At 43.0% G+C, this 144,179-nt stretch overlaps 1 protein-coding gene across 4 annotated transcripts; it reads right to left on the bottom strand.

The window, feature by feature from the left end:
- Positions 1 to 34,905: 34,905 nt before the first annotated feature.
- Positions 34,906 to 106,900, bottom strand: HIC2 (HIC ZBTB transcriptional repressor 2). Of its 4 annotated transcripts, none has more exons than XM_088065053.1 (4): positions 106,599 to 106,900; positions 67,062 to 67,131; positions 43,752 to 43,895; positions 34,906 to 37,615 (listed from the first exon to the last, which is right to left on the bottom strand). In XM_088065053.1, exon 4 carries the CDS (start codon positions 37,577 to 37,579, stop codon positions 35,867 to 35,869), a length of 1,713 nt encoding a protein of 570 aa, XP_087921179.1. In that variant the 5' UTR covers positions 37,580 to 37,615; positions 43,752 to 43,895; positions 67,062 to 67,131; positions 106,599 to 106,900; the 3' UTR covers positions 34,906 to 35,866. The 4 variants fall into 4 exon arrangements, with proteins under 4 accessions (XP_087921179.1, XP_087921180.1, XP_005524448.1 ...); XM_088065054.1 differs by lacking the exon at positions 67,062 to 67,131 and adding an exon at positions 42,190 to 42,322; XM_005524391.3 differs by lacking the exon at positions 106,599 to 106,900 and adding an exon at positions 75,577 to 75,647.
- Positions 106,901 to 144,179: the final 37,279 nt, after the last annotated feature.

Below are 144,179 nucleotides of genomic sequence, written 5' to 3'. Positions count from 1 at the left end.
GATCTGTCCCTCAGGATGTGTTGAACTGAGCACACTGCTCCTCCTTGCAATCCTCAGTGGGATGGGTTTGTCCCTATGCATGTTCCTTCCCTCAGCTGGATTCCTTCCTTTCTTCCTCCTCTCTGGAGTGACCATGAGTGGCAGTCCCTCTCATGCAAGCCTCTAGGGCTGTTAGGAGTCCAACCACCACATACTCCGAATTCCACTGTGAGGAAAATATTGAAAATTAGTGGAAGTTTAGTAATTATGCAAGTTGCCAGAATAATTTTGCTGGAGCTAGATGGATGTTGTTCCTATGGTGTCATCCTTTCTACCATAGAATCAGTACACTGTTATGGCTAAAGCAGTGCAGCTGGCATGCAAGAAACCCCACACCTAATTCCCTCTTAATTCTGAAGATAGTGAAAACAAACACACGGTTGTTCCCCTGATTCTGAGCAGGATTTGCAGAGGCACTACCACCACAGAAGAGGAAGCTGGCATCTAAACTGCAGGATTCAAGCACAGATACATTCCAGATGCCCCAGTATCTTGAATTTGATCTTGTCCTTCAGGGCATCAAATCAGATGATCCTGAGGAAGCTAGGAGACTGAGGAATCCTGTAAGTGAAGGATTTTTCTTTTATTCATTTACACTTCAAACTGCAAATAATTGAAGTGGGTCTTCTGGGACTACCAGGACTGTGCATAATACTGCCATTTTATGAAGTTTGGGTTTGACTCAGCACTGTTTGAGCTCACCTCTACTGCTTACAGTAGAAAAATGAGCCAGAGTTAGCCAGTGTCAGCTACTGTGTGTGCTTTTCCATATATTCACAAAGGATAGGTTGAGGTGGCTGACTCAGGGTAGGTAACAAAAGAATAACTTCAAGAGATGTTACTGGTTTGGTTCAACCTAAAGTTTTGCTACAATCCCCCCTTATTTTGCCAGTCTTGGTAGGATTAACAAAACAAAACCTACCCTACCCCTACCAAACACCTTTTGCTCTGAATTTATGTCACACATGCAAACTTCCTCCAAAGAATCTGCATTATTTCCCTTGGTTTAGAATCTTTAGATTGGTCAAAGTTGGCTTTAAAAGCTGTGTGACTCTTGGCCAAAATCATCCTGATTCAAATTTTAGAACAAAGAGAAATCCAGAGATTTATTTAGTTTTAATTTATACAGATATTTAGTTTTGCTTTGGGACATTTCTTGGAATCCTGAAGTTATTGTCACTTACTCCTGTAGTCAGTTTAAAATTAGTGAGATGGCTGAGTTATATTAGCTCTTTAGAAGTGCCATTTCTTTTTCCTTTCATTACTTTTAATTATTGGGGGGGAGGAGTGGTACTGGTTTTTGTTTGTTTGTTTGGGGTTTTTTGTGAGAGATATCCTATTAGCCCTAGTAAGAGATTATTTAGAGCTTGCAAAATACTTTGTAGCACTTTCCATGCTCCCCTGAATGCTTCTCCTTTTTCCTCTAGATGGAGATGGCCTGGTCTCTTTGCTTCTGTCATCCATACAGCAGTTTCTTCACAGGATTAAAAATGTTCCACTTCCTACAGATGCTTTGATATGCTGGACTGGGGTTGTGTTAACCCCAGCAGTGCTGCTACACCGATGAGGCCTGTTGAGCCTCTCAAAAAAAAAGCTGCTTTGTCACTGCCCTGGCACCCCTGGGAGGTAGTGGGGTGCTAGGCAGGCAGATCCATAATAAAAGGGTAAGGCATATGGCATGCCCTGGGCAGTGCAGAGAGCACTGGTTTGGATGGCAGCTGGAAGGCTGGAGCAGCTGACAGTCCAACCAGCAGTGGGATGCAGGGTAGCTGTATGGAAATGCAGAACATGCATCTCAGGAGGTACTGTGTGCACATCACAAGGTGACAATGACATGTGAATGAGATGGTTCTTCTTGTGATGATCCTGGAGCTAGAAATATTTCACCATTTTGATTTCTGTTGGTTTATGATCATTAAACTGTAACACAGTAGTCCAAGTGATCACAGAATACTTCCCTAAACATGTTCCAATAAAGGCTGCTGCATTATATATAAGCATTCTCCATGGCTGTTGCACTGTTTTCATTTGTCCTGTCTCTCTGACAGTGAAGGGTTAAATCCCCCTTTTTTACACTTGCCTGCTGATGAACTCTAAATATGCAGCTAGGACCTGTTTTCACGCATATGTCCCTTTCCATAATCCAATCTTCTCCACTGGAGGCTCTTCTGCAGGCAGGTCTGCTGCCATGGGATAAGAAGGAGTAGGTTGATTTACATAATCATATATGCAAATAAGCTAAAGCATGGTCCTTTCATTCAGCTTTGGTTTTAAGGGGACTCTTTCCATGGGTTGAGAGCAAAGAGATTTGAAATGATAGTTTTCTTCTCTGGAGCTCTTGTGAAACAGAACACCCCCTCAGAACAGTTCTGCTGTTACCAGCCCTGTACAGCCCATAGGTGTAAGTGATTAATTGTGCAAACCCACCTGATAGCCCATCCCATGCAAATGCACCCCTACCCTCCAGGCCTACATCATCTGTTCCCTCTACTGGAAGTGTGGACTGCATCCTTATGCAGGAAATGAAAGAAACTCCATCTCTGAGGAACAAAGGGAATTCATCTTTTCATCTGGTGGAACACTTAAAAGATGTTAAGAGCAGCAACAGCCTCACACCTGTGGCATACCAGATGAGACACATAGGGAGGTCATTTCAATGTGTGCCCTTAGAAAGGCTACAGAGAATTAATCAGAGCGCGGCACTGTCTGTCAGCACTTGGAGTGAGGACTCCAAACATTTGTGCTTCTACTTGGTTCAGTTTTCCTTAGTCCTGGGATGCTGGCCAGCCTGGTGTGAGCTTCTGGAAAGCTCCAGGAAGTGGTGTGAGCCATCCATGACAAACTCATTGATCAGTTCAGTGATCCTGTTTCCAGCAGTGTCCCTTATCCAAAGCGAATGAGGCTTACAAGGTACCTAGTAAGGCAGTGCCTGCTCTGGACTTGTGAGGCTAGGACAGGTACCAGCAGCATCATGGATTTGAGCCTGGCTGATGGAGTGCTCTAAAGATCTAACAGTTAAAAGATGAAATGTTTAATCAAATTTCTTTAAACCTTAAAAAAATACCTAAAATTAGTAAGCTATTCATCTCTCTTGCAACAGTGGGAGTAGAGGTAAATTGAATGTGTTAATTAAACATTGTAAAAAAAATGATGATGTTTTGTCAATTTTAAGTGCTTTGCCTTTGGAATTCCTCCGCCTTTAGGAGAATGTGTATCTTGCTGTGCTGTTCTGCCTGAGTGATCAGCTCCAACTTGAACACACGTGAAACTTTCTAATTTGTTTCAAAGCTTTAGGTGAGGGAAAACATGGTCAGGTGCTCTAGCTAAATGCCACAGAGATACAGTAGCTGGGTGCTGTTGACTCTTGTCCATTATAAATTCTGATGGCAGGAAGCTTTACAGTGGACATTCAGAGGTGGGTGAAGTTGTGTCTTTAGCTTTAGGCAATCTCCTCAGTGAGGAAAAATTATTTTTGATCTAAGTCTTTGAAGAAACTTCACCATCCTGGAGTTCAGAGCTGCAGACTCCAGGCTGTTCTAGGGGTGCAGTGCAGTGAGCTGTGTCATACCCTGCTACCCAGGGTTGGCAGAGCTTGTAAACAGCTACTGGCACATCCATTATGTCAAGAGCAGGAAGAGAGAATGAAAAACTGCCAACTGGATTGCTTTGGTGGCATTGGGAGATTCCCTCTGACATCAAGTTGAGTCACCTTTGCAGTCTCTTTACCCCTGGAGCAACACAAAGTTGCCATAGATAGGATCAGAGTTGGCTCATTAGGGGTGTGTAAGCTGTCCCTGCCTGGCTCTGCCTGTCGTGCACACTGTTGCACCCAGCAGGTCTCTCAGTTCTCCTAAACCAGTGTCTGCTGCCAAGTACCAACAGCATCATCTACCCTAGCAGGACATCTCAGAAGAGCAAAGATACTGTGGTTCTTCTAAGAATTAGCTAGCACTGAAGAGAAATACAGTTTTCTCTGCATTCCTGAGAACTGTTGACACAGCGTCCATCTCTTGAAATGATAATGCTCATAGAGTAGTTGTACAGAAGCTGAACACAGAGTTCCTGCTAGGAAACAGTTCTACTGTTAACCTGATCTGAGTTCATCCTCTGAAGCCCACAAGGTTGGTCCTTACTGCTGAGATGAGTTGAATTTGTAGAGCATTTTACAGCACCAGTGCACACTGTGTTGAACTAAGACAGTGCTTTGCTTGAATTGGTGCATCACAGACAAGAAACCATTACATTTTCTTCTTGACTCTGTGTGGATAAACTCAGGCGGTAGCTGGCATCTGAAGCAGGAAGAGTAGGGGATTAAGGGAGAACCCAGTGGCTTTTTTTCTTGAAAGGTAGGCTTTTGAAAGTTAAGCTGAGCTTGCATGTCAAACAGAAACTGGGTGTGCCACTGTGGTCTCATGGAGAGTCTGTATCTGGAAGGCAGGGGCTGCAGCATCTTTTGAAAGTGCTCATCCATGTAATTTGATTCTGTGTTTTGCTTCTACAGCCAGTAAGGATGTCTTTGCCGTCTCTTGATCCTTATACTGACAATAGGCCTGACCTGGACTGCAGGTGTCACCCAGCATCCAGTTTCTTAGTTCTGACCGAATCTCCATGGAGTGGATGGGAGGAACACTGATCAGCTCAGCTTTTACATGCACAAGTACTTGCCATAGCAAAGAATCTTGCAAGTGTGTGTGTATTTATAGGGAGGCAGATGTAAACCACATTTGTCCCGTGTTTCTGGCAAAGAGAGAGCGTGAAATATTTGTGACCCAAGTCATTGGCTTTCCTGCCATTTGTATAAAAATTTCCAGATGTGATTGTTGATGCCTCACCTGGGACCAATTAAAGAAAGAAGGGATATCCAGAACCAACTGTGTTCATGTGGATGCTTGACTTGTTTGTGCACATCTCTGTTGCAATGTGTGTGTCTTAAAGTAAAGCAGAATTTCAGTTCAAAGAACTTGTGTTCTCTCCTAGGACCTTCCTTTTGTCTGTTATCCTTTCCTCTTCAGATTTTCCCTGTCCTATAAACCAGCATCAATTTGGATTTCTTAGATACTTTCTCTTCTCATATTCATTCTCACACTTTTTCTGTTACACCTCCTGCTAACTGCTTGTGGCTCACCTTGATCACTGTGCTCTTCCATTCAGGCACAGCAGGTTCCCTGGAAGAGATTCCTGAATACTATAAACTTCCAGGAAGCCAATGTGAAATCTCCAGTTAAAAACAGCAACTACCCAAAACAGGGTCCAGCACAGCATATGGACCACTCACCTCCAAGTGAGCTTTATTCTCTGGTCTGTCTCCTGCCCTCGCTTTCCTCACCTATTACTTCAGTCTGTCAGTCTGCTGGGTCCATATTAATAGACTGTGCCTGGAGATGCCTGGAGATTAAACTCCTGGCTCTCCTCCCTTCCAGGCCATGTCCACAAAACGGCCTCCCAATCACCTGTTTGGTCTCTATTTTCTTCACTCTGCTAATGACTGGAAATTTCTTTCTCTGTGTTTATTTTCTGTTGAGTTTCTCCGTATGTTTTTGTCCCACCCTGGAGTCTTGAGTGTATTTACCAGGCTGCCTCCCTGCCTTAGTCATACTCTGCTGGAATGCAAATCTGAAGCTATCCAATGTTCTTCCATTCTTTTATTGTTGTTTTTGCAAGGAGAGTTCAAACAAACAAACACACCCCACCTCCCCCCAACATCTGGTGCCTTTCAGGAGCCTTAAACTCATGGTCTGAATGAGTATGTGGAAAGAAAGGCAGGATGGTAATCCAGCTAACTTGAAAAAACTAGGCATGGACCCAAAGGAGCAGACTCTTTCTAATTTGAAGTATCCAAGAACAAAGTTTGTACTTCTATGCTTATCAGTCATACCCTTTAGCCATGATCAAAAATCCATTTCTGTGCTTCCCTCCATACTTGCTGGTGTCACCCGCTTTGCTATGTGGGCACAAGGCTTTCCCTGTGCAAGCTTATATTCTAAAAGGGAAAGAATGCAGAGTCCTGTCTGCAGCAGGATTCATTGAACAAAAGGGCTGGAACCAGTTCTGTGTAACTTCAAACCCAGTGTGGCAAGTATCAGGTCCAAAGTGAACCTTTCTTTCTTCTCTCTCAATTTTTAGCACCAACCAAGTGGATTTATATGTTTATGTTTCTTTTCAACACAGAGGATAATTAAAATACAATTGTCAGTGACAGTGTATGTTTTACACAGTCATTTGTTCATTAACAAATGTTTCCAGGATAGTTATGTTTTAGCTTTAGACTTTCAGCTAGGATTTTATTCCTCCAGCAACAGATTTTCATAGCTAGTCTGAAATTGACAGTCTTAGTAGATGACATGTTAAAACAGGACTACAACTCAAGTGTAAATTTATGTTTTCTGTGCTTGTTGGGAAGAGAGAGATGCACATTCTAGCCAACTGATTCCAGTCTTTCTAAAAGGGTTATATTTTTTCCATGGAATATAGCAAAGGGAAATTATTTGGTATAGCTGTGCCCTGAAAAAGTCTCTAGCAGTTAAAACTGTTCTGCTTCATTTTTTAAAATTAGAAAAGGAACAAGCACATTCAGAAAACAAGGACACAACTATCACTTGCTCAGTGAAGGTTTTAGATGTCTGTGTATTTGAAGTGGCATTGTTCTGTTTAGAAGTTCTGGCTGGCATGGGTATAAACCTCTCAGACTGTGCCCATCAGTGTACACTGGCACCTCTAACCCTTGACCCAGACAACTTTCTGCACTGTGGAAAGGTGCATTTTAGTTCCACTGTGATATTGTGTCACATGCTGCAGCTGCCTAGTATTGAGCCTCTCACTCTCCTTTTGTGGAGCAAGCAAGAAAGAAAATAAATGAAGTGATAGAATATTCCCCTATCTACTGTCTCCTTACAGACATTCTGGTTACCCAGGGCTTTATGCCACACTGCACCATGGAGTGAGCTACACACAGCTAGTTCAGAGAGGAAGGGTAGAGATAAACTGAAGCAGTGAGTTTAGCAATGCATTAGCCGGGTTATCTCAGCTTCCTGCAGGTGCCAAAATTTCCCTGAGTTGGCTCTTTCGTACTTGGCCTCTTTGTCTTTAACCCTAGGAAGGCCAGAGTGGTGGTTTTCACCCTTCCATGTGCTATGGAGAAGCTGGGATAACAGTGCCCAAAGGGCAAGTGTGGAAGGAATGAGGCTGGGTAGCTGGGAGCCAGGGGGATGGGACACGATGGCTCTGGGAAAACACGCTGTGATGGCTCCAGGGCAGTGAAGGAAGACTGAGGATAGAGAGAAGCTGTGTAAAACTGATCAAATGGAAGATAGAAGTGTATGAAGAAGATTCATGGCTGTATTAGAGCAGGGAAGTGGAGTGGTAATATTCTGGTGGCATGATCAGGTATCTGGCAGCATTTCTTTGCAGTGAGGCCAAGCCGAATATTCTGCTGCATAAATGATTCCTCGCTTTGCAGGGGAATTTCTGCCAAGTCCCTTCCTCTTCTGGCTCCCAGGTCTGGGTGTCTTGATCAAGTCATGGGGCTTCCAACCAGTTTCCTGGCCACTGCAGACTAAGGTGGTGCCAGTACTTCTAAAAACAGCCTGTGCTCTCTCCTCCTCTTCACTTTGGTGAATTCCTGCCTCCTCCCTTGCAAGCAATGCTTATTCAGCTTTCCTTGCTAGACTCTCGCCCACTCTGGAGCATACTGAGTCCTGACCTGAGGAATGGAGTAGATAATGCAGGAGCGGCAGTTTTAGGAAATATTCACCCTTCCCTGCTATTATGAGACAGGTCTGTCTGCTTTGAGCTGCTTTCTACCTTCAGCAGTTGCTTGATTGTCCCAGCAATGCTTAAATGGACTATTATAAAGCTTTGTGGGTTTTTTTCCTCCTTTCTGAAGGAACACTTGTATTGTTGAGGATCTGCCCCAGTTCTTGTGATCAACATTCAGCTGTGCTTTAAACCATAAGGGCTGGGGGGAGCGGGAGCAAAGACTCCCCCAGGTACACGAGGGCAGGTATGGAGGTTGTTGGGGAAAAGGGGAGCTCATTTGCGGCTGCGAGCAGGGAACGCTCGTGCCCCACTACAGCAGGGTCGGGGGCTGCCTTTCCCCACACGTGAGCAGAGCCGCTCCATCAGTGCAGCGAAGGGCGCTCACCTCCCGCTCTCGGGGCTGTGGGGCTGTGGGGTGGTGCCTGTCCGAGCGGAGGGGGTGATGGCCGGCAGGGTCAGGGATGAGGCCGTGAGCTGTTCTGAGCTCTTCAAGCAAGGAGCGCCCTGTGGATCGGAGAGAGGTCTGTGGGTGAGGAGCAGAGGAGGGGGCTGCCTAAGGCAAGTGTCCGTCCGTGTTGTCTTGTGTGCTAGACGTGATTAGATTTGGCTGCCGCTGGGGCGAAGCCTCCACGCTGCGAGGGGTGGGGTCTGGCCGGAGGGGCAGAGCCAGACCCTCCTTTTATGTGCTGCTGAAAAGTGTCCTTTGTTGTGCGGTTGGCTGGCTTTGTCTCTTTCTGGAAGCAGTGCCCCTTTCTCCGGGCTACAGCCCTGAAGAGAGGTGAGCAACCCAGTCTTTTTGCGTCAAATTTGAGCTCTGCTTTGTGCCAATGCTTGGATGTTGCGCTGACCCCCCGGGGGTCGAGAGAAGCATTTTTCGTGCTAGTTTGGAATTGTTAATTTGAAACTGTATTTGGCAAGGACCCAGCAAGGTGTTAAGCTACTTTAAATAGGGACTTCCCCCCCAAGTCCGTCCCCTATTTCTTCAACTCTTCGTGAAAGGTTTAGAAGAACAACTGGAAACAGAAACTCAAATAAAATCTGCTGTTCCCGGCCTTTCTGCAGACATGTCTCCCACAGACTGAATGATCTGCACTCAGCAATTTCCCATAGAGAAATTAAGGCTTTGTTATTACAGTATTAATTTTGAGGAATATAACAGACTGGGAGTAAACAGCCCTTAGTTGACTTTACAAACCCCTGAGCTCAGGGACTGGTAACTGTCCACCGCCTACAAACTGCCTACTCAAATCTTCCTGTTTTGGAGAGCTGCAAGATGTATACCCCACAAACCAGAGAGCTCAGTGGGTGCGAAGGCAAAAGGTGGGTGTTCCAGAGAGCAACTTTCAGACCATGGATCCCAGGGGACTTGTCTCTCTACCATGGGATAGACCTGGACTGAACATGCAGCTGTGTCCAAGGACAGTGCACTGGCAGTGCTGCATCGCTTCCCAATCCTGAAGGCTTGGCTTGTCCAGCAGTCTGTTTGCCACCTTCTTGCCCATTGCTTCTGCAATGTATTGATGACTATGCCATTCTTTTCAAAGGGTTGTCATGCATCATTTTAGCTTGTCCAAAGCCAGGTGACAGGACAATGAAACAATTTTTGGATCACAGATGGGTTTATATTTACTGTGTATATTTATTGCTTTGATTAAAACAATTTTAAGACTACAGTGGCTGGAGGGCTGGCTATCTTTCTCTTAATATGACCGATCCCTCCTGTGTTGCCTTTGGCAATATGAGAATGATGACTGATCTACAGATGCCCCCTCTGCGGACTAATGCTGTCATTGCCCTGGGCGTGCATAAAGGTTTGGCATTGCAGGGGTTAAATAGCTCGAGAAGGGTGGAGGATTCTTCAGCCAAACCCAAACTGATTGCACCTGGTTTGCTCAACCTGTGTGTAAATGACACCGTGGTCTTCCCACCCCCACCCCAGCAAATGCCACAGGGGCTGCCAAGGTCTACGTGCAGGTAGGGCTGTGCGAGCAGGTGTGGGGCCCGCAGCGCTGGGAGGCTCCTGGCCCTGCCGCGGGAGCAGCCCGGCCGTGCCAGTCACACGCACACGGCAGCCTTGGAAACTGCAATCACCTTCAGCCGCTTAAAATGTGTAGCCTCCTGTTAAGCATACATGTCAGCTACTGACAGACCTTAGTAGGGTCTGTCGTATTGAGCAGGAAAAGTGCAGATTTAGGTAAGCATGTGTCAGGCAGCTTGCTCATCCCGTGGGTGCTCTGGCTGCTGTCTTTGTGCAGTGATGTGGGTCTGAGTTCCCAAGGCTAGGCAAGGCCCACTCACATCTTTGCTCAGCTGTGCCTCTGTGACAGTGCTGGCTGAATGTACAGAAGAATTGAAAGCAAGGAGGTTGCTCACACATGTGAACTTTGCTGTCCTCAGGGAAGTAGTGAAGTGTTTAGGTCCATAGACTTGGGACTTGGAATTTAATCTTTGTGAATTTAAAAGAATTTAAAGGGAATTGCTAAGGAGGCAGTGAATTTCTTACAGAAAACTAGTCTAGAAGTGTGTTCAGGGAAATTATGCTTCTTTAAGTGTGGGTGCCTTGTGCAGCAGTGAAAATTATCACTATCATGCAGTAGAGGGGCTGAAATTATTCACATTTATTCCATCTTCCCCAACCCTGACTCCAGATGGAGACAGTCCTCCTTTTCCAGTTCATGCTTACAAAGACAATTGTCACTGGGTCATCCTGCTCTGCAGAGCCCGTGCTTCTTTACGTGTCAACCAGAATATCATTAATTTCTTGCTCTGTGTCCCCTGTTTAGACCAAGCATATATCTGTGGGTGTAAACAAGACTGTCCTGCTGAACGTAAAGTTCTACTCAGCTCTTGTGGAAGGAGTTTGGCCCAGAGCTCCCAAAGGCTGACCTGTGTATGGGTTTTCTTTGGCATTGTATAAAGACTCTGAGGTGAGTGGTAAGGGCTGGGGAGATTCCATGTTGTGGCCCAGCTGGCGTGTGCAGCCACAAATAATAATTAATTGGCTCTTTAAGAAGTCTTGCAAACTCTTTTTTTTGTCTGTCTGTCTTAAGCTCCTTTTAATTAACTTCAGTCATGTCCCAACACATCATCTTGGCTGAATCATAGACCTCACTGTGCCAGTTTTTTGCATTCCTGAAATACACAGGCCGCCAGTGTTGCAAATGCAGCTTGGAGGCAGCGGCTTAGAGGAAGTCGGGCAGCTCTCCTGGAACTCTGAAATTTTCAGGAACTGTTGTAACATCGAGAAGCAAAGCAGACCAGCCTCTGCTTCAAACTCCTTTGCTGCCCAATTCCCAACAGTGTTGCTGGCTTGCGCTTTACCCGCTGCCTCAAGGAGCAGGCACCTGTGTACAAGCAGCTTTGTTCCTTCAGAAAGCCCCTTATTCGGGTTACAGTGCTTGGGGCATACAGCCTTTTTTTCCCCATTCAAGAGCTTGTTTCATTGTCACACTTCTTATTGCAAAGGGTCAGCTTTCAAGATTGTAGGGCATGTTAACAAGATACTCAGGCATACTTAGTCACCAAACAAAGTCTGTGTGGCAGCAGGACAAACTTTTGTGTCTCTTCACTGGAAAGCTTCAGGCCTGGTCCAAGGACCATTTCCTTCTTTTGAGAAATTTGGGGTTCAGGAATGTCTGTTGTATTATAACCTGTCTGTGCTCTCACCAATGCTGGTAGAAATAATGCCAATGTTTCCATTGACTCAAAGCTGTACTAATACAGCTTTTTTGTCCCTTGATCTATGTGTTTGAAGCTGGAGGATTCTGCATTTGATCTCAGACTCAATCTCAGCATTCCATTTAACAACGTGTTTAATTTACTGAAAATAAGGGAGGTCTTTTTGTGGTCTCTTGGTAGATGTTTAATGACAGTAGTTTTGATCATGGAGTTGTGCAACTGGGGTAAAAAAAAAAGTGTTAACATTCAGTGGTTAACAGCAGCTTTTAAAGAAAGGGGGTGCAGCATTACAGTGGTGAGGTTCTTTATCCATTTGAATAATGTATATTACTGTATTCTTCATTCCAAAGAATTTTTTTTAACCAAGTTTAGAAGCAGTCTCCAAATAAAATTGTCATATTAAAAACAAAAAGGGAATTTATTCAGGATACTTCTGTGATGTGTGCTGAGGAATAAAGAATTGCAATTTACCTTCTGCCCTAATGAGATAGGAGACAAGGCATTATGATAGCAGCTTCAGGTGGTGTGCCCCAGGCTGCAGGTGAGGAGCCACGAGTTGCCAGAAAACTCTTCTCCAGCAATTCTTGTGTTTCCATAGCAGCTCGAGGAATGACTGCTCAAAGATTGTTGCTGTGTTGCACATTGGACTGTTTCAGTGACAAATTTTGCAAAGGTGTGAGGAAAATACGTATGATAGCTGAGAAAAAGCAAAGAGGGAAAAGTGCCTCAGTCTTTTTGGAAAAGCATAGGAAAACCAGAAAATATAATTTCCAGCAAGCATTAGGTTGGAGCATGGGAGCAACATCTGGATTGCTGAGGGCTGTACAGAAGCACTAAAGACAAAGGAACATTGCAATTGGATAAGAAGCATTCAATAATGAGCAGGAAAGTAAAACAAACTGAAAGTGCTGAAAAATGCCTCATCAGTCCATGGAACTCAAGCTAATTCCTTCTGCATCTGGTGCATGATGTATCACTGTGTGTACAGACTCTGACCCAGCTGCACCAGCTCTAAGGTGATGCAGAAGTTGCTTATGCTGAGGAGAAAACTTGTTAGGAGTCAAATAGCAAAACACTCATAGTGAGAAAGAGAGAGAACTTAAAGCTGTTAGGGGGAACATACAACTTTGTTGCCCATTCAGGAATGAAGAGTCTGCTGAGACATGAAGGGTTTGGGTCTTTTCAGTTGCAGCCTTAACAAAAGACCAGATATGCTACAGTGGGTAAGTTCAGCAATATATTTGCTCTGACATACTTTAGAACTAATGACTTGTTTTTCAGGAGCATATTAGTCACTGCTTCCCAGGGAGAACATTACCATGGATCTGGATGCTACCAGACCTGAGGGATTGTTCACTCCAGGCACACAGAAAATTGCAACCCTAGAATGGGTTGGACCCCAAAAGAGATGCATTTCAGAAGGCTGCCATGCCAAAAGTGCATGACTTTAACAAGAGGGTTATAAAAAACTCCTGTCATGGATGTTACAATAGTGTTTTTGCTGAAATTCTTCCTCTCATGAATAGTAAATACTGGTTTCTAAAGCATTTACTGGGCACCTATCCCACAAGAAGTGCTGGAACAGCAAAATTGAAGTGTGCTGTCAGAAAGAGAGGGCTGGACTTGGCCTTGAGCCACTGGCAGCCTGTTTAATTTACTCCACTCAGTGAGATGCAGGAGGAGAAAAGGAAAACTGAGTCACTGGTTGTTAGAAATGATGAAAACAACTACTAGGACTTTTTGACAAAGATCCCTTGGTAGGTAATGTGCCTTTTCTCTGTGTAGGGTCAAGGCTACAGATCATCACATAGGGTCTTTAAACAAATCAATCAGTGACTTCTTTGGTTTTTTGGGGTTTTTTCATATTTTCACATCTTTTCAGCTATGATTTTCTCTCAACAGGCCACTTATGCCTAGAATCTGAATAAGGTGTTGTTTATCCTGAGGATCTGGTGTCACATGTGTTTAAAACCAAAAATATGGGCATTTTGGGAAGAGAACAATTTAAAATAGCTCTTTCACACTAGGTAAAGAAGTGAAAAACCCTTGCCACTCACTGATCCAGGAAGAGAAAAATATCTTTGTACAAAAGTTTGGGATGGCGTAATGCAAAAAGTAACCAGTGGTAGGGAAAAAAGAAAGCAGATGGCTCTTAGAACAATGTGTGCTGAGCAGCCACCAGCTGCCTTTGGAGAGCTGACCAGGCAGCTACAGGCTTGCTGACTTCTTCCAGTACTCCACTTCCATGAAATAGTTACTGGCTCTGCTTCCCTGTGTTCCCCATGGCCCCCACAGGGATCCCCTGGAACTGTGTGCACATTATGTGACTCACAGGATAGAAAAGGCTGGGAAGCTCTGCTTCCCAATGTTTTTCTGTGTGCTTCCACCTCGGAAGGGTGGTTCTCAGATGTTCTGCATGGTTGTGTAGCAGGCAGTTTCAGCCTATGTTTCCATTTCCAAGGGACTTCAAAAGAGGAAGATACTCCCATTAGTGTTTTGCATGATAACAAGTTAGGCAAGCATCATTTTTGGATGCAGTTGATGGAAGACTGGTTACTGCCACTGCCAAGTGGGTGTCTAAGTTGAGACTATCAAATGATGTCTGTTGTATTAAATGCTTTGTTATGTTTCCGGCTTGGAAAATGATGCATGTGTCAGACAGAGCTTTCTGTTCTGGCATTAAAGCAATCTTGGCACCCGTTGGAAACTGTTTACTTTGAAAGTTTAATTTTAAATATAGTTTTGGAACACACTTGGAAATGTCTGCAAATCAACAGTAACAGACAGGAGACTAAAGTACTGTTTCCTTAACTCCTGTGTCCTTTGAAATACCTTAATCTGCTTTGCTTTGTGTGAGCCGCTTCTGGTTTGTGCGTGATTTATTCACACATTATTTCTTCCTGAATTGGACAGTAGCTGAAAGACAGGTAGGAACCAACAGCACAAAAGAACATAATGCACAGCACCATTTAAAGTCTTTTAGTATTATTTAACCCTTTTTTGTGATATATGACTGGTGCAAGGAGAACATGTTCCACCTTGCTGAGCAGTCAACAGAGACAGCCTGTGTTAGGATCCTGAAGGGCATTCTCCACTCTGCTGCAAAGCCAGTGGACATGCCAACATGCGGTGCCATTAATTTCCAGCTACCAGAAAGGTTCTTTAGAGTGCCAAGCATGACGCCAGAATACAAAACACTTCATTCATCAAAGCCATAAGTAAGAAATTCTGTGTTTTTGGTTTTAGAAGTAACTTTTGTACATTTATGACTTTTTCCACATTAAACATCATTTATGGTTTGGAAATTGTTCAGGCAAGAGGCATGTGGTTTCTGCTCCTGAATATCAGCAGCAGTTTTGCTAGGTTCAGTCTCTTTTTTTTGTTGACATTTTCTTGGCTTTTCATTTATCTTTAGGGTGGACGTTTTTGGAGCAAACTGCCTCAAGGAGAGCCCATAACCTTCTTTCTAAATGTAGACTAAGTGATCTGCATAAGGTGAAGAAGATTACTTTGGTATAGGGAATTTGGGTTCACAGGCAGACTTTTGCAAAGTACCTGGTGAAGAAATACCTTTTCTGGGATGTTCTCTCATCAGAACAATTGCTGGAACAAATTGAGAAGTAGGAATTTTACACCTGCACTATGAGACATAAGTTGATAAGTTTTTCCATAGGCAATGTGAAAAGTTACCAAGTAGCAGTTGAATTTTCAGTTAATTCTATTTGTGCTGAATGAATGGTAAAGGGCTACCTCAAGATCTTGGTTTGTGATCTAGGAAATTTATAAATTACAAATTGTATGGAGATTTCAAGACCCTCCTTTTTCAGGCCTTTCAATGCATAATTGTTACATTTCAAGGGAGAGTGGATGAAATTACACAAATATGTTCTCTGTGTGCATCAAAGCAGAGGTGACTGCATGAATTGGATGTGCTTTTGTTCCTGCAGCAATTTGGATTCTCATGTTACTTCTTTCTTTAGCTGACCAGGAGGGACAGGATTTAGAAACGAATGCTGGTTTTTGCCTTTCTGTATTCAAAGCTCTGTCCAAAAGAACAATGTGTAAATGCTCTGTGAGGGTCCAGCTCTGCTCCTTGCTGAGTCCAGTTACTCCACTGAGTCATGACAAACAAATGCTTCGGGGTGTCTGGATGCAGTGACAGGTGCTACAGTGCACAGACTCTGAGAGCTGTGGCAAGCTCTAAATCAATGCCTTTGTAATTCTGGGGTTTATAAGAACCTAAAAATTGCCCAGCTGGGCCACACCACTGGGCTGCTCCCACCCAGCCACGGGTTTTGTCTCTAGAAAGGGTAGCAGGAAATGCTATTTAGAGGCAGTTTTCAGGTGCTGACTCATATCTGTCCAGAGAAGCTCCTGTTGTCCTCTTCCCAGAATCTCTGCTCTGGAGCTTTGTGTTTCAGTTGCCCCTGAGGATTAGAGACCCCTTTTCTGTCATCATGTGGGATAGCAGACAGAGGGAGTCCTTGCTGTCTTTCCTGAGGTGTACTACCAAGAAAAAGGGCCCTGAATGGAGGTCTAATTTTATTTTCCTGCTCCTGCTTGAATGAGGAATGAATAAAGACATACCCTATGATATATTAGGGGAGTTTTCTTCACTCTTTGGCCCTTTGCATCATGGCCCAGTGACTTCTAGTGCTGGGTGCCTCTGTCTCTGTTCTACTGCAGTGATCTTTGAGACTGAAGTTTGTGAAAGTTCCCTCCAGCAACAGCCCATGGAAAGCTGCCTGGAGCATACAGCAAGTAATGCCTAGAACCTCTGGAATTTGGGATAGAAGCCTGCTTGGAGGGAAAAAATGTTACAGTTAAATTTTCAAAATTGCTTCCTCTTTAGTGTTTGCCTGTATTCTTCCATTACCTGGCCATGAATATCCAGCTTGTCTGTTTTGGGCAAAGAGCAGGGCTAATTTTCAAGGAGATAAAACAAATTTTTAAACAAATTCTTCAGTTTATTTTCCTCACTTGCCTAGACTTTTTGCGTGTGCCTACTTTGTATCCCAGCTGCTTCTGCAATTCTAATATGCATCTATTTCTAAACCTAGCTTCTCCTTCTGGTGCTCTGAGCTAGGGGCTTGGAGCATTTCTCTCTGGCCTTCCACAGCAGAACAGCCTGGAACAGCAGGGTTTCATTCCCGTCCAGGTCAGGACCACAAGCCTACGCGTGGTGGTGCAAGCACTCCTAGCTCAGTCTCCAGCTTGATTTGTGATGGTTTCCCAATAATGGGAAGAGATTATGAAATCAAAGAAAGGCGCGTAGATGGAGAAAGATAACTCAGGGCTGCCAGGGCAGCGCTTTGAGATCTCTGAATCAGATGGAGACAGAACTCCACCACCCTCAGCTTCCCCACCCTCAACTAGGACATCTCCCATGTGCAAAGCAAAACCAGCCCCACCCCAGCCATGCCATTTTAGCTAATGGCCTAGTTAATAAATGGCAAATTCCAAGGGTAATCCTGTCAAAGCCTTCCTGACATCCTCAATTGATAATATTAACCACAAAGTGCTCTCCTGCACATCTGATTAATACCAGAAGAATTCTACTTGATTAGGTTATTACTGAGGGGAAATGTAGGAAAGATAAATATTCCAGGGAAAAACGAGGCTTTAGACAAGGGGGAGGTCCAGTGTCCATGGTTTGTAAAGCTTTTCACCTTGTGGGGAGGGAGAGGTTTGTGGTTATCTTCTGCTCCCCAACAACCCTTGCAAAGGATGTGTGTCCCAGCCCTGCTTTGACTGTTCGTATCATAGTTCCTTCATATCATGTTGATGAGAGCATTGTAAGCCAGGCAAGTACCTACATCTTTGAAGGGTTGCAGACTTTAAATGTAAAGGCATAATGGCAGAGACTTATGTAATTGTTCCCTTGAAAAGTCTGGCAAGGCGAAATTAGAGCAATTTTTGGGCTCTTGGCACACAGCTGAGAGTGGAGGGAGGAGCAGAGGGTTTATCCCTACCATACTTCTTCCTTGGAAAGCTGGGACAGTAGTTTGGAGGCTGGGTAAGAAATACAGTATTTTGAGAAAGATACTGGGCTGCTGCTCTCTTACCCTTTCCAGAACTATGGTTCTTAGTTATCTTCTGTTGAGATGTCAGCTAGTCACACTTCTCAAACTGCCTGCAAATTCAGACAGGCATCACAAGATTCCTTACACACAGGCTTTTAAGTATTTATCATTCTGCAGGCTTCTAGAAATGTTGGGGGAAGGGGGTGTCTTTTTAAATGGATGTCAAGATTGTGATACAGAAAATGAGTAGGGCAGTTCTTCATCCCTCTTTTCTGATGCTTTGACAGCTCTGCTGCCTGCATCCTTGCTTCTTTGTTACTGGGAAGTACAACAAGGTTTGGTCATGTAGATATGATCAGAACAGGAGCAAATACTTGGACACACCTGAGTGGTTGTTTGCTGTGTGTTTCCCTGGCAGCTCTCTAAAACTGGGATCTGCTTCGCTGACCAGAGCAGGCATTAATGGGAAGAAGACATGGGGAAGAGATAAAAGACAAAAAGGTTTTTGGAGCTGGATATGATTTGCTGATGTGTATAAAGAGTTGATGGGAGGAATAAAGAGGACAGAGACAGGCTCTTAGAGATTTTTACTGTAAGGGTGTTTGAACATAGGAACTGGTTGCCAGAGAGGCTGTGGAGTCTCCATCCTCAATGATAATTCAAAATTCAACTTGACTCCTCTCAACACACTGTAATTGAGCCTGTTGTGAGCAGGGTGGGTGGACTAGATGATCTCCAGAGCTGCCTTCAATCTCAGCAGTTCTATGGTCCTGTAAGCACACTTGCAAAATACATGTTAGAGGGTAGTTGGGATAAGCTGACTTGGGAGGTGAAACTAGCTTTGGAAGTTCTCACAGATCCCTGGAAATACCATAGTTGAAAGCAGCTTTCCATATTTTGGGTTTTTTTCCAGACTATGTGAAACATAACCTGCAGACTAATTGATAATCTCAAATGGGGAAAGGAGTGAACTGTAGTACTGTAGCAAAGTCTCTAGAGAAAAGAAATTTTTAAGCTGCCTCAGTTATTTCAGACAATTTTGCACTTCAGCCCCTGCCCCAAAGTATGGGGCTGTGCCATTCTCTCACATAGCAAGCTTGGCATTTGCCTGAAGGTATGAGAAGAGCATCTGGGAGGTTTAGAAGCGGAGAACTGAGAGAGCCCAAGGCTCTTAAACAAGAAGAATGGAGAAATGTGATAACATCATGGAGTAGTAAAGGGCTGGAGAGACAATACAGATAATACAAAGAGAATGGGTATAATTTGTTCTCCATGTCCAGGGCATATAGGATAAAATTTCAAGTTTTTTAACTGCAGCAAGGCTTTTTGGGGAAAAAACCCACCTTCATAGCAGTAAATCTAATGAAACCTAGGAATAAAGTGCAAAGACAGCTGTGGAGTTTATGAAGGAAATATTTAAAGCAGAGTATAAAAATTTCAGTCAAGGATGGCAGACTGAGCTGACCTGCCTTGGGGCAAGCAGATGGATAGACCAGGAAGTCTCTTTCTGTCCTCAGCTTCTGTGACTCCCTAAACAGTGGGAGTTCATATGCAGCAGAGAGCTTGCCTGCAGGAAGAGGCAGAGACAATGTCTCGAACTCCAGTTTCTAACTCTAAAAAAGCAGGAAAAATTCATTTTACCGTGTGGTTTTCTTACCCTTGGACTTTCTCAGAAGGTAAGATGCACCATCTTTTGTGGCTTTTCACATCTGATGATGTCACAATTTCAGAGTTAGTCCTGGGTCTAGCCCTGCCCTTTGCAGGGAAGCTCAGTACCAGAACTGGCCTTTTTGTTATTCTATTTGTGGTTGTTCTTCTCCCTTGTCAATAGCCTGTCTAGAAGACCTGTGCCCTGCAATTATATAACTCTCTGCCAACATCAACATGTATAAAAATGTCATTGCACTCTACAGTGGCTCTTAACATGGAGTAATTCCTTAGGAGAGGGGGTGTGGTGGAAAGGCAAGCAACCTCCCTGGAGTGAGAGAGGCAACCACTGCTTGTTAACTGATCTTGTGAAAGGAGGGGAAATAAGTTGATAAAAATAATAAAAGGTCATAATGCAGAATAATTTGGGCATCAATTCCTATACAAGAAATTACAAGATTACCTTCTTAGTCCAGTGAAAGATTGTAAATCCTGATCTGACACATCCATAGGGAATTCCCCACCAAATGTCTTATTCCCTTCCTACTTGTACCTTCCCACACCCTGTCCCAGACCACAGATAACAGTTTTAGGCATGCTGTGACTAAGCAAGAGTGAATAGATCCCACTGGTAAAGCAGGCAGTAGGGGAGGTGAAGTTTCTTGCTTTAAAACATTGTCTCCAGAAGAAGCCTTTCTGCCTTCAAATTCAGCTTTGGGAATTCACTAGCAGCTGACCAGGGATTTTTAGGCTTTTGCTTAGTTCTAAGTTGTGAAACCGTAATCCCTGAGGAAAAGAATTTCCCAAGTCTTCCTCAGCCTCCAGGTCATAGCACCTTTTCAGTCCATCTCTCATTTGCTGCTTCAGAGGAAGGCACCAGCCTCAGCAGTTTCCTGCTTTCTGCAGCCTGTGCTTTAGAGGCGCCTTCTCAAGTGTGGGTGAGCCTCACACTGCCCTGGAGAGCCAAACCCTGTAACGTGCTGAGAGAGCAGACTCTCCACTCCTGGCATTTCTTTATATTCCAGCCCACAGCCATTCCCTTTCTGAGAAACCTAACCACTCTGTGTCCTTTGTTCCCTCCCTCTCCACTCCCTGGACACATCCACTGCCATGAGTTGTCTCAGCCAAGGATTTGGAGCCAAGATATGAAGGAAATGCTTTAACCAGATGTGTGCCCATGCCTGTGACACTGAACTTTCAGATGCTGGTATTTAACAAGATTGCCATCTCCCCTGCCTCCCAGCAGCAAGGTGAGTAATGGGTGGGACAGCAGCATGTCCAGAAAAACACCTCTTTTTGAAATGGAAGCAGAAGAGGTTATAATTCGACTGCAAAAATTTGCTCCAGGCTGAAAACTTGGCAAACAAAAGCTTAGCTTAGGAGTGATTTAAAAGGAAACAACAAAAAAAGCATAAAATAAATCAGGGCAGTCATTTTGGGTGGAGATGAGGGTCCAGAGCTTAAAGATCATTCTTTAGTGGGGGAGGAGAAGGAACAGCTCAAGACAGAATTGCATTTGGCTCTCAGCCCTACTATAACTGAGCCTTTCAAAGCCAGAAGAATAAACTTAATCCAAGTCCAGTCCCTAACCCTTTTGTCAGAGGAAAACAATGCCCCCTGTACTCTTTAAGGCAGAGTGGATGCAGGTATGATGGCATTAGCTGAATTCTTCCTATTGCCACTTTCTAACTATGGATTTCCCTGTACCTTAAATTGTAAAATCACATGAAGTCATTAAGATTCAGTTTTCCCAAGAGGCAAAGAGGGGCAATCCTTGTTTTCAGCATTATGACTCTCCTCAGGCCCTCTCTCACTCTGCTGTACCACACCTGCTGCTCAGCATCTGTGCCCTGCTTTTGCCTTCAACATTGCACAAAGCCACTCCATAGCAAGCTGGAGACCTGAACAAGAGGATGACTGCTCCTTGCAGCTCTTACATGGGACTTGTTCACAGTCCCAGGCTGACAAAGCTAAGGAAGAGGAAGAGCTGCATAGCAGCAGAGACCAGGATACCTCTAGGGGGAAGGCTTTTTCAGATCATTATCTAATGTGCACAGCAAACATGGTTGGCAGCACACTGGGCACAGGCCTTGAGAGACAAAGACAAGGCCCAGACAGTTCCCCTGCCTTTTGTCATCTCCAGACCCCTGAGCCCCTCCAGCCTGTATGCCCATGCATAAGTGCATTGCAGACTCCCTTTGCAGTGCTGTGACTGGGAGATTTTACTGATGGCCTGGAGCCTCCACACATCATGTTAGGGAGAAAAGTGTAATGGTGACATTTTAGACAAACTCTTCAACCTGCAGGAAAGGACTTTACAGTGGAGTGGGTTAAACACTGGAATAAGTACACCAGCAAGTGTATGAAAGCTCCATCTTTGCAGATTTCAGAACTCAATTGGATAAAGACTAAAGCTACCTGACATAGTTTTGCTAATTCTCTTTATTGCTATGCACACTTCTAAAACAGCCATCCCCTGGGCTGCCTGATGGAGTGCTTTGGCTGTAGCAGGTACCAAAGAACAATAGGCTAAATGAATGATCAAAGGCTTCCTCCCTCTGCATGATTTCACTCCCATGTTTGATTCCATCAGCTTAAAGTGACACAGGCAGTCATGGTTTAGGTGGAATGCTACTTAATTTTGCTCAGAAGAGGCCTTCTTTGAAGGGCAGCACAACTTAAACCTCTCTGGTTTTGCAGCAGGCTTCATAGTTTGCTTGCAGATATTTCTGTATGTGTTCACAGATCCTCCCTTCAAGCACCTCAAGACTGTCTGAAGAACTCGGTGCTCTCCAGCACTCTCTCTGACCGTGCCTTGTTTTGCTTCAAATAAAACAAATGCACTTTAATTCTGTCCTTTCTCCAGGCTTAATGAGGCAGGGAGAACCAGCCACTACAGAAACTTTTAGAAATAGGTCTCTTTGTTCAGAAGGCTTTGAGAAACACTGTGCTTTGCTTTTTACTTCTTGCAGTATTAAGAGATCTCTTACCTTTACTGCTGTACTGTATGATTTGAGATCAGGTTGTCAAAGCATCATGTTCTGAACATCTCAGTAGAGTCAACTCACTGAGATGTTGAGGAAGGCTGTTCAAGATGCTGATGCTTTCATGTATTGCCATTTCTAGGGAAGACTGAAGCTATAGAGCATGGAATCCAGCCCTTCTTCTAGCTACCCAAGGGCAGTAAAAGCACCTACAGACTGATCTTCTACAGCTGGTCTAGAGCAGTGGAACTTCCAGTTGTATATGTTTTCAGGGTACAAGCCACCTTAGGAAAGCTGCTTTTCAAAAGGTATGTCATCTCTTGTTTAGACTAGAAAAACTAAAAAGGGAAAAAAAGAAAAACATTTAGCTTTGGCATCAAAACAAAGCAAGTCTTTTATTTCCCTAAGCTTCTTTAATTGTGCTTCATGCAAAAGAAAATGACACTGTAAAAATGAGCGAGGATGAAGGTAAAGACAAGGTACTGGCATTGGAGATAAGCTTAAATCAGAACCCAGCAGAAATAATACGGCAGTGGAAGAAGTTTAACAAGTTAATTTTATGTGCCACTGTGTCATGCTTCCCTTTGTTGCTCAAGAATGTTGCTTCACTGGTTCCTAGGGGTGTGAAGGGGCCATGCTGCTGGGATGATGTGACCCACAGACTGCATGAGCTACTATTGGGCTACCTTTTTATCTGGAAATTGTTGTTCTACTTGTATTGCCATTTTTCTATGGACCAGGAACCAAGCTTTATAGTCAGAGGTCTCCTGTAGTATGCCAGCTTGTGAAATAGCACTGTGCAGGGCAAAAGTGCAATGAGAGCAGGTGGGCACTCCAGCTGAGTCAAGGGAAGTCAGTATGCCTCTGTAGAAAGCATTCACACTGGTCAGGAGGCTTGAAAGGTACCCATCTTGTAAAAAGCTAAGAAGTACAAGCTAAATGCTCTTTAAAATAATGGAGATCCCTCTGACTTTTGCTTTCAAAGGGAGGAGGCAGGACAAGACACTCACAGACTGTATTGTGTGTACACATACACAGCAAGGGACAGGAGGAACCTCACACCCCTGGTCAGGAGAGTGCAGTGAGTTTATGAGAAGCCCTGGCAGGTACACACTGCCAGGCTGCAAGGTTGTGCAGCCAGGCTAGAGCAGAGCTTACACCAAGGGCTGGCATCTCTCCCTCCTCTCAGTGTTTGTACACATCCTAAACTGCTACTGCACGGTCTGGTGTGAGTTCTGAGACTGGAAGAGCCAGCTGGTAGGTCTGCAGTGCATTGCTAGAGATCTTTAAGCCTGCTTGCTTTCCTTCCCATCCTCCAGTTCCCACTGTACCCCCAGTCCTGGGACAAAGACTCCCACTGAAAAGCAAAGGAGTAGCTATAGTGAAAGATTCCCGAGTCACTGCCCATGTCAGCTGCCCCTGCTCCTGCAGGCTGTGGCTTGTGTGATGGCAGCTAGGATTCAATTCCATGATTTTTGAATCCCTCCTCTTATGGCACTAAGTTCTTTGTGTGGACACACTTAAGCCAGATAGAGTGGCCAGGAACTGATCAACGTAAAATTATAAAAGAAATAGAGGTGGAATTCTGCTTTCCTTCTCTTTTTCTGTGTTTCTTCTACCTAGAGGCATAGTCAGTCAGTTTGATGACAGTACCAAGCTGGTTGTTAGCTCAACCCTACACAGAAAAAAATAAACTAAAAAAAGAAAAAAGAGATCATCATTTGTTCTGCCCTGGGTAATCACAAAGCCTGTTCTCAAGTACCTGTGTAAGCTCCAAGTAAGTACATTGTAATTTCCCCTTCTACCCCTTCCAGCATAAAAGACACTTTATAGGCCTTTGCTCTACAGGACCATACTTCACATGTGAAGGACTCAGAAAAGGCAAGGTAGGACTCCTGTAACAGCTGTAACTCAAATGTTTTTGCACACATATTATTTTTAGTTAATATAGATGGTGTTAACATTAATGCCTTAACCCTTGAGGAAGAGAGCTAATTTCCAGGTCGATATGGCCAGGGAGCTGGCTAATTTCCAGTGCTTTGGGGAGAGAGCCAAGAAGTGCAATGCCAGGGTGTTTCTGGCTGCTGGTGTTCCTGAGTGGACCACATCCAGGTCTGCACTTCATCCTGGGTTTCCAGCCACTGTCTGCCATCCCACCACCCTCTGTGTGCGCCGTGGGCTAAAGTGTCTTTAACAGCTGGGCATTACCAAGCTGCAGCTGCAGGTTGTGATACTGTCACCCAAAATGCCTAGAAGGGGACAAACTGGCTGCTTATTAACTGAGCTGTACAGGGCATGCAGCTTACAAACAACAGCCACTGTGGTCTAGGAGTTTAGTGTGAGTAAGATGTAGCAAAACAGTGACACCATCACCCATACACCCGGTGTTGTTACTGATATATGGGTCTAACCAGGAATAGGCTGTGGCAAGCAGGCAGGAGAGGAAAAGGGAAGGGAGATTTCAAACAGCACAGCACAGAGAAAGAAAACCTTGCGTTTGTGCTTACGTCAGTAGCCTGTCTGTATGCTGACCCCAGGCTCACCTGAGCCTTGGCAAAGCTCCCCTTTGTTCTGTGTTGGCGTTCAGAATCCAGAGTTATCCACCACTTCATGACCCATTCCACCCAGACAGCCTGCCCATGATTGCTTCATAAAGCAAGACCAGGAATCAAAAACAGGGCATGTTTCCTGAGCAGAGATGGAAAACAGCTGTGCTGGAAAAAAGGAGGGGTTTTCTGGCTGAGCAGTGGAAAATACAGATCAAGGCCTGGTTGTGCAATCTTCTCTGTGGCTGGCCTTTGGCTGCTATTGTGGCAAGGGGACCAGCTGGACTTGGCAAGAGGCTGCCACCCAGTGATGGGGGTAGTAAGAGCCTCTTGTGACAAGGCTGGAAACCCAGAGCTTAGTTCTGCACCTTTTACAAATGCTTGGGAGGCTGAGAATTGACATCTGGTGATGCTGCCCTCCCCAGTGTCCTGCAGTCAGATCTGTCTGGCCAGTCCCAGATGGTGTTTGAATGGCCAGGCCTGTTAGTGCAAAGACACAGAGCTCTGTAGGGCTGCAGAGAAGCAGCATCTACCCAGGTGTGAAGATCAGTTCTGCCTAGTGCTCATAAAGTGCTCCCTGTGCAGCCAGAGCCAGGGGATGTGGTTATGTTGTCTGGCCAGGTTCCTGTGTCTGAATCCCCAGTGCCTGACTGAGGACTGTGAAGGGAGACTGACCAAAAGATCTTAGAGCTTGAATCTGCTGTGCCACTGGTGTCCTCTGAAATCAAGGGACAGCTATGTCCTGACTTCACTAGCCTAAAATGCTGCTCATTTCAAGTGTGGCTTCTGGAAGAGATCTTGATTTTTATCAAATTCAAAATCTCTAATGAAAAGTAAAGGGACCAGCTGAGTCTGGATCCAGAGACAAGGTGTGCAGGATTCTGTCTGGTTTTTTAAAATCTAATTATTGTGTACAAGAAGGAGAGAATGGGCAAGAACAGAGAGGGAGAATTAAGCCTTTGCTTCAGAGCCAAATTACCGTCTTCTGCAGAAAGAGCCCTGCAACATCTTCTCTCCTCAGTAAAATGGGGCAAAATGGTGAGAAGGCAGAAGCAAAGGAGGTAGGCAAGACCATGAATCGCCTCCTGGGCCCATACATGGCAGCTACATTGGCCTCTCTTCTTAGCACCTGGAACAGCAGAAGACAGCATGATGGATGTTCTTTACTCTGCAGTGTTGGAGGAGACCGTGCTTTCCTACAACTGGCTCAGCTACTGAGCTGAAATACATGCATCCAAACCTTGCTCTGCAGCAGCTTCCAACAGTGTTCATCACTAAGACAGCACAACTGCAGGGCAAAAAATCAAACCCAAAAGTGATCACTGCTACAGAGCCATGAAGGGAAGGAAGATGTGATATGGTGACCTGTAGCAGGGAGGAAACTGCAGAATTTAGGCAAGAGCAGTGCCCAGAGAAGATGCAGAGGGAAGCAATTTTGCTCCAAATAGCAAACTCTGGAGTATTTATGATTCTGTGCTGGGGGCTGAACACAATAAGCACACCCCATGGAAGGGGTGAGAGACTTAAGGCTCTGCTGAGAGCAGCCAACCTCTCCTGTGAGAGATCCAGTTTGATTCTTGAGGTGCAGCTTATGGGGGGCCTCCTGCAGCACAAGAAAAGAACAAGACAAAGAACAATGCATTTTGCAATGCAAGTGCACCTGATTTAGCTATTACTGGTTTAAGCCAGGTCACACTAAACTTGGTACACAACAGGCTTTGCACAAGTACACACAAAATCAATTTGCTTAAACCTGGACAACTTTGTAAGACATCCAGACAAACAAAACTCAGATAGATACACAAAATGAATAGTTAGTAACTGCTTTGGCAGTCTTAGGCCTTTTGAAAACATAGCATTCACTTGCAGATGAAATCTCTTGCAGATGAAATCTCTAGTGCCTCAGTTTATCTTCAATACAAAACAGGATGGAGGCATATTTTAGAAATAATTTGCAAAGTGAGATGCTAGTCTTTCAGCCTTCACTGACTTGAAGTTATTCTTTATTAAAAAATTGTCCTTCCTTTTTAACTTCTTAATGTGGTATCAGTCATGATGATTCTTATGAAACAAACATTCTCCATCTGTATCTACTCAGCAGAGTCCAAATGGGACCTCAACAGTGGCTGAAACAAAATTTCATTAAAAAAAATTTGTTCCCATGGAAAAGTTCCAATTTTGATGAAATATTTCCTGCAAGAAAGCAAAAACCAAACCTATAATTCAAAGGTTTGACCCAATGTCTGCTCTTCAAGAGGGAGAAGGGTAGTGGAGAGGAAGCAAGTGAGTGCGGGTTTGGGAGAAAAGAAATCCTACCAATAAATGGGGATAATGAAAGCAGAGGGAAGAAAGTACAAATTCCCAGGCATTCCAGACATATCTGGTATCCTTTACATCCTGCACTCTGCACTTCAGTTGTACATATTTCTGTGTTCCACTGCAGAGGCAGCTGCATTTCAGTTGGGAGTTACTGTATGAAGAGTTTTGTATAGTTGTTACAGGACCTTATGAGATGAAAAGGAGCTGACCACAGCAAAGAAAGTAAAATAGAACATGCAATCTTTTAACTATGCTAGAAACCACTTATGCCACAGAGAAATGGATGCCAGGAAGCAAAAACTTCCAGAAGAAATTAGAAATAAAAGGGAAAAAACAGGAAAAGTCACCGGTAGCTGGGAAAAGAGTGCAGGATCATTACCACATCTGAGATGTTGAAAAACAGCCTCTGGTTTTCTGTAGCTCTTCATCTGTTTTTCTGTTCATTTTTGTCCTTCTCTTTAACCTTGCTGGGTAAAATACATCTCCAAGGACAAATAAAAATGATTTTTCTTGCTAGTGCTGCTGACTTTGCAACCTGTCAGAAAACTGACTAAACTTGAAGCTCCTTCAGTCAGTCACTTTAAAATACAGTCAGCCTTGTGTTTAAAGAAAAAAATGAACTATATGAATTCAACACCAGGGTTACTCTGCTGCATATTACAGCATTCTACTGGGCTCTGGGAGGAACAACACAACTGAGGTAATGAGTACTGTTACAAAGGAAGTGCTGCAAAATATTAGGCTTGGCAACTGCAGTTTAGTGAAGATGCTTTATTTGTTACAATTAAATAGGTATTTTATTAAAGAATTCTTAGAGAAAAAAAATTGGCCTGGGAGCCAGAAAAAATACCATTTAGAACCCAGGTTCAGGAAATGTGAATTAATTTTTCTAGGGTCATATTTAACCTGCCCAAGGAAAAATGACTGAATTTTAACACTGTAGGGGTTGTAATCTGCAGTGGGTGCTTTTGTCATCAATTACATTCATCTCCTCTGGAAGCATTTTCCCCTTTTACCTGCACCATAGGTGGGTGGACAGCTATAATTTATTTTAGGAAGCTTTTCTGCCTCAGCTTCTTCGCTGCTCCTCATAGTTACACTTAGAGCCCAAATAGTATGGAGGGATTTATGGATTGGCAGATCCACCTACCATCCACTGTCTCTGCCAAATGCTGCTTTCAGACTATGGTTAGGACAAAACAGGGGTGCCTTTCAAAATCAGCCTCATCTTACTCAGGGTCACAACAAAAAAAGTGAAATTATGATTGGTCCATTATCCATTGCCTTCATAATTTCTGTGTGCCTGCCTGGCCCATACAGTTCATCCTTTCATATATTCTAACAAGTGTCAGATTTTGGCTTATGAGCCAAGTACAAAGGTGCATAAAATGTGAGGTTGAGTGTCTTTTTAGGCTGTGTATGGGGTGGGGGTGGTCTCTGTGAAATAGCTGATTCAAATCCCTAGGCAAGAATAAATGAAAACATGGAGAGTCAGCTATAGGAACAAGGTGAACCCTAGAGCAAGAGATGTAATTTTTCAATCAAGCTTTTAATGAAAAGATCATAAAATAACAGTTTCTCATCACTGTACATTAAGACTGCAAATTTCTGAATGCTGAGATCATATTATAATTTCTGTATCTTTTTATATGACACTTGAGTTGAAGCCACAACTATTGTGGCTCTGACCTGAATTCAAGCTCTTGAAGGAAATGAACAGAACATTGCAGCAGGAATGTCGGCCTTTTCCTTGACCTCCCCTCCTTTCCTCCTCCCCAGGAAACATCCAGGGCTTCCAGACTGACTGATAGTTAAGGCTTAAAATGAAAAAAACCACAACCAAACAAAAACCAAAAACCAAAAGGGGTGATGCAACATCCCTTTTTCAGTTGTATCTAAAATATTAAAATAAAATGGGGAAAAATATCCAGCCAGCCAGAACAAGATCCTCTCCTCATAGAAAAGTTATCCCCAGCCAGTCAAAAGTCCCGTGGAAGGTCAGAGGAACAGCTGTGCTGGGAGTGCTTTGATTGGTAACTTGTGACAGAGAAAATTTAAACCAGTCCCACTCCTCAGGGAAAGCAGCGCTATGAAGTGGGTCCCTAATGCCAATAAATGCCACATCAAGTGTGGTGGTTCAGACCTGCCCCACCACATGCCACAGGTGCTGCTCTCTCCCAAAAACACTGATCCCCTGGTCCCTGTGTTCAACACTGGCCTTCAAAATCTTTAGGAAAATTAGGGAAGGAAGGAAGGAAGGAAGGAAGGAAAGAAGATGGTGGCGATAGGAGACACTGGAAAAAAAAAATATACATTTCTATCTCTAAACTTATGTTGCAGGATCTTTGAGCTGTTAATGAAAACAAGGAAACCAGAATAAACAGCAGTTTTGATGGGGCAGAAAGATGAACCAGGGCTGAAACAAAGGAGTCTTCCTGACTTGGAGGACCAGCTAGGAACCTTACAGCAGAGCTGGAACTGCTTCACAAGGGTTCCCAAATCTTTTCCTTTTGCAAGGAAAGCAGCAAATTTAGTGAGTCTAACAGGAAATAATCAAAGGTGAAATTTCTTACCCTATTCTGAAAAAATGTAAAATACGAGGAGTGGAAAGGGGCTGAGAAACAGCTTTTCCTTTTGCCTGCTTGTCTCCTGCACTAAAATCAGGACCATAAAGCACCATGGGAGTTAAAACACTGCAAAAGGCTACTTTCAGCTATTGAAAGCAACCCCTACATTTTCTTTTTCAAGAATATGGCCAGTTCTGGAGTGCAAGAAAAAGATTATAAAAAGAAAGGATTTTACAGTAAATTGAGAGACTTTACTGATGTTGAGCAAATAATTATTTAAACTAAGAAAAACTAAGAAAAAAATGCCAAGTCTCTTTACTTATTCCAGAATTGCAGCTCTGGGTTCATTTAGATTTTAAATTCTTGCTTAAACAAATGTTTATCCAAACGTGCCATCTCAATGATGAGCGTTTCTGCTGTCTGGGGACAGCTCGATGTTTGCTACCTAGAGCCTCTTAAACCCACTTTAAAACATAGGGAGGTTTTGTCGCTTTGTTTTTTTATTTGTTTTTCCCTTAACTCCAGCACTGCTGATTGGAAAGGTTTCAGAATTTGGCAAATATCCAAAAATCAGCAAACATCCTTTCTTCATGCTAATTTGTAAAGCTGAAGTGGGTGCTGACTCCAGCAATACTGGAACAAGAGGCTCTGTAAAGCACAGCTTTTCTCAGGGGCTAGAGCCCCCTTGTGCTGTGGCAAACCTGATGCTTCAGTATCATTTGCAAGGCCCACCATGAGTAGCACAGAGGTTGTGGGGTTTGGCACGGAGCTTCCTCTGCCCATCCTTGGCCTCGACTCCCCACTTTTGAGATCCTTATTGCTATCACAGTAAACAGTAAGTGAGGGATGAGGGGGACTTTAAAAAGGAGCTATATCCTGTCCTTCAGGCAGAACAGACTTGTCTCAGTCACAAGCTGCAATCAGAAGCACACAACTGTTCCTCAAGTGACTTTTACCTTCTCTGGATTTTGCCAGCAGTCACCTCAGATTTCATTTTGTTTCACTAAGTGCACTGGATGTTTCTCTGGTCAAGACCCATATTCCTGCTTTTCAGAACTGAAGCAACGTGGTAAAATACTGCTAACCCAGACTTTGAACCTGCACTGCTTGAAAACAATGCTTTCCACACACAAGAGAGAGAGGAAAACAAAAACAAAAACCAAAATGGGAATCTTAAGAGAGTGACACTGTAAATTGAAACATTTAAATACAGCAAAACATAAATTCCTCTTCTATGCAAAGCTACAAAAGTCCAGTCTTTGTATTGTCTTCACAGGTTATGGTTTATGGCTATGCTGAGTCTCTGAGATTCCTTTTTTCTTTTTTTTTTCTTTTTTTTTAATATATTTTTTTCATTTTTTTGAAATCCTGTAGAGAAGACCCTGCGGACACATCTTTGTGTTTGCAACTTTCTGAATTACATTGCAAAACTGTGCATACAGAATCTGAGAAATAAATACATTCATTACTGCACATACATATTGATACAAAAACAACACTGTCAAATAGTGTTTGCACCATCTTTGTTAGATATTAAGACCAGGCAAAATTAATATTTCATTTTCCATCAGCCCCCCCTCAAATGCTTGAGGTGGCTTTGGTGTAGAAGGTAAAAGCTACAAAGGGTCAAGACTAATGATGGGGAGCCTTCTTAAACCTTTTTATTTTTGGCTTCAGCGGTATTTTAGCAAACCATCCTCATTGGTCATCTTTAAACTGTTCTACCATGCAGATAGGTTTAGGTTTCCACCTAGGCAGCTTTAGGAGTTTTGGTTGGGCTCTTCGTGCAGGACTGTAAGGTCTGCAGTGAATCAATCCAGCGCTTTCATTAAGGGGCTCCGAGGGCCCGGAGAGCCCAGCCCGCCCGGGGGAGGCCGCTCGGTGCCCCCGGGCTGGGCCGGGAGCGGGCCGGGCTCTGCCGCGGCAGCGGCCGCAAAGCCTCACAGAAGCTGCGTGTCAATAGCTCTTTGGTGTCTTCTGTGACCTTTGTGGCTCCTGCTAACACCCCCAGCATGGAGCTGGGCCTTTGGGGCTTTTTTTGCCAGGAATTTGTTTTTGGAGGTTTTGCAGTAAAGGACTGGAACACAGCCCAGCTCCCCATGGTTGAAGTTATGGAGATGTGCTGGGTACAGCAGCTCCCAACTTCTTCTAACATCCTTTTTTATCTCTAGAGCTTCTTGCATCTCCCTTTGTCCTCTTGATTCCCTCAGACTCCTCTGAGGAAGAGGTAGGCTGGAATGCCTCTACAATAGTGCCTGGGTCTCACTGCCAGCAACATCTCTCATGGATTGAAGAAAAAAAAAATTCTACATGCCATATTTGTAATTGCCCACCCTCTCCCCACCCTCCCCAAGCAGTGCTGGAATGCAGGCTGGGACACAGATCCCCCTCCCAAGCTGGGGAACATTGCGTAGCCTTCAGAGACAAACCAATGGAAAAAGCAAAGATTAATTTTGACTGGCCCCTAGATCTGTTGAGGTCTGAAACTGTAAAAGTTTATGTAAACAATGAGATAAATATATTAGTACTTTTCTGAGCCAAGTGAGGTTCCATACTCATTCAAATGTGCTTTGGTTTAAAAAATAGTTTTGTGAATTTGGGTATGAGCTTCTTTATTCTTTTATACAACTTTTGCTATTTTATCTTTTTTTTCCTGTTATTCCGAAAACATTCTGGAACTAAGTGACTAAAGCATATACTTAAGCTGCCTGGCCTCTTTTTTTTTTTCTTTTTTTTTCTTTTTTTTTGTTTCCTTTAAAGTTGTTTTATTCCTCTTGAGGCTCTTTGTGTATTTAAAAAAAAAAAAATTAAAAAAAAACAACAAAAATGCAACTCCCTCCCCCCCACCCTAAAACTCTTAAAATCTTAAATATGAAACTAGTGTTTTGCTTTCTCATTAAAATACAGAAAAATGTTGATACAATACTATGTCGTACAAATGCAGTTGAGTGTTTAGGCCCCAAGCAGGCCTCAAACAGTCCCTGAAGTTTTGAGTATTATTAGTTATTCATTATTACTGTCACAATTTGGAAAATGTCGTTTATACTCAGTCTATGGAACACAACTTTACACAGCTATTTGAAAAAAGAACATAATTTCCTTTTGTACAATACTCTTGCTGTACACAGACTTTATGTCATACTGTTTAAGTGCTGGGGAGGGGATTTAAAAAAAAAAAAAAAAAAAAAAAAGATGCTCCAAAAAATAGTTTTTAAAAAATAGCATTGGGTCCTGAAAGTTCAACGTAATTCTCAAGGCTTAAGAAACAAATTAAGATGGGGCCTGAGGCAGGGGGAGAAGCTACACCCACACACACGTAAAAATGGAATTAAGAAAGGGGGAGCAGGGGTTTGCCTGCCGAGGAGCTCCGTGCCGGTGCTGCCTCGTGCTGCTCCCCCGAGAGCCGCTGGCCCAAGGTGGCTCCAGCCTGCCGTCCCCAGCGGCACGCAGGGCCACAGCCGCATCCCAGCCCCGCCGCACGACCAAGGCCCAACCCGGCCGCAGCCCTCCCTAAGGGACCTAAAGCCTGCTTTGGAAGGGCTCCTTGGCCGGGCGGCTCCGCCCTGGGTGGCTGGAGGGGAGGCAAAGGCGGGGTGAAAGTGCCGAGGAACTCATCTTGCACTGCTGTCCCTGGGTTCTGCTCAGAGTCGCTCTGAGCACAAGGTAGATGGCACGGCCTTCCCTATCCTCCCCAAAGACTATTTTGGGGACGTTCTCGGGGTGGGGGTTAACAAGGAATCAAGGAGAAAACAATTCAATATATATTCAAAAATATCGAAGTGCTAAAGACGCTAAAAGCCCACTTAACCCCCGAAAACAGCGCGTCTCAGCACAATCAGACAAAACCAAAATTCATGCACCCCTCCCGCGCTCCGGGGCTCGCAGGCGTCCGGGAGCAAGCGGACAATGGCACTGGGAGAAGCACACGGGAGCGGCTGGAGAGGGGCGAGTGTTCCCTGTAACGTGACACCAGGCCGAGGCTCAGCGCCTTTGGGTTGTCTATTGCTTGGAGCCTGGATTCCAGTTTCCTCAATCATTCAATTGACCCAAAAACTTCTCATGGACTAGTCTACCTTCAAAACAAAAAACAAAACAAAACAAAACAAAACAAAAATGGAAAAAAACCCCAACAGAAAATGAAGCTTATATTTCTTTGTTTTAGTCAAACATGCTCACTTTTTTCTTTTTTTTTTCTTTTTTGGTCAAAATTTTTTTAAATTGTTTGTTTTGTTTTTCTTTTTAGAAAAAAAAAAAGACAAAACGTGAGGTTTGGTAAAACTTACGCATAGAGACTATACTGGTTTGAGTGAAAAAAAAAACAAAAAACGAAACACCAAAAACCAACAAATGAAAAAATGCAAGTGTAAACCTTAGTCATTTCAGAAGGGATGATTCTACTGGCTGTGAATTTTTACCACCACAGTCACGGGAGGCTTGAAATAAGCCATAGCTTTCCACAAGGTCACGCCAACAAAGTCAAGGGGGCCAAGAATTGGTGGGCAAAGTTCTCTCTCTGTCTTCTCTCCTAAACCAATAGCAGCTGTTGGCTGTGATATCTTAGGCAGATGTTGCAAGAACATTTTGTTTCTTTTTCTTTTCATTTTTTTCTTTCTTTTTTTTTTTTTTTGTGTGCGTGTGTTAAATTGTCTAAAAGGGAGGATATGAAACACTTTGGTTTGCTTTCTCCTCCTCTCCCCCACCTTATTGCACTCTGGATTCTAGTAAATTATAGGCTGCTATGCCCTCACCCTCTGTCCTGCCAGGTGTTTACAGACTGACCCAGATGTGCTGGGGGAGTGGAAGATGAGGGGGACATTTTCCCCTCCCCATAGTATCCAGACTCAATAAACAAAGCTGGAAAGGGCCCAAAAAGCTCAGAGAAGTTTTCTGCTTTTATCTAAAAGTGACTACAGACAGCCAAGAGACTGCGAATTGAGCCAGTCCAAGCAGCCAGCACAGCCTCTAGCTCAGTGTATTTTTTGCTTTGTCTTTGGCCAAGCTTTGCTTTAACATTTCTCTAGTTGACTTTTGATGGAAGGATGGGGTGGTAAAAATCCCTTAACTTTAATTTAGCTTCTACTTTTATACATTTAATTACTTACAATAAAAGAAAAAAATGCCTAATCTTTCACTAACCATCTTATTGTTCTCATGAATTCAAGAGGTAGCAAAGGTAACAAGTCTGTCCACACAGACTTGCTCTTTAGTGAGGGAGGAAAGCTAAAAACATACACACACACAAAAAAATAAAATAAAAAAATAATAAAAAAGTACCTATGGAACTTGTAGCAAGTCCAGCCTACATCAAACCCCTTCCCCACCCACCCACCCTAGAATTAACCTCAGACCTTCCAGTTCAAACATTCACATAAACGTTACAATGGTTTTTCCTTTAATAAAACAAGTACCTCTAAGCAAAGAATATTCATACGAAACTACTAGAAAAGTAAAGACGACCCCCTGCTCACTGAAAGAAATTCCCAGGGCATCCAGTCCCTGTTCAGTCATGGGTAAGGCAAAAGAGGTTTGCGTGTTTTATGGGAGAAGGTGGCACATAGTTACGTGTGCCAAGGACAAAGATCAAAACCAAAATGGGGAGGTATGGTAAGGGAGGCTTCACCATTTCTTTAAGTGAAGCACTGGGGTTGGTGGAGCCCTGGGAGCTGCTCCCCCCACCATCGCCAGCCCAGGGGATGGGGGTGGGCTCCACCACTGCTGTGGCTTTCCCACAGTCTCTGGAGGGGCTGCCAACCCTGTGAGATGGTCCACAGACACAGCTTCTGCACTTGAGAATGCTGTTATTTCACAGCTACTTAGGCCACTGAAAAGGTGTACTTTGTTTTCTTTTAATGGCAAGAAATACCCCTACTGAGTTTGGTTTTAAGAAAGGAGGTGAGTACAGTGAGAACAGAATGAGGCAGGGGGGAGAGGAGGGGGGAGCCAGCAGAGGCTGAAAGTTCCCCAAGGTCTCCCTACCTGCTCCAGATAAGCAATATGGCAATGCAGTCGATGTGTGCAAAAAGAAGAGGCATTTCTTGCCAGGTCATCAGAATTTGAAGGGAGACTGGGACTAAATGCATCAGCTTGGCTGTGGACCTTTCTTTTTTTTAAAAAAAGGAAAAAAAAAGGAACTTTTTTTTAAATGTTAAAGCTACATTTGTTTAGGCCTCTCATGACTGAACAGAGTATGGGGAGTTGCCCCCTTTTTTGTTTTGTTTTTTTTCTTTTTTCTTTTTTTTTTAAGCAGCAAGTCTACAGAAAGGTAAATCACTGCGGATGGGCTTGAAGCTCATTCTGGAGTCTTTGGCTTATGTGGGAGAGGTATGCATTCGCAGGTGGCTGATCAGATTGCGCTGCTGGGTGAATTTCCCACCACACAGTTGACATTCGTAAGGTTTTTCTCCTGAGTGGACACGCATATGCTCTGTTAGTCGGTACTGCCGGGTAAAGCGCATCCCACATTCCTCGCAAGCAAAGGGCTTGAGCCCCAAGTGGCTGCGCATGTGCCGTGTCATGGTGCCCCGCTGCGTGAACATCTTGCCACAGATGTTGCAAGGGAAGGGCCGCGTCAGCCAGTGAGTCTTCTCGTGCTGCCGCAGCGTGGCTGGATCCTTGTAGCTCTTCTCACACACTGAACACTTGAAGGGCCGGGACTCCGCAGCGTAGGACTGATTGGGGTTGGACAAATCCTCAGCTTCATCCTTGCTGCCGTATGTGCCTTCCTCCTTGATGTAAAGGTCTTCCTCGGTGTGCGTTTCCACGTGGGCATTGAGCTGCTCGGAGCTCGGGAAGCCTTTGCCACAGGGGATACAGACATACAGGTTGTCACCATAGGCCACTGGCTCAAACCCCTCCTGCCGGTAGACATAGTTGGCACTGGTATGGCCACCGCTCTCACTCTCGCTCTGGCCGCTGTCATCACTGTTCTCCTTACCGTTTTCTACCTCCTCCTTACATGGGTAGGGCAGGTCTGCCCCGTAGGCCCCGGCCAGACTCCTCTCCACAGACTTGGACAAGGGCCCCAGCAGGATACCATTGGGCAGCCCTTCACCCTCGTCCCTCTCTTTGCCCCCTTCCTTTCGGTCAAAGGCGTTGTCTTTCTTGATCCACTCCTTCTTGCGGGACGAGTGCCGGAGGCCCTTGCGCTGGCTGCTCTCTGTCAGTGAGTGGTGGCACTCCTCGCTCAGATCCATCTCCATGGGGTCGCTGCTGTCTGCCATGCTGTGGGGGGCTCCGACACCAGACTCGTCGAACAATGAGGCACTGTTGGCTGCAGGGGCTGAGGCAGATTGGGGAGAGCCGTGCTGGCTTTCGCTGTGCTGCGTGTCATCCTGGGAGGCTGCGACAGGGAGCGAGGGGCTTTTTTTGGACAAGTCGAGGCCTAACTCCTGGTCACCGGTGCTCCCATTCGCACTGCTGCTCCCACCACCATTCTTGCTGGTTCCCCTGCTTAAGGAGTGACAGTTCTCTTGGTTGGAGCTGCTGATGAAGACCTCGTCATCGGAGAGCTTTCCCTTTGACAGCTCCTTTGAGTGCGAGCCCTTCAACCCCTCATTTGACCCTGAATAGCGAGCTTGGATGACTGAAGCAGTGGAAAGTCTCTGACTCCTGGCAGATCTCCCAACACCAAGGCCACCGGCCTTGCCAGCGAAGGACTTGCTGTTCCGCTTCAGCTTCTTTCTGCAGAGAGCTGCCAGGTCGTGCAGTTGGAGGTAGCTTGCTGCGGTGAGGAGAGCATTAAAGTTCTGTTCACCAGGCTGGTCAGTCGTTAAGAGCTTACCAGTATAAATAAAGTCCAAGATCTGCCGGAACACGGTTGGGTTCACCATGTCAGTGTCTAAGTTTATCAGGTTGTCATGCAGGACAAGGGATTTGAAATACATGCTGCTGGCTGCCAGGATGTTCTTATGGGCACGAAACAGGGCATTTTCTACCACAATGATCACATCACAGAGGAAACCTTTGGCTCGTTGCTGGTTCAGCTGCAGTAGCAGTTGTTTGGCATGATTTGGCAGTTCCATCTCCACCTTCTCTTCCTCTCACCTTCACCTTACCACCTGCAAAACAGGACAATGAGAGGTGTGAGCTTGCTGTTTCCACTAGAATAGGTTACATTTAATAGACTGCTTTAACACAGTGCAGTCTATGTAAGGCTTGACTGTCTAGGGAGATCTGAGTACGTTGAGCCCTGCAAGATGTGACCCTGCTGGGGATACAGAAAGAAATATTTCTCATGCTAAGACTTGACTCAAATCTTTCAAAAATCAGATTTGTAATTATCTTTTTACAGAAGCAATAGTTATTGGCTGGAATCACTATTCAAAAGATACCAGGATAAAAACAATAGTCAGGTACAGGGGAAAGCTGTTCTCTCCTGACACAGACTTGAAGGGAGGATGAGAAGCAAGAAAAAGAGGAAGAAAAGAGAAGCATCTACTTCACTGTCATTTGCATATCTGAGCATGTAAAATAATTAGCATAAGCTGCAGCTTCCCTGCTTTAATGTGTAGTTTGTTTCTTGGCTGTTACACGTTGAAATCTTGTAACACCCAGCTGCTCTAGGGTCAAGAAAATGACATGTAGCAACTAAATCCATTGAAGATGGAATTACCCACACTGAGGTGTGAATGGGAAGTCTCCTTAAGAGTATGAAAAGCTGCTTTAAAAACCACTCCCCTGGCAATGTCCATATCCCAATCCATGGAAATGTAGGGTTAGAATCAACCCTCAACTGGCTGAAATTCAGGATGCTGAGCTAGCTAAATGTCACCAAATGTCTTCAAAAATCTGAAACATTTTTCTCAAGTTAATTTTGTTCCGTCTTTAATTTTGAAATAATTTTGTTTAAAATAATAGAGGCAAGTAACATCTCTCAAGTCACAGCTTCTCTATCCTGAAATACTGTAAAGAGAGGAAAATTGTGACTACCTGCATTTTACAAACAGTAGTCATGATGTATTTTAGTTTAGATGCTTATATTGGCCTTCCCAGTAGTATGAACTGTAGGAAACACCAAGTCTGAGATATGTCAGAACTAACTGCAGTTGCATGTTTGGTAGATATTACAATCCATAAAACCCAGAAGTCAATCCGGGGGCTGCATTTGGGAATCCAAGATCAATTCTAATTTTTTTTCCTTGTTGGGTTTCTTTTTGTGTGTTTGTTTGTTTGAAAATGCCAACTATTACTTACATTTATCTGTTAAAGTTGATTTTAAATAGTTTCTGAGGTTCAGAAGTAGGAATTAAATACAAAATTTAACACAACCACCATTTAGCCCTCTACTTCCTTTCTTCCTTTCCCAGTTCATCATATTATTGAAACATCTCTCTAATTGAAGGAGAAGTAAGCCATAAATACAGAGAAATTAAGAGCTTAAGTTTTCTCTTAAAATCATCATCAGTTAATTGCTTTGTAGTTTGTGAGTTCCACTACCACACTTTTTCCCATCACAGTTCAAGTGATGAAGTGTTAGACTGCCTTATGTTCCCTCAATGCCAAGTATAGGTACACAACAAAAAGAAATAAGGACTGATGCTGTTAGTATAAAAAAATTGCTTCCCTTAAACCTGATTCTCACTATCTGATGATAAATAGAAAGATTTCATTTGGCAGAAAGGTGGTAAATTTATATCATCCATTTCTGCACAACAGAGTTTTGCTTTATAAAAAAAAGCTACCAAAAAGTAAACAAATGCAGTATTTCCTCCAGCGTTGTTGCTTGACTACCCTGGTACTTTTCCCAGCAGATCTGCTGAGCAGGTGCCTCCCTTCTTCCACAGGACACAGCTCTTCACTTGTTTTGCTGGTCAGCCTGGTGCTTGCTTATGCTTTTGGTAGAAGTGAAGCAGCATCTGATTTAGCATCCACACAGATCCCTCTGGCTCACCACCCTGACCCAGAGCTAAAAAGGCTGCTCTGCTTTTCCATTTGATTTTGTTTCAGCAGGGGATGGTAATCCAAGAAGATGGTGGATTCACCGCAGTGCCTTTGTGCACATGAATGTTGTTTCCAGAGCTCGATGGCTTTAGAAAGGGTGGCAGCCAAAAGAAGGAAGTACAGGCTTCCCGTGGTGCTAGTTCCACCTACAGTGTTTCTGTAATAGAAACTCACCCTGCAGAATCTGAAAAATGTGACAGGACAGGGGCTACCTCCACTTTTAAAGTGCTGCTGAGCACTTTAAAACCAAGTTTTGATGCAGTTAGTCACATCAGAGTTGCAGCACTGTCTGGTTCTAGTGGCTTGCTTCCAGAATTGATGATTAAGGGGAAGAAGCAGCAGCACAGAGGCACAAAATACCTACTTTTATCTAGCCAGGCCAGTAAGAGCCCTTACTTCTGTGTCACTGAGATATATTGATAGGGGGGGACAAAAACATGGCTTGCAACTTAATAGCTTCTCTCTATATAAATGCATCCTCCTCAAGATAGCAAGAAACAGCCTAGTACTACAATTTCACTACAAACATAATGGTGCTTTTCCATGCATGTAACACACAAAATCCCTGGGTATAATTTTTAAGTGTTCCATAAAGGACAAATATGCGAAAGGAAGGGAAACAGTACAGCCAATATTTTCTGCCTAAACAAAGTAGTACTAGTAGTAGTAATAATAATAATAAGATGGTACTGAAGTAAAAGTGAGCTTATTTCCCATTGATGTGGCACTTAAAGCCGAGGTATAGAAATCGTTGCATGCAAGTTGTCTAAGCCTTAAGGCTTAGAAAGCTATCAATGCAGAATAGTTTTAGCATTTTACTTTTTTTTGTTTTACTTTTTTTTTTCTTTTTGTCTTAAATGATATTGAAACCAGGTAATGAACCTGCAGAGAAAGCCCTGGAAACAGAGTAAGAATTCTAATTCTGCTACTGACCTTCATGAGAAACATAATATTATTAAACTTCAGTATGTTCTGCAGCATAAAAACTCGGTTTATATTACCTCTATTTATCTCACATGTCAGATTTTACAGAACTGTTCATGTTCAGTAGGACATATGTATAAGGTAGGCTATTATCTTCAGTGGATTTTAAAAGCAGTGGTCAGGTGTAAGCAGTATCACCCTGCCTATCAAATTTGAATTTGTTAGCTGAAGTCTAACGTGGATTTAACAACTCCCCAAAAAAATGAATGTAATGAATCAAGGCAGCAGAACCTACAACCAATCTTAGAGCACTGTGTTTAAAATGTTGTCAGAATTGCCCACCAAGGGCTTTGACCAGGACAGGAGTATGGCTCAGAGAACACTCCTTTGGCTGACATCCCTTTGTTGACAAAAACCTTATAGCAACCTGCCTTGTGTATCTTGTGAGGTCCTCAACAAAAATGAATCCAGTCCAGGTGTCTTCCAGAGGTGGACAGTTACAAACCCTTCTTTGACAATGATGCATTTCAGAGGTGGAGGAAGAAAAGTGTGTTGGAAATGTTGTTAGCAAAAGAGAAGCAGGCATTATTCCTTAACTTACAGCATTCCTAGAATCTCACTTCTAGCTGAAAGCATGGGACCAAGGACAACTGTGAGTTTAAATCCTGTTTAAAAGTTATCTGCCCAAAGAAATGGCAGGTGCAGCCTTAGAAAGGCCTTGCTATCCATTAGTTTGCAGAGAATGTCTCTTAACAAACCATAACATTTGAATAACATCACCACAATCCCCCAAAGCCCTAAAAAATGACACTGGGTTTATACTTCTTGTATTTCAGTATAATTTTTAATAACCCTTCCCTTTTTGTTTTCTGCAAAAAAAAATCAGAAATAAACATACTCCCAGTTCAGAGTAGCCCTGGTTCAGAAAAGGCTCAGATGCGTTTTTAGTAAAAACCCAACCCAAACACCTCAAGAATACATAGATGTCTCACTGGGGCCACAGTCTTTAAACATTGAATATGGTGTGCAAAAGTTCACCCCTTTGCATTTAAAAGAGGATTACAGAAGGCTCTGGACAAATAGCAGCAGTGATGGTCTTTTCCCAGATTCAGGTTGATTACCTCACATTCAAGTCATTTTTTTCAGTGAGCAGTGAATCTGATCAAATGCTCCCATGCAAGGAGGGAATGAAACAAGACTAAGGCTCTCCACTACCTCCACCGTATTCATGACAGAGACACAGCACATGCAAAGACACGAGAAGTACAGGGCACAAATCACAGAATACAGTAATGCTGCAAGCAGATGCCACACATCAAACAAAGCTTTGCAAGCTAAGAGCTGACAGCATCTTAATAAGCAATATTGCCCCAGGAGCTGGGTAACTGCTAGCTGCTGTGCCCAGCCTGGGACACCCTGTGACCCCATGGGCAGCAAGGCTGTGCACAACACACAGGCTGCTCCTGGAGCTGTGCTGCTCTCACTACACAGCAGGAAAAACTTCATTTGCTCTCAGTTTGCACAAAGACTCTGGACATCACAGAAAATGAAATTGTTAAACAGAGGAGAAGATAAATCCCCTCACCCCTTTCAACAGTATAAAATCTACATATTCACTACAGGTTTGATTCTCTTTAATATCACTAAATCTCTTCTTAAAAGTAATTACTGAATGAATGCTAAATGTGTTATCTTAGCAACCTCTGGCAGGAGATGCTGTTTGATTTAATCTTTGAGTTATAGATTGCAGCACATGAATATTGTTTACCTTTTAAGAAGCAACACCAGTGAGGCAAAGAATCAATCAAAAACAGATCTAAGGAATCACTCATTTCACGTAGAGGATTTGTGGCTGGATGAGAAGGCTAGACACCGAGCACCTGAACAGTGAGCTAACAGTACTGCAGATAAAAACCAACAAACAGATTAGATGTGATGTATCAAATTAGATGCTGTTAAAACGTCAGCCTACTGTGCATGTTATAATAGACCCAGGAAAAGACAGTGGCCTGCTTACTTATTTCTCCACCTTCCCAAGCAGTTAAGCTGCACTGAGCAGACACTGCAGCAGTGAGCATGGAGAAAAACAAGACAGAACAAAACCCACTGTTTCCTACATTGCTCTCTCCCACCAATTTATGACATTAAAAATGCTGCATCCAGCTGCTACTGGAACTGAGTGAAACTGGAACAGATGACTTCTGCACCCTTCAGTTTCAGATGAACCAACTTGTTTGAGCACTTAATGACCCCCACTGGGAAGAGAGCTTTCCTGTTCCTCATTGGCTCATCTGATCTTTCCCCACATCCGGACAGAACCAGGACCCTCAGAGGTGTCAGTGTAGTGGGTGGTTCAGGGCCACCAACCTGCCCCCAGCAGCTGCACTTGGCAGATCATTAGCCCATGACTTTTAGAGGTATTCACATTCTAGAACAGCAGAAGCATGGGAAGAAGTGCTGGAACTGTGTTAGTCCAAATAGTTCCTTATCCCCAGCCCCTGTGAGCAGTCAAACAGCAGAATTCAGAAGCTGAGGCACAAACATGCATTTTCATCATTGGCAGTGGAGCAGCAAAAGCTCTGTGAAGAAGGCTCAAGCAGAAAACAGGATGCAGCACCCTTGTTTTTCTCACACAAATATTTAGCACTTTAAAATAGCTAAGACCAACATGTGAAGTTACTCGGGCAGAGGTCTGCAGAGCTGGGGGAGGGAGAGAAAGCATGCAGGACAGAGCAGGATGTGCAGCTGATTTTGCAGGTGTGGGTGTGGAAAAGAGAAGGAAAATGGAGGATGGAGGATAATTTCGCAGATACCATATCAGCAAACTGAAAGTTGCCCTTGTTTAGTTTGTTACATTCCAATTAGTGCCAGGCAGAACTGCCCTCCCGGCTCCCTGAGGCGATTCTTGCAGGACTCCCGCAGAAACGGCACAGCTTTGCTTAAGGACATAAGCACCTGTCTGGTACCTCTGTGCGGCAACGTTTGGATATTTGGGACGTGGGCAATACCTGCTCAACTGCTACCAGCTCCTGGCCCAAAAAGGAGAGAAAAAAATAGTAAGATGATTTCCCAGTCCCTTCTCTCACGTTCTAGAATAACAAGGAGAGCCTGACAATGCTAGGCCCTTCTCTACTGCATGGCAAACTTCCCAGGGAAGGGGAATCTCCATGGGTGAAAAGGGTGGGGGCCCTGTGTGCATGAAAGCACTAAAATCAGGAGAGCAAAGTGATTTCCAGTCAGTGCAAGGCTGCAGCAAAGCAGGAACACCTTGCTATACAAGCTGAGACTATGAGCAGTAGAATGCAGATTAACCACTTGGTTGCCGCTTACCATGCCAGGTACATTGGGCTAAAGGCACCTCCATCCAGTGCTGCCCGACGTGCCAGGTACATCCCATGATGTTCCATTGAAATCACAACAGGCCATCAATAGAACGTGGCTGCACGGATGCAGAATGGAGAACCAGCAGGGACGCTGTTAAATGCAATTAAAATACTGCAATCAAAATTGAAACGTACATTTTAAAACAGCCACCTGCCTTAAATATGTAACTGCTAGAACAACCTCCCCTCCACCCATCTCCCCACAGCTGTTGAACTATGACGGAAGCGGAACAGAAGAACTCTGTAAGTTTCTTACTGATGCTCCCTGGCCACTTACGTTCATGACTCCAAATAGCACTGAGCTTCAGGGAGACCAGTGCACATGTATCCAAAACCAGCAGATCCAAAACCAGCAGATCCCAGGATGTCTGCACCAGCTTCCTTCTGCCCAGAAATTCAGGCAATGAAATATCACCATTTGGAAATGCCTCTATGACAAGAACAGCTTGGTGCCAGAGCTTCATGGTCTCATTCCTGACACAGTACAGGCAGCAAAAAAGAGCTCTTCAAAACTGATCCGCTGTGTTGTCCCATTTCCCTGTCCCACTTCCCAAGCCTTTGAAAGTATCTTCTGGCGATGTTACAGCATTGGACCAGGCTGGATACTTTGGTGCAAGGCGGGAGAAGAAGACACACCCTCTCCTGTTTATAATGATACTTCACTGATATTTTAATCTCCATTCTTGGAGACTGGAGACCAAGTTGATTAATGGTGAACTGCAGCTTGTATGAGCGACGCAAAATTTAAGATCTATAATTCCACCCTCCCCTACCCGAAGGAAAAAGAAGCATCATCTTTTCCATGTCAGGGAAAGGCACATATCACAGCTACCCTAGGTTTGACAAGCTGGTTGTATCCTCTGCAGTGCATATCCTTCCCACAGAGATCCTCTAATCAGCTCCAGCAGGATTATCATGGAGGAGTCTCAGAGTAGATGCTAAGCACAGGTTCCTTTCTACGAGTGGTGATGCTGCCCCAGTGAAAACAAAACAAAAATCCCAAACCCACCAAAAACCAGTACATAAATAAGCCTGCAGCCTGGCAGGGATTTAACATATGTTTTTAGACCCTCATGGTGAAGTGAAACATGTGCATAGCTCTTATCACACTGATGGCTGCATGTCTCCAGTTGTGCTTCTGGAGATAGAAATCTTATATTTTAAAAGTGAGAATACTATTGATTATCAACCTTAAAAGATAAAAGGCCAAATGGAGGCTATCTATAATACTTAATGTTGAATGAGAGAAAGCATAAAGGAAGACACAGGCCTGAGAAATGGAACGGGTTGTTGTGAGAAGGGCAGCGTACAAGGAGATAGTTCATTCTTTCTGAACATCTGTTGGGCTTAGGCCCAGGACAGTGTTCCCATCATTCCCACCTGCATACTTATCCCCACAACTCTGTAACCAAATCCCTTTCACACTGAACTAATAGGTCTTTTATATTCAGATCACCCTGTTTTTACTGCTGTAGGCTGAAGATATTTAAATCTTGTCAATACAATGAGGAAGTGAAATGTAAACAACTGTTTGCCTACTGACCTGGGCTGTACTGAGCCAAGAGCATTTGCTGAACTAGCCTGAACAGACCACTGCCAGCATGAACAGGCCAACCCACAGTTAACTACCACACTTGAAGCATAATGGGCCAGAGCCCCAGGAATTTGAAGCTCCCCCCTCTCCAGAAGATCGCTCTCTGCACAGCATTAGAGCAACCTAAACTCTGGCTGCATCTCCCAGCATCACAACTCTGCAAAACCCTCAGCAATACCAGCAATTCTTAGTTTAACACAGGCTGAATGCTGCATAAAGGTATTTCTTGAACAGCAGCTCAAACACGAGGTTTTCCACACCCAGATTACATCAATTTGTTTCTTGCTACTGTGAAGCAAGAGCTCTTCTCCATGGTTGTATTTCCCCTCTAGGGCAGAGTTTAGCAGAGAACTGCTTCAACCAAAGGTGTTTCCTACTGCTAGAGCATCTCACTGCAGTCAGAAACGAAGCTTCTGCTCAACTCCTAAACAGAGTGCTTGTATATTATACATTTGTTGTCACTGCTGACACACAGGAGACTAGGACTACCCAAACATCTACTGGGAGGAGAAGGGGAGAGGCATGGTCATTGCAGATCTTGTCAGCCAGAGTCCGGCACTAAAAATTCCTGCATATCTGCAGAGTGCAGTTGATCTCAGGAACAGACCAGTGGCACAAAACAAAGCTTCAGAAGCTCGTGACCACTTAGTGACCAGCAGTAGATGCTGGGCTCCTCTTCCTACAACAACTAAGCAAACTCAGTTTTAGTTTTACCTGCACTGGAAGTAGTAAAGGCAGCTCCAACAACCAATGCTAATCTCACTTAATTAATTTATTTACTCCCTCTTGCACAAAAATAACAACAACATATTGAATGAAGTAGCTCAAAGGCCCCTTTGGTATGCAAAATTTCTGTTTCCCAGCCACCTCTGAGCCTGTACAAAATCCTCCCTTTACAATGCAAGAATTTAGGACGTGACTAAAGGATCATTGCTACCCTCCAGTTAATCCTAGAGAGTGTGAGTCTTGAGCCCTGTCCTTCAGTAAGGTACAGGTAGGCAGGGGGTGCATGGGGTGGCAACCCCATGCTGAGCATCGCTCTGAGGGCAGAGCACACCCAGCACTGTGGAGAAGGAGAAATGTCAGGACCCTCTTCCAACCAAGACTGTCCTACAGGACACTCCCAGCTGCAGCACTGCTTTAGGGCTCTGAGTCAGCACAGGTACAAGCTGATAGCAGGTTGTGAAATGCACTAATACTGGAGCAAATGCATGACCCTTTCAACTGTCCCTGCAACTGGGGAGGGATCTCCAGGACAGGGATGAGGCAGGCAGCTGGAACTAGTGACTGTGACTCAGACTCCTTAGTTACATGGTTTGTTAGAGCAAACAAAGCCTCAGAGTACTAGGAAAAATGAGAGCAGGTTTGATAAAGATCCTCCCAATTGGCCTGTTTATTTTCATTTCTTGTGTGGACTCAGCAAACTTTTCTGCAGAAAGAAGCAACCTGCACAGGAGCATTTGCATACACAATACTGCTAATATCATGAGCTTGCAGTAGTTAACACCAAGTTTCCATGCTGAGGGGTGTAGTAAATGTCTTGGACCAAAATGTCATCTCTCTCACCATATGCCAGATACCAGTGCAGATACCAGCAAAGCAAGCATTGCTGTCTCGTTTTTTTCCAATAAGAAAAAAATCTCATTCCCTTTACCCATATCTCTAGATCCAGCAACAGTTCTTAATATAAATGATACCTTAAACACAGCACTTTTAGCACTTCCCCACATTTTTTTTCTTTGCTTTTCCCCAAAAACTGACCATATACTCAGCCCTGTACTTAGCAAAGAAATCTTTGGTTTTAAGTTTCATTTTGGTGAAGTCTTTCAAGCAAACCACTGTAAGAGTTGGTCCTGGCAGTATTAAGACTGAACTGTCAACCAAACATCCCTCCAAGTCAGATGCTTAATCGATCACCCTGAACACTTTTTATTTGGTTCTTTGCAGCCACCAAGAAGTCTCAGCACATCTGAGCCTGGCAAATGAGAGGAGGCCAGAAAGCCACTATTGCTTGTAAAAGGCCTAACAGACTCCAAGTCTTGCAAACTGCCTGTATTGCATCCAAATCTCTCCAAACTGAAGATGACCTAATGGGAAAGCACAGTTTACTCACTTTCAGAATTCTTTATTTCTTTGGCTGCTTTTCCTCAGCCCCTACTTCTTATTTTGACTGTTTTATTCTTCTGTCTTCTTCACTTGAGACTTCAAGCATTATTTAAACTCAGCTCACAGACTGCAGAGAGGTCACTCTATGTGTGTTTCCAAAATCCACCTCTTCCCAGCAAGGCTCCCATCCTGCTGGCTTTGTCCTGCAGCCCTGCACAGCAGTGGTCCAGGGCTGCAGATACCTCGGGCACATTTGGCCAGCCCTCCCTGACAGACAGCTGCTCAGCCTGGGGGATTACAGCCCCACACATGTTATGAAAGGCAGCCCAGCAAGGTCATGGGGTGTTGAAAACTTTGCTCCAGTCCAAAGCACAGGATCTTCCTCCTTTCCTTCCCTACACACTATTCTTGTCAAGGTCAAGGATTTCCTGGCAGTCCTCAAAGTACACAAATTATAGGCTTTTGTCATGAATTAAGACTTAAAACTTCTCTTAATTTTAAAAATGTAGAAACAAGGCAGGGGGGAAGGTACCTTTGCCTAAGATTTGGTTTTGAAAAGGAGATTGACAGCCTATGTATGTGCTTTACCCTGTAATCTGAAAGCTCCTCAGGACAGGACCCTTAAAAGTATTTTATGCTGAACCATATACACATCCCAGAGCAAGAGAACCAGCAGCTCCCTGTATCCGTTCCAGTCTGCTCAGCTTTTCCTAAATCAACACTGCCAGAAGGCAAGACAGCACTATAACAAATTAGCACCACTCACAATTTGTTGAAGTTGCTGTTGCATTGTTTGTTTATTTAAAACACGCGCAAGCAAACACACACACACAAACCTCCCGAGCCTGCTCTCTACTGCCATCCCCCAAACTCCAGATCTGGAGTCTCAGAGAGGCGAGCAAAGGCTGTGGATTAAACCCATGCAGAGCAACAGCCACTGTCCTGGGACTCTGCTTGGGTTTTGCTCTTTCACTACAAGCAAAACCAAAGAACGCCCACATTATTCCAGCCTGGAACATCATATTGTAGAAATCCTTATTTTGGCACCTGACTAGGGAAGTGTTGTTAAGAAAAAGAAAGAGCCACAGGCTTGAAAGGACCCACTGCTAATAAAACTCTTAGTGCTAATGCTATTTATGAACATCCAAGGGATAATCTGCACCCTTTATCAGCCCACAAGATTATAAGATCTTTAAAATAGGAAACATGTCTTACTTCATAAAGTGCTGTATAAGTTTACAAAGCACAATATTAGTGGTAATAAATAATTGTCAAAGTTGAGCACAGAAGTGGCTGTAAAACCTAAAGCATCATCACTGTTCTCATTTCATTCTGAGCTCTGGGTAGTAGCCCTGTACATTTACTGGTTATGAGGACTTGGTCTCTTATGCACCAATCTTGTTTTATTTTAAGAGATCATTTGGGAAATGTGCTATGCTTATATTCACAGTGAAGAAAGAAATGTTTGATCACGAGATGATCACGACGAGGATGATTTTAAAGAGCGGTAGTAGATTCTTATCCTTCCACCAAACAGTTTAGTTTGCCAGCCTGTGTCAGTGTGCCAGCAATGATTCCTCTACACAGCATTTCTATCTGTGGGCAATTATCACACACAGAGTACACTACTATCAGAGCAGCTGCTCACCAGTTCCATCATGTAGCCTATAGAGACAGCTTCCCTTTTATTTCTCTTGGTTTATGTGACAATAAAACTGGGCTGCTGCACACATAGTGCAGAGGACAGTAAAGTCAGCATCACCCACTCAAACCCTTACATGCTTTCATTCGGATTTTTTTTTTTTTTTTCATTTTAGAGAAGTTTTTTCTCTCTTATGAATGCTCTAAATGTTTTTATTTCTGGCTGCTGACAGATAACTGCATCATCCAAAGCATCTCTGCTCACCTGGGTTGAGCATGGCTTTGGTTTCTGGACAGGTGAACGCTACAGATACCTCAGCTACCTCCACCAGTTTAACAACCATTAAGGAAATGAAGATATTTTCTATTCAGATTGAGACCTTTGCATGGAATTCTGTTGGTGCTAAACCATTATAATTTTATTCTTCAGATAATCCAAGAAATGTTTAAATACTCAAGCTTAAGTATTTCAAAAGCTACTCACTTCACATTTGTCACCTAAGGAAATTACTAAGCAATGTGTGCATTTTTTTCCCTGCCAGGAAAAAAATGCCTCAAAGACCAGAGCAGAATGCATCACCCTCCTTCTTTCAGCATTATTAAAACCATCTCATTGGTAATTATTGTCCTCAAGGTGGGTGTGGAGGAGTGAAAATCTGTAACAGATTCTATTTTTAGAAGATAACCTTGGGAAAAACAGGAGGTACCAGAGAAACAGGCATGAGGGGTGAAGTTATGACAGTACTGAAACTAGCAGGAGACACAGGTGTACCAGGTGTCTGTGCCAGAGAGCTTTGAGAATGCAAATGTGGCCACACCTCCTGCAAGATTTAGGCTTGGCTGGCAGGTTTCAAAGGCACTCAGAATTCAGAGAGACAATTGACATATTTAAAAGTTTGAGCAACAGTTAAAAAAAAAACCAAAACCAAACCCACACTAAAAGGTTATTTTAAAAGTTTGCTGGATCACTTCCCTTGGAGTTTTCCCCTCTCAGCAAGGAAAGTGGTTAAAGGAATAAAAAAACAACCAAAAAGCCAGAACCAAAACCTAAAAACAGACAGAGAGGCTGGAACTTCCCTAACACAGATGAAGCAACACAGCAGTTTTATACCTACATAAATAGGATCAGAATCTGGCCCAAGGAGTAATACACGTACAACTTCTGCTCACAGCCACAACATTGATATCGCACCTTAGAGTGGAAGGAACAAGAAAAATTCTTCCATCCTTACCACATCCAGCAGAGCCCAGTGATAGAACAGCATGAAGAGACACGCAGGAGATGCAGGAAGTGCTCTTAGTGAGGATGCATTTGGACTAGAGCCTCTCTCTTGGCAATGTGCATTCCCAAACACCTGTATCTAGGATCCAGTTGCTTTCAGCCCCTGGCTGCACATTATTCAGCTCCATGCAGTTCTGTCACAGAGAAGGGCTGAATAAATTGTGGCATTGTTACACCCCAGTGCAGGTGCTCAGAAACACACACATCCTGAGGCTCATGTCTCACCAGCCATTCTGATGCCATCCAGCTTTCTCTGACCCACCAAGTCAGTCCACCTTGGGTCAATCTATTCCCTTCTTCAGGCACTTTCTTGGCAGGCACTTCACTCAAAGAATACATTTTAACATCAGGAAAATCACCTCAAAATCCCAAACCAAACAAGTCAATGTCTCTGAAGAACCAGAATAAGTCGCATAGGTGGCATCCTTCTTATCACAAGGTATCCTCCATCACAGATGCTAACATGGTCTTCACACACCTGCCTTCTCTACAACCTCATGTAAGAAGCCTGACAGTAATGCCAAATCCCCAGACCCTTCCAGGAGCAGTCATTGAACACCCAGACCTACTCCAGACAGTCAGTCCTATAACAGGGTATGTAATGCTAAAGCCCGTTTAATCTTGTGCAGGCAAGAAATAGCAGGGACTTGCCTGTTGAAAAATTAGGAGGTACACAGTAATTCATCAAATTGATTTAATAGAGCCAGCTGCATGTGTGAATGCTGGCCCTGGCAGAGACAGTTCCAACCCTATGCATTTACTTACAAATAGGCAAGGTGCTTTGGCACAGCTACTGAATCCTTTGAAAAAGTTGGTTTTGACGTGTTGGAAAAAGGACTTGGATTTTTCAGCTGCTCTCTAAGCAGGAGGCAATTGAGAGAACACACCCAAGAACTGCAGCAGACACCATTTTAAAATTTGTCTTCATTATGTTCTAATTTTTACACAACTTTCTAACATTAGCAATAGTCAGATGAAATTTTTCATGTTTCTGAAAACAGAGGAGATGTCAGGAAAACACTGTTACACATCATTTGTTCTTTCTCTAGTGATAATTAGAGTCCAGAGTCCTGGCCCAAGGTTTCTACTTATATTTTCCATGTGATTCTTAAGCAAACAAACCAAATAGTTAGTTTTCAGGTTTAGTGGGTTTCAAAACAAAATGTATATTAGAAGGGGGATTTTTTATTATCATATTATTTAAAGGATTTAGTGAGGAATCTAAAAATCTGTGAAAGGGTTTGTTGGAGGGGGATTAGAAAGAGAAGAGCCTTATAAAAACAGCCGCAGACACTCACAGGGTTTGTTCCTCTTCTCCACATAAAATCATAGAATCACTTAGACTGGAGAAGATCCCTAATATCAAGTCCAACCATTAACATATCACTGCCGAGTCCACCTCTGACCTATGTCCCCAAGTGCCACATCTATACATCCTTTGGATAATCTCCAAGGGTGGCAATTCTATCATCTCCTTGAGCAGCCTATTCCAATCCTTGATGACCCCTTCCTTGAAATTTTCCCTAATATCCAACCTAAATCTCCCCTGGTGTAACTTGAGGCTATTTGCTCTTGCCCTATTACTCATTACTTGGGAGAAGAGACCAAGCCCTATCTGGCTACAACATTCATTCAACCTTGTTGAACTCACCCAAGTGGCCTCAACCCATGGATCCAGCCTGTCCAGATCCCTCTGCAGAGCCTTCCTGCTCTCCAGCAGATCAACACTCCCACCCAGCCTAGTGTCACCTGTGAGCTCACTGAAGGTGCCCTCAACTCCCTTGCCCAGATTTGTGATAAGGACATGCACACTAAAGCCTGCCTTCCATTAGGGAAACAAATCCAAAAGACCTGGAAAACACTGCACTGAGACACATGATGGGGAGGTTCTGGGAAGCAAAGCAGCAGCTGAAGTTATATGGAAATAACAACAACATTCACAGAAGTTCCCCTTGGATACATGTCAGCGTGTGGGAATGAAGGATTAAGATTGAGTATTTGCATTTCCCAGTCAGATGCCAAGATAGCAAAGCTGGCAGGCTGAGGTGTTGTGGTGTTCCTTGAAGGGAGTCTCCAACCATGAACACTGTGTGTACAGAGCTCTTCTACTTGCAAGTATCTCTCTCTCTAACAGTATTTTGAATTTTTTAAAATGTGCTCTAGGTTAGTGCTTATAAAAGTAAAGCATTAACAGCTCCAGCATAGCACAGGCAGCTGGGCAAGCTCTGCTGACAGATCCTTGCCAACACAACCCCAAATTAATCCTGTGCTGTGCTCCCAACCCACACACAGAAAGCAGGTAGTGCCATGGTGCCAACTGCTTCAGTCAGCACATAGAAGCAAAGTGCCATGTTATTAACTCTTCTAAAGGCCACAGCAGAGCATTTTGATCCCTGCATACAACAGACACCTGAGTAATTAAAGCACAGGGCTAAATCCCCTGGCAGACGTGGCTTTTAAAATAAGATGTAGCACTTCTGCATCATGGCCCTCTACAACAGATTTCAGTGCTTTTATGCTGCTATTTTAAAGGCCAGCATTTACATTGCCAATGATACATTATTTACCAGCTGGAAAAAAAAAAAATCCCAAACCAAACCACACAGAAATAGAGCCATCATCACAGAGGATGAGGCATCATGATCTGGTTTAGGGCATCCAAGTTAGAGCCACCATGTAAAAGGTCAGGTCTTGCCCTCTTTCTGCATCAGCCCCAGTTGGGCTCAGCCTTACTGCCCCATGGTGTTCAGGGAAGCACAACAGAGCAGGCAGTAAAGCACAGCCAAGGAGCAGGAACACTCTTGAACAAAGCTGGCTGTAAAGCCAATCCTACGTGTCAGAGGTCACAGCAGTAACTGAGGATTGTGCTTCAACTCCCAAAACATCCTCTGGTATCCAGGAAGGCTGCTGGCAATAGGTGAAAGATGGTTGTGAGACAGAGGAACAATGAAGAAAAAGTTCTTAGAATTGTTGTGGACTCTGTGTGGTGTACGCACAGTGAGAAGACAGAGCAGAGCAGCACTGGGACCGGGAAGAGCTTCGAGGGAATATTCCTGTGGGCCTTTGGGCCTGAAATTCTCCTCTGCAACACCTCAGTTTCCATAGTCAGAAGTGAGATCAATGCCTAACTACAGAAGATGCTTCCACTTTGTAATGACCTTAATTTCTAGGTGATTAATGGTTGTTGATTTACTCCCTTGGAACTTTGTAACAGCCTAGCAAGAGTGAAAGTCTGGAGATTCTCCCCATAGCCCCCCAAATGCATCAGAAACTGGAATCTGCTGCAGGGCTGCAGTACATTGTCTCAGCAGATTCAGTGGGTAACAAGGTCTTCTGAAAGAAAGTATAATAAGTGTTTCTGCCTGGACTTGCCAAAAGACTTTAATGCAAATAGAACTGCAGGAAAATTAGGGTGGACTCTAGTGGCTGCCTCCCCCTCAGGGTTTTGGTTTTTCAGTTGTTTTTTTGTTGGTTTTTTTTTTTCCTTCAATCCTGATGAAATTCATTACAGTTGCATTTAAACTGAGGTTGTGATTTAAATTTTCCAAAGCAGGCAGGACAGGTTTGAAAGCTTGATATATCAGAGTGTGTGTGCTGTCTGAGAACCAAGGTAGTTGCAGAGCCTTCCCCAAGGGGTGCCTGGTTGATCCCCTCACCCCCTTGACATGTTTGCTGTCACACAGGCCAGTGGATTCCTGGCAAGTCAAGCAGGCTTGCTCCTTACAGCCAAGCAGCCCCACATTCAAACATGCCACTACGTTCCTTGAAGGTATTTACAGTTTACTTTTTAGTGCTACTTTAAGTTCAAAGGAGCTAGTAAAGCTCCATTAAGCCATTTACATCAAACTGGTTAGTTAATTATCCTGTTGCAGGCTTTAAATTAGCAATTTATAACCCCTTCCCTGGAGATGCCAGTATTTGGAAACAACTCAGCCAGGACATTTTGCAGGGTGCCGTTAAGGAACAAAAAACACCACTAAACCAAATCACCCCCACCCCCAAGAAAAAACAATCCCAAAACAACCCAGAATAAGTATCTTCAGTTTTTGATTGTACATCTATTAACTTTGGGAGAATCCAGTAGGAACAGAGGTGAGGGAGAGCCCACTGTTACCAGCTAGCAGGGATAGTGAGGCTGTGTCTACCTCAGGCTATGCAGCAAAATGTGATTTGCAGAGGCCCAAAGCCAGCCTGGGAGGCACCACAGCTAGAAGGGATGATTCTTTCCTTACAACAAGATATTCTGCTTCTCAGTAGCATAATCAAAGGTATTTTTACATTCATATGTACAAAAATGTGTCTGCCCACAAGGGAGGAAAACTATTTGAGGGCTTGGATCTCGTCAAACTGAACACCAGCATATAGCTGGAATCGTCTTTCAGGTTAGGATTAAAAATATACATATTTATACCCCCTTGTCATAAGGGTCAATGACCCCATAGGCCAAGTGAGGCTGGAGTTGAGGTATCTCCATTCCCAGGATCTTCTCCCCTGCCAACAATCTTTAATTTATGAGAAGGATAGTCTGGGGACAGGGACTGGGACTGGTTATTCCAGATCACCACACTCAGAGTGCAAAGCTGTTACAGAAGAGAAGTACCACCTTCCCCCTGAAATACCTGACTGCCAAAACTAACCTAGAGCACAACCCTCCTTCTTATTTCCACCAGCCTTTACTTTAGTTCTGCAAACAATTGACATACTGGACGTTTACCTGAAAATCTTATTTAAAATAAAGATGGGAGGGAAAGACTGCCCAGTTGCTACTATTTCCACACTAAAAGTCTATCAAATGTAAGAGAAGCCTTGGCCCCAGTCCTGGAAGCTATCCCAAACCAACAAGCACTTAACACCTCACCAAGAGCAGGAATCCATGGAAAGAAGGCCCATGTGGAATGAGACTAAGGCAAACTAGGAGATTTCACATTAACATCAAAAAAGGGCACATCAAATTTGAGAGAAAAATTCCATCCTACTTGAAAGATATGACAGACAGATGGAATCAAATCATATGACAGACCCTGCAATTTCTTTTTCCTTCATCTTAATACATTCCCTTTTCAATAGCAAAAAAAAAATTATCTTCTGCCAAAAAGGTGTCAGATGAAGAGAGATAAAAATCTAAGCAATTTAATTCTTTATGCTATGCAACCATGAGATTTAGTTTGTATTTACTTGCTTCTTCTTATGGAGAGTAACTGTTTCACAGTAATTTTTGAGATGGGGGCAGATGGGAAGTAGAGAGGGAAATACACTCGAAAATTTCAAACCAAAGTGACAAAATATTTTTGTAAAAAATTTGTAAGATGGTATTACTTTTATGTGATTTACTGCTCTACATTTCAAGACAGAGGCTTTATAATAAAAATACTGGTAAACACAACACAAAATCTAAATTATCTAAAGGACCAAAAAACCCAACCCCAGACACAGACGACATTCTCCAAATTCTCTGCCCTTTCCTGGGAGCAGTTACATCCAAACCATCACTCAGAGCAGAGGCTGTTCTTTCCTGCAAGCACCAGCCTGGCGTTTGAAACAGCCCGGTGCTAACAGGCTCCAGGAGTGCCTAATATTAGGGAATTATAAAATAACGTGCAACTGGGGAGAAAGAAGGAAGCAAAGCCCTCCAGAGGATAAAATGAGAGTCTTTCCTGCTCCACCAAAACCTTCCATTTCCAAGGCATGCAATACCCAGCCTGTGCCTAGAACAGGTGTGTCTCCTTAAATACCTCCCATGTCACACTTGTGTCTCATGGATACAGGCTGCGGGATTATATCGGTACCAGTGCATACCAGCTGGAGCTGCGCCGTGGTGTCCTGTGACTCCTCGCACGGGGGGAGCCGCTTGAGCCGCAGGCACGGCCCCTTTGCCACATGATCCCGGAGACAGACAGACACACAGACAGACAGACAGACAGCGAGCCTGCCACTGCGGCTTCCGAGCACTTGTGCTCCAGGGGCCAGCCAGCGCAGGGACAAGCAAGAGTCCTCCTCCAGAGCAGGAAGGGGACACTGCCGGGAGACACTGAGCGCAGGCTCCAAGTATCCTTTTCTTTCCCTCCTCTCTGCTTATTACCAGCAAATTCGCAACCAATTTATGCCAAATAGACATGCTGAAGATCTCCTTTAAATAAACAAAGATGCACGGCTAACAGAGCAAAGTCCACTCAGCCATTCCCAAGCAGAAAATGCTGACAGGGCACAATGCAGGTATGGCTAAAGCAGGATGAAGGAAGAACAAAGGAGAGCGAGCCTCATACATCTTCAAGTCAGTGCAGAAAGACACCCCTTGGCAATTTCAACCTAATTCATCACTAACCTTGGAGCATGCTAGCTTGCTGGCCTAAGCAGCTGGAAGAGATAGTAAGAAAATTTTTATGGCAGCGAACACATTAGTGACATTTTTTGTGTCATGAGTGGCACAGATAATACAAAGGGAAGAGCTACTTGGTTTTAGCCATAGCTCTGCATCACAATTCAAAGGAATTCTTCAGCATGAAGAACTGCCCCGATGCCATCCATCATGAAAAGGATCTTGTAGTACTGATCAGGGAGCCAGAGCACCGACAGATGTGGGAAGCTGCTGAGCAGCACACATGGGCTAAGAGGTGGAGCCCTGTAGGGCTCTGCAGGATCTCCTTCTTAGTCCTCAGCAGCACAAGTGCCTTCATTTTCCAGAAAACAACTCTTGCAACAGCTTTTAGGAGGGAGAGTATGTGAGTAAAAATGAATGGACCAATCTTGATGAAAAGCCCAACTTACAAGGAATCCACCACATCCATAAATTATTATGCTGTTTAATTAATTGCAATTTCCAGGTTTCAGTACACATCAGGTTTATCTGCTCATCCCCCTACAGCAACTGGCTCCAGGCATCACAATCAGCTGTTGGGGATGAAGGCATTGCCAAGCTAAACGTTCTTCTCAAGTGCTTTTTCAGTCCACCTCTGCTTTATAACTTCTCAAGGACTGGGTGAAACAGCGCATTCAATGAACCCTGTTCATCAGTCCAGTGCAAGCTGGAAGTAAAGGGAAATTCTCACATACTTTACATCCCATTAATCTCTTCATCTCACTGACCATTTCTGTTCAAATAAATCTAGAATAAGGACATTCCATTTTGATTCCAGTTTGAATGATACTTCATTCTTAAACACATGAGCAGGACCTCAAAGCCCCCCAAATCCATCTACCCCTACAAACACCCTCTTATTACTGGCATTTCTCAGTTTCAAGAGGCCTCAAGTCTGTAGCCATAAAAATCAGCACTAATTGCCAGGTGAATTCTTACTACTTAGCCAGCTATTTATTATGCTGGGTCCTTTACTGCCAGGCAAACATCAGTTGCAAATGCCACTCCATGTTCTCAGACACCAGGACTTCAAATAATTCAAATATTCAAATATTATTTATTCAAATTTGAAATAATTTAAATAATGCTGAACAGCCTCCCATAACCAAAATTTAACATCTTTACATTTTCTTTATTCTTTGCCAGCCACAGTGTTAGGGACTTCCTGGCCAGTTAGCAGCCAGCCTGGTAAGACCTCTGAACTTCACACATTTATCAGGAAAGCTTAGAATACAAACTGTCCTGTACTTCTCAAGCAACTTGAAATCAAGTTGACAGAGCAGATCTGGGATCCCAAACAGACAAATGGAGGCCCAGCTGTATCTTATAATTGTGCCACATAGAAAATGTGTACTTCCAGGAACCTTGAGACTTGGTGACACATCTAATGCAGAAATTATTTAAGAAGCCATTTTTTAAAATCCCCACATTTAGTACAGAAGTGCAATCAGTCACTTCATTTTTCCACAAACAAAAATTTTTCAGGCTTTGGGAAAACCAGTTCTTCTTACGAACAACCCCTCTGCATACCCAGGGCTGTGTGCTCCCATAGGAAAAATCTGAATTTCTAGGTGAGAGCAAAACAAAACTATTCCTTAAAGTGGGAGTAGCTGAGAACAGAGCTGTCCACACGCCTCTGTATAGGCCCCCATCCAAATGCTCAACTCCCACTCCTGTCAGTACTTGCAAGCCTTTAATCCAACTGAGGTTCCTCACCAACCTCCAGCTATTTCATGACATGCCTGTCTTGGGGCATAAAATCCTAGAGAGTGTCCCAATAAATCAAGCACATTTGTTATATAATTGAAAAGGTTTTAAAGGAGAAAATAGAAAAAATCCTTCTGTCATTAACAAGAAAATTAATGATCTAGAGCACAGCAGTGATTAGCCAAATAGTTATTCTTTTTTATTGAGCAACCAGACTCATAATTAAGGTGGTTTTTTTCTTAAAATAATATATAAATAAACTATTGGAAAGTTTTACACAACTTTTAGGGGTGGAATTTTAGAGTTCAAATAAATTACAAGCTATTTCACTGTTGGACTGTCTGTCTCTAAGGCCATAATTAATTTTAATGTTCAAATTTGCAGTGCCAAACACGTGACCAGGAGTAAAATAGGAAAAACCTCTTTAGGGCTCTCTTGCAATTTGTATCAACAATACAGAATACAGGAAAATAGGAGGCAAGGTGTACTTATACTCAGAGATATCTTCAGCCTCACATACTTTGAGAAGTTCAGAGATATCTTCAGCCTCACATACTTTGAGAAGTATTTAAAACATAAATGCAAAATTCACTTGCCCCCATTTTGGAGATGAGAAAGATGAAGGGGAGGGGAAAAAATAGATCAACTCTTCCATGAGAGACTTCATATATGAACACACAGAGGGAGTTTCCTTTAGCTGTGTATCAAACCATTGCAAATACAGGAAAAGCCAGGGCAATGTCATGCCAGCAGCTAAATATGCTTTTACTTACTTATTTATTTATTCAGTGGTAGAAGAGACTGGATTTAAATAGAAGTAATTGAAAGCCACCAATTTTAATCTTGTTTTACATTTATACTCTAGGTCATGAAGGATGATCAGTGGCTGGTAACTACTAAGCCATATCGATTTGCAACCAAATATAATCTGCTCTCAATTCAGTCTTACTTTCTGCTAACCAGAGCTGCACTATCTCCAGCTGAAACATTTATTCCAATTCATAGGTATTTATCCAGCTGACATTTTTCTTCTTTTTATTATTTTAATAAACAGCCAGTGACTTTTATTAGACATTTTCTCATTTGAATCATAATACCTGAAAATTCAAAAATTCCACTGAGAATTTTTTACTTCTTTTTTGGATCTGCCATATTAAGTATTTAAGTCCAAACTCTTCCATAAAGAAAAATAAGCTGTAGCTGATGATTTAAAACTGAATTCACATTGCCTTGTCCTTCAAAATCTAGAGCTATGAAATGTTGGCCTCCCATTAGACCTAGTTCTTATTCACCAGCTTAGAAAAAGAGAACAAGCATCCTGAATTTCTTAAATTTTTCCTGTTTTCTCAACTGAAATTTTTTTACTGATTAAATAAAAATCTGCAAAAACAGCCTGAAGGTCTCCTTGCAAAGGCAGCTTCATCAATCAGAATAAACTCTTGTACTCATGCACACGGACAGACTTTCTGCAATTGAGGATTCTGTCCTTCCTTAAAGCTTTGGCAGAACACAAGCAGTGCCTAAGACAGATCTAAGCTCATTAAGATCTATGAAAATTGCTTAAGGTAGCCATTGTAATTTCAAGTTTCTCTTCCTAGTTACTAAAAAGATTGTTCAATTCAGTAGCTTTTAGCTGTTACATCTACTGACTTCAGTGGAATATCCCACAAACTGTCATCAAAGACTACTAAAACCAACGAAAGCTAGATGTGATGCATCCATTTCCTACCATCCACATTCTGCTTCACTTTTCTTGGTGTATGTATTGAGAGGCTGTGATTGCATCTGTCCACATTTTGTTTAGCACTTTATATTAGAGAAAAATCTTATTTTCAAGAAAAATCTTAATACACATGCCAAAATAACAAGATAAAGCTTAATTTTCTATCAGGAAGATAGCAGAGAAACAGAATACAGACCTTCACCTGATCGAACACCATGGTATATGCAAAGTGCAGAAGAAACAGGGTTTCATGGAACCTTCCTATGCTACTTTCAAATTCATGTTTGCCTTCATAATCCATGATATTTCTCAAAGCACTTCTGCACTAAGTTCTTTATTTGTTTATTCCTTCCCAAGATGGCACTTCCATTTATAAAATTCACACTTTAATTGTTTGCACAGACCTGTCAAACTTAGGAAACCTGAAATGAAGTCTTTGCCAGCTGTATGGTGGAGGGTGCTGTTCAAGCTCACCCACGTTAATTATCCAGTTGTGTGGCTGAGGTGATAAAGCAGGAAAAGCAGTGCTGTATTGGACATGGTGCCCTGGTCCTACATCATGCTGGACAACTGTCACATTGAGACCATCTCCCTGGATAATTTACCAGTATTGCTGGTTTCAAGCTGTGGCTAGATATGAGATGCACAGAATGCATCATTCTGTTCTTACAGGTTTTTGACAAAAGAAAGTTTGGATGCACTGAAGGAATAAAACCAATAAACCTTCTTTGCTCCTTTCTGTAAACAGCCATTTTGCTGGTATGAAAGGAGAAGCAACCAGGGGAAATAAAACTGTACATCCCTTCTTTATAAGAAGGATGACTTGTAACTTGGAAATAGTCTAGTAAGAACACTATTTCTCTTCCCTAATGAAGTTCCTTGTCCAGTATTAAAGGAAAGTAATCTTTCAGTAGCATTTCAGCCACCTCAAAGGGCAATTTAAAAAATAACTTAGGGTTGTGATGTTTAAACAAGCTTTTCCACCAATTACTTAATAGAATCCAGAGGCTTCAAGTAAGAAACAGGACCCTTCATACAAAGCAATTTATAGTAGCAATACACACAGTGAGGCAGTGGACTTGAAGGGAAGGAAAATGCTGGGGGCAAGTAGAGAGGGGAGGTAAAAACCACAGATAAGATTACTAAGTGTATCCAGAACCTAAAAACTGGAATAAAAGCCAATGCCCTGCACCAAAGCCCTCTGGAAACACAAACATTAAAAAAAAAAAAAAAAAGTAAAAAAAAAAAAAGTAATTTCTTCCTTGTTCACCCCATCAGATCAGATCCAGAGATCCACAGCCCACTCTGGAGAGCTCCTGCCCTTTGCTACCCCTGTGGCAGCCTTGTGCCCTGGAGTACTCCTGTGTGGCAGGTGATGGCAGCTGACAGGTACAAACTCATTTACCCCAGCACTGCCTGGCATGTCAACTCACAAGGGCTCTGTGAGCTGGAAGAGAAATCTCCCATGAGAAGAAAGAAACTCTTGCTATTTTGCCTAGAAAAGCCTTCTCCAGAGAGTGGAGCCATGCTGCAGCCGCTGTCCTCCTCGGGGCAGGGGAATGCCACGCTGCAGTGAGCTCGCTGCTCCCAGGTTCACGTGGAAGCATTCCAAGCTACTCAGCTTCTGACAGCTCTCCAACTGCTCTTCCACGCGGTATTGCTTTACATTACATTGCTTTCCCTGCCAGGAGGCACTGCTGTATTACAGTACCGTCGTCTAGCAAAATGTAAAACTGATTTTTTCACCTCCCAAATATCAACCGACTGTTGCTGCTGCAGTCACAGCTACAAGCCCTCCTCTGTGTTACACTTTCATGCTTTTGTGCATATACAAGGGATTTTAATATCTTCAGCCTCCTTCCTAACTTTCTGCCTCTTCCCTCTCTGTCCTGCTTCCCAGTCCTTTCTGTGGAGGGCAGCCATCCTCTGCTCCCAACCCAAGGTGTCACTGCTACTCGAGTTAAAAATGTCCAAGTCAGCTCATTAGGTGCACTATCAGCGACTGTAGTACTTAGAGGAGAAAGTGTGAAAAGTAACTGGAAACATTGTAGTTACTTACACTTCATTAACAAGCTCAGCTTCCTGTTAACTCAGACTTTTTAAAAAGATGCCAGCTACAGAGGTATTTTATAACACATACACATTTTTAGGCATTTGATTCCTAATTCACTTCATTTCAGTGTGCTTTACATACCTGTGGACTGCAAGGCAAAACTAGTTCCCTGCACTGCAGGATAGCTAGTTTCCATTCTAGTTTTGAACTATAAAAATAGCCATGTAATAAGAGCAAAGGTCTATCTCTCTCTATTCTTCAGCAGTAGCCAGAATAGGGCCAAAAAGAAAAAAAAAGTGAGGGATGGCAGAGAGGGAGGAAAAGCAATGACGTAGAATACAGGCAGTCTTTTTCCTTCTTACACCCTGTGCAATTGTTAAAGATCTCCTGATCCAGAGGTTGCACCCAGGCCATCACTTTTAATAAGAACTTATCTGTCCTTCATCGATTTTTCAATCTGTTTAGACTTCTGCTATCCATAACACCCTGTGGCAATGAGTTTCACGTGGTAACTGCTGCTTGACAGAGTGCCTCCTCTTTGCCTGCTTTGAATCAATTTAGCAAACACAGGAACTGTGAAGGATCACTCCCTACTCCCCATTCATGACAATACAACACATCTGCAATTTCTGTAATAAGTCATCTCTTCTCTATGGCAAAGAGAAATCACAGGGACTGACTTTTCTCCAGACCTTTCCTAGCCCTCCACTCCCTTTGAAGGCGGTGATTAGAACTGCACAGTGCCTAAGACACTGGCACACCACAGATTTACCCAGCAGCACACTGATGGTTTCTGTTTGGTTTACCAGCCTGGGTAAACATCCAGAGTTTGTTGTTTCTTCAGGGAGTACAGCATTTCCTCCCAGCTGCCCTTTTGTCTCTCTGCAAGAACTTTCTGGGGACTCACTTCAGAGTGCTCTTAAGTAGTCTGCTGAGGTAACAGGTGACATTTTTCTTCTCCCAAGAACTGCTGCCACAGTTCTCTCAATTTTTTTACCCAATTCAAATCACTCAAAATCTCATCTTTCAAATCCCTGACATTTGTCAGTCTTCCCAAAAGCACAGCAGTTTGCAGTCACTCAAAGCTCATGGCTGCTTTCTTTTACCTGTACACCCAGCAAGAAGGTCCACAAAGCAGAGAAGCAGAAAAGATGTGGTTCTCCCCAGCAAGCAGCGGGGAGCATTGTTGCATTAAAATCTATACTGACAAACCAAGGAAACTTTCTCAGTCTTGTCCCAGCCAATATCCCAGTCTAAAGAAATTTCCCAGGAGGCCCCACTTAAAAGTGACTGTCCTGAAGGATCAGTCAGACTTGGCAGTGCGATGCACAAATCACTACCCTGCCTCATGAGCCCCTGCTAATCCCAAAAGATGTGCTTCACCAAACAGAGCTGTTCCATATAATTGCTTGGCTTATCTCCCCTCTCTTAGCTGAGCTACCATGGTTCCTAAAGGCCTTAAAATTAATGACAGATATGCTTGCAGATTAAAACCCCTCTACCTGTGTAGTGCTGTGTGCATCATTTGTTCACACAGCACTGCCATTCACAGTCCTCAGCTGCAGTTTCTCTGTGCTTCTTATAAGCAGCTCAAGTGCTGCTGAATTAGCAAACACTGGGAGGAAACATCAGAGCAGTTTGTTTGACCACAGTTTCAGAATTTCTGGCAGGCAGTTGTAACACGTCAGGAGAAAAATAACAAAATCCAAAGTTATAAACCGAAATACTGAATCTTAGCATACCTGACCAGAAAACTGAGCAGGTAATTTGAGTAAACACACAGTTAACAAAAGTGGCTCAGGACAGATTAACAAAATAATAGCACAGACACATTTTACTTCCATAGTTACAAACCTCTGAATTTAAATGAGGTAACTATAGAAATCACAACCTTTGTACATTGACAAAAAATCTACAACTACCCACAAGCATAAGACAGTGTGCAAAAACTTCTGGAGGAATCAAGTAATCCAGTTCAGCATATTGAAACATTCCTTTTGGATATCCCATTTACTGAATATTTTGCACACAGTGCCTGCAAAAATTCACTGGGTGTGTTAAGATCTGTGAAGAAGAATCCCTTTCCTTCAGTTTCCTAAGGAAACTATGTGGGATAGAACATTTTTACTTTTACATCCTTTTTACTCAATAGGATGAAAAATTGCACCAAATCCCTTGTTGGAGTTCTGACATAAAGGCAATTCAGAAAGTCAGCCAGAGACCTGCCCACACCCATCTCCATGACTTTCCAAGACTGGAATGAGAAAAAATTGTGTTTAAGTTTTGTACTCAGCTTCAAATGTCAGTCACCTCTATTTTCTCTTTTGAAATATACACACACATTTATACACACATGTACAGCACCCTCATGATATTTCTTCTGAAATCCCTGCTCTGACACTTCTCATGGTGCTGAATCAAATAGATGGTTCCCCAGTTAATTTACCCCCTGTATTATAAAATGCTGCCATTCCATGAGGGATCAGAACCAGCCAGGATCTCGACCACAACAGCTTGATCACAATAAGCAGAAAAGTTATCACTGTAAAGCAGTTTGCAACGAGTGCCTTTAACACTATGACAAGAAAGTGGAAGTCTCTTCCAAGGCACACCAAGCAGGGAAAAAAGTTTGAGTCACTTGAATCACAGAGCTAGTTCTTTGCTGTTCTCCAGAAAGGAGTGCACAAACAGGTGATGAAGCAGATCATATCTCCTGCCTTACACCTGGACACCTGTTGAGGCTTTGAGCTATGAAAAGTCAGCATGTACTGTTTGTTCACATCTCCTTTCTTTGGTAACCAACTGAGAAGCTGCATTCTTCTTCACATGAAAGTATCCAGCTCCAGTTGAACTTGTTTCAGAGAAGACCTGACTAAGAATGAGAGAATGAGGGTGCCCTCCTTGAGATAAATGTTCTGGCCTCTTGTGGGCATAACTCTCCCAGCAGGAATTGACAACTGATAATGTTATCACAAAAAATGCATTTAAGCTCAGTTCTGTTAATAAGGTTCTCTCCTAGTTGAAAAGGATCTCTGTCCACCTGGTATCTTGCACATTCATCCTGCAATTGCTCCAGAAGCAGAACTACTACTAGTAAGGAAAAGCCACCCATAGTAAGGGAATGGACTGTACTTCTAAGCCTCAGAAAAGGGACAATAGATGAATTGACTTTGCAATTTGAGAAGGGTGTTTCTTATCATCTAGGACATTTGCATGAAACAGCTTCTCCAGCTCTTGGTTTAATGAATAAAGGAATCAAAACTTTCAATACATATTGTAAATAACCACAAAGATTTGCCATCATGGCTCTCTCTCCATATCCACCATTTACAAATAAAGATTTCTCAAGTGATCAACTGGGAGAACTGAAGTGGGCGAACTTAGTGTGTAGCCAAATTGAATCATCAAGGAAAAATTTGGACAACACAATGTTGAAAGTCTTGGAGGCAGTTTGCAGTGGCTTCACTATGTTCAGTTTTTCCTTAAACAAATGTTTTTCTAGCAAGCCAGTAATTTTCCTATTGTATCAAATTCTTTGATACCTACTTGGAAGAAAATTTACTTGATCCATGAACATTTGCATGGCTTATTTAAGCTGTGAAAAAAATTCAAGTGAAGAGATGAAGAAACTTGCCCAAAGTGAAAATGGCAATTGCAGAGTTAAGGAGGGACCCCCATCTTCACTGCCCTATATCATCTTCCTCCTGTCATTCTGCAGCTACAGGAAAGCACAGGCAGGAGGCCCTCAGCTGAAGGACAATGGTGATGTGCCTTCAACCACCTGAGCTGTGCTCCCAGTCAGTAGCAGAATCACCACATGCATCGCTTCTCAGGGAGGAGAGCTACACCCCAGGATCCATCCACGGGGCTAGGCAGAAAGTAGTATCCAAGGTATCTATCATGGTAACAACTAAATGCAAGTATCAGAGCACTTTACAGACAAGAAGGGCTTTCCCCCAGGCTGTTTGAAATTTGCATGTTCCTGTGTAGCACTGAAGATAGCAGCAATGGTGATTCATTAAGATAATGATTTAAGTAGGAGGCTTAAGAAAGTAGGGGTGGATTAACATCCAGAGGGCTGCAGTTGGAGCTTCTCCACTCCAGGCTGCCACCTTCCCTTTTAAGGGAACAGATAAATTCCAAAAGTCAAGAGAACTATGAATTAACAGCAGCTCTATCATAACTACAATGTGCTGAAGCACAAGAGCGCTACCTCTGCTCCAGCCCATTCTCCTTGGCAAGGACAAGCACAAAATTTTATGCTGCAGGAAAATTTTCATGGCATTTTAAATTACTGGTGGTTATCAATTACTGGATTTCCCTTTCCTTGATTGGTTTGTTAATGTAGGTTCTCCTCAAAAGAAAGGAATTGCATGAGTTTCTTTTAAACCAATTTTCTATCTGCCTTAAAAACAATACACATGTTCTTCCAACCAATTGTCTTTCCCCACTATTGAATAATCAGATGGGTTTGATAAATTGATTGCTCCCACATAATGATGTAAATATACACATTGGGAAAAAGCACACAAGTCCCTTCCACACCCCAACATTTAATCAAATTGTGATCAGTTACGGGTTGAGACATGCATTCTGTCCGTAACACCAGGCTGATGTTCAGACACTAACAGGCGGCTCAGACTTCATCCCTGCTAAGACAGAGGCCTTTGTACCGTGATTTTCATATTTACTTTCACTTTGCCTTTTAGAGAGATGCACAGGCAACGAGTTGGGCTATTCTGCTGCTCACTTGGAATGGCTGCAATAGGGCATCCCGGTGTGTATTGCCCACTCACCGCTAGCTGTGCTTGGTCTGAACGTCTTCTAGGCACTCTATCCCATGCTGATTCAGAACAGAATAGCTTCCTGGAATGTAATTATAGAAACAGTGAGGGTTTGTCTTAAAAAGGGATTATTCCAGAACAGCTATTCCTTATTAACTATTCCAAATTGCATCTTTCATTAGGATGATGAAGTTAACTGGGAATAGCTCTTCCGTTCAATTTGTAACTTACCTTGGTCTCAATCAATGACCCTGTTTAGATGAGCATCACACACCTGTAACAGCAGCTTCACCAACAGAAACAGACTCACAGTTGCAATGAAGGTAGAGCAGCTGCCTAGCACATCTCATGTGTCAAAACATGAGTTTAAGTTGGGCAGACAACAGGATCTGGAAATATCTTTAAAAAACCAGTTATTTCAGCCACAGATCTCAGCAGTACTGCCTGTGACATTTTATACTTTACAAGTCTTAAGATCTGCTTTGTTCAAACTTGGTTTATTCCTTAGGTATATGAAGATATTAACAGCAGGGAAATTTTGAGTTCTGGAACTTCTTTGTTTATTAAGTTCTTAGCTTGCAAGATTTCTCATCCAAAAGGGCTGAGAAAGTACCTGGCACATCTTCGATGCTTATTGAAGACATTAAAAAAATCAAATGTTTTATGATAAAATTCCACTCCCCCACACCAAACAGATGTAAGTGCAAGTCAAGGAGGCTTGAAAAATTGCACTAAAATTGATTTTGCTCCAGTTTTCCCCAAAGGAAAAAATTTGAGCATGGGTTGAGACAAAAACACGGAAAATTTAAGCTATCATGAACAACTGAAAAGAGAAATGGAGAAAAGACAGGAGCCAAAACTAAATTTCACATTCAGCATGTATAATTTATATTCTCTCCAGTGTTCTACATGAGAGGCATTCCTGAACTCACACGTAAAGTGGGAGTATTTTTTCTTGGGCTCACCATACTTCTAGAGAAAAATGCAAGATACCTTAATGCTGGTGTTTCCTGCCAACTCAGGGGAAATCACAAACCACAGAGATCCTGAGAGGATAGAAGAGACAGGACCCAACACAGCTGAGGATATTGGTACCAAAAGGATCCTGTGTCAATAAAATGGGTGATCCAGTCTGCCATAACTTGATCACAGCATCAAGCTTTCAGCCTCCTTTTGCATACAGGCAATCTTAATCCATGTATGTAATATTTTATAAGCAGCTTTTATGTGTTCTTTTCCCCATAGGAGAGAAAGTTAAGAGAGAGATGATAGAAAGTGGTAATGGCAAATATAAATATATGCAAATTAAAGCAGGGAAAAAATGAAAAAAAAAAAAAAAAAAGGAATAGAAACTGAAACCACTTCCAGTCTCTCCCTCCAATAATTTTCACACTCTCATGGTCTCTGGAACCACTTCACAGTAACCCAAAAAATGTTCACCTGCTTCCACAGCACTAAGAAATAAACAGTGAAACACGAACAAAGAAGCTCCCACCTAGGATGACCAATGTAATCCCCTGAGAGCACATTGTGAGGGGAAAACCTTATCATGAAAGCAGAAGAAAAACAAACACACACAGCTCCACTACTGTGCACCATTAGCATCCTCCCCACTTTCTATACACATCCAGTATCAGGAGATTTATATTCAGGCCAAAAGCTCATGCTGGCAGGAGAGGAAAGTACTTTGGAGAAGAGAGGGGAAGGGGAAAAAAGGCCTACAGTTTCTTGGCTTGTGATCAGCAGGCTGGATGCATTCTGTGGAACTAGGCCAAAGCATTGGTTATTATATTCAAGAGAACATCTGAATCCCAGCTCAAGGGAGCCGAGTTTGCGGCTCTCATTTATGCTGTATATCAATTGAATATCAAACCACATTTTCCGCCTTCTGAATAATAAAGCTTAATAGTTTGAGACTCCCATATGGTCTATTGTTAAAATATTTCCAAACACTGGCTGCTGTTTTATTTCTGAAGATTTCTCTTTCCTCTTCAAGCTTTACTTGCTTAAAAGATACTTGTAGCAAAAGCTAAATATATTAATCTTTCAAATATTTCCAGAGTTTGAACTAGGGCTAGAAAATGAGGGGATAAGGAAAAGAAAATACATTTTGAAATTAGATTTTTTATTTTTAATGTCACATGCAAATATTTGTTCCAGGCAGAAGCAGCTGGTGCCACCAGGCTCTGCTGTTCAGAACAGGGGGTGCAGAAGCTTTCAGAAGCCATGAGTTGCTCTAACAAAGGAGGGACCACACAGACTCAAGCCATTCACAAAAGGACCCAGGCCGATTATTTGACTATTACAACAAGGAAGCTTGGCCAGTAACATAGGCAATAAATACTGGAGAAACCTGTTCTGTGCATAACCCAGGTTTGTCTTTTCACAAGTCCTGCTCTCTAATTAGCTACTCATTCCTCGAGGGCACTGCTGATGGATGGAGTGTATCAATTTGGTATATTTATTTTTAAAAGTCAAGAAACTTGCTAAATAATAAAATCATAAGCGTAATAAACACTCTGCAGTGTCAGGAACAGTCACTAGAGCTCCTTCCCAGTCCCACCAGAGAAGAGTATTCCTGTGCTTTCTACTTTGCAGAAAAAGACTCAGTGGCAGAGAATGTAACTCACAAGGGCTGCAGTGCCCTGCTCAGAGCCACAACGAGAATTCAGAAGTGCTCAGCTTTTGATCCTGCACTCACCTCCTGTTCCATTTGCACAGGAGGACCCACCTGCTCTTCAAGCAGAAGTGACACCCTGCAGCACTGCCTGGTTGTGCACTGGTGTGACCCCCCAGCTCCACCTCACCCAGCCCCTGACCTCTCCAAGGAGTTCCTTCTGCACTCTGGGACAGGAGCTCTTGGTGTGGCACCTTCCCACACATCTGCTGGACACTCAGCCAAGCACAGGGTGCTGAGCCAGGCACAGCCAGCAGTGTAACAGCACAAAAACAGAACAGTCCAGGGAACCAAGTAGAAACTTCTGCTCTCTCCTCCTTATCTTTTGTTCTAGCCCTCATTGCTGTTTCTCATTCCTGTCTCCTACTTCCCTCCTCCTGCCAGTGTGTTCCCCTCCCCTCCACGGCCTATCTGCCCCTCCATCACCTGCTCTGCCCCAATGTACAGGGCTTCAGAGTCAGTTGTCCCAACCCTGAAACTGGTTGCTCTTACTCACCAGCTGCCTCCTCCCCAGAAAGGAAGAAATTCCAGTATTTCAACATTTGCTCTGATCCCAATTTAGGCAGAAAAACTGAAATTAGAGACTATGTAGAACGGAAGTTCACAAGTTTAAAAAGAAAGGAACAAGGAAAAAAAAAAAAAAAAAAGGAAACCTATTTGTGACTATTTGTGAACACCAGTACATTTTGTGTCATTTGAAATGGAATATTTTACATTACTGAAACCAAAGTTAGTTCATTTTGGTTTGGTGACCTGACCTGAGAAATTTTGTTCTGAGTCAGTACAATGTTGGGCTGCTTTTCTTCCCACAGTGTTGCACTGCCTCAGTCACTGCAGCTTGGCAGCCTGGTAACCCTGTCCCCAGTTCTGAGTGAGACTCCCGTGCTGGAAGGCAGCTCCCAAGGCACACACTGAGGTCTCCTGTGGCACAGCATGGCCCCTGGGAGACCTGTGCTGCCACAGGGGATGGCTAGGGCCCTTGGTGTCCAGCAGAATAGGTACCTCAGTCAACAGCTCTCTGAGCGCTCAAGGATGACCTGGAGTCCAGTGCAATGTTTTGAACCAATCCCAAGTGAAACCTTTTAGATCAGTTAGAGAAAAGCAAAGAGGTATTCCCATTCTGGCAGCATAGACATGTCAATGTAACATTTCTGGTAAAAACTAGTTTATTAATTTAATGGGTGACCAGAAAGCTATCACTGGGGTTTTCTAGGAGAAAAACAATGTTTCCATTTTAAAGAAACTACACTGTTTAAAATGGCTTAAAAATAATATCATGAACAAATCTCACTCCTGCAGAAATTTCCTCAGTAGGGAACTTAAATAATTGCAATATCAGCACCCTTCTGCCTCCTGCACAGCTCCTGGCATGACCTAAGGACTGTAGAATTTAGTTCATCAGCCGAGTTTAATGACTAGTTTTGAGTCTGACAGGTATTGAACCAGGGGGTTTGCAACAGATGTCTGAACGGTCAATACCTTGTTGCTTCGAGCCAAGGCACAGGAACAGCTTTTACGAGAGATGGGTAGAAACAACTGCTGGTGGAGCTGCTGAAGGCTCTGAGTTCTGCTCCAAACATTAGGGGTGCCACCCACTCATGCTCAGCAACCAGCTCTTAAAACAAGTGGAGAGGACTCCGAGGGAAGATTAGTATGCACTCACAGAAAGTTATTTTAGTAGTTTTCCTGTAGACTCTATAAAGCAACTGTTGTAGTATGTGTTCTTCCCCCAGGTCTGTATATCTGAGAGAAGGCAGAGTGTGTATGGATGGATTTGATTTATTCTTGAAAAAAAAATGAAAAGGAGAGGCACTTAGCCTGTAGTTTCAGTGTTGGAAACTGCAATAAACCTCTCTTTTTAAACCCCATAACCTTGTGACTGTTTTATAGTTATAAGGAATCATAACCAGAGAAAGATTTAGCCTAACAGTGATCTGCCCTCAAAGACATTAATCTGTCACATCTAATAGAAGAGGAATAAGGAGACAAACCTTTCCTCTAAGTAATTCAAACAGATGGTGTATGGCTTTGGTGGGAACTTACTGTAAGTTGCCCCTGTAACAAGGGTAAATTTGGAAATGCTGCACACCCAAAGATGCTATTTACAAGTCAGTGTGAGAAATATCTCTGCACGATTTCCTTGTGTTTTAAAACCTGAATTCTCTACAACCATATCTCACCGCTTTTGTGGTTGACACATTCAACCAGCTTTCCACCCACTTTTTCACCCCCTTTTTGCCAGCAAGATCGAGTCTCTGTTGTTTGCAATTTTTAACTCTTCTCAAAGTAATTTTTTACTTTTGAGGGATTAACAGAAGATAATTAAGTGCATCATGCCAACATGATAAAGTACAGTTTTCTACCAGTATTTGAAATACAATTTTCTTTATCTGGGCTTATAGCAGATTCTTTCTTATCCTGCAAAGTACACCAAAGTCTTCAGTTTAGTTTCTCTTTCTTTCCTTTTTCATACCCTTTATAGAAAATTATTTATTTTCTCTCCTTCTCTCCCCCCCAGCCTCAACCCCCAATTTTTCTTTTCTAGTTTTATCATACAGCTTCTCTTCCCTGCTTCTCCAGACTCACAGGAAAAAGCATTACTTGATCATCACCTTACTCCAGGTTCCTGACTCTCCTCCAGAGGAACAACAATTGGCTCCTGGGACAATTTGCTCTGTTTCCTCTCTTGGAAGACAGCCAAGGCTTACTCAATTCTCTCTTCCCCAGGTCTGCCACTCAGCCCACTAACCTATCCCCATTTTCTACCCACACTGAACAAGACATAAGGTCTCCAAACTTGTCTGGAGAGCTTAGTCCCAAATTCAGTTCATTGTCCTATAAGAGACCAGACATGAAACCAATACCAATGCTTAAGAGTTGCCATGATATCTCAAAGCAGGTGAAGACCATTATTGTCAGATTCCTAGCATGCAACAAAGGCTGATAGGGAGCACTGAAAGATATGGGGTAGCAAGAGACCGAATTCACTTGCACTGACAGTCCAGGGGAGTATACTGAATTCAAAGGAGCAGTTAGATACTGGTTTTCCAGACTGGTCAGGGGAGGACTGGTATTAGAGGACCTGAGGGTAATCCCCAGATTACCCTTCCCCACGCTCACAGGGAGCAAATGTCACTTTGCATGGTGAAGCATGCCAGCCCAGGAGCATGCTCTATGTTTCATGTTAATGAGTATTACTGTGGAACCAAACTTCCTTCCCCTCCCTAATTTTTATATAATTAAGGGTCAGAAAGAGGGTTTTGTTTCAGCCTACATCAGTGACAGACAACAGCATTACAGAATAACAGCAAAGGGAGAGAATGAAGAAAAAAAAATGCAGGTGGTAGACACTTACTGCTCTGGCCACTGCATGAAATGAAGGCTTGAGTGCACATTTTTGCCTGATTGCATAGCTGTCTCTGCTGCCCATCTAATCTGCTTAGAAAACTGGTTTTGAAGGATATGGTTCAGACATACCACTCGCATGGGGAGGGGGGAATGATGAGGGGAGAAAAAAAAAAAGTGCTGCAGCTGCAAAAGATAAAATAGAGACAACTAATTTTCTCAGAGCTTGCAACACAACCTCTCCCCCTCCTCCACATGCAGTCACTGCACTGGCAGGATAAGCTGGAGATTCTCCAGCGTAAGCAAAGAAGGCACAATGAGGTGTGCAGGCCCTTCTCCACACCGCTCCCCACAGGCCTTGGGGGTTCCACAGAAAGCGGAGGCTGACAGCCCAGCTCACAGGGAGGGGGACATTCCTCCGCCCGCTTCTTTCCATTGCATTCCCATTTTCCAGAGGGGACGTGAGAAACACACAGTGCTGGATGTTATGCTGAGACAATAATGAGCGTAAGAGAGCTGCAGACTCCTGCTGTACCAATTGGTGGCTGGGTTCTGAACTCTCATTGTGTGATCCGATTTCTCCTGTCATTCAAGCCATTTTGCAAACTCCAAGCATACGTTCATTTAAGCCATGTGTCCTGAAATCTAAACAGCTGAAGGGGACAGGGAGAAAGGGGTAGGGAGAGAGGAGAGCCACTGGATTTCTGGTGACAGTGTCTAAAATACACATTTGCACAAGGAACTCTCGCTTTAGATCGTCACTTAGCAAAACAACTACAGCTGCTGACAGGCAAGAGGTACAGTTTCAAGTGACCATCAGACATAAAATAGGCCAAATAAATTACTGCAGTCTAAAGGGAGTGGGTGTGTGTGCTCTCACAAATGTAACAGAGATAACAAATGGATTACCACTGGGTGACCCAATGTCAAGATTAGCAGCCCCAGTTTTCATTTCAGTTACACCATAGCAATGACATTACCCAAGATCTAGCAGAAGCGAAACTGAAATCAGAGTCCAACGCAGGATGTCAGGAAGGCAGCTGCTTTAGTATTTTAATGCCTAGAATTTCAACCCAGTTTGCTTTGTTTCAAGAGCCTGAACTGCCTCTGGCAGAAGGAGCAGCAGCCTTTGCCAGCTGCCACGTGATCTGCAAGGATGTTTTTTAACTGGATTTTTTTTTTTTTTGAGGTGGGGTTTTGGGAGGGGAAGTAGGGGTTGTTAGTGATAGAGGTAGATAGAAGTATTTTGGTAGATGATAAGTATTTTGGCATATTTTGTCCCTTTCCTCAAAGGTATTTTGTCCGTTGTTTCCATGCTGTGCCCATACATAGTTACCCTCTCCTCTGCACTCTCCTACACATATACCCATATTTTCTTTTAAAGCATTAAGAAGCCCAGTTCTGGCCTTTGTGAGGTCTTTGAGGAGACATTGTGTGAGAGGTTACTCCATCACTGAAGTAAAATACAAGCGTTTTTTTACATATATAAAAATAATTTTAAGCTTTCCAAATATTAATTGCTTATGGAAATTAAACATCTGCTAACAATAAACTCCCCAAACAAATGAGAAGATAGTTTCAGTCTGACTGAAATGCTTTTCCTTGCTAATTGCTAAGAATACCATTTTCTTGTCCTTTACAATGGCAATTTCATTAGTTTCCAATTATCCCAATATTTTAGTCCTTTCTTTTTCACAACAGGATGAAAAAGGTCCAATTCTCATCTCCAACGCAACTTTCAGAGTCCTGCAAAACCAAGTGAGAAACTTGCAATTACGACGAGCCACAAAAAGCCCTCAGGGCAGAGACTGACTACGTGGGTTGCAGAGTCCACCTGCACACCTTTTCTTACCACATCGCCCACAGTCCCCTCCGAGTCTGCCGAGTTTTCACAAGTATCTACTACAGACTACACCCGACTGTGGCAACTGGGTGCTGGAAGTGCAAAGAGGAGCTGAAATGCTGATAACCCACGCGAATACTTAGAATAGCAGATGCCAGGGGGAGAGAAGGGGGCCACCAGCTGAATTTGCATCACGCAAGGAAATAAGTCAGTTGGGCAGAAGCCCCATATGGCTGCTTGGGAATGCAGAGCTAAAAGGGCTTTCACTGCTTGGAGAACTGCAGATCTCTTCCAGCTTCTCATCTCACTCTCTGCAACTTCGTGCAGAAGCACACAGAAAAGATTTCAAAACCTCACAGTACTTCTTACCATACAAGAAAAGCAACTAGTCCTTTGCATGACTATGTTTTCTGCATTTAAGAATCAAAAAGCACTTAGCTACAGTACTTGCCCTATATCCACCTAAGGGACGAAAAGCCCAGCCTAGTTTGCTTGAGGTCAAATAGCAAGTTCAGCAGCAAGAGATGACAAGGGCTCAGGTACATCCAAATCTCATTCAACTGTTGTACCCATTAGACTGAAGAGACATTAAACACCCTCATGGCGTCAAGAATGACTAATGCGCTCCCAGGTCAGCTTGTGATACAGAACTGGGAACTCACACATCTTCTTCCTCTTGCCTCCCATTCCAGTATTGTTGCAAAGTCCACGTGATGAGATTTTCCTAATCAGCAATTAAATAGTTAATGCTTCTATTACAGCAGATGGAACAGGAGTTGCTGCAGGGAAGGTATGCAGAGGCAAGGAGGAGAAAAGAGACAGCAAGGAGGAAAAAACAGAGAAACAATCCTAAAAGAAAAGCAGTTTCCCCACTAAAATAAGTGATTAGTTGACTAGACAACATAACCCTTAAGACTTTGTCTAGACTAGGATAAAATGCTATATTGTTGAAGGTGTTTGAGAGGTATAGTGTAGGTAAGGCTTGTGGCCTTTGAGGATGTGGTAGCCAAGGAAGAGACTAATTAGGACATGTTCACTAACGTGTCTTAATGTTCCATGTTTAAATCCTTGCCCAAGGACTCAAGGCTATGCAAAGCAAAGGTCTCTGATGCTGTTCTAATGACTGTAAAAGCAAAGCTATGACAGTGCAAAAAATCAGAATGGTGAGGAATTGCTGAAGTCTAACATCCCCCATTTTTCTTATGTTTATTGAATGCCTGGGAACATTTGCATCTTAAAATATTCACCAGCATTTTACCAGACAACCTACTATGACATTTTTCCTCTAAAAATCTAATCAAAGGCCTAAATGCCAATAGTAAAAGAGACCACAGACTAACAGACTACACACCTATAAAACTTATCCATTTGCTTCAGTGTTTGGAAGGCAGGGTGAGAGAAAAAGACAGGACTATGAAGAGTGTGCCCAAGGCTTCAACAAAACCATCATTTCAATAATCCATTACCAGATTTGTAATTAAAATTAAATCCCACCTCACTAGGGCAGCCAGATGCACCCACAGAGACCTTGTTCTGAGAGTTGTTACACTAAATACCAGAAGAATCACAAATGCTGTAGCTTCTTCTTAACCCTTCCAGCATTATTTCAGGAACCACCTGTCAGTTTGAAAGACTGATCGCTTTTCTCCCAGCTCGTTGCAGGCTCTAGGTGTGCCCCATACCAAATAGGCTTACCACTTAAAAGCTTAATTGTACCTGTGGCTTAAACCTTATCCCAGACAGCACTCGGGAGCATTTGGATTTGGGTGTTTCAGGTGTGAGACTGGGGCCTACGTTCACAAGCAGAGCTAGACAAGTCAGAGTAGGAGCCCCTGGTAAAAGCAGGCACTACACTCGGGAGCAGGGGATGAGGAAGAAAGAAGCGCTTTTCCCATTTTGATCACATTTAACTGTATTTACATTTCCACAGTTGGGCTTGAGTAATGTCCATCTCCTTGTTTGTGACTGAGGGCAGGTTTCAGAGTCTCAGATTTCTTTTCCACAACAAAAAGATCAAAGTTTGAGCCACTTGTGCAACTTAGGTGTTTACAGTGAACTGGTCTAATCGCATGGCAAGCCCTCCCTCCCGTTATCAGTCTCACACTGAGCCAAGCTCCTTCATTCCATAAGCACCAGGGAGGACTGAGAAGAGAGGGCCCACGTCTGGTGTGGATTATAACTCACCATCCCTTTTCTCTACTCTAACATGGAAACTAAAATACAGTGTGCATGGGAAGGGTTTAACATGTTCAAATAAATATTCACTTGGTCTGTGGTCTGCAGGGCTGACAAAGCATTTCCAGGTTGTATTTTTAAAGAAGCTTTCTAAAAAGCAAGTAAGCACTGTGTGAAGAACCAGAATGAAAGAGAAGGCTTCCTTCACTCATCTTCTCAGTATCACCTATGTAGCACAGGCTCATGGTGTATCTTATTGTCAAAGGAAACCTGTGCTGCCTTGTCCAAAGCTACTGGTAAAAGAAAGATAAAGAAATACGGCACAGTAGAAGTCCATGCTGCCACATTCCTAATCTCACTTTGTCTCATGCAAAGGACACATAGACTTTCTGGGTTTTCATTTTATAAGCTATGAAGTGGAGCTAAATTTTAGGGTTTTGTGACATGGTTTTTAATTAATAATTGCAAAGCACATCTTCAGAAAAAAGGTATCCTATAAATATTAATGAGTTCAGACTACTGGCAGTATGCATGTCTCTTAGGAATCATAAGCGCCATGGATGGATCAAAGAGGACATGTAGATCTAAGAGACAGAGTAGTGGGAGTAGTCTCTGTCTTTAACTGTATTTTAAAGTAGATCCTCAAAACTGTTGTGGATATGCCCTATCAAGTTACAGCAGCTTTCAATTAAAATGACATTTTATCCTTAGGCAAAATTCCACCGTGTACCTTTTAATATTAGCAGGGCACATTTTCACTCATGTAGATATTTCTTCTACATACATGCATTACTAGATCTTTGTAAATAGGGGTCAAGCCAACTGGGAAATAGGGATTTTACCTTCATTTTCATCAAAATAAATACTCCTTACCTAGTTACATTGCTGAAAAACTTCCAGCTCCACTGCAGTGTCGTGGCAAGAAGTAGGATGAGGATGTGGCAGCTGTTTACCTCGCTGTACCTGTAGCTGTACTCAGGCAGCACTTCAGACATGGAGCTGTCCTTTGAATGAATATGGCAGAAAATGCCGCATGGTGAAGGCGCTGCTTCTGTTCCCCTGAGCAGGGGCAGCACAAATCGTGGCTACGGCCACTGCAGGGAGAGGTGCGAGCCCCTCCGGGGGCTGTGTGCGGGCATGTCGGTGCAGCGAGGGAGCAGCAGCAGCAGCGCGGCCTCCGGAGCCGGCTGCCCTGCTGGGCAGGCACGCTGGGGAGGAGGCTCGCAGCCTCCTCAGGAATGCGGGATGGCCGCAGGCCTCAGCAGTGTTTTCCAAAGAGGTGCTTATGTTTGTTTCTCTTAGGGTCCAGCGAGCCTGTGCTTTTTTGTTGTTGGGAGTGGTGGTGGGGAATGAGGGAGAGTTGCCTCGTTGGGGTTTTTAAAACTACATTAGAAGACAACAGGGAGCAGGGGGCAAAGATATTTCTTTGCCCGAGGAAAATTCAGTTCTATCAGCTGCCTTCCTACCTTTCTCCAGTTGTAAGTAACCATGGACAGCTTTCTGCTTACGTCTCTGCAGCCAGGCATCACAAATGCTTTGTGAGCCTGACACGTGGCCAGCCAGGGGGTCTACAGCAACTTGCCTCCAGTCTGGGGCTGCATTTCATTTCCTCAGCGGAGTCAGCCCAATGGCCCTGTGTCCTGCTCACCTCAGGCACATTTCCATAGGCTCTGCTCTCTGCAGTTGCTGCAAAGGCAGTGCTGGTAGCAAGAACAAAAATGGGGTGGTGTAGGCATACTCAGTGCTTGTAACTGTGTCCCTGAGCTGCTCAGAGGGAGCACAGTAGAGATGGCATTAAGATGGCCTTACCGCTTTGGCCAAAGAGGTTGGAATTTGGAAGGTGCTCAGAATAAATAACACCTCGATAGTTCAGGAAAAAATTCCTCAGAAATTAATTTCCCGCTGCGTTGCCAATAAAAGATGGGGTGTTCACAACCCAGTGGGTGGTATCTAAAACAATGGTCTAATAATAACTTGGATCTACTTGCTGTGCTCAGTGCTAAAAGATATGATAGAAAACCTAACTGTGTTTTGATACCAAATAACATAAATCTGGACACCATGCCAACAATTTTTAGACAAGGAACCATGAACCCTAACCAGAGAGATTGGGAGGTTAATTTCTACCCCAACCACACCAGCGAATTTTACACCTCTGTATGAATAATGTTTTCATAGCAAACCCAGGCATCAGTCCTAGCAAATACCTCTCTGTAAACTCTAGCCCAAAAGAATCACTTTGGAAAAGGTCATACCACCTCCTGTTCCCAGAATTAAGTTAATTAGCACTTGTCCCTCTCTGTATAAGGTCAGGGATCCTCCCACAAAGAAGGTACACAACCAGATTGTTAAAAGATGTACATATGCCCTCTTGAGTAAACAGGGTTCTTTGTAGTATCACTAAGATTCCCTCTGGCCATCCCTGTAGAAGTCCCAATTGGAAGATCAGTGCAACCAGTGCTTTGCCAGGTACAAGGAGCCCAATGCACACCAATAGGAGTGCTGATATTTTACTACTAGGTAGCGATCTCTCTCCATCTGGGTGATTTTTATTAGGTTCAGCATCAGCCTTCATGTAGAATGAAATATCTGAACTATGGGAATATTTTTTCATTGAAGTTGAAAGATTTGCAATGCATTTTTCCCTCTGACACAATTTATCCTTATTTCTTCTTATTCCATCCAGGTATTTGTGATATATATATAGATTATGGAAGTATTTTACTTCTCCTCCATGTGACCACCTACATGCATTGACAGAAAGCAAATCCAGGTAAGACCTGCTATCAGTTATGGCTGGGTGCAACTGAAGTTTGATCAGCAATGAAGGTCAACACACTGTTCTGTATTTTCTGTCCACAAAAATGTTACACAGTGCATTTACTGAAAGAGGTTTAAAAATAGCCTAGCCCACATGGTTCTTGGGCACAGAAATACTGTCAAAGGTTGCCTGCCACAGAACTCAATTGCTGATTTACAGCATTAGTTTAGGAACAGAAACCCAGACCCAAGTGTTTAATTACCAACATGCCCATTCTAATCTAACACAGCACAAACTGTGTAGGATGCTAAACCCCCCTTTCTGTCAGCCAGCCATGGCTGCTTGCTCTGAGCACAGCCTCGAACCTGCTAAGCAGGAAAGGATTACACCAAGGATGACAGGCTCCAGTTCCCCAGAGAGAGCACTCCTTTGCAGGCCCATAAAAAAAGGGTTCAGAGACTATTTGTGTCAACTCCCTAAACCACAGACCACAACTAGCCCTCCCTCTGAAGCACTTGCATACTGCTCCTTGCAAAGCTGGAGCAAGATATGTTGGCATCCAGATCACCGCCTTTGGGGGCCCACCCATCACTCTTGGTCTCCTTCCATCCCTTATCACAGACTTGCAGACCCTCTCCCTGGGCAGCAGCAGAAACTGGGGTGTATTTGCCTCCAGGTTTGGCACTCCTCTGTTTCACCATCTCCCTGTTCTTCTGACCCAGGGTGCAGCCTGCCCACCCCACTGGGTCCTCTGATACCAAGAGGGACATAATATGTAGAGAATCACAAGTAAGAAATGTGAAACTTGAAATTCTGGCATTTGAAACAAAAGGGGATTTAGGATGCACTTGGCATTTCAGCTTTACAGTTTAAAATAAACGAGGCAAAACTGAACTGTGGAAAAGGAATGGCTTATGGGCAGCTCAGACTTGTCCTAGACTTTCAAGCCAGTCATTTCCCATAAATACTCATAATTTCAAACATAAGAAAGGGGGAGAGGAGACAAAACAAACTGAGTCAACTGCTTACTGCCTTTCTGATTCAGACTCCTCAGCAGATGTAGGACAGAAATTATTATAGGAAAAAGTTCCTTTTTATGTATCTGGGACGGCCCCCAAAATTTTTACCAGAGGGGAAGAAGAGGACAAGAATTAAACTGCGAACTTGTCCGCACCCTAGCAGGAATTCACCCATTTTTCAGCTCCCACAGGTATCATTAGCATGCTACTGAGAGCAGAAAAAAAAGCAGCTAAGATCAAACACGAGCTAGTAACAAAGCTCTTCCTCCTGTCATCCTGCAATGGGCCAGAATTTCTGGCTGCAGCTTGTCTTTCCCTGAAAGGCTGGGCTAGTTCAGAGTCCCTTTTAAAAGAAGTGCCACACTATGAACGTGCTACAGCTGCGACACAGAAAGTGCAGAAGGCAGGAAGTCTGACGTTCACACCAACCTCAGCCCTTTCACTCACACCTCTTTTCAAATAGCTTTAGCACATGGAGACCACATTTTCACGTTCTCAGAACTAGCTTTATCTATCACACTGTGAGTTTAAGAGAAATTTTTGAAATAAGTCTCTTTTTTCCACATTCAAAGACTCACTCAATTGGGAGCAACTTTTAAATTGTTTCTGTAATCCGTTCTCGTCTCTGATTTTTGCAGTAAGTTGCCACACTCCCTTTTAAAATAGGATATATAATTTTTAAAAAGTAAAATACAGATTGAAACACCATACCAACTGTTGTCACAGTTCAAAAATGTCTGGATTTTCAAACTTAAGTCCACCACCGTGTAAAAAGGCCACACACATGTAAGTGTCAATCAGGCTCAGTGGCAAAACAGAGGGACCCAGGCTGAGCCTGCAGAATGGCACAAACTTTCCTGGACAGAAAAAGAGTGCCAGTTCTCACCCATCTGGAATAATTTCTGTATTTTTCAATGCAGACTTTTGGAATTTGACCTCGAGAAGCCAAGTGCTTGATTTCTGCATCTCCTGCTTTGCCATGTTTTGTGACCGAACAGGAGGAGAGAGAAATAAGAAAAGTGTAATATTTACAAGGCTACACCTTAATTACACCTAATATTACCATGGGGACTATTTTTGCAGGCAACTCAAGTGGTCTGTTCTGTGCCCAAAATTCTGTAGCTGATCCTGTGCATTTTTAACAGAAACACTATCTCCATTCCTCTCCTCTCAGCACCAGGATTAAAATAAAGTAACCTTCAAAGTATTTGTGGGAAATGGCAAACAAATGGGTAGTAAAGCCTGGAGGTTGCTTGGCAGCAGAAATTAGCTATGGCAAGTAACTCAGTGAGGGCAACAAAACCCAGCGTTGTCCAGCATTTGGACACTCAGCAAAAGACTGATGGGCGAGGGGAAAGGGCCAACCCCAAATGATACTGCCAGGTTTCAAGTACTATTTTGAATCAGGTAAACTAATATCTCCTGTACCTGTTCCAAACCACAGAGTAATACATGGTCTCTGTCTACAAAGTCTGCTAGCTGCCTCCTTTGGAAGGAGCATCTATCTTGGTGAAGATCTTATATTTTCTCTTGGTCTTTGGAAAAGTATCCCAAACAAGTGGCAGGGACACAGGGGTTTGGAAGCCTTTGCATGTTTATCTTTACTGATAAGGCTACAATCCTTGCTGCAAGCACATCAGCCTGTGTCTGCAGCAAAACCTTACTCCAGTGGATGCCTGCCTTGAAACAGGCTTCCTCGGGACTGGGCAATCCTTTAACCCCTTAGTGCCCCATCTAAAGAAGCCTCAGTGTAGATTTCTTTTTCTTGCTTGAAGATGCATCATGTTTTCATACAACTTAAAAAACAAGTAGGTAAGTCAGACCTGCTTTGAGACAGGAGCAGTGCAGATTATATAGATTATGTACCTCCACAGATACTATCAGAGCAATTTACCCTCAGAGAGTTTCATCTCCCCAAACCTCCTCTGGTTCTGTGCAGATCAAAAGAATTGTCCATTTAAAATAAAGGGTTGCAGCTATCCAAACTGTGGGTGGAAGACATAAAAATTCATTAAGAGGACTTCTTGAAATTATTTTGTCTAATTGATTGGCGACTTTCAGCCAGAGCTGTTTGGATTCTTAGAACTGGAGAATCAACTATGATTCCCAGCCATCTGATCTTTTTCTAACAGGTTAACTAACCTTGTTTGTGCAGCTTTGTTAATGAAATCTCAGATCACTCACAAACACACATGCCAAGGGCAAATATCCAGAAAGTCACTAGGGATCTCCCAAAGCTCACATGCCAAGACCTTGGACACTCTGAAATGACAAACAAGTGCCTTTTCTCTGACAGCAGGTTTCACTTATTTGCTCCCACTTGCTCTTTCCCCATCTTCTTCCTACACCACTGAGTCAGCCTTGACCAGACAAGTTTCAGTTAAGCGTGTGCTTTGCCAGAGGTGTTTTTAAATTATGTTTTTAAGAGTTTATTTATAGTACACACGCACAGTGCATGATGCTTTCAGGGCTTCTGGAGACTTCAGCATGTCAGGCAGAACTTCACCAGGTGGAAGGAACATAAATTCATCAGCTGGCCCATGGAAAACCATCTCCTCCTCACTGTGGCTATCTATGTACTCCAACTCAAGGATGGAGTGCAATAAAATAACTTTTACTCTGTTTTCTCCTACCCATTATTCATAACATCTATGATCAACATACTGGAAATTACAATTGAAAAAATGTAGAGAAATCCAAGTGATCCCCCTCCAGCTGATCTCTTACCAAAACCAGCAGCCCATGAGACAATGCAACTATCCTATGAACCATTTCCCATTAGGGCAAGGGTTGGAAAGCAGTCCTATAAAGTGAACTGGGTGAAACTTGCAGTGAGAGTTACATGTCCAGCACTCCTTGCATGTGGCAAACAGTTTTATTTAGGGGTTTGTCCTAAAGGGTTGTATTTGACCCATGCGACCAGCTTCTCTTTTCATAAGAAAAATGTAACATGACCACAGGATCATTTCCAAGCACAAAAGCAAATATTTTCAGGAACAAGCCACTCAGCTAATTCTGACTCTAAAAGACAGTTGTTCTCATGGTTTTGCTTCCGAATTATACACAGCACAAGCGTGGAAAACTGCACAAACCTTTGCTATGCACAAGAGATTCCCCCATCCTGCTCCCTGCTCTGTACCTGGCCTGGGCAAGGAACATCCACTGGACAGGCCCTTCAGACCAAAGGGTGTGTTCATGACTGGTTTCAGGACAAGTTTAACTTTCCCTGCTCCAAAATGGTACAAGTTGCTGAAATATTGTTTCATCAGCTGCACAGCAAATACAACCAGAGCAAGTTACTCAGAGTAATGGCTCAGAAACCACAATTTTTGGAGGTGGCACAGAGGCGTTCTGAGAGGAGAAGAAAAGGATGTGGTAGACAATTTGCTAATGCCCAGAAACTCTCTGTCTCAGAACAAGCGAGCTGCACGCCAGAATGCCTCGGGACAGGGCTGAATCCATTGCTCTTTCCACAACAGCAGCCTTTTCTAAATAAAGATGTCTTTACACGCAGGACTTGGGAAACTTAATTCAGATTAACTAAAGCTGTGAATTTAAAGTGATTTAGCTAAACCACATTGTATCTCTGTACAGACACCCTCATTCAGTATTAAAAGGAACTTTAATTTCATTTATCTCGTTCTACTAAATTAAGAACATTTTAATTTTAAGAATGCCCATGCAGGGATTAGTGGGTTGCACACATGATGAAGTTACATGCTGTGCTGGAGCTGAATGTGGCATAGGAAGTCTCCCCACTTCCATGCTAAGAAATGCTCATTTCCCTCAATTTCCCTCATTTCACTCAAAAATAAGCTAAATAAAATGATAAACTTTATTTTTCTAATTACCCATGCCTACAAATCTAAAGCTGTGTTTAGAAAAACTTGCCTCTGCCTTTGCATCTGTCTCTTGTTTCAATCTATCAGATCATATGCATTGTTTAAAAATTAAAGTATCAGAAGAAAAAAGAATATTGATATAATAAAAAACCAGAAAAACACAAGAGCACGTAAGAAATATTCACAGCATTGCTCAAAAAAGAGCCAGACACCAGACCCAAGCCACATCAGCTGCAGTCTATCAATGGACCTGGATCTAGACCATTCCATGAGCTACTGATTTGACTACCTAACAGAGAGGAAAATTCTCGAGTTTTAAATTGAGATTGTTACGTTGTTTGTTAGCAACAAGGTATGTTTCCAGTTTAGTAAGTAGTATGGACTTCTTACAACTTCATCATGGGTCTTACAACACCACAACCCACATAGTGGCTTAGACAGAACATTTCTTCATCAAAAGGCTCAGCAAAAATCACTTCACAGAGGAGAAATGACAGATAATGGTCAATTCCTTGCTGCTGTTGGGGAAGAGACTCAACCTCTCTTCTTCAGTTTACCTGAGATTGCTGGGAGAGCTTGCAGCAAATCAGAACCATAGACTATAGAAGTCCAGATAGCACAAGGGAGACTGACCAACTGCTTGCAGTGAGAGCAGTTTGGTAACTGTGGTTACTAAATAGGCTGAACCCAAAAGATCTTTCCTACGGAATACGTGCTGCTTTCCATGCCACCCCTTTTCGAGATGGAGAGGAAGCAAAATAAGGATAAAGAATTTTATTACAGATCTTAGGTAAACAACACTCTGGCTCCAATGCAATCTTCCACAAGAAAGAAAAACAACTTCTCAAGCAAGTTTCAGATTGTTAAACTGGAGATGGATGAAAGCATTGCCTCAGAATGCAAGGAAATCCCAGGCTGGCTGGTTGGGAAAGAATTAGCAATACCTAATTAAAAAGAGCACTCTCCTCTTCCTCATCCCTGAGGTGAACACAGGTCCTGCATATTACTGACTTCTACATCAGCACCAGACAATGAAGCTATCACTTGAGGTGTTTCTCCTTTCTCCCCAGGCCTCTCTCCCTCATGCTTTCAGTTGCTGGAGGCTGTTTCACACCAGTTCCTGCGAAGGTCCCTGTGTGGTAGGACATGCTGTTTGTGTGTGCAGCTTGTGATGAAAGATTTGGCCACTGGAGAACACCAGGAGGGAGGGAACCAGATAGCATCGCTTATCGTGACAGAGGTTCAGTGGTCCCCTACTGGTCTTGATTGAACACCAATGGAGCCAACCCTCCTGCTCCCATGTTTAGAAGACAGGAGCAGGGCAGAGCTCAGATCACACTTCACTGAACAGAGTAAATCCTGTCATTTGGTAATGCTGCCTGGAACACAGTCTCTTGGCATTCTCTGCAGACAACGATATCAGCAACACACTGTAGAGTTCAGACCCCTTGCTACAGAAGTTGGGGACCGAGGACCACGCCAGCACAGTGCAGGGGTGCAGCTGAGCTGTGCTGTTCCTTGGCACCAACTCCAGAGGCAGGGAGTCTGCAGGAATGGCGTGAGTACAAGTCTGTCATATATGAAGAGAATACCCAGCTACACACTCATGTAAAGTCTAGAAACTCCCTCACCTCAGGGCATAAACCAACCACCAACTTCCTCTATGTGCAAGTTATACCATATTTGTTTGTTTTAGGAGTTCTTGTACCTTTCCCTCGAGCATCTGGTGTTTGCCTGTCTTGGAGAAAGGATGCCAGGCTAGACAGACAATTCATGGCTTCTTTCTGGTATGGCAATTACTGCATTCCACCCTGGAAGGGGGAGAACACACTGGGGAAAGCCAGGAATGTTAGATGGCAAGTTCCAGTAACACATGGCCCCATTAAATAGCCTTCCCTCCCTGTCTGGCCCTGCACAGTCATGCCAGCAGCACACCAGGAGCACACAGCAGCACAACTTGGCCCTTTGCACTCTCAAAGAGTCTTGTGTTCCACCACAGAATCTGGGAACAAAGCTCTGCAGAGCTCAGCCTTCATCCTGGAAGTCCTCATATGTGCAAGAAGCAGGATGTTCCCATGCAAATAAGTGTGTTACAAAACAAGGGGACAGAGCAGAATTGTGGTCTGCAGCATAAGTTAATACAAAATACAATATTTAAAAACAGCAGATCTCACTAGACACCATGGTCCCTTAACATCAGGTTGGATTGGTCATTGTCCAATAGGATCTGAGCCTCTATAGCAAAAAAAAACCCCAAACAGCCAGAAAACAAAACTCATCAAAGGTTACCTACCTACAAAACCAATTTGTACAAACTTTGAGTAAGTCAACCCACTTCCAGCAGAATATTAAATAACGGTATCAGTCCATGAACTTGGGAGAGTGTTTATACTTGAAATGGGCATTTGGCAAAGCCTCTTTCTTCCTGCTCTGGAGCCAGAAGGCTCCCAAGCTCCCCAAGACAACTGTAATTTGGGAAACTTGCCTTTCTACCTAAAAATTCTTCTCTCTGTTGACTTTGGCTCTGTGCCAGTTTAGCCATCAATTCCAGGTCTCCTGATCTGTGTGTCAGCAGAAATTATCAGTAGATATCTGTCCAGATTAGCTGCCTGGACACATCTCACTTGTGGCCTGCTCATGGACACCCTTCTTGAAAGCAGCTGCTGCTGCTGCTGCATTTATCCACTGGAGCCCTCATTTCCTCACTGCCCATCTGCTGCAGGGGAGGCAGAGCCACACAGACAAGACACAAATAACTGACAGGGAAGACCTTGCCACACCAAACAATAAAGACCAGGAAATCCAAAGTCTGCACCTACCTCATGAATTTGTGCTGGTTTTTAAAAGCAGAGGAAGAATGTGGATAAGCAAACAGAGATATGGTTGAACGACTTATCTAAGTTTAGACAAGCGGTATCTAAATAATGCTATTTTATCTTATTACTGTAACAAATACAAGAATTGATTTAATAACCTAATGTTGGTTTTGGACAGTAGAGGTCTGCATCAATGGACCAAGACACTAATTATATTATCTTATCAAGTCAGTGTATAATAATAGAACTTCTCTATGCATTGATGGAACTAGACTTAGCTCTGCATGAGAAAATAATCCCTGAAAGACAGGAATGAGGCAGTATTTAGCAGAAACTCCTTGTGCATAGCTGTTATTTTCTTTCCCTTTCAAAATATTACTATCTTTAAGGTATTGTATGATGAGAAATTTCCTCGATAATCTTTACTGCTTGTTATTTAACCTCCCTCTATCTTTCTGAGAGGTAGTCAATATAATTTTCCAAAAGACTTAAGTAAAAGGGAAAGAACTACTGGTGCATATGTAAATCAATTCATTGTAAGCTGACAATAAATCTTTTTTCATCAAGGTACAAGCAAAATGACTTGCTGACATTAACTGGCAAGTACTTTGCATTCATATGGTATCTTTCATCTGCAGACTTCAAAGCATCTGACAGGAGGCAGGCAGGCCTTGTTTCGTCATCAGTCCAAGGAAGAAGCTGCAGCACAGTGGCAAGGCTTCCCCAGAAGGTAAAACCATTAGCAGAAATCTAAATGAAGTGATTCCCAGTCCTTAAAAATGAACTACTCTGCCCCAGTACAAATTACACGTGCCCCAGAGAGCAGAGCCACCAATCACCCACACCCCTCTGAGAACTGCTCAGGATTCTTTAAGAATGTAAATTTAATTCATGAGAAACTAAACAAACACAGAACACAAGAATACTCTTCTACACACAGGGAAATGATGGGGATTTGAAACCAATCCAGATCTGAAGTTCTGTAGTGCTCCAAGGAGAAGCACTCCTTGAGTGAACCTGCAGAAGCACAGGTTTTCATTCATGAGGAGAGGAAGGGAAATCCTGATACATAATCTAGCAAGTGTTTAAATAAACCTGTTCAGATGAAGATCTCTCCAGAGAAAAACTAGGACTGTAAGAAAGGTTATGGAAGTAATTTTTAAAATGTCTTCTTAAAGAGAGTAAACTTTCTTACAGCTCTTCACCTTTCTCATATAGCTGAAGAATGCTGACTGCCTAAAACACTCAAATGGCCAGCAGAAACTCTTTTTAACATAAATAGGGAAGAAAAATCCCTGCACAGTGTTATTTTAAAAGAAGCATATGGATTCCTCTAAGTTTGAAAATAGCAAACAAAAAATTATGCTGAGGCAATCCCTGGACCAAGCAGCCTTTCAGCATCAGTCAAAAAAAATGCAATAGAAATATTTTTAAACCTACTCTCTAGTTATGAGATCTCTCATGGTCTGTGGAGGCAGACAATATTAGAAGCCACTAAATCCTGAAGTTTATTTTTCTAAAAGTTTTCACTTCAAATAAAGCTTTGTTTTAATATGTATGGGGGCAACTGTTAGAGCATTGAGGTCCTGGTTATTAGCCAGCTAGAGCTCATGAATTATGTTTAGTGAGAAGTTTATTGGCTCAGTAAACACCATTCCAGTTCCTCTCACTCCTGAATCGTGGAAGCCAAACCAAGAGATATTCAATGCCATATTACCACTAGCACCAGAGCAACCATTATCTGATTACAGACATTTTATTTTTTGTAAGGAATTTGCTATTGCGTCATTTAATACACGAAAGTCTTTAAATTTACCAAGGCAGCACACAAAGAGTAAGTAATTGTTTGGTCCTGTTTGTCATCTTCTGGAGAATATTTGTTTGTCTCACAGCTTTCCAAATCCAGGCATTACAGAAATGCAGTCCCTCAAACGCTTTGTAAGGTAGGAGTTTGGCAAGGAATTTTTAACACTAGCAAGGTGCTCATGAAGATCTGAATTGGAGCCAGAGCAGCCTGAGGTGGTGTTGGTGCTACCTGGCCTCACCCCATGTAGGCAGGCACCAGGAACCTGCAGACCAAAATGCAAGGTAGGCATCTCTAGAACAAGCAGGACTGATGAGTAGCTGTGCAAATCCAGAAGCAACTGCTGCTTGTGTGGCAGCCTTTGTCTTGGTGTGTAACTGGTTACCTCTCACTGCCATGAGCTAAAGCCCCAAGTACAGAGAGTAAGCAATGATCAGTCAATGTGCAGTGGCTTGTTTGTGTGCTTGTTGTTCCAGTTCCCTGGAATAGCTAAGATAGCCAGAAGACTGTACAGGGACTGTGTCAGTCCTTGAGGCAAGGAAAGTTAATTTAGTTGGAAGAGTAAGGATGAAAAAAAGAGTGCTATAATAACAGTAGTCTATTCTGGTAACAAAGTAAACTGTAACTGAAGGAGTTTAGCTTCTCTTCCTAGTTCTCTACATCTGTCACACCACCTTGGCCAAATAATGCATCTGTTTGTGTTTCTGCTTCCTCTCTCCCCTTTTGCTTTACTATCTACTATCTACTATTATCTACTATTACTATACTATCTACTATTATCTACTATCTACTACCATCTACTACTTAGACTGGAACATTCTTCAGGGAAGAGATTGTGCTGGTACAGCCCAGTGACAGCCTTAGGGTTCTGCAGTCCCTAAGCCAAACATAGTCAAACATAGTCCAATTTACATAACACCAACTATGAAATCATGTATTCTCATGTAAACGCTTCTTCTGATGTCCTGAATCTGTCCATATGGCAATGAAGAAACTTGGCAGTACAGATCTTTAATGTCCAACCTATCCTACAAGGACATATCACACAAAGCACCTCTGGGGAACAGACAGAGTTAAAATCTTTCCACCCCAGTAGTGGTGAAAGACAAGATACCCTTCTCTTTAAATTTAACCCTCTCCCTTCCAAAGAATGCCTGGAATTTGTACTATTTCCCAGCAGAGAGTGGAAGGCAAAGACTTGGCATGGGGCAAGACAGATAAGAGCAGTTGTCTTCTCTAGGTTTTGTTAACTCTGCATAATTGCTTAGGGCATGTGATGGTCAGAGAGAGACACATCTGCCAGAGACAGACTACAAATCACTAGGATAATTCCTAGCAAACAAAATCTACTTTACAATGCGGTTGTAGTATATAAAACACCTCTGTAAAACTACAGTATAATTCAACTGCTGCAGTTTCATTTACAAAGCAAGGATACAGTTTTCCCTCTCAAAGTCTGCCATTTAGGATCACTATGATATTGAATAAAGTCTTGGCAGTCCTCTGGGGCACAGGGTGAAGGTTGATTGTTGTTGGAAGTTTCTCTAAGCAAGCCACATTTAAATACCATGTTTTGCAAAAGGGCCCATATTGCCTTGCCTGTGAATTCAGGTTCCTTTACCAGTTTAAAATCTGGGTCAAAGCAATTTGCTTACATTTGGAGTCCTTTTCTAAAATTAATGGTGCGTGTTATTTGGAGTTGCAGATACAAGACAACCGGATACTCTGCTATTATCTGCTCTGCATCATGCATCTACCAGCTACAGTTTTCGTGCTAAGCTTTGTCCACACGCACAGCCCACTCCTACAGCAGTTGCACACTCAGCATCCTAATGATATTATTCTTGGCCATCCTGTTAAACTCACAGTGTAAGGTAGATGCACAGGAGTGAGTCCTGCTGGATTCTCAGCAGTTTTTAGATGGCTCCAGATTACAGCTGGCCATGGGTGTAAGTTTTCATAAGCAGTGATGAAGTTCAGAGCTTTTCTATTCAAATAGGATGTTGACTACTGCTGTCTCTATCTCTTTCACTTCTGTGGTGATAATTAGATTGCCCAAATGTACTGGGCTCACAGCTACATCAGACCACTTGGAAGATCCAGTTAGTGCTGCATACAGCTGCCAAATTGCTTAGCTAAATTTCACACAACTCTCACAGCTGTGAGAGTTGATGTTTGTTTCACTTTGCCATTGAAGGCAGTACTTTTGGATTACTAATTTATTGTATGACTTGAGTGCTGGCTAGTTCAGAGATTATTTTGTTGTATCCTGACAGGCAGTTGTTAGCTGGACCATAAGCCCTCAGCATACACATTTAAATCTCTCTGATCTGGAAATCTGGGTGGCATATCTGCTCAGGAGTCCCACCCAGAGTAAGGATCCTGCCCATGTTTATTTCAGTGCTTCTTGAAAGAGGAAAGACAGAAAGGAAGGGAACAAGAAAGAAGCCCAAAACCACAACACGAATTTGCCACTTAAGCTTACTGACAGAACTGACCTGCAAAGTACAAATAGTAACAGAGAATTACAATATTCACACTTTCTCATAGTACTCCTCCAGGTATAATATATAATGTTTCCTTAATACAAACCACTTTGGAGTAACAATCAATGAAATACATTAAAATACAATAAAAATACTGGGTTTAGGATAAAAATGTGGTTCCAACCTATGGGCTTGTAAAGGAAAAGTCAGCAGAGCCTTACTCCTCTTGTAGGTAAATTCTGAAGTTTCATCCCCTTGTTCACAAGCCAGGTGGAATAAAAATATCCACCTACACTAAACCAAAGGGAGCCACTCATAACCCAGACACAACCACAACAGACATTCTCGACAGTCCTTGGCTTAATAGAACACTGCTTTGTGGTTATACCCACCACTAGGATTTCATCTTGCAAGTTCTAGCACGTTTAATTTATTCCAGGTCATACATCAAACATAATATTAAGATTTAAGATGGCATTTGAGATCGAGACTTTCTTTTGCAGTTCAAGTAGAGAGAACACAGTTGGGACTGTGGGTGCACGAGCATAATAATACATAAACACAAACCTGCAGCCATCACTCAAGAAAAACAATTGGTCTTTAAGACGGGAAAAAGTTGTAAAAGGAATCAATTCCATTAAATAGCTCTATAAATCAATTCCACCAAAAATCAATGGGAAACTACATCCACCATGTGCCAAGTAACTCCCACACATCAGGTGCAACTGTCCGTGACAGCGGTCACGCAGCAGCTCTACCTGCCAGGAATTCAGGCAGCCAAGGCTAAAGCAAGAGCCCTGGCATTGCCCACACTGCCCTCCTGAGAGCCTCAGCTCTGCCCACACTGCCCTCCTGAGAGCCTCAGCTCTGCCCACACTGCCCTCCTGAGAGCCTCAGCTCTGCCCACACTGCCCTCCTGAGAGCCTTGGCACTGCCCATGCTGCTCTCCTCCTCCTGCCAAGGCACCACAGCCCTGCTCACTCAGGGGAAGCTGCAGCTGAGGTCTCCGGGGAAGCAACTGCTCCCTGCCAGGGCCTGCACATCTGTTCATGGAGTCCCTGCTGGGACCAGCCCTGCATTCCTTGTAGTCCCCACCTCCAGACACTGTGGTGGCAGTCCCCCCTAAAAATCAGTGGAGGGAAGCTCACGTTTCTGGTTGGAGCCAGGCATCTTACATGCCCAGGTCTGAAATGAAGCGTGACTTCAGGGTTTTCCAGCAGGTTTTGTGCCACATCAAGTGTCCCCAAAGTGGAGCTGACTTAGGCACAGATATGGGGAAGATGCGAGGGGAACATTAAGGATGTTGGACCCATGAGCCAGTAGCATGCAGTAAGTCACATACTGCTTAAACAAATTACTTGTTCCACACTGTGTCAGTCTTGCTAGTTCAGTGACTTCCCCAGTGACTGTGCCAGGCCACTGCCCTCTCACTTTTAAAATGCAGCTCAGTTGCAATTTCACATTTATAGGTGGTGGGTACCCCTTCAATGACTGGAGAAACCCTTGGGGCTTTCATTTTGTGCTGGCAGCTCTCAAATTACTTTAGAAACAAAACCCCTGAGGCTTTTGTTCTGTGTGGCAGAGCAGAGAGGGCATGGAAGATTCTGGCTTTGTTAAAACCTGTTGAAAAATTCACGTCCTGTGTCTTCCCCTTCATGTCCTTCACATGTGCTGTCATGTCTCTGGGCCATTAGAGACACATTGTTCAGATCTAGCATTTTTGCAATAGAAAAACTTGATGAGTTGGCCTCTGCTATTCAGCACTAATTACCAAAACCCATTTTTTCCTGTTGTAACTGAATGTCAAGTGTAACTTGACAGCTACTGCATACAGAAACACTCATGTCTGGTATTATACATGTATATTTTAAACAGAGAAAGAATGCACATACTTGTATAACAAATAATGAAGAAATTAATGAGAGGGCTCAGGACTGTCCCTGGCAGTGAATGAAACTATCTACTGCATCTCTGCAAGGCTCTGTGACCCAGCTGCAGGAGGGAATCTGATCTCCAAATGGCATTTTTGATCTTGGGTATCATCTTAGCAATCAGCACCCTCCACTTACTGATTTCAGTGGGATTTGAGAGCATTTGATATCAAATCTTCCATCAGTCACAAGTTTCCCCTAGATGTAAGGACATGCAGTTCTGGAAAGCAATACTTTCACATAGGCTAGCGGTTTGATGTCAAGAGTAAGTGGGAATTGTTCAATCAGGGGCTTCAATCTAACCACTGGTATTTGGCAAGACAAAGCAGCAATACATTGAAGTCTGTCTCTTTCAAATTATTCCTTGAAACTCTATCATATGACTCTTCTGCTCCAGAAGAATTAATCAAATATTAAAAAGTATGCTAAGGGAAGCTGAAGGCCATTGTTAACAGAACAGTCAGATTTTCCTGCTGTTAACAATGGAAGTTTTTCATTTTCCCTGTTCCTAAATGCATCTGCGGTGATACTTCATTTACTGGGATTTCAGTTTCATACAAGTCAGGAAAAAATATTTGTGGCAAGTGGCCTTGAAGTATTATAATAAGGAAGGGCGTTTGCAGAGTTTTGAAACACAGATCCTGTTCTGAAGAGTCTCTGTGCACAAACAGATGCCACACCAACACTTGCATGGATGTAACTTGCACCTATTTGGTGGCTCTCTGAAGTTCTACAGTAGCTTAGAGTGAAGAAATTACTGTTGTATTTATGAAGGACAGCCCAAAGGATGGTGTAAAATTTGTGTGGAAAGAGACAGAGAAAACAGATAGGAATAAACATAACCTAGGGAACAAGGAGATTACAGTGATACAGCAAATATGTCAGAATGGTTGGAAAAATCATGTGCACAGCTGGGAAAGAGGAAAAGAATCCCACAGGTTAGATAACCAAAGCATAAATTGCAATAAGCAGACACTATGGACTAGGAGTTGAAGTCAGCATAGGGACCAGAAGTGTCAACTTGCATTTAAAGACTATCATAGTTAAAATCATAAGCCAAATAGCATAATAGGCAAATGAGATGAATTGAAAGATTAAGTTATGAAAATTGACTCAGAGAGAGGATTGTAAGGATCTTTTATTTTTAAATCCTGCTCTTGAACTCTTTTATATTCAAGGAAAAAAAAAACAACTTAAATCTCATTTCCTGCCAGTGTAGGGCTAAAATGTTAACACCATATTTCATAACAGTTAACGTGAAACAGGATTACTGTGCTGACTTGTTCTTGAAGAGCAAATACAGTCTCAAAACTAGATTGGGAAGGAGGTAGATTTCTTTCTGACAAATCCACTGACAAGAAGCAGGACAGAGAAAACATATTTTTCTCTATGACTTCTGGGGATGAACAGAATTTAAGTCTGTTGTCCTCAATAGCATTGAGGACATCTTCCATCTTCCAGTTGGACTTCTTTTGTTCAGTTATTCACTGTAGAGACTGACTCACTATGAATAATCATGCTCTTCTTTCCTACTCAGATGAAGTGCTTACACTCTTCTCAATGAAAGCAAAAGAAAAGCCTTGTTAACCTTAAGGTTAAAATAAGCTAGAAAGATCTTATGAAGAAGATCCAATGACCCATCAGAAGGAATAACTTCTTAATACCAGCCAGGGAACTGCCTCCTAAGAATAATGAAGATTCAAACCCCTACCCAAGCAGACTTGCCAGCCTGAGCCTTCCCTGACAGCACAGTCTATCTGGGATTCCCTGTGTCAAAGCCTTTTACACGGAGAGCACTTAGCAGCGAGCGTGTGACACATCCAGCGAGACTCGTAATGTCTTGCCTGTTTTCTCTTGAGCCTCTGAACTGTGACCTCAAAGCAAATGAATCTGAGAAGAAAATACATTAATCAGGAATTCACTCAGCCAGGCTCTGGGTTTTTAAAGCAGGGATCTGAATCAGCTATATCGCCTCCCACTTCTTTCCTGATAGAATTAGTCAGCATCTGCCCTGGCAGCCAACCCGCTGCTTCTCAGAGGGAGGGACAAGCAGCTGCAACTCCCTTGCCCACTGCAACTTTCTAGCAGGCTGCAGAACCACGGAGAACAGCTTCTGAATTGCTTCTGGTGAAGGTTAGCATCCCTTCCCTGTGCTCAGGGGAATGAGAGGAGCTGAGAACAGCTACCACTTAGAGCCTCTTTGATTCCCTCTTCCAGCCCAAGTGCAGGTTCAGACGTGTACCAGCCACACCTCTCCCACCTTGGGCCCAGGCCATGCCAGCTCCACACACCTGTTGGAGGCTTCCCCACAGTTTAAGGGAATCCCCAGAAGGGGATTTGCAGGTGCTCCACTCCCTTCAAAGAGCACAGGCAACAAATCAGCCTGGGAAATTGGACCCATAGCATTCAATGTGGCCCTCTGACCTTTTTCAAAATGTTCTCAGCCCACCAGGCTGGCAGGACTGAACTTTATAGCCAAGTGTTTTGAAAGAAGCGTGTGCTTTTAAAATCCAGTTGAATTTTTGCTAGGGAACTTTACAAAGGCATCATTAGTGTATCCACAGGAGTTTTGCAATTTTAGGTTACAGGTGATTACAGCAAATAAACAGGCATGCAAGTCAGGGTCGGAAGCGGGCTTCTACTTATAGCCTGCCTCACCAGGCACTTGGAAAATAAATAAACCCCCCAAGCAGTTCTGTTTTACCCAACAGCTTTAAGGCTCCAGCTCCACTCTTAGGGCTGGATTGTGCAAGCTCTTACTCCAGCAGTCACACCGAGTTCAAACAAAGTGCCTGAGTAAGCATTTGCAGAATCTGACCCCCCCCCCAGCCAGTTATCTATACAGCACCTATTTGGGCCTTGCATTGCAAGCTCTTTAGCTGGGGACATGGTCTGGAAGCATATTGTCAGCTGCAATGGGTTTTATCTCCATTTATAGCATTAAATCTAATTTTTGGTACCAAGTACAGCATTAGCCTTGCAATGACATCTATTAAAGACATTTTCCCCTGAAGACTGTGATCTGGCCAACAACCAGTTTGCACTGTTCGTATTTTTATTTTATTACAAAACCACCATGTTCATATTACCTTTCCATTTCTCTAATTTCAAGCATTTTCTTAAAATACACTACAACAGGCACTGAATTACGGAAATCCCTGTACACCCTGGCATTACACTGACTCCACCTGAGATGCTGCCATCCTTCTTTCCCTGAGGATTTACAAAACAGGGAACTTCAAATTAAAGCAACAAACTTGATTGGTTAGTCTCCAGTAATGTGGAAGTTTAGCAGAGGTAGACTTATTTTCTGTGTGCCATTCCTGCTAAGCACCCAGCCCCTTCCCCCCTGCCAAGACAGAGGAGGTAGGGGACAGCAGCCTGGCACAGCATGGAGCAGTTCTTACAGGGAAAAAAATTGCAAGTTTCCCTGAAATGCTGCATCCTGCATGCCTCAAAGGACAGCTGCTACCTTCTCACTTACAAAAATGTGACCCCAGCCAGTCAATCAGCACTAACACTGTCAGATACCCTCCCACTCACCACTTTTGACGGTCAAAGCCATTGAAATGCAGTGGCTTCCCCTCTGCCTCAAAACGGGGTGTGCTTTACTTTTGCTTCAGGAAGTTTTAGGGAGGGTGCTTTGGGTTTTTCGGTTTTTGGTGAGGGTACAACCGAAGCTGTTTTAGATAAACACAGAGGTAGCAGGAGTCCATGTGTAACCACAGAGGAAGCGAGCGCAAATAGGCAAATGTTCTGAATAATGGCAGCGAAGATGCACATGGAAACTTGCTTGAACTAACCTGGACTCCTTTCCCCCTTTCTTGTCCAACCAGTTAAAGGATAGGGAACATCCCAGGCCTCTGGCATATGGTGTTAGATGCTCTGGCCATTAGGTAGAAAACTGAGAAGTCTTCTGAAATGGAACAGTTGGGTGTCATGTAGCCCAGGTTCCACTTCATATGAACTCTCAAAATTTGGAAAGGAGAGGGAGGCTTTATTTATTACAAGTGAAACAGAGAAACTGAGGTGCTTAATCAGTCATTTGCATCAAATGGGAATGGAAGCTGGTTTGTTGGGCTATGGCCATGGTTTCTGTTCCATTAAGGAAGAACCCTTCTGCAGCTTTCAGAAAGCAATATAAACATCTCAGAACACATTACATGAATATGCCAGAGACACAAGTGTAAGTCACAGACTACTAATTATGAAAGCATTTTGAGACCTTTGAGTTGAAAATATGTCTTTTCTGGATAGACGAATACTTTAATTCCATACTCCAGAGATCAGTGTTTCAGCAGGACCCTTAAAATATATTTTCCTTCCACGACTGTCCTCTATGGTTAGTTACACCTCCATACATCATTTCAAGTACTACAGCTCTATCAGAAGTACTAGTTTTCTCTGCATTTGGTTTCACTTACAAGACTCTGAATTACTAGTACGACATTCAGCTTGAAATCCTCTTGCACAATTAACAGGGTAAAATATTAGACAATACCAGCTACTATTGTTATTTTCTGTTCATTAAATGCTAATGGAAGTTCAGCCCATCTTCAAAATACTATGGTCTTACACAGACCATTAAGAGGTACAGACACATGAAATTATTTTTCCAGATTCAAACAACATATCAGTGGCAAGCAGATTCTCATAGTCAATTCTGTTATAGCCACCACAACAGAGATTGTCAGAATTAAGCTGATGGTCCTCTCTCCACACTCAGGTCACTTTTTCTCTCACTCAGGAGCTGAGGAATATCAATACAACAATTAAACCCATCACCATACAAGCAGCAACCAGAAACTGGGAGACCCAGCCTGACTGGAATAAATCAGCTGACTACAGCTGCTAAAATAGGTCCACACTGGGGCAAATACTCAAGACATTCCTTCTCCAAGGCACCACCCATAATAACAGGCCAACAGTCTCAAACACCTCTGCATTTGGATGGATACGCAGAACCACATACATTAAACTGCTTTTCTTGGAGTTCATTTAAGAATGCTGCCAGCTTGTAAACAGCAGAGTCAGTTTTGCTGCCAACACAATTTCTACCTAGAGCAAACGGAAGTGCTTTTCCAAGAATTTCCAAGACTGTTGCGTCACGCCGTGCGCTGGCATTGCACCATGCAACCCGGGGAGGGAAGACACAAAAATATAAGCTGCTGCTTGGTGCATCCTGAAGGGGATTATTCAGAGGCATTTACTTATTTTCAGGAAGAGACTGACAGTGCAGAACAGACATTCCAAAAACTCCTAGTGTTGACTGCAGGGGAATATAGTCTCGTTATTACTTCCAGTGCTGTAGCAAAAAAAGAGCAATTTTTATAGCTGGCATGTTTCAATTTTCATTACAATTTTGATAGCCTTGTTTGATAAGGTACAGTAGAGACTAAATGTAGCATTTCTGAAGGACTAGAGAGACTTCTTCTCCAGCCTCCCTCCCCTGTTGTGGGTTTTGCATAATCCTAAAGCGTTAGTCCTTTGGCAACTTTACCATTTTGAAGCTTTATTAGAATTATGTGTATGATGACAGCATTTACAGGCTGTTGCTAAGGTCAGGGTCCCATTATGCAAACTTTTAAATATGATGAGCATTTATAAGATAAATACACAGAACAAACCAAGGACATCGTATTCTCCATACTTTCAAGATGAAGAAAACTGAAGTTGCTTAACTTCCTTCATGGAAAGTTTAAATCAGGGATGGAAGCAGAGTTCCTTAGACCACAAGCTCATCCAAAAGAATTAAATGTGGGCAAATATTCAACCACTGCATCAATTCATAAAAGCAAGTGCTTAAAACAAGTTTTCTGGGTAAAACTTTTCAAGTCATAATTTACATTACTTTTAAAAAACGCTCAGCCAAACATCACTCTGCTGGCATCTGAAGAATTTCAAGACAACTCTCACTCTCATGCCAAAATTCCCATTATTGAGCATTCTGATATTATGGTTCTGGTTATATACACTTCCTAGATGTGTACACAAATTTATAATTCTAGTAGATTCCTTGCCATTTACAACTTTGGTAGATATTTTCCCTGCCTGGAAGGACATCCATGTTTTTCTTTGGGCATAATCATGTCACTAATATCACATTATCAAAGAACATTTGAGCAGCCTAGAAAAGAACAAAGAGCTTTTTTCTATGACTTGAGGAGTTTGATGCAAAAAGTTCCACATGAGGACTGTTCTGGATACTCTGTAAAGGTAAACAGAAACTAGGAATAACAAAGCAGGAAACAACATTAAATAAAACCAGCACAAGTTTAAATCTCTCTATACACTGTCATAATTTCAAATCTTTTAAACAGATCTTGTTTTAAAAAAGCATTCAATTGTATGTCTTTCCGAGTGAAGTTTTGAGGAAAATTTGTCCCTCCACAGAAAAAGCCACTACTTTACTTCTCCATCCACTCTGGGCAGTTAACTAACCCTTCGCACCGGGAGCCTTTTGCAAAGGGACACAGAGGCTGTTTTTTCAGTTTAGTTCAATAACCACTTCTTTCAGACTGCAGAAAGCAACTGAGATTTGAGGAGGGGAAAAAGGGCAGGAAAGCTGACTTCCCTCCAAATGAAAACTAGGTGTTAGAAACTACTATCTGCTAGTTCCAAACTCACAAAAAAGCAACAAAACTAGAAAATAATCTGTTCACTTTTGCTCAAAGAACACTTCCTTTGCTTTGCATTTAAAGTGGAGCTGAATAAAAATCACAGAATAAGTCACACAGGAAGGGACCTCAGGAGGTCATCAGAAACTATTTTGGTCAGAAAGTATTTTACAAATATTTTTATTTAACACTTCAAAATCTTCAGGTTTAACATTTCATTGAATTTAATGCAATATCAGAAATTTCTAGAGTCACTTCTCAGAAACAATAACACAGTAAATTAATTTTGTTTCTGATTTGCATGTTGAATCATAGCCTTCACATCAACATGTTTTAGTAAGTACAGAGCAGCGAGATCTAGTCTTTCTGCTGGAGAGTAACTACCACCTAGACAAACACACAGGCTTTAAAATAAAGTTTCTTGTTGACTGATTTTGATTCTCAGTTAAAACTGGCAATGCAAATTACTCTATTCTGTTCTTTATCGAACAAGAGAAAAGATTTCCAAACTGTCAAACTGGCTGGTGGCCTCTTGACAGCAGATGGAAATGCAGTAAGTGCAGTCCTACATGACAGTGTCTTTATGTGACTCCCAGATAACTGAATCCCCTCACTGAATGACTCTTTATACAATGGGAAATGAGCACATATTTAGGGGAAGGAATCTGCTGTACACCCCTGTCATCTTAAATGGGTTCAGGAATGAATGGGACTAGCCCAGCATGAAGAGCAGACAGGTTGTTTTGCCATGAGGCCTCTCCACAGCCACTCCATCGTGTATCTCTTTTTACACTTGTGGCAAAGGACTCATTTGAAGACAGTTTTATCTTGCACAGTGTTTGGATCAGTGAGGGAAGGGAGTGGATAGGGCAAACTGATATATTATGGAAAGCTATTCCCTCTTTTACCCAGGGGACTGAAGGACAGCAAATGCCTCAGGCCAGCATACTGACATGAAATGCTTCCTACCTCCCATCCAGAACCTGGGTGAGGACAACATTGACATATTTTTCCATCCAGTATCTAAAGCTGGAAGAACAAGAGGGGGTTGTTCCTAGCTCCTGCACAGATCTCTCAGAACACCTAGCAACAGAAGCAAGAAGTTTGCCCTGTTTTCAGGGACCTTTTTATTGGGAGGGTTCCCTGATGACTGTTTTCAGCAGGAAACCAATCCCTGCACTTCTCTAAACTCTTCTTACTGCCTGCTGAAGACTCAGAGCCTTCTTCTCCCAGCTTAGCTGTCAGTGCATGTCTTCTGACACTTTTTGCAGGACAGCTCAGTTTCTCTTTTCTCCGTTAGAGTAAGTGAAGGAAGCTTCCTACAATAGGTCCATTTCCAAATGCTTGCTGGAGGTTTTCAGTTTAAAAGATCACTCTTTAGCCCCTGCAAATCAGCAGGGTGCACATCTGAAATTGTGATATAATACATATGTAATCCTGGATAAACTACATTCCCCACCCCTTTCCATTAAGTAAAATCAGTAACTAGAATCCCTGTTTAGGATTTGTGATTACAAGGATCACCCTCCGCCCTGCCCTGGTCAAACAATACGGGCTCTAGGAAAGCATGAGAGCCGTCATTTCAATAACGCAAAACCCTGTTGCTTCCACTCCAGAACAGCTGACTTGAAGTGCATGCTAGGCTGTGCTTATTAACAAAATGAGAAATCTGATACATAGAAAGAAAACACTATGTGAGGATTAATCCTGGATTGCAGTTTGTGGCCAGCACTGGGCCGTCATCCAAACACAGATGAAAAAGAACAGAATTTCTCCCACCTGTCACTTACAGCAGGTACAGCTATTGCTGTCTTGTAGCCTCCTCCTTTACAGCCCTTGTAACAGCTCATTTTGTATCAACTTAAAATTCAGGATTGACCTCACTATTTCATTTCTTCCTTGTTTTGTGGGAGCCAGCACTGCAGGGTGAATTTTCTTTCCAGGAATTACAAACAAGCGTGAGTAACTTACAAGTTTGGACAGCTAGCACAATACACATATGCTTCAAGGAAAGAAACCCAGCTTAAAACCAGCATCCTATTGGAACCTGGAGATGCTAACTGAACAAGAAAATTTAACTCTCGGGAACATCTTTTTAACATTGTCCTGCTGTTTTTGAGAGAAGTAAGCACACTGTCACTGCTGATTATGGGAGACCTGAGCAAACCAATGCAGTTTCTTGGCCAATGAGCTACTGCCCTACTGCAATGCATTGTCCTTGCTCCCAATAGTACAGCAAGACAAAAACCCATATAAGAAGGCCTAATGGCTCTCACTGGTGTTCAATCCACACCAAAAAAGTCATCTTTATTTTTTAAAAAATATATTCTCCTGCTTATGGTTGGGTTGACACTGTTGTTGCAATGCCACAGCTGAGCCCTGTTAAATTTTCTCCAAGCCCAGCAGGGAAGGCATGTCTGCTGATGCTGAAATGGTCCCTTCCCATTGAGCTTCGCCTGTCACAATACAGCCAATATAATGGCTATGTCACAAATGTGATTCTGCTTTCTTCCTCTCCAACAGCACATTTGCTGCAGCACTGAAATGCCGCTTTGTGGAAACGTTCTTCCCTGGCTGTTGGCAGAAACTGAAGTGTTGTTCATACACTTTATCAGTCAGATTTGGTTAGGGTATGGGAAACTTGGTTTTCTGTAGAGAAGACATGGCAACCTCTTCCTACCAACACCTCTGGCTGTCAAGCTGTGATATGTTGATCAGACTGGATGGCAGGGTTAAATGCTGCAGTCAGCACAAACAGGAGTTCTGATAGGAAGGCAAATGCACCTCGATTTTCAAATATCATCCCATTTCCCTACATCTATCATCAAAGAAGGCAGGAGGTGCTCAAAGAATAGCCACATACTATTTTCTGCAAGATCAGAGGAATGCACAACATATAGTTTATGTTTGGCAGCTCTTAATTACTATGAGCTGTAAAGATGCTGGGAAACGACAATTCTCATTGCAAGATCTGCTGTTCACAACTTCAAATTTCATGCTGTGACCACCAATTTTGGGCTGTGGTGGCTGTTTTAGAGAGTTTAAGTAAATCCATTACACAGCCAAACTGCTTAGCATTAGGTTGTTTTCTAGTTATTTTAAACAACTAATCAAAATAAATTGAACATGTACCTTCTGGAACAAGGCCTCTCACCTTCTCTTTCTCTCCTGTATCTCCCCACCCCTCGTCACACATCGGCTTCTGCCAAACAATTCAGCACTGACACTACAGCACATCACGTGATACCAAGTGCTTCAAGCATCTTGCAATACTTATTACTATCTACACATCCATAAGTCATTCCACCCAGAAATGTATGTGAATACTAAAGTGAGCTATTTCCTTATGCATTAAAGATTTAGAATTTTCCCAGATCCTTGGAAGAAGCTTTTCTTCCCAAATACTGAAAAATCATCCCTTTTATGTGTGTGAGTCTCATCTGCATTTCATGTAGATTAGGAAGCATGACATAAGGAAAACCTGCCATATCCTCATACTCTCCCATTCCTTCTGCTTACGCTCCTGTGGCCACGCAAGTCTGTTGTGATTAAGCAATGGATTTTAGATGTCAAACAACAAGGCACTTACACAGGGTGTCCTTACCCATGTTAGAATGGAAAGTAACAAATGTAAGAGGTTGCTTACTCTTAATGCTGATCTCCTCCAGAGCTAAAATGATATGTCAGTAGCAGGTGGCAAGTTTGAAGACCCCCCTCCCCTCCTCTTTTCCTTCTTTTTTTTTTTTTTTTTAATAAATATAACAAAAGGCATACTGATTTGACCTAATGGGTCAACCATCAAAAGTTAAACTGATTTAAATAATTAGACCTAGAATGTCAGGCACCACTGCAAATAATTGCTCCTAATGCTTTTAGGATTAGATTGCTAATGAAAAGGCGCAAAAAGGAGGCCATTTGCAGTTGTGGAAATAAGTCAATTTTCTTTCCATATGTCATTTTCCCCATGTAGATTTGCTGTGAAATCCTAAGGAGTCATTTACAGCTTTCTCTCCAGAGCCACTGTAGTATATACAATATCTCTGAGTAATAAAAAATAGCAATAGGTCATCTTGAAATATTAGTTGTTTATACACTGTATTTATCAGGCATAACAAACATCTGCTCATAATTCTGACATTTTCCAATGAAAGTGACTGTTGCATATTGTTTTCCCCCTAATTTCTGGAAAAACATGGGAGCTATTCAAATATAAACAGCATTCCGCAACAAATTTAAACCAGTTTTGGTCAAAGGACAGTTCATTAGCAGAATGTAATTCCGATGCTCTTAAATGTTTCTGGCTGCTCTCTCAGATTTGTTCTAACAGCTAAGTAATACCCTGAGTGATTTTGGTAACCGTCTGCTAAAACACTGGGTTCCATACATAATTCATTAGTTACATGTGTAAAGGTGTATATCCCCGCGCCCCACTCGCAGATTCTAACGCCAAGTTACCCGCCTCTGGAAGCGCCCAGGCTACCCGAGCTCTCAAAGGTTGCAGATTTCGCAGCAGAAAGATTCGAGTGGCCAGACCCCGTGTGTACATCCGCGTTCCCCGGGCGGCGGCGGGGCCGGGCGCGGTGTCCGGCGGCCGCGCAGCCCCCGGGAGAAGCGCGGCTGGCGGCCCCGATAACGGGGGGCGCGCCGAGAGCCGCTCGCCGCCGCTGTGCCCACTTCCACCTGGGACCCGGCCAAGCAGAAGTCAATAATTGACTTCCCCGCCGGCTCTCGCCCCGTACCAAAGGGGCCGGGCGCGGGCTGGGAGCTGCGGGCACCGCGGGGCTCCCCGGGCCGCGCACCGCGCAGGGGGCCGGCACGCAGCCTCCCCCGCCCCCACTCCCCCCACCGGCTTTGCTTTGCTTTTAAATGCAACCAGAAAAACACAAAAAGCTCGGCTCCCCCCGCCGCCGAGCTGGCACCGGCACCGGCGCGCCGGGAGGTGCAGAGCCCGGTCCGGCTGCGCGGCGCCGTGCCCCCGGGGCCGGGCAGCCGCGGGCAGCGACCAGCCCTCTCGGCTCCCTCAGTTGCCATGTCGGCAACAATATTGCCAGCCTGGAAGTACAATTTTTTTTTCTTTCTTTCTTTTTTTTTTTTTTTTTCTTTTTTTTTTTTTTTTTTTCCACCGGGTGGACAGCTCTACGCCGGCTAGCGCGGCCGGGGAACGTGCATTTCCTGCGGGGCACAAAGCCGGCTCCGGGAAGCCCCTGGCCGCGGGAGGGTGCGCGATCCTGCTCCGTCCATTGCGTCCGAATGGGGCCGTAACAAAAGCCAGAGACCCGCAGCGACGGGCAGAGCGAGCGGAGCCGGCGGGTCCTTCCCTCCGCCATCCCGAGCGGCCGAGGGGGGCGGCGGGGAACGGGGGAGCCAGGGCAAAAGTTCACCGCGGTCCCGGTAGGGCAGGGGGTGCTCGGTGGGGCTGGGGCCGGCGCTGGGGTTGGGAGATGCCGGCCTGGCTCGTCGCCTCGCAGCCCGGCGGATGGACCGCGGGGGGCGGGAAGGAGGCGATGCAAGTCCCGGGAGCCCCTTTCCTGCCCTCTCCTCCACAATGCGGCCAGATCCCCGGCACAAACACGCCCCCCGGCACCCCGGGGCTCCGCTCCCTCCTTTCGGGGAGAAAATAAAATCAAATAAAATACAATACGGCTCACTTGTAGGGAGGAGTGGGGATGGGGAGCAGGCGGCTGCTCCGGGGCTGCCCGCTCGCCCCGCCGGTCAGCCCCACGCCGGCCGGCCCCGGCGGGCAGCAGCTGCGGCCCCCCGGCCCGACCCCACCGCCGCCGGGGAAGGGGCAGCGCACGCCCGTGCGCGCACACACAAATGGCACGGGAGAAGGGGAAAGTTTCCAGCCGCTTCAACCGAATAACCAACATTTGCAATCTCCAGACAGGCACGGTGGCCAGCACAGCGATGCACACGCCCCGGCCCCCAAAGCAACGGCCGCGCTCCCGGAGAGCGAGGGGAGGGGGCCCGGAGCACGGAGAGAGAGGGGGGCAAGAGCACAGAAACCATCTCGGGTTTTTTCAATGGAAGTAGCGCCGGTGCTGCGCACGGCTGATGAAGGGCAGAGAACAAGGGGACACCCCCGCCACCCCGGCGACTCTCCCGAGCGGACCCGTGCAGATGGGCAAATCACCGGGGCTGCAAATAAAGAGCGGGGGAGCGGGGCTGGGCTGCACCGCGGAGCCCGGCAGCGCCCGGCCGCCCCGCGGGACCCGCGCCCCGCGCCGCGTTACCTTCTTATTGCATCTGGAGCAGCAGCTTTTCTTCCCCTTCCCCTCTCCTCCTCTCCCTCTCCTGTCCTCTCGGTTTATACCAGCCTGTTCCTCATCTCACAGCCTTCCTCCCAGCGCCATCTTGCAAGCTTGTGACGTTGGGAGCCGCTCACCCCTGACCCACATTTGAATAGAAGCCAAAATGAAAAAAAGAAGAGGAGAGAGCGAGGGAGAGAGGAGAGAAAGAGGGGAAAGAAGAAGGAGCGGAACAAGGAGAGGCAGGGAAAGCAGCAGCTAAGCAAGTGCTGTGCCAGTGTGGAACAGCATCGGCTCCACTCCTTTGCCAGCTAGTTTAGTAATAAGCAATTTCCTGCTTTTGCAATAAATGTTGCCGCGGCGGGGCTGGGAAAGGGACGGGGATCTGAGTAATTCCCACCGAGGGACCAGGGCTTCCCCCACCCCGAGCCGCCCCCCCTTCCCTGCCACCCACACCCCGAAACCCAGCCCGGAGCCTGACCACTGCCTCCCGGCAACCCAAATATTGCAGCTTCCTCCCCGGTTTTGAGCAATGAAAAAGGCATTTATTAAGATTATTTCTCCCATCACTGATGAGCTCTCAAGTGTGTGTTAAGAGAAATTATATAGATTATAGCTTGCACGTGTATTGGAATCTGAAATGAGTTTTATACACACATTTAGGAAACATCACATATAGCAGTATTTGCATATTAGCTTTTTGTCACTCATATCTATGTGTTAAGGACTGTCACTGCATTTTGCATCATTCAGGGCACAGATACATACATGGTCTTTGCACCCACAGAATCTGAAGTTTTGTTTTGTGCATTTCTTTTTTAGTTATTTACCTATCAGAAGTATATTGGAGAGAAAAGTTACTTGTGTTATGTGTTCCTGGTCCTGCAAGATTTCTACGCATGCTTAACTTAAAGCACATCAGTAATCACGCTGAGTAAGAAGGGCTACTCAGATGCTTACACTGAGTGTGCCCAGCCTGCAAACTCAACCTATTACTTTGTAAAACGTTACGTTCACTTAACGTTTTATATCTTAATCTTACTGACCATTGCCACAAAGTACAAGTGTGCAGAAATCTGAATTACCCCTTTGTAGCACTCTCTCCCTTCTAGCTAATTAATCTATAATAGCAGGAGAAATGCACAAAAACATTTTTATTGTAATCGTGCACAGGAGTACTTCCACTATACCATGTAGGAATCACTGTATCAGCTCCAGGTATGAGATGATATTTCCTTTCCTTCTGTGCCCTCACAGCCACCCATAACCAAAATTCTCTGTAGCCTCAGCAAGGCAATTCATTAGTGAACGAAGCCCACGTTTAACACATGTCTAATAATTCCCTAATAGCCACAATGCCAGTGACTCCCTCAATCACTTCCTGTGCAGACCCCTGCAGTCTGCATGCCTTTCAGCTGGATCCCAGCTGCAGCCTAAGCTCTCCATCTCTGATAATAAAGATATTTTCTAGTTGCTCATCCAGAGTTCAAAGTTTTTGCAGGACATGGTTTCTTCAGCTTTACCAAAGTGGCTTGAGGAGCAAATAAAGATAAGGCAAATCACAACAGCCATATCAGAAGGGTCTGGACCGGTGGTTTGTTCACAGTACACCCAATAAAGAGCAGAACACTAACAGTGGTGAGAACAGCAAACCTGACTGTCAGCACAAGACCCAGAGAAGTAGATAAGGATCAATTCAAGACTCTTTCCCCACCAGGGAAGTTAATTTAAGATCGGTGGTGCTGCTCAGCACTGTATTTTAAAGCTAAGTGGCCTTGCAAATAGCCAGGAAGGTGTTTCACACCATTTGTTTCACGCTGTGCCAGAGGAATTGGTAGGCAAATACACAGAAGTCCTTGCACTGTCTAAACAGGGGCTAAATGCATCATAGATATTTTTTCAGGTAAGTTTAGACATTTGGATTTAGAAAGACCCACTTTTGTGAATATTTGTGTGGCATTTCAAGACCTCAGCAACGCCACCATCTGCCCTCATCTTCCTTCCTTCCGCTGAAGTTTTCCACCTCAGCACAATCCATGCACCCCTGCCAGTTCACAAACCAACATCTTTGTTCAAACCCGCTTTCATCAGACATTTGAACAAAGGTGCCAGGTTTTTCACAGGAATGGCTTGAGGCACAAGCATTTCAGCCTGTCTGCCAACTTTGTTAGGCAGGTGTTAACTTTGGAGAGCAGGGGAGAAGGAAGGTTGGGAAGATGGACAGAAACATCCTAAAATGTGACTACAAGGTTTAGTCTAAAAACCTTGTATTTGAATCTTCTCTAAGTTTGGGAATGATCAGTTTGCAGCATCCCTCAGGAAATGGAGAGATGGACACATTTGCAGAGAGACAAAAAAAAGATAGAAATTAGGTGTCTGGCACCTGGAAATGATATGGTATGATACAGCACTGCATTCAGCTTCATATATAGGTGATAATTATAAGGTAGGAAAATAGCTAATGAGAAAGTTAGACCTGGCACTGTCACTAGAACCAGGGACATCTGTGGAGAATCTGATGAGCCAAGTTGAAGTATGGCCACACCTACCTGGAAAACATCTACAGGCACGCAAGGCAGATACCATGATACCTGTAATGTCTCCAAGCAACCACAGCTAGGGAATTTGCCATCCAAACAGAGGGTACACCCTCAAGTTCTGAGAAATCACACCCACTGTGGGCACATCTGGCACTGGTAAAACGTGCCCCTGTGTGTGAAAAGCAAACGGGTTGCTCAGGTGCAGAGAGCAGCATGCTCAGAGGAAAGGCTGGATTAGAAGGGTGATGGTGGCACTCTGCTTGCAGATACTGTGGCACAGTGGGCGCGTTCTGGAGCATGATTTGGGCTTGTGAATACTTTGAAGAAAGAGGCTTTTCTATTTCCAGCTGGACACTTGTCTTTAACTTCGTTTTCTAGTTTTGTTTGACTGTGAGTTTTTCAGCAATTATACTGTAAAGAGCACGGAGAGGATGGCAGCAGTGAATTGTGCTGGGTGCTCTGCAGACACAGTTGAAAACTTCAACCTCCTCCTTGGTGTGTTGATGAGTACATTGAATGCAACTTATTCAAGGTAACTATGACAAACAGATTTTTGCCCTACAAATATATTAAGAATTTAGAACAGAATCCAAAGAACAAGCAGATTTTGCATCATTCTTGTATCTTAGTCCTTAGTATCTATTCACAATAGCTCTGTAATGCCATTTTCAAGCAGACAAGTTTAATGAATTGCATCCCACTCCTCCCCAATAAGTTATTGTTTGCAAAATACTTAGACTCAAGTCAGTGCCTGAAACGCAGAGGAATTTCAGGGCTTTGGTATCATTTCAGTTTTCAACAAACTGATGGTTCAGAAGCAGCTCCAGCCCTTTGTAGCAGTGCTAACAGCAAGTTTCTATTCATCCTAGAACAGGAAGAGGACATGGGTAGAATTATTGTAGTGGCAAGCGAGTGCCGTGGGTGAGGAGTGAAGTAATCTGAGCAAAGAAAATGCCATTGCAGAAAGTAAACAGAATAACGAGCAAAGGGTGGCTATGTGCCCTTACGGCTCTTCAGTGCCACCTGCCTTCAGTCCCAGCGCTAGTGGATGGCCAGTGCCATCTAGCAGGCAAACAGTTGTTTACAGTAGCGAGCCGATGGGTAAAGCTGGGCAGAAAAGATCACATGAAAAGCAAAAAACTGCAATTCAAGGAACTAAGCAAAATATACAGGAGAGAGAATGCCACTTTAGGGTTTATGTCTGATAGCAAGGTTAAAGCAAGGGGTAACCAGTCTGCTTGTCAAGAATAGATAATTATTTACATCTAAAAATAAACAGTTTCTTAGCAGAGGTTTGCACTCATTGTCTCTGCAGTGGGGTAGTCCTGACAGCTCCACAAAAAATGCTGAGGGCCAGAATGTCGGTCTGGAAGTGGAAGAGGGATCGTGTGAGGCGTTGCAGTGACCCAGGAAACTGTGCTCGAATAGTATCACAACAGCTGGGAATAGCTCATGAAATGAAAAAGTTGTTTCACTGTCCCCTCCATAGAAATCCTCCTCTACAGTCAGATGTATGTGTCTGGAAGGTCTTGTCCGACACACTCAGGAGGAGATTCCGATTTTATGCTACGATGGGTTTGGAAAATCTTTCCTCTCTTAGCTGCAAGTGTGCTGTACTTGAGTGTACATCCTCAGTAAAGTTCCTTCATCATTCACTGGATTACTTGGTTTCCCCACTCTGCTACTTCTGGTCTTTTGTCTGCAGTCAGTGGATGATATACAGAGCATTACATTTTGACCATTGTGTAATGATATCTTAAATTCTCATATCTGTTCCTGGTTTTACTAATTCAGAACTTGATAGAATACAAATTTGCAAAGTAATTTTTCCACATCTAAAAAGGGAAAGAAAATATTTTTGGAAATACATTTGTAATTAAGGAAAATCAGAAACACTAAATGTAACCTGAATCCTTAGTATCAAAAATTGCCACAAAGGTCCCTGCTTCAGAGTTAGTTTTATGCTGTGGCTGGTCACAGGTTCCTTCAGCTCTGCACTGTTCTGCCCTGTGAGGGTTCTGCTCAAAATCATGAGCTTAGAACCCAACACCAAAAAACAAAACAAAATGAAACAAAAGAAAACCAAAACAAAAAACCCAAACCAAAAACACCAAACCACACAACAGAAGGTAGCAGTTTGAAAAAATAGGTTAGTGGTTTAGTGCTTGTTCTATTTTGTCCACTTCTGCCTCTGTTCATTCTGGTCAAAGTTTTAATTTCCTTGGAAGAGAAGAAACTTTCACTATTTTTGTTGCTAGAAGCTGAAGCATTTTGCGAGACATTCTGGCATAGGCAGGGCTGAGGCAAGGGGTTTTGCAACTCTAATCAGATAAAAACACTGCTTCCATTATACAAAGATCTTTGATTTCTGTTGGCCTGTGAATTTCATTGCAAAAATGTTCACTCTGTACCTATCTCCAAAACATCTGTATTAAACTATGTCTACCCTGCTAATTAATACAGTCTATGCAACAGCATCACTGCACTGGGCTGTGGGAGAGTTAATGAGAGTAAGGGAAACAAGTGATGAACAAACCCACTACCTGTGAGTGTTCAGAGTAAAGAGAGATTTGCTGAAAATAAGTCTCAAATAGAAGTTAAAGGAGATTAAAACAAAAAAAATGAAACATTTCTTCAGCCTGTATAAACAGAGAACAAGAAAAGAACTGGTGCTACTTGGAAGAGTGGACAAGGAAAAGATTAAAAATACTTTTGTACCCAAGATCTAAATGAAGTTTTGCTGTAGCTTTTAAGAGGAACAGTGGAGTTGAAGAAAGGAGCGAAACCAACATGATTAGGTGGAAAGAGGGGAAGAAAATGGAAGTTATCACAATAAAGGTGAAAGCAAATACAAAATATCTTAACATTTTCAAGGGAGGGAAAGCAGTAATTTTCATCCCAGAACTCCGAAGAAACTGGTATGAGCTTGATAGCAACTGTTTGAAATAAATTTTTGCGTTGGAGGTTCTTGCAAGATTTGAAAATAGTAGATATAATACTTTTATTTTAAAAATTATTAGCAAGTTGTCTAAGAAGCCACTGAGTTCATTGCTTTTGAGACCACCTCAGACTTTCAGAAGAGTTTTGAAGAAAAATATATTTAACTTTTTTTTTTTTTTTTTTAAAGACAGCAAGAGGAGATAAACAGGATAAAGTGCATCCACAATGCTGATTTTGCCAAGTGTCCTGGACACTTTATCTTTGCAGAGATAACTGATTGTCTAAGCAAGGGGAAATGTAGTAGATCTAATCTATATGGATTTTAGTCAAGCACTTGATATGATGCCACATAGGAAGTTATTCATTAAGATGGAGAAGATGGGGATTAATACAAGAGCAGTAAAATGTGAAAGAAGTTGTCTGAAGGAGAGATGCCAGTAGATTGCTATTGGGATAGAGATTTCTAGTAATTCAAGGTTGAACTCATTTAATATTCACTCTAATGAGCTAGTGTCATTTAAGATGGAGAATGGCAAAGAAATGTTCTGATGAAAGAGTCAAGAGGCACCATCATTAACAGCATCAGAGTATTGTGGCTGGTGAGCTGGAAGATGGTGAAAGTGATGGAAATGGGATGCAACTCCATGCAAAAAAACCCCAGACATTTGGGATGCACTTCACCAGTAACAATTGAAAGTTAAGCATCTTCTTCAAGCAAATCTAATCCAGGGCTTCTTCTGCTCTTCTGAAAAGAGGAAGATTCCCTGAGAATGGAGTTCTATCCTGCCTCTTCTGTGTTCTTGATTTAGGATAAGAGGAACTGTTGTGTGGATATGTCAGTCAGTCTCTCTGTTAGCTATACAGAACTTTATGCAGAAGGATAAAGAAAAATAGAGTCTCTTTAAGGGAAAAATCTGACTACAGTATTTTAAAAAAAGACAACAAATCTCTGTATTAGTTTGTCGGTGGATGGCTGTGAATCATCAGTGGTTGAGGCAGTGAGAGAAATGACAAATGTGATCCTAGACAAGATTCTTCCAGCAGCAATGGGAAGGCGCTGCTGACATTGCACAGAGCACTGCTGGACCATCATGTCTATTGCAGGTTCTTGTCACAGGTGTTAGGACAGGTATCAATCTGTCAGATGCTCCATGTAGTCATAAGAGATTTGAGCTTTCCAACAAGAGGAGAGAGCTGAAAGCAATGCTCTACAGATACTGACCCTGGTTGTGATGTACAAGACCTTGCTGGTGGTAGCTGGGAATTTCTGAGGTGTCAGAATGTCTTCCAGTCTTATGTTTCTAATGTTACAGATATGTTCACCATCAAGAACACTCATATGGTTTTGACCAGCATTTTCTTAGTCATATGTTGTTAGGGTTTTTGGGTTTTTTTAGTTTACATATAAGTACATATATGTGTGTGTACACACATCCATCCATAAATACATATTTAAGTGAAGTTTTCCTTCTATTGTTTATTAGGCAGAATAGAAACACAGAGGTGTATTTTGTGTTTTCTGTAATAACCCACAGAGTCAGCCAGTGCTTGTTGATATGCTGCATTTTGAGTATTTCTGGTGATGACTTTCAAGTCATAAATACCTCTTCTTGTCCTCACATTAAGTAAAAATAATAGGAAAACCACCACCAAATTCAGCTGTACATAAAATCTTTTTGCTTTCTTCATGTGTATATACTTAGAGAGGCAGTGTGTATAGTATGCATAAGTAATTAATGTTGCAAGCTGGAAGAATGAATTATTGTCAGATGGAGGTAAAGCATGCAATATGGTCAAGTAAGCAATTCCAATAATAGCTGCACTTATAGAAGCAAAATGTAATAGAGGGCAAACTCTACAGGTTGCCAGATTGGTGTCAATGTGGAGCTCTGCTGCCAGTTGGTGACCAGGGGACAGCAGAAGGATTGGTTTTAGCTGAATGCTTTTAAGCTTACGTGTTACCACACGTAATGAGATTGCTTCCCAAGCAGTGGCACTTAAGCAAAGGGCAGATGTAATTTTAGCTTGATTTAGTTGGTGGAGGTCTAACTAAAAAGCACCTTTTCCTCCCTCCCTAGCTTGGCATTTTCTCAGTGAGTGAGAATATGTTCTAGGTGAATGTGAGCCATGTCCTGGTGTTGCTGGGACAGCTGGATCAGGATGACACGTGCCTCTCCACCTGTGAATTTAGCTGAAAAAAATGGAACTGTAGTAGAGCAACTGGGCTGTGCAAACTCCCTAAAGGCTGGCACTGCCCAGGGTAAAGTGCAAACCCAGGGGGCATTCTGGTTTTGGACAGGTCACAGCAGTGTTTTTAATTAATGTGGTAGAGAAGATAATCACAAGAACTACAAAAAAATCTCTTTTCCATCCAAAGTGGACACCAGAATACCAGATACTTTGTAGCCCAGCTGAAGGCTGCCCTTTAAAGCCAACAGCCATGCAAATACCACTCTTCTTATTGTATAGGAGAAAGAAACTACAGGGCCCTTGAATATGCACACACAGACATTGGTGTGTGTTAGCTGAGTATCAGGGGCCTCAGAATCAGTGTCACACACTCAGGTACACACAGAACATGCAGGCACACACTGACAGGGCAGAGTCCCCAGAGGATTTTCTCCCTCCCCTGCCCACCTCTTCACAAACAGGCAGAGTTCAATTCCAGACTGCCCAGCATACAAAGCAGATAAAGACTGGCATGGAAGAGCCCATGGGCAGCTTGGCAGCCTCAGTAGTTACTGGTTATCAAAGGTCACTGAATGCTAAAAAATAAATATGTTACAGTGCCAGCAGAGCACTGGTGAGCCAAGATAAAAGTTTCTCTGCCACCAGAGATATATTCTAATATTTGGTACCTATATGAACTGTATTTACTGTGATTTTTCATGTGTTCATGAAAATATACAGGGGTAAAATGTTTTGCTTAATGCTGGCAAGGGGATCTGCTTCAGAGGCCAGACCTCTCACTCTAGTATACACTGTGCTGTTTTCATGGGTACACCTGAGCTGCAAAGCAAAGAAATTCACTGTTTCTGATACTTCTAACTCAGGGTTCTGATACGTCTCATTATTTTTACCCTTCGAAAGTGTGGTTGGATTTTTCTATCCTAAAAGCACCTTCCTGTTTGAGTCTGACTTCACTGGTGCTGGGATAAGTCTGAAATTACTGCACTGGAGCCACTGGAATGATATGGGTGAGAGGGAGGGAGACTCCAGCCCACCTCCTGACATTGTTAAACAAGGTTATAAACACCATTGGTCAGTTTATATTCATCTTCTGTGATTAGTGCCAGCGGCAATGGAAAGCCTGGCCAGTCATTTCCTAGCGTGTAATGCAAGGTGACTGTAGTTCAGGGGACAAAGAACATGAGATTGGGGTATTTTCAGGGACAGACAGAGGGCTGGTTATGAATGTTTGGGGCGCTTTAGTTTCATCGTTGCCTGTATCAGCACTGAGGACTGAATGGTGCTTTCCTGCAGATCTCCAGCACCAGTTCAGAGGTTATGCATGGTAGTGGGTACTCTCTGCTCCTCCCTCTTTTTTGTATTTGCATTATTTATTTTTCTTTCTGTTTCTCTTGGAGGCACAAATCTCCAGCAGTATTCTTGTTTTAGCTTAAGGATAATGCAAGTGAAAAAGCAACGTACTAGAAACCCAGTTAAAGGTGAAATTTCTGGTGCTCTCCTATTTCCTTTGGGCCAGCACATCATTTACAGCAGCTTTTAGCCTGCTCTAACCAGTGATGGGTGACAGGATGGTGCAAGGACAGGCAACTGCAGATATCATTGGCTTAGATGATACAACAAAAGATGCTACAGTGGCCACCTAGTGCCACCCATACGGCGTCCACAGGCTGAGTGTCCCTAGCAGGACTCTGGACTGAATCAGAGAATATTTTAAACTTTTGCTTAACCTCTGGTGACAAATTCAATGTTCTAAACCATAATTCTGGCCCCACTTCTTGCTAAAACATTTGCCAAATAATAGTCTACTTATCCAAAATGTGCACTTAAGATCAACCTTGACACAGAGAGTAAAACAAGAGACATCATCAAGACTATTTGCTGAAAAATACCTTTAGCTTGTCAGTAAAAATGTAGCATTTTTCAGTGTCTTTACAAACACCGGAAAAGGATGCAGAGAAGGAAGTGTTGTACTCAAAATTGTACAAATAAAGAAACAAAGGCGTAAACAGTTGTTCCAAGTGCTCAGACAAAGGCTGAAGGAAGATTCTGGCGAGATGAAAGACCAGAACTGTGTGGTTGTGAAACCAATGAACAACAACACTGCCCTTTGCATCCTGCACAGCAGATATGCTGCACTGTCTGTTCCAGAGGCTCCTGAAGGAAACTACTGCACCTTCGTGCATCCCCTCTTAGGGGATGAATTAGGGGAGAGCTGGATACACAGGAGAAAAGGGACTGGAACAGCTGGACCCTTCTGCAAGCTGTTTCCATTCTCCTGGAACCTTTAACAGCACATCTAAAAAGGCTTGGGCTTTACTTTGAGATTTGGGAACTTGCACAGAGGGTGAGAAACAACCTGACATGCCTTGGGCCGCGGGATTCCACATCGGAAACTGGTTAGAGCACAAGCATTTCTGCATCCCACTCCTCTGCTTAGATGAGCAGCCCACGCCTCTATAAATCATCCAGGAGGCACTCAAGTTACTCCAGCTTTGTGTGTGTGCAGTAAATCACAGAGCCGTGCCAAGGGGAGACCCCTCTGCCTGCTGCCTACTGGGGCATTGAGCAGGGCCGATGCTGCTGGTGGTGACTGAGCTGCCACCATGCCCTTGCTTGCTGGTTTTGAACAGAGCTTCAGTCTTCTGGTACAAAACAGAGTTGCTTTTTCCTTGTCTATTCTTAAACGTGCATTCCAGCTATCTTTCCATCTGTTATGAAACACTCACGATAAGATCACTGAGGAACCTGTGGCAAGACAACTCTGACAATTTCTGGATGCTGCAGATCTTTTGGCACTTATCTCTTCGATTACTGTCTTGAATATGCAATAGAAACTACATTTTCTCACTCCTCTATAGTTACTACACTTTCCTTGGTGGGTGTTCCCAACCCCTGAAACTCCTGTTTCCTTCATTATCAAACATTCTGATGTGCTGCTGACTGCTCTGTTCTTTATTCTCTCAGCCCTTTTTGAGCCTCCTGGTTCTGTATGGGGCAGCCAAGGTGGTGGCTTCAGTAAGGAGTGAGACCCTGTTTCTGACAGTTTGCTGCTTGAGCAAATCAAGTGAAACATCTCACAAGAAACTAATCTCACTGTCTTCTACTTGCATTGGAACTGAGAATATTGTTTTATTCTCTGTAACCACAAATGCTTTGAGACTTGCCTAATTGAGATGCTATAGCTCCTTTTCTGCAGGGATTTCAGCAATGGAAATCACCAGAGACAATCTTGACTTTAGGCAGGCAGATTTTCTTTGGAAATTACTTTGTCCAAAAGGTCCCAGAATTTTTTGCTTTCAGGAAGTGAAAGCATGAGCAGTGAGAGATCTCAGTGACAAAGTGAGGAATTTGCTTGTTTTGTTACTGTGATTGCATGGCTGGATTTTTGTTAGATGCAATGGCTCTGCATAGATCAAAGTATGAGTAGTATGGCACAAAAATGTTTCCATGAGCACTGGAGAGACATTTTTATGGTCATCTTATTATTATAACAAACGTAGTTCTTCTATTACTTTTATTTTTCTGCTAAAAAAGCAAGAATGACATAAAATATTAGAGCAGGAAAATGTACATTTTTAAGACGAGCCGATAAACTGTTAAAAATGTGTGTATGTATATTGATGTTGCTGCTCCTTCTGCTTTAAACAACTGGAGATATTTTGTTCTTAATTATGAATTAAAGGGTTTGTATGTACATGTCTAGATTTGAGACCCCCAAGTGATTCTGAGATGAGGGTGAACTGAGGTTTTTTCAGCCAGTTGGATTGAAATTACTCACCACTTGAACAGCATCTGCAACAGTGTAAGGCACGGAAGCAATTTTTCTTTTGTAAGAAGATGAAAAAGAAATAAAAAAGGAGTCAAAGAGTAAGTGGGCTGAATGGGCCATTAGCACCAAACTCTAAAGATGTAGAAGTCAAATAGGATAGAAAAGCCCCATAAATTTTTACAACTCCTCAGAGAAAAACACTGTGATTATTAAAACATGAAACCTTGCTTTTCTAAAATGCTTAAAAGATTAATATAGAAATGTCATAGTGTGGCTGCTGGAGGGATTATCCTTAATGGGAATGTTAGAAGTTATTTTAATGTAAAGCAAACATAGCCACCAAAGAAAGATCAAAAGGGGAACAAATTCAGGGCTCTTAGTTTCAGGAAAATGAAGTTTATCAAGAAACTATTTCTACTCTGTTAATTAGAACGAGTAAATTCTCCATAAATACTATATATATAAATATATATGACATAGAGAGTGATGACCTCATCTAATTAGTCATTACCTAATCCAATCACTAGCACAAGAGCAAGTCTTAGGTCTCTTTTATGAAAAATTTTGTTCCCTTTTTGGCTTGAGAAAAAGTATATTTTTGCTAGTGCACATTTTTGTGAGGTCATGTGCATATGCCCAAATAGTTTTGATGATAATCCACCATCCACGGGCAGGGGAAGGTCGGTCACATGGCACAGTGGCAAATGCTCCCAGAGTTTGTGGTCTTTTCCATGCAAGAGCAATTCAGTGACTTCTTGTTTTCTTTTCAATCTAACATTGTTGCTTTTTTTTTTTTTTTTAATATAAACTGACCACAGAGCAACACACTGCTTTGGTCTCTATGTAAGCCTTTGAAGGCCAAATAAAAACTACAGTGTTGCTAATTTAGAGCAAAAAAAGTGTCATATTTTCTGTGCTGTTTAGGACAGCACTTAATTTGCTGTCTGTCCTAGTTTGGGCAGTGCTGCTATCAAACACCTGATTCCATTAGACCCCTGTTAGCAGTGCCAGACTATCAATTCCAGGAGCAGTAATTGCTTTACAAATTGTGCCACCATCGACTTGTTTTTTCCGCCAAAATGAGGCACAAAACCACACTACAGCATGCAGCAGTGCTCACACATTGCTGTCCTTGTTCCCCTGTAAAAGGGTTGGACTTGCAGAACACAGTTTCTTTTAGCAGTTATTTCTAAAAAGATCCATCATGCCAGTACTCAGCCCCAGCCTGCTGGCTTTGCTAAAAACTTTCCCAGAAAGTAAGAAAGTGCTAAATCCTTCTCTGCAGTGTGAAAATTCACTTGTTCAACTGTTTGGTGTCATATATGACAGCAAGGTTTTACTGGATAATAATAATTATTTTTTAAAAATAATTGCCAAAATTTTAGGGAAGTTTTTTTCAAACCTGCTGTCTCTTTCCCTTGTTTTATTCTGTACATAGAAATAAATATCACAGAAATTAATGTTATTTTTTACTTGCTTGCAGCCCTGCAAGCAGCCAGCCCTCAGTTTGCCGTTCAGACAAGGTACCATCACCATGTGCTGTGACCAGTTACCAGTCAACAGAAATTTTTCTTCAAGCTGGAATCCATTTTTTAAGAGCTCTGTAAGCACCAGAAAGCCCTGACAGGAAGGTACTGCAGTGTCTGAGGTGTGCCAAGGACTCAGTGCATGGGAGGAAGGTCTTAGTTGAAATTTATTTAATTGTCAGGATTTTCCGAACTCAGAGCAGTTTTTGTTAGATGATTATAAAATGTGTCCCAGAATATCAATTGTAGGCCTGTTGAAACAGGGGTCAGAATTTACAGAACCAAATATTTCATTTGTAATAGAAGACAAATTTACATTAGTTATAGACCAGAATAGTACCTAGCAACTCCTCTTAGAATTATTTTTACTTTCTTGCAATTCTTTGTAAAATATGAGAGTGCAGTTGGTATCTAGCAGCTTTTCCATAGATAGTCTCAGAAAATGTGCTGTTAAGATAAAATGAAAACTCCGTAACTTCCTGAAGTAAACTCACTTTAAGCTACCAAATCCATTGGTATTTTCCTCACCAGTCTGGTGCCACAGTAACAATGGTGCAACAAAAGCAATCCATCTATTTTTTTGTTATGAGCCATAGGCTACAAAGCACATTGTACAAATGTGACAAAACACTCAAGCTGTATTGAGCAAGTGTGCACCATCCTAAAACACAGGGCTGTAATTCTTGCTTTCCTGGTGTCCCTTTAATTTGCAGCCATGTAGAATAGCAGAAGAAAAACAATTAGCATGTTCTACTCCCTCATTAAAATATGATTACTTGATGATGATATCAAATGCAGGGTAAGAGCTATTACACAGAAGCTCAGCCTTGCCCTGCAGATCTTGTGCTCATTCTTACACATCAGTGCTCAACTCCAAATGCACTATTACAGTAACAGGTTGGACAGAGAACTTAATTTGCAGGGTTCTGGGACCCTACCTGTGAACATTTTCCTTCCTCAATTGCATTCAGCGTTCACTGCTCACTATCTTCCTGCCTCCTCTCATCCCCACACCGTGTTTCCAGAAGAACTAATTTTCATGACTGACTTCCTAGTTGGGTGCTGGGCTGACAGAGCTGAATGAAGAGATTTTCTGGTTTCAAGGTGCCAAATTCAGAGTGACAATGCAGGGATCCCGTGCTGCCCCACTAATGATCTGCAGGTCTGGTGCAGAGGCTGGGCACAGAGGGGACAGGACAGGGCTGCAGTTTGTTCAGAAAGAATCATAATTCCGTTCAACTCAGTTCTAGCAGGGGAGTTCTATGAGTGGCAGCCACAGAGCCTGTGTTCCACTCACCTGCTTAATCTGTGTCCAACCTGCTGACTCTGCCAGAAAGACAAGATGTCATCTGTCCATTGTTTGTTTTGTTTTGTTTTTATGTGAACATAAACTTGGTGGGTTTCATGTCATTTCACACAGTAACTCCAAATCTGTGGAACAAAAACTTCCAGTCACTTCCAAACTGAACATTTTAATGTTTAATTTGTGTAAACACCTTGTATGATGGCACCTGTGTTCTTTGTATCTGACACCCATTTCTGCATTCCACAACACCCATGGCAACGGGTGAAATCTTCTTGAAACTGTAGCATGACATACAGAGGGGTGTGTTGTATTTCTTGATGTCACTCTGGCAAGTGAGCTATCACCCTTACAATGTTGATATTCTTTTATTTTCTGATGTCTTCTGATTTTCTTAGCTCTTAGCATGACACCCAAGACCGGGGTGTGTAGATGCCACTTAATATCAAAAGGGGGGCTATAGTGTATCCATTTTGTATCCAGAAACTCAGGAACTAGGATACAGAAGCAAAATAAGGCGTTGAGCAGGATGGGATTCCTGCTAGAGCAGAGCTAAACTTAGCAGCACGGAGATTCAGAAAACTATTTTTCATATGTTAATAGCAGTACAGAACAATGGCAGAGTTTTTTAAATGTGCTTTCACAACTCCTTGAAAATATAATCCAAGGAGAAGTGGTGATATTGCACAGGTGAGGCAGGGCTGAACAAGCAGTGAATCCCTTGCTGCACAGACTGCTGAGCAGAACACCAGGTTTCATAATGATGGCCAGGCACAGCACATTCAGCTTCACAGCAGTTTCCAGATTCAGTGGCTCTGGTTCATCCTCCCATGGCATCACTGGTGCTGGCATGCAGCCTAAGTTAGCAGGCCTCACCAAAGTCATGGAGAGAGTTTGGTGAGGAGTGGTGCAACCATTTGGGAAATCAGACATAACATATACTAGAAAGTGTCTTAAGCTTGGAGTTGTCTAAAGCTATTGAGCTTTTGAAGCACTTTCCGTGTAGGGCACTACAGTTTCTAGTGTGGAAAAATAAGGGACTGACTCTTCCCTGCATGGGAGTGACTTGTGTTTCTGTTTACACCTTCACACAGAGGGTGATCAGTTACCAATTCAGCTGGCTAATACCTTACAGCCAAAGCAAGGGCATGAAGAGAATAATGAAGAACTGGGCCCTGAAATTTCCAGTTAAGTTTGTGAATTGTGCAGATCTCAGCCACACATATTCTCTGTGTATGGCAGCTTTGCACTTGGAAAAACTACTTCTTCATAAAAGGTTTCACTCAGGAAGTACAGGCAAGTAAGGGGCAGTGTGTTGGTGTGAGAGGGAGAGGATGCAGCAGGTCACCATTTGGGGGTTGATCTGACAGTGGCAAAAAACTTGGAGTAATTTGGACAGTATTCTATCAATCCATGAGATAGATATTCGCTAGGAACCAGACTGGACCTGAAGGAATATTTTTAAGAAATTAAATTAGATTAAATTTCCCAGCAATTGTGTACACCCCAAATACCACCTGCTGGAACTGGACCTCATGGAATTGCCATCGCTGCTTTAGAAACACACATGGCTGTGCTCTGGATGCCTGACATGCAAAAACTGGTGCAGGGGTGTACTGTAGTTGTGGGAAGAGGATTTATTCCACCAGCAGGTTCCTGCATTACTTGTGCACAACACACAGTTAGTGTCTGGCGATCAGAGTATTCACTAGCAGAGTGCATGCCGCAAGAATGAAATGCATCTTACAGCCATCCCTTTATATTAAAGCTGTAACACACTGTGTTTGGATGCAAGCCCAGGCACGGTTCTGTGTAAGATCTTGTTTACCCTTTCATCGTGAGCGTTCCCGCAAACTGCTGCTTTCTCACTTTCCACTCATTTTCAGTTTTACATGGGGATGGTGAGGCAGGTTTCTGAAAACACAGTGATGAATCAGTGACCTCACAGTTCGCTTTAAATGTCAGGAACCCTGTGGAGAATACAAACACAATTAACCATGTAAAGTGACATATAAGAGAGGAACCTGCATGTAGATATACAGCAAGGGAGTTGGCAAGCTGTAAAGTAGGGACTTGGGAAAAGTCATGAAAAAGGAGAAATGCCTCATTTTCTTGCTCACATCTTTTCATCGAGAACCAGAGTGGCATGGTAAGGATGCAGAAAAGCATGGAGGGCTGAAGTATGATGGCAGGAGCTTCCAAGCTGCTCCCAGACCCCAGTGCAGCATGCCTTGCCAGGGTAGCAGTGCAACAGGGCAGCTCAGCACAGGAAAGCACAACACGGCACGGCACGGCAAAGCTCAGCTCAGGGTTACCACAGCATGGCACAGCTCAGTGTTAACACAGTTCAGTGTTAGCACGGCACAGCACGGCACAGTTCAGTGTTAGCACAGTTCAGTGTTAGCACAGTTCAGTGTTAGCACAGTTCAGTGTTAGCACTGCACAGCTCAGTGTTAGCACAGCTCAGTGTTAGCACAGCTCAGTGTTAGCACAGTTCAGTGTTAGCACAGCACAGCTCAGCAGCAGCCCAGCGTTATCACAGCCCAGCGCAGCAGTCTCCTGACATCTTGTGGCTTGGCCGCAGAGCACAGCCATCCCTTCCCCCACATCCCCAGGCACGGGTGTCAGCTGGAGCTGACCTTGGCATTAACTGCAGCCACTGGAGATCCTTATATATCCCTGCATTCCTCTCACAAATACAGGGCCACTGCTTTTACCTCCTGGGCAAGAATGAAGGGGTTTGGGTGAGCCTGTTTTCATCAGCACTTGTGCATGAGATTTACTCAGATTTACACCAAAGAGGCACCTAAATTGGCATCGAATACAAAGTCTATCTAAACTGGATCCCAGATTCTGCATCTGTCATTAACTGGTGGAACAAAACCCAGATCCAAACATCCCAATTTTGCTATAATCTCCCCAGCCCCACCAGCTCACTGATTCAATCAGGATCTGCTGATCAGAATTGCTCGTTTCTTTTGGTTGCAATGACCCAGCTTCAATCCTAGTCAGGCACAGTCTCTAGAGGGAAGGATAGGAATTTTAAGTATTTAATAAGGTGCATTTGTTTTTAGACAGTGATTACATTTTTTAAAAAGAAGGGATATCCAGAATGTTAAATTTATATACATGAAGAAACCCACACAATGCAGTCCTAGCCTCCATTGTCTAAAAATATAGCTGGCTCTGGGAATATTAATGGTAAAGTCTCGTCTCCTCTAAGGAACTGAGACTGACTCTGGTATTTGCCAAAGTTACTCAGTTTCAGAACTGGCAAAATGATGAATACGCTGAATTGTGAAAGTAGAGAAATCAAGTAATTTTCCTGGTGTTGATCCCAATGAATCTCCTCTGGGTTACTCATTACACCAGACTCTTACTCTGGGTTTGATTTGCAGTGGGAGGGCAGAGGACAGCCAGAGCTGGGGCTGGAGCTTTTGAACACCATGGCTGGGACTTATAACACCATGGCTGGAGTTATAGAGCTGTTGAGTGATGAGGAAGGAGGAAATGAGATTCTCAGCTATTTTTTGCAAGTGTATTTCACACATTTTATTCTACAGATTGGCAAAATATGGTGCCAAGGAAAAGACTCGCAGCCAGTATTGACCATTTGTTCTCTGGCAGCCCTGTGTGGAGGAGTTGCTTCCCCACCCTGCTGCCTTCCCTCATCCAGGAAGCACAGTTCAAAGAGGGAAGGAAATGACATGGAAAAGGGAGACAGGGCTCACGCTAATGTGGAGCCCTGGGGGGAAACCTGTGGCCAGCATTAAGGCTTGAGAAAAATTATCAGCACTTTCCAAGATGCTTAGCAGGAAATACATGGAGAAAGTCATATGGTCAGTTCATAAGAATTCATCCCCATTCCCATTCTCCTCCCATTCTTTGAGAGTTTGGAAGTTAGCCTCTGAGGACACCATAGTGCAGAGATGTAGCAGAAGGAGTCAGGGCAGTGTGGTTGGGAAGCACTGTGAGAAGCTGAATTTTCCTTTTCCCTTATGTCTGTAGGATTTCCAGCACATCTGCATCCTAGGGAGGTAGGCACACCAGTTTGGATACTACTGCAGCCTCCACCATTTGGATGCACAAATCTCCAGCAAGGGCTGTTATGGGAAAGCCAAGGAGTTAAAAAAGCTTCAGCTGGCTGGTTTGAGTCTGTAAAAGTGTGAAACGGAGGAAGTGGCACTAACACAAGAGGTTTCTCCCAATATTCTCTATTTTTCAATGTACTTAAAGCCTGTAATTTAAGAAAGATCCAAAGGAGTAAACTTTCACATGCTTCATACAGTGCCTTTGAATGTGTCACAGTCTTGGCTGAAAATAGAAATTGAGCTAATGGGCAGATGCTGTGTTCTGTGATGAAACTTGCACTAAGGTTTTATAAGATAAATTGCCCCTGACTTCCTGTTACCCACACGACAATTGTGGTTACTGCAGCAGTGACAGCAGGACAGACAGACCATGTCCAGTTCAGCTCTATCAGTCCCTTTGTAAAAGGCTGCTGCAAGTAGACAATTGGCTATTTGTGGCTTGTGACTCCTGTCTCAAGAGAAGTTATAAACTGAAAGTGATACCAAGTATTATACAAGGGGGAAACAATGCATAAAAACTGAAGGAATTAAAATTATTTTTAAAAATACCTACTAAAAATGTAATTATATGAAAATGTGTGTGTATTCACATACTCATATGCAAAGCCACACATATGTGAAAGCATGTTTCATTGAAATTTCAAAAGAAGTTACATTTTTGAAAATACATATTCAATGTTCTGTTGCTGCAAATCAAAGTCATCTGTTTATCTTGACAGCTAAAGAGGGTGAAGGCAGCTGCAATTTGAGCTTCTCTGCAGTGGCCAGCTGGTAGCTTAAAGCCAGCAAACCGGAAGGGGGAGGTGAATTATCCCCACTGGCTGGTCTTAGAAGTGGTCACTGTACAGGATAGCTTTGGAATTCTGAGGGTTATGATTCTCCTAGGAACTGTTGGGCTAATACTGTTTTATGTTTTCTTAAGGCCAAATGGTGTCTGGAAGCTCAGTATCAGGCAACCTCCAGCACCACACACTGGCTCAGGCCCCATCACTTACTTTTTCCATACCTGCCATTTGTTTCTCTCCGTTGTCTTTGAATCACTGTAACTGTCAAGCTGCTGTAGGTGGTATTCACTTACAAACACCAGGAGTATGGGATCACTGCTAGGAACTAGAAACATCAAGCAGATCAGGTCCAACTCCTCAGAGTGTCTTTAGAGAATGATATTCTTGATGCGTATTTGGGAGAGAGAAGTTAACTTGCTTCGGCAGCTGCCTGTGCAGAGCTGGCACAATGGCGTGGACAAGGGGCTTCTTCGAATGGGCAACAAGAAGAAAGAGAAGAAAGGGGGGGATGTGATTTATATCCATTTCATTATTTTCAGTGACAAAATGCTGCATATAAGCTGGTTACAACTGGATTTCTTGGGTGAGCCCAAAGCCTGGTGTGTGTGCAGCTCCCAGATCACCCCGTGCGATACCTGGGGGTGGGAGCCCTCACATCAGTGCACTTTAACAGCAACACACAGCCTGTTTGTCACCTTTTGCTTGTAATTGGCTGTAGTGATTTCTTTATTCATCCTTTTTCTGCACACAGGTTTTGTGATTCACAATGAAATCACAATGTAAAATCCATTCAGCTCTTAACAAGCCATGTGGAAAGGCAATGTTAAATATGTAAGTATGCAGTGTGTTTGGAAGCATTGCCATATTTTTCTCTGAAGAATTTGTTTAGGTTACATAAAATAAATGGACAGGAACCCTTGGGTTTTCATTTGGTGGTTCTCCCTCTGTTCTGCTTGGCTTCTCAGCTTTCAATAGATCCCAAGGTCAGACTGTTATTTGTTGCTAGGCCAAAGGGACAACCTCCCACCCTAACAATGCTGCTATCTTCATATCATCTGAGCTATGGGGGCCACATTGTGATGCTTTGGCAGTGTTGCTAGGGAGGTTGCTAGGTTAGACTGATGTCACTATGTGGGTTATAAATTGCCTTTACCCTGCTGGCCTTAAATTGGCCCCTAGCACAATGATCTAGTAGATGGCATCAAAGCGTTTGGAAGAGACATTGGAGCAACATCTTTGGATCCTGAACTTGGCAGCAAACACATGTTGGAGACATTCAGTAATCTAGAGAAGAAAATAAACATTCCTTCATGTCCAGAAATCAACAAAATTGATGCAAGATACCCAGTTTCTACCCACATGCATGTGCTAAACCCAAGGCTTTATATTAATGCAGGCTGTGTGCCATCTACATGCCCCACTGTTAAGAAGAGTAAAGAGGTTTTATGATGACAAAAGTGAGACCTGAGGAAATGAGGTAGGGGAACTGAGAATTTCCCAGCTTTGAGTACTGTGTGTCACAATTGCAACTCTACTAAAATGTGCCACCAGTGTCTTTATTACCCCAAAAATACCATTCCACATAGAAGGGTTATTTACATGTTCCTAGTTTGTGACCTCAAGGGATGTTTTAATCTTGCTTGTTACAAAAATTAACAATAGCTGAAGAATAATTTTAATTGATTTTTTAATATATTAACATATCAAATTTTAAAATTCCATGTTCTGCAGAATATGGCTGTGCATGTGCACATGTGTGCACTCATGTGTATTTCATTTGTTTTGAAAAGGAATAAATAAAATTAGATAAACATGCATGCCCTTCAGAGCTGTTCTGGTTTAATAAGTAAATACATAATTAGACAGGCTTTTCTTTATGCATGATGTCTTGATATACTGGGCTTTAACTGTACGCCTCTCATCAGTCTTAATGAAATTTATGTGGTTAAATCCCCATGCATTGTGTAGAACATACACCTTAGTATATTTGTAATTAATTTTTAAAGACTGCAGACCAGAACACAGCTCCTACAGTGCCATGTGAATCCATAGGGTGTATACATATTTATAAATGTTTTAAAAATGCGTATTATATTTCACCCACAGAGCATAACATCTCTGCTGGCTGGAAACATGTATTAAAGAAGGTAACAAAAATCCAGAGGAAATGTCTTTGAAAAATAGTTAATACACATGGGCTACAGCTGCCTCTTAAAGATTAATTTCTTGGCCATTTACAATGTGGTTTTTATTATCAAAAGCCAATGGACCATTTTACAGAAAATCTTGCATTTTGAATTCCTTTTGCACTTCTTGGGCCTGTTCTGTTCCACAGAATTTGGTCCTTTCCTTGGCAGACTGACACCTTTGTTCACTCAGAACTGGGCCCGGGGTGTCCCAGGGTAGTGCATGTCCTGCTTGGTGTCACTGGAGGAAGCAGCACTTCTTGTCTGTGTACTGAACAGTAAAGGGGAGGGAAAAGATGGAGATCCGAGTCTTTGTTTGAAATGTGGTTTGCAAGGCTGCAAACATAACTTTGCAGAGTCATACACATGGGTGTAGATATTTGCATGCATTAAATATGTGGAAGAGTTTAGAGGGCTGGAATCATACTTTTAAAATGTGGTCTTATTGAAGCTGCACTAGTTCTAACTGGATTATTATAATTTCTTTCAGTTGTTGATTCCCTATAACATTTGAAAATTAACTAAAGACTTAAAACCACTTACTGCTTATTCTCCATCTTCTTTTTCCATTTCTTGGCCTTCCCCTCTTTTTCTCTCAAGACTTCCAGAATTTAGCATAGTGCCATGTAGTCTTCCTTTTCAATATGGGACTGGACAGAATATAAAAGCACACACCTCTGTGTACGCAGCACATCCTGGCCTGTCTCTGTTTCAGCCCCTAAGCAGCAATGTTTCTTATACACAAAGAATTCAGGCTATCTACACTTCCTCAGATCCAAAATCAGACCTTTTCAGGTTCCTCTTAGACCTGTAAAAAACAAGGGTGGGAGTGGAGAGGGAGAATGAAGCCAGTAACTGTTAAATCCTGCCAAGTAGTAGCCCAGGGAAGAGAAAAGAAACTGCAGGCTCAGAGCTGTATTAAGCACGATAAATTACTCCTACCCCTTAGCAGGCCATGAGAGGATGGACAGTCTGCTGGGGTGGATCCCAGACATGGGCGACTGCTTTTCCCAGGGCAGAGGCTTGTCCTCTGTGACACTGGGCAAGTCATTCAACCTCTCTCCATATCACTGTTCTGTTTCTGAAATGAAAATAAACAGCAGTAATGCACCAAGAAAGCTAAATGTGCTGGTGATTACAAGGGGCTCAAATGAGGATGAAGATGAGATAAATACTTTAAACAGATCAAAAAAAAATCCTTCCTCAAATCCAGTGAAACCTTCAAACATTAAACTCAGCTTCTTGGTATGACAGGCAGGATGTATCCCCTCCATAAACAGGATGGCTTGTATTTTAGTATTGCAGTGTAAGTAGATAAGGTTTTTCAGGGTACTTTTGTTCTTATTCCTCCGGTGGCACTCAGAGTGACATTTCCATATTTGCAGCACTAGTGTGCAGGGCACTCCAGGGTGACTTATTTCAGTCAAGGATTCCCTCCCCGACTGGACCCATTTGTTTAGGTCTTTGTCTGGTCATACAGTGTCTGCATTAACACTGAAGTATTCATTTCTTGGAAAGTGTTAAAATCTAATATGTAAATGTTGAATTTTATTTTTTTTAATGTGCTCTTGGCGCTTTTTCATCTCTGCCAGAATTAAGTGCAAAGGGAATTTTTACAGCCGACTTGTAAATTCCTGACAAGAAGAGTTTATAATAGGAGTGTTGACATAACCTTACCTACAGTGACAACTGAAGCAGGTTTGTTAGGGAAGCAGCAAATAATTTCCTTGCAGGAAGGCAGGAGTTGGGCATAGAAGGTGAGGCAGCTAAATTTTTTTCCCTGAGAATCCCCGGAGGCTATTGTGTGAGACAGCACATGAAATGAAGCTGAAGCAAATTGCATAGCAGGCAGAAGAAACACTCTGGAATTTGCTCATTTTCATGAAGAAGGTGCAGTTATCCTCTTATAATTTTTTTTTACAAGCAGTGTTTCTCCCCTTAGAGGTAATCATGAAGGTCTTACAGCAAGTCAGTGCTTGCTTTTCGCCTTACAGCTCTCTTACTTCTTTCTTTCTCCCTGAACACCTAAGGCAGTCAGGAATGAACCCTGGTGCCTCTACTGCATGCTTTCAACAGGAGCAGGAACCAGCCCTTTGTTTGCAATCCTTCTGTCTCTTACAAGTAATAATTTTTTTAAAAGCCACTATATTTTATTTCCTTGAGTCACCTGCAAGAATTCAAAACCTGCGAATTTAACCACCCAGCAATAGATGGACAAGCCTTTGTGCAGCCAGGCTGAGCCACAATAAACATTGCTATCACTTAGATCAGCTGAGGGTTTTTTTAATACCTGTCACTTCTCTCCTGGAAGAGAAGTTTTTCAACTCTTCTTGCAGGTATAAAATCAGGCTGTATTCAGAAGTAAAAGGGCCTCTCCTCTACTTTCCTACACCCTTCTGCTGGCTACAACTCCCCCTGAATCTTTGGGATTAACCTCTAAATGGCATCCTATTTCCCAAAAGGTTTGACAAAATCTTTCTTACACCTTCGCTATGAAGTTTATGTGCAGAGGCAGTGACCATTAGCAAGTGGCAGCAAGTTTTGCCATGAGTTGGCACTCCACAGAGCCTGGCTGCTGGGAGGAAGGGGCAATGCCTGACTTCCTCCCTGCTCAGCCTCTGCCCTACCCTCACATGATTGGCAAAATCCTGAAGTAACTTTCCTGGAAAGGTGAAAGGTCAGGGGACAGAGTATTCAACATAGAGTAAATAAAATAAGCAGTTAAAAGCAGAGAAAAGGACAGCTCTGAAATGGCAAAGCCAGAACTAAACCCCCTCAGTACTTCCTAATTATCCTGGGACATTTGTGGCACACAGTGTGCAATCAAAGCACAGGAGCTGCTGCTGAGGGCAGGGGGGCCTGAGCAGCACTGCTGAATGCATTCTGTGAGTGCTGATGGATTTTTAAACCTCTTTTTCACTGCTGTGTTGTTGGAAGGGCAATATGAGCTGCTCTGGCAGGATGGCAGCAACAGGGGAAGATTAACCAGTAAGCAACCAGTTAGCACAAAATGTAAAGAAAAGCAAAGACTTGCGCATTTGCCTTCTCCCTTCCCATTAAAACAATATTTTTTGCCCCTCCCTATATTCTTTCACTTTAATACATGTTGAAATACAACCCTTAGTTCTTAGACACTGCCAGAAAACCTGGCAGAAATACTGCACTCGGAGCCATAGCCATGAGCTGGAGGATATGGAAAACTATCACTTTTTCCCCTGGCAAACCAAACACTCATCAGGGGAGCAACACGCCAGCGAATGTCTCTGCTTTTTTTCTCAGAAAGTTCAAGATTTTCTGTCAGGATTTCCACTCTGGATGCCCCAGTGTGTGTGAAAGGCGAGCTGGCCAGTCCTCAAACCTCACTGGAGCAAGATCCCCAAGCAGCTTTGCCCCGGCAGAGCGGCTCCTGGCGCTTGTTTCCAGGTGTCCTCTGCTGGGTTCACAGGGGCTGTGTGCCCTCAGCTCTGCTGTTCCCTGTCCAGAGCCACCGTGGAGATGGGTTTGGCTGCTCTATCTCCCACACCTCAAACTGGAATAATGCTGCCTGGCCTGCATTCAAGGCTAAGGGCTAATATCTGGTGATATTTATACCCATTGAGCCCCAGGTCCCTCGCTCCCACAAAAGGATATGGCGTGTAGAGATTTATAGCAAAAATGAAATGAACAAAGGGCAGAGGTTGTTGGAGATAAGTAGGTATTAGGACTGTGTTTTCCATCTCGTGTTCCTAAATGAGGGTAGTGACACAAAGCATTGTCAGCAACAAACTGGCAACATCCAGCACTGCTGTGTTTTGTTCTGTGCTTATGGGACTTTTGGGACTGATTTCTCCAAATAGTCCTTTAAATTTTGAAAGGATCTCTCTATAGGCAGCTGCTGTGTTATCTGTATCAGGATACAGAGCTGACGTTGCCACTGTTAGCCAGAAGTATTTTCCTTTTTCTATTTTCCTTCTTTTTTTACATTTCCCTAAAACAGTCTGCCATTCGAAGCTGATGTGACCGCAGTGTGTGAAGGAAAAAACTTAGGTGGAAGTTCTGGGTTGGTCAGGGCATGATGAGGCATCCCCTTGCTAGAGGCTTTCCAGAATAGATTCAGACTCAAAAACCATTCACTGAGGAAAATGTTTGAGCCTAACTCATAGCAGGACAGGCAACCACACATCCTCTTCCAGATCTTTGTTATGAGGCATGAGAACTTTTTATGGCAAAGGCTTTCATCTTCTGTCCAGACACTCACTTTCATGAAACATGTGGGAACTTAATAGCTTTGAAACATTTTCCTAGAAATTTGCCATCCAATTGAAACATTACAGGGACAAGGAACAGATAGACAAAATGACTGAACAGTCCTAATTTTTCTTGGAAGCCAAATAATGAGGAGTTGTTGCAGGTTTAATTTAAATAAGGACAGGAATTCTGCAGTCTTGTGGCTGTGAGTGTGTCACATGCATTGGCATGTTGTACCTGATGGTGAAAGGGAGGAGGGAGTCTGAAATGTTCCTGGCATTTCCTGGTAATTCCTAAATTCTGTCATGAGAGTTTTCAAAAGCTTCAGTTTACGATAAGGCCAGCACAGTCAGGGTCTTCTTCTTCAGCCTTTTTTCCTTTCCCACAAATGAATGTCTTCAATTCTTCTTCTCACCTCTGCACATGTGTTCACTCTTTCTGTGATCCCAAAAGCCATTGGGAAGGAAGTGATGGGAATACTGACCTGGATAACAGAGTGGCCATGGAGGCCTGGGAAGGCGTGCAGGTGATGTCATGGGTGTGTGAAGAGATGGAATTAGGAAAAAGATGGGAAGGAGGAGGGGGAGTGAAGGAATGCTAAATAAATTAATGAAAACCACTGTTTGTGGAATTGGCATTTGACTGGAAGGATGAAGCACCAAGGTCTGTAGAGAAGGTAGCTCCAAGAGCTGAGCAGTTCTGTCAGGGACCGTGCTCTTTGGTTATACAGAGATAAAAAAGAAGGCTAAGTTCTGCCCAGATTTAATCACTGATCCCCTTTTGGCTCTTGGCAAGCTCCTTCAGCCTCTCCACATCTCTTCTTTGTGTAAAATGAAGACAATGCAGCTACACAGATAGGAATGAGAGCAGAGACTTTTCCAGAGTGATGACAAATCATGGAACCATAAGGCTGGCAGAGACCCTGAGAGATTGTCTAGTCTGGCAGTCATCAATTTTTTTAATCAAATGGCTGCCCTGGAACTTTTTTTAAAAACTGTTCCATTGCACAATGCCAGCAATGGTTTGAATCTAAAAGTAACCAAAAATTGTGTTTTATTCTCTAAATTGAAGAAAGGCCCACGTTAAGCAAAAGTTTTCAAAAAAGCAATTAAAGCCAGATCTGCTTATACTTTAAAATAGGCACAAGTCCCTTTGTTCTGATTAGTTTTATCCTGACATCACTTATTTTCATAGATGCTTATAAGTGTTTTCTTTGCTAGTTAGTCCAGCTTTGTTGAAGTGTAGTGGAACCAGTGCATGAACTGGAAGGGTCCCACCCTGTGTAGCTCTCAGGCTGCGGGAACTCTGCTGCAGTGGGGTTACCTGGGGATCTGCCAGCAACACTGCCAACTCCATCCTGATTCCAGATATTGTCGCCTTTATTAATCAATCAAAATATCATGATGTTAGCATAATTTTTTTATCCATTTATTTGGATGGTCATAGAACTTCCTCCATCTGACTAAACCTGAAGTGCAAATATCAATAGCAATTATCACTCTGTACTTGAAACCATGCTCTTACTGAGAGGGACGGTCAGAACGAAGCCATGTTAAGTCAGGGATGTAATTACACAAGAAAATACCAATCAAAAATCACACCTTTTCATAATTAACTCCTGTGTGCCTGAGGAGAGGATTGCATCCATCTCCCTCCCTTTGCTCAGTCTGATGAAATGTGTACAGTAACACACCAGCACAGCTGCTCTGCAGGCAGCGGAGCACTAACCCAGCTCAGTAATGAGGATGCTATGTGGTCATCTTCTTCCCATTATGTGATTCATATCCTGTACATCCAGGAAGCACCGAGCACTTTATTAGAGCTGATGAATGTACTTTAACCACTCAAACACAGTATATTCACAAGTGCACGTGGTACTGTGGTTTCACTCTGATGGAGAGAACAGAGCAAGGTAAAGGAGTAAATAAACACTATCATTGAAAATAAGCAGTTTCTGCAATCCTAGATGCTGGTAAAAGGTCTGTCTTTAAAGCAAGAAATGACCACAGCTTTCTTTTGAATAGGAAAACACTGGATCTTCCTGTGAGAAAATAAAAAGTTCTGAGAGCTTGTCAAATAAGGAAGTAGTTCACCAAATCACCAAGTAGTTGATAATGTTCAAGGTTCTAATCTGTATTTTAGTCCTACTGAAACTTTAACTTGGTAGTCTGGGAATGACCAAGAGAAGACTGAAAAAAGTGTCACTTTCTGAGTTACAGAACATAAAAAAAAAACCTGAACTGTTAATTCATTTTAGTCCTGAGCTTCCTGAAATGCCTCTGTCTTTCACAGCTGGAAGGACCATACTTCTTCTGAGACATGACTCCTAAGCATGTTCAATTTGTGACACAAAGGGAGAATATTCCCTGTGGCTGTTTAGATCCCAAATGGCGTAAGATACTCCTCCTCTGGAAACATAGAACAAGTGTCCTTGTGCTTTCAGCTTTACAGGATTAGGTTTTATTGATCAGTAGGAAAATGCTGTGATTTGCTGTAGCAAAAGGGAACAGCAAGTCTTAAGTGACAGATAAGCTCCTGTAATTCAGAAAATGTCATTTTATCACAGAGCAATAGAAACTGAGTGAAGTTACTGAAACTGTGGCACACATATATATGTATATTCTCTATCTGAACATTTCTCCCATGAACACAGTGAAATGCACATCCTCTATGGAAACCACTCATTCCTTCACCTGGGCTTATCCCTATGTAAACTGTAAGATCTAAAACCCTGAAGAAGGAAGTGAGTTGTGAATTGTCTCTCATTTCTATGCTGTACATGAAAATTAGGGGTGATTTTTCCTCTCCACAAATCAGCTGCCAGGAAATCCTGAGTTAGTGGGAAGCTAGTGATCCTTACATCCTACATGCCAGAATTCTGAACCTCATTCTGTTACACAGAAAAATTATTTTCTGACTATACTTTTATGATTAGTTTGCTTTTCTCCCTGAAATGTACACTTGATTCCCCACTCTCCCTTCTAACTGTTTATCACAGAGAGGAAAGAAATAATGTTTTGTCCATACAAACCAGTAACCAATTCCTTCTTGAAAGCTTCAATTAAGGATCAAGTATCCAAAGTGCTTCTTAAATCCACTGCCCTAGCTCCAAAAAAAATATATTTACACCAAGATTCATGGAAAATATTTATCTGGAAAAAAAAGTATTAAAAACCTAAACGTGTCAAATGTGCATGTAAGCCAAGCCTCCCTTTGTGTGCTCCCAGAGGGTTTCCCCCCACACGTGCACACTCACCCCCCTGCTGGAAGAGATCCATTTTATAGATTCAAGGACAGCTCTCTCCACGAGAAGAAGGGACGTTGCCAAGATACCAGATGCAGTCCCATTCAAGACCACTCATAGGAGCAATTCAAGATGAAATCAAATTAGATGTGTTGGTTATACATAGCGCAGCCTGCTTGGGATACTAAATGACAGAGTTTGCCAATAATTAAGTGAAATCTCGGAGATGATGAGTCCCCAGAGCTCTCTAGGTTATGTCGGTCTAATTCTAAGTGTCATCATTATAGCAGCAGAGCAAAATACTCTGCATAGGCTACAGAGCTGGAATTTTACTGTGGATATTAGCTTTTCATAGCCAATGCTATGGGGCAGTACTGAGATTCATTACACGTCTTCTGCTATTACACTTCCTTAACCTTTCCCTGATATAAAGCTCCTGAAACCTGACTCCCACTTAATAATTGATAGTTAGCACTTACTAGCCATAGCAATATTCATATTCAAAGCACTTTATAAAGAGCTCATTAATCTCTCTGAACCCCCTCCCCCGTGTGGTGTCCACCACAATTACTATAATTTTGCAGAAAGGGAAACTGAGGCAGAAAGGTTGTGCCTTATCCTGGGGCTGGAGAACAGTGTGACAGTCAGCCCTAGTGCTCAGGATCCTCCATATGAGAGAGCTGGCTGAACTTCTGATGGTAGGAAGCAGGTTGTTCTCAAATTTGATGTGGGAACAGAGGTGCAAGGAGGGTTTCTCCAGCCCTGGAGAACCTCCACAGGGAACTGCTGAGCATTCCCATTGCCTGCAGGCAGTGAGGAGCCAGAGTAGCCTGCTGCTGAGTGCTGTAGCCTTCAAGAAATCCTCTTCAGGTCTTCCTGGATGGATCCAGCCCTGGGAGGATGCTGGAAGACTATGGACAGGTGAAAAAAGTGCCACCTCTGAGTATATTGTGGCAAGGAAGCTTGAGTTCCCTCTCTGGAGACCATGGGGACAGACCCACTTAGCACTGCTCCTGTCTTTCCCAACCCCATCCTCACAGTCAGGCTGAGCAAGCCTGCCCAGGGACCACAGTGAGCACATTTTGGATAAGGATTCAGAGCATGAGACAGGTCAGGATCAGACCCAAGTGTTTCCAAAACATTCTCCCAAGAAAACCATCCTCCCCAGCCCTCTCAAAGCAGCACTGAGCTCTAACAGAATCAGTTTAATGGAATTTTAGTGTCTTAATGGTGCCCATTTCCTTGTTGGCCCCTGCTCTGCTTCCAGAAAACTGAACATCACAACCATGTTCAGAAGAGGAATGACTATTTCCAGCTTTGCAAGCATTCAATTACAATCACTTGGAGTTGAAATCATGTGGCACTGAATTTGTGATTCAGGAAGGTCACTGGCTGAACAGAAACCCTCCTGAAGAACAGGACCTGATGTAAAAAGAAATAACCTGAATATTAAAAATAAAGAAGTTAATGGAGAGCAGATATGAGACAGTCTAAAGCTAAGACCCTCAAGAAGGTCTTGCTTCAAATTTAACACTTGCTATGTACAAAGGAAGGGAAAAGTCTTGGGGACTGTGGCATCAATGTTGCTATAGCCACTAACAGCATACAGGGAGACAAAATCTGCACCCTGTTAGCCCTGGCTATAGTAACAAAGGTGGCAGGGCTGGCACAGGGATTCCCAGTGCTGTGGTACCTCCCTTAGCCCCATTCAGCCCATTGCAGAAACTTCCCTGCTGTCCCTGCTGTCCCTGCTGTCCCTGCTGTCCCTGCTGTCCCTGCTGTCCCTGCTGCCCTGGCCACCCTCCCTCTAGCATCTCACTGTTCCTCCAGGAGCTCTGCAGAGCTCAGCCTAGAGCTGAGGTTCATCCACAATGGAAAATAACATCCTCAAGATGATTAGGAGGAAGTTTTAAAATTTACAAAATGTTCTGATAAATATGTTCATATTGCTAAAAGATTCAAACCTAAGAGGTTTTTAATTAAAGACTGGGGCACTCAGAGCTATCTTACCAAAGAGGTAATAAAATTATTGACTAAATCACTAGCAAAGGCAACTGAAGCAAGGAGTTTAAATGATTTCCAGAGATTGTTGTCCAAGTGAAGGTTATAGTGAGAGGGCCAGCAGTACAATTAAACCAAATGAGGTCAAGCATGTTGGGCCTTAAGGCCTCTGTCTGCTCCTCAGATTTCTTTTGTTCTTATAATTCAATTATAAGGACCCCCCTCAAGAACCATTTAACTGTCTTGTAAACCAGTTTGTAAACTTTTTTATTTTTCTGTAAATTGTCTCCTAAAAGTGGCTTTCAGTATTTCAGGCAGCATGGAGAGCACACAGGTTTCACAGTGCCTTTTGTTCTCAGCTGAGCATCACATGCCCATGGTTGTTGATACAGGCCAGGGCTCTCCCAAAGCAACCCATGCAAAGCATCCATCCCTGGAGGTGGTCGTGGATAAAAACAATGTGATGAGGAGCTGGAACAACTGTGATTGTTCTGTCTCTCATTCCCTCTTGCTCCATCCTCTTTCCCCCACCAGCCTTTCTTTATCCTGTTTCTGTGTGAGTCAAAAAGAGGGTATGTTTTGTGTGTGCCTAATTTCCTGTCCACCAGGTCATGTATCCCAACCCTAAACATCATAAATGAGCAGGGAAGTCTTCTGGCCAACAGATACCTATGTAGATCCATTATCATAGAATTAAACACCTTTAAGGCATGGGGACTTTTTTCTTTTTACACTTTTTTCCAATTATTTTTGGGTAGAAATATAATTGTAGGATAGGGTTAGGTGGAAGTTAGGAGCATCCATATGCAAACTTTTGCAGCCTTGCAGACTGCAGTTCTGCTGTTGACAGTGTCCAGTGTCCAGTGACCAGAAGGGAACCTCACATAGTTTGGAGATCTCATGGGGCCATGTCTCATGGTGCAACTTTTCCCGTTTAAAGAGGCAAAACCCAGTTATTTACTCCTTTCAAGTAAGAGATCATTTGGAGTATGAAACCATTCCTGATTCACCTATAGGAGGAGGATAGAAGTCCTGAAGTGATTAGAAATTCTTCTAAGCAATTTAAGCACAAAACTTTTGTTCAGGTCATGGTTTTAGTGGGACAAGGGTCTTGGGGTTCTGTCTGAATCATGAGGGGCTTCCATGCCTTTGTAAATCAAGCCCAGAGTAACTGTCTTTAAATGAGCCACAAGTGAGACCCTAAAACTGATACCTACAAGTGTTCCTTTGTAAAAATTCACGTCCACAAGTGGCAGCATTCTTTCTGTCCTGTGAAATTCCAAGTGGCAGATCTCTGCTTAGAGATTAATTGAATGCTAGAAGTGACTGTTGCAGTAGGGAGAGAAATATTTATTCCTCCTCTCTATTTCCATTTAATTACAGCTAAGACAGTTTGGTTGAGATACTGGAAGTAGGACTGACAGCTCTGCTTTCTCAGGAAGGTCCTGCAGAGATTCTGTGATCTGTTCCCTCACTACATCTCAGCAGGAGCTGGGCAGCTCAATGGTCTGAAATCTGCCAGCCTTCGCTCCCTGGGTCCTCACAGATTGGTCAGCCTCTGTTCCTAAAACTGTGCAAAAGTGGGGTTTGGTGGGGTGGCTGCTCATCTCCTGGAAGAGGAACACTGATCCTGTTAGCAGCAATACCCAAATGACCACTGGTGATAGAAATGAACTCAGAACTCACTCCGTGACTGATCCCTCTTACAAGGTTAACATCTTCTTTCTCAGTTCATTAAAATCTTATGCCTCCTTCCCCAAAGGAAAGAAATGTCAATACATGAGAGAGGAAGATAAGTTAATGCTACATTCAGGTTGCAGAGCTAGACATTTTGGAACTGCTGAGGTAAGATGCCTGTGTTGGTGCTAACTCAGCCACATTGCACAGACCATACAGCAGCCTTGTTTCACTGGTCATGTGCATAGATTAATGCAATTACCTTTATCAAAAGATATCCCAAAGTATTGCTTCTTGCTAACCTGTCACATTGTAGTTGGGGTCAATGATTGTACCATGGTGGCATCTGTACGTGCTCAGGGAGCCCAGGACTGCAGCTCCCTTCAGTCATGGGACACAGATTTACTGAGTAAGAGTCTGAAGGAGCTGCAAGCCCAGTGGCACTTCCTGGATGGCAAAGGAGCTTTTAGCTGAGAAAGTGCTTTTATTACTGTAAAAAATTAATGCAAAATGTCAAATATTTCACACCCAAGCCGATACTGGCAAAATGCCAGAAATATTCAGGTTTCGCTTGGGGTGTGAATATAGTTGATCATCTGTAATTCAAAAGCTTTTATTTCAAAGGAAAGAGACAGTGTGTTGCAATAGACTTTGTAGTGATAAATATCAACTGTGCCACTTCTCTCCCAAAAGGGATTTCCCACAGTTCCATAGTAATATACAGTTCAAAAGGCCATGCTGAGATTTATAGAGCTCTACATTTGAAAACTGGCATCCGAGGCACTTAGCTCAGCTAAAGTAGATTTGACTTGCAGTCAAATCACAGTTCTGCACAACTCAGAAAGCAGCCACAGGTCCAGGGTGCCAGCAGGCCTGATTGGTGAATGTATGGTGGCTGGGTCACTCAAATCTCCACAGACAGTTAATCTAGAGACTCCTCAGTTGTGTGATCAGATACTCTGGAAGCTTTCAAATGCACTTGGCCAGCACATCTGGTCAGACTGGAGTAAATGGACAGAAATTAATTTAAATCAAGCAAGTTTGAGCTATGGATGGCAGCAGTGAATTTAGCCCTCTCCATGCATGTATTATAATTATAAATGGATCTATTTTTCTTCTTTTCTATTCTATTTGTGTTTATTCTATCATCTATTCTATTGTCTTTAAAGCCCAACCCACATTCTAATCCACTTGCACGGCAATAGTTTTTGCTTGTGAATGTCCACTGAATGCCCCAAAACACTTCCTATGAAGACACAGGAAAATTGGAGAAAATTAAAAAGAAAAACCACTTTATAGACTTGCCTGAAGTCTCAACTTCATATAACAAATATACATTGACCCATTAGTGCTCTGCATATATTTCATTGCTGAAAGATTTACAGATAAACGCAGTATCTCTCTACACTATTTACAGACCTCCTGTCTAATTTTAACTATGTGCTCTAAAAGACCTCAAGGTGCGGGAATTTGGGAGCCATGTTGAAACATTAGGTTTGTTAAATGGATGGGCAATAACTTTCAATAGCAAATATGTCAATTCAAGCATCTGTAAACAAAAGCACCTAGATTTTCAGTCTGTAGATTTTCAGATATTGGAACAACATGCAGAAGAGCAACAGGAGTTTTGTTATTGAAGAACTTCACAAGAATTTAATACATAAAAGACAAGATATAAAACAGTACTGCATAACATCTGACCAAGAGCTTGTGTTGCCTGCCAAGAACTTTCTTTGACCCATCATAATGCTCTAGCAAACAGACCTCTCTGGACTGCCTTCTTACCTTAGTTCACAGCTGGGATGGCACAGAGCCTGCTCAGCACTGGCACACATGGAGATATGGTAACTCTCAGCCATTTAATTAGCTGAAAATCAAGAATGATTTTCCCTCTTGGTTAGTAGTTGCATGGCATGAAGATTGTCATCCATCCCAGACTGAATGTGTCTGCAAAAGGCACATATGGAAATAGGGGGTGGCTCTGCTGAATTTAGCACTTGTGAGACTTGAGCCAGATTGCTGGATCTCGTCTGGACTCTGCAGTCTGAAAAGAGCAAAAGTGGGGAAGCACAGGAAGAGAGGGAGAGCTAAGGCACTAAGAGATTGAGAAAACATGACCTGCGAGGAAAGGCTGAAAGAACTGTCTTCACTAAATTTAGAAAAGTAATGAGGGAAGCTGTAAGGCTCCAAAAATGTAAATGGTGTTTCTATTTTATATTTATATTTTAAAATCATTACTCCTTAGGTACACTAACACAGGATAAGAGATAGTGGGCTAATTTATAGCAAAGAGTACTATGTTAAATAGTGAGTCTTCATTTCTGAGTGTGTGGATATTTGCTGAGGATAAACACAATCTCCTGTTTCCATATATGTATCTTTATCTCCTAAAACTGGTAAAGTTTTGTTTCTAATATTATGAATTAAGCCTTTCATGAAAACTCCAAAGCAATGAGTCAATTGATGTTCAAAATTGTGCTTAGAAAAAGACATTTTAGAGACACATGTCACCCACAAACCCACAGTAAGCAATGCTTTATCTGCATTTGGCAGAAAAATCAGACTGATTATTTTATGAGAGTGTCAGTGTTCTGCCATTCCATCTCTCACATATCTATTGGCTGATCTATTCTGGTTATGCCCTATCAGAATCACAATGATACCTTGTTTACAACACACACATGGAACCACTTGAAAGATACACACTGATATTTCCTGTGTAAAATGATTATTGTCATAAAATTGAGCTTATTCCCACTCTTCAGCAGCAAACATTGTACAAAATACTTTCAAAAAGTCTATCAAACAGCTCTTCTTTCACAGTGACTCTGGACATTTGAAGTTGGGAACTGAAATAAAAATGAAATTTCTTACAAAATATACTTTACAAAAGAAGTTTGGCATTTTCATTCAATCTTTATTAAAAGCCATCTAGACAAATACCAAGAACCTAGCAGAATAAGCCATATTGGGCACAGATGAGAAATGTGCAGAAATTAAAACCAATTTGCTACTGTTCCAGGCACTGAGGATGAATCCGGGTCTGACTGAACTTGCGAATAACAAGTCCCTGGATTTCAATGAGATAATAATTTGATCCATGTGATTGCTTCTGCCTCTTTCTTTGATATCTCTGTAATTGCCTCTTCTTCTTTTAATCCAAAACAACTGAGATAGAAAGGAAAAACCACATATGTTTTTATAAAAAAAGGGTAATACATAACATTAAAAAATGTTTCATCAAAGGTGCAACCATTTAAAATGCAAAATGGAGACTAGAGAGGTGATAAATTCAAGTTCTTAGTGGTTTTATTTAAGATCTTTAAAGTATTCCTTTGCCAGGGATACTTGTTTAATTTTTTTAATGTATTCAGTTAGTCATATTCGGTTCTCTTTTATGTCCACTTCTCATGAATCACTTGACAGATGGATTTTCACAAGCACATCCCTTTGGGGAAAGTAAATTTTAAGTGATAATAGGAACATGAGACGTGCCATCCTGCATCAGAGCAAAGGTCTATCTCGTCCATACCCCAGATCCGTCAGTAGCCAAGAACAGTACGTTAGATTTTAACAGTAATAACTTTGATCTTTCAGTGAGTATTAAGTTGGTGACTAAGCAGAAAATCAAAAGAAATCCCAAGAGCAGAACATTCCAAAACTCAGGAGAAAGAGCAGGTGAGGCCATTTCTGGCTGTGTCTCACAGGGAGCAGGCCCCAGGCTGGCTGGGCACAGCACATGGCAAATGTGTTTGCTGTTCCAATGGCATCCACTTGTTTTGTTCTCCTGCCCAGCCAGGGACAATGGCTTGGGGAAGCTGGCAGTTGTTCTGCAAAATGGAAGTGTGTAATTAAACTCCAGCAACAGAAATGGAACATAGAGGGAAAAGAAATGGCTGGAGGGGGAACAATACAGGGTGGACACCAGGAGGTCAGGGCTGGGGAAGTTTGATAATGGCATGGAGAGTAGTTCTACCAAAAGGGATGGTTTGGGTTTAGGAACTTGGACTTACACCATGTTGGTCCACAGCTCAAATATTGGCAATGCCTAAAAACTGTTCTCTCATTTCCAGGTCGGAGCTCCACTTGTTCCAGTGAAATTGTAGCTAAAAGTTCTCAAAATTTAGCTCATCTTTAATTGCTGCTGTCTCAATTAAATTGCATCTGTGATAATAACAGCCCCCCGGAGCCCCAACAGGAACTTAAACACACTGTGAGTAAATTAAATAATTGTGTAAATTATAAAGTTTATATCTACTGGTTATTGCATTAAAAACTATATCTAGAGCACATACTTTTTATAAACGTTCTACTTTAAGAAATCTTATAAAAAAGGTGTTTAGCCTGCTAAAAATCTGCAAGGATCACTGATAATTTGTTGATCAGCATAAGGTTCATTAAATCTATGTACATTATCTGTTTAATTCAGAGGCAGGTTTGTAATCAGTGATGAAATGTTTAAGATTCTACACTCTGGCCTCCCCAACCTCCTGCAGCTCATTAGAAAAGCTAATCAGATAGAATTTTCCACCATGCTGTTTATTGTAGCCCTAATGGAAGACAATCACTTTAAAATTACACACTTAGCAGGTAATTTCTAAAAGCCATAAGTCATGGAAGCTCTGTTCTCCCTGGGCTCTTTGTCTTTCTTTAATACAGTAAGATAAGCAATAGAGAATTCTGTTAGAATTTAGAGAGCTATTTTGTAATATAGAATACACTGTAAATGCTGCTGAAAAATTATTGTTGTCTTTATCATGTTTCTTGTCACCTGGGAGCCCTTTCAGAGTTCATGTTTGATAAGTTTGATTTAAAACTTAGATGAAGACAAATAACTAATACAAATTCATCCTTTTGCCATCCAGCATACTCTAAATTTGCCAGCTTGAAGGGCTGGATCCTACTTTGTGGATCTGTCTTCCTGTCACAGTCTATGAATAAGCAGCAAGTTGCTAATGCCAGCTCTAAGTCCTCCTTCTGCATGGATGTGACAGCTTAACAGTTGTGCTTGGGTCACAGGAGCGAAATGTGCTGTGCAGGAAAGGTTAGGGGTAAATGTCATAGCAAAGTGTATCCCCTTCAGTGGA

This window comes from Pseudopodoces humilis, chromosome 20, assembly GCF_049639895.1.
Source record: "Pseudopodoces humilis isolate 2021_Gansu_Grassland_sample_001 chromosome 20, ASM4963989v1, whole genome shotgun sequence".
Classification (NCBI taxonomy): Eukaryota; Metazoa; Chordata; class Aves; order Passeriformes; family Paridae; genus Pseudopodoces; species Pseudopodoces humilis.
The sequence above is the reverse complement of the archived record's forward strand: the minus strand, read 5'-3'. Positions and strand labels throughout refer to the sequence as shown.

Excerpts from the sequence above, each read along its gene's own strand:
- HIC2 (XM_088065053.1), bottom strand. The coding sequence starts at position 37,579 with ATGGAACTGCCAAATCATGCCAAACAACTGCTACTGCAGCTGAACCAG.